Source organism: Melozone crissalis, unplaced genomic scaffold (genome assembly GCF_028551555.1).
Source record: "Melozone crissalis strain CALT ecotype California unplaced genomic scaffold, PUWL_Pcris_2 ptg000004l_1, whole genome shotgun sequence".
In the NCBI taxonomy this organism is placed as follows: domain Eukaryota; kingdom Metazoa; phylum Chordata; class Aves; order Passeriformes; family Passerellidae; genus Melozone; species Melozone crissalis.
The window spans coordinates 27,644,367-27,788,545 of record NW_026535782.1 but is presented as its reverse complement, the minus strand read 5'-3'; the positions used below and the strand labels follow the sequence as shown (position 1 = coordinate 27,788,545).

General features: G+C 38.0%; 2 protein-coding genes across 4 annotated transcripts; one reads left to right on the top strand and one right to left on the bottom strand.

The window, feature by feature from the left end:
- The first annotated feature begins 18,016 nt into the window (after window positions 1-18,016).
- On the top strand, window positions 18,017-59,761 carry ZFC3H1 (zinc finger C3H1-type containing). 3 transcript variants are annotated; one of them, XM_054272913.1, is made up of 35 exons: window positions 18,017-18,641; window positions 22,927-23,346; window positions 26,887-26,945; window positions 27,199-27,397; window positions 27,582-27,808; window positions 29,378-29,501; window positions 31,050-31,150; window positions 32,110-32,313; window positions 32,955-33,119; window positions 34,666-34,803; window positions 35,187-35,305; window positions 35,649-35,795; window positions 36,724-36,898; window positions 37,116-37,247; window positions 37,940-38,488; window positions 38,572-38,681; window positions 39,908-40,039; window positions 40,995-41,116; window positions 41,663-41,764; window positions 42,124-42,240; window positions 43,138-43,321; window positions 45,043-45,229; window positions 45,631-45,822; window positions 47,725-47,962; window positions 49,091-49,196; window positions 49,300-49,498; window positions 50,011-50,105; window positions 51,001-51,111; window positions 53,329-53,433; window positions 53,523-53,688; window positions 54,350-54,450; window positions 55,571-55,672; window positions 56,263-56,302; window positions 58,708-58,770; window positions 58,896-59,761. In XM_054272913.1, exons 1-35 carry the CDS (start codon window positions 18,053-18,055, stop codon window positions 59,031-59,033), a joined length of 5,958 nt encoding a protein of 1,985 aa, XP_054128888.1. In that variant the 5' UTR covers window positions 18,017-18,052; the 3' UTR covers window positions 59,034-59,761. The 3 variants fall into 3 exon arrangements, with proteins under 3 accessions (XP_054128888.1, XP_054128879.1, XP_054128872.1); XM_054272904.1 differs by having other exon boundaries at window positions 26,881-26,945; window positions 27,202-27,397; XM_054272897.1 differs by having other exon boundaries at window positions 26,881-26,945.
- Window positions 59,762-77,259: 17,498 nt separating this feature from the next.
- LGR5 (leucine rich repeat containing G protein-coupled receptor 5) lies at window positions 77,260-131,766 on the bottom strand. Its single transcript, XM_054273260.1, has 17 exons — window positions 131,694-131,766; window positions 117,209-117,280; window positions 115,565-115,636; window positions 104,459-104,674; window positions 102,020-102,091; window positions 99,569-99,637; window positions 96,972-97,043; window positions 96,085-96,156; window positions 95,909-95,977; window positions 95,707-95,778; window positions 92,691-92,756; window positions 92,423-92,494; window positions 91,497-91,568; window positions 89,470-89,595; window positions 84,579-84,724; window positions 82,827-82,910; window positions 77,260-81,186 (listed from the first exon to the last, which is right to left on the bottom strand). Exons 1-17 carry the CDS (start codon window positions 131,753-131,755, stop codon window positions 80,096-80,098), a joined length of 2,505 nt encoding a protein of 834 aa, XP_054129235.1. The 5' UTR covers window positions 131,756-131,766; the 3' UTR covers window positions 77,260-80,095.
- Window positions 131,767-144,179: the final 12,413 nt, after the last annotated feature.

Below are 144,179 nucleotides of genomic sequence, written 5' to 3'. Positions count from 1 at the left end.
CTGACATGACATTGCTTAGGCTCTTCTGCAAAAATCTAACTAGTTGAGATTTTCAACCAGAACAAGATCAACTCTACTTAAACTGGTGGCTGAACAAGCAGCTGCTTGTTCTGGTACAATGAACTCCCATAAACGTACTCATTCAAATACATCCTTAACTGTAATAAGTTGTTTTATTGAATTTATTGCTTACTTTTTGTTTTCTAAACTGTAACAGACTGATACTGGAATTTCTGGTGGAGAAACAAACATTCCTGCAGCAATCCTAGAGCCCTGGCTGTTATGTGTGGTTCTGTAAAACTGTGGGATTGTGATTAATGGTAACACACAGGCTGGTGTGAAGAGGGGGCAGGTTTGAGGAGCTCTGAAGGACTCTTCATCTTCCTTCATAGATCCCATCCCCATGTGAAGTAGCACTTGGCACTGATTTAGGGACATACCAGATTGCGCTGGTTTATCTACAGACCTTGTCTCTTGGCTTAAAGCCAAAGGTGCTGCTGCTGCTGGAGTTTACCTGAGCAAGAACACCAAAAGGGACCACAGCTCTCCACTCCTGGTGTGAGAAAGGTGGTTCTGGTCAGGAAATGTCTAACAACCAGTGCATGAATAATGTTGGCTTTGACTCCTTTTTCAGCTCTGAGTATTTTGCTAAATGTGGCTTCAAACATCTTTCTTCCAGTGTTTCTGATTGCCAACAAATTTTCCTGCAGTAGCTTGGTACACATTAAATGTTGCAAGTAGATTAGAAAACAAGGAAGAAAGGCACACAAAATTAGACTTCTTTCTACATTTGGAAGCTGAAAGAAATAGCTACAGTTTTGAAAGTAATGTCTACAACAGCTCTGTAATTGCCCCATATATTGTGTTTAAAATATTCTTTTCTAGATGTTGCCCTTTTTTCACTAGGTCCTGTAATAATGGTAATAATAACAACAACACCACCACCAACATCACTTTTAATTAGTAAAAGCTGGGTTTTTAAAAAACTTAAATTGCCATCTTGCTTGCAATATTGTGAATACAGAATGAACGTATTTAAAAAGCCACCCTGAAACAGTCAGAAAAGCATTATGTATATTAAATACATGCAATACATTCATTTCATAGTCAGTTTTTACTTATAACCCTCCCCCCATTCCTTATTCACACCTAATAGTAGTGATAAGATTGAGAATTAAAAAAAACAAGAAACAGTTGTTTACAACAAATAGATCTGAAAGCTTTTCCTCACACTTTCTCATCCAAATTCATATGTGGAATAAGAAAAACTTGAAAAGTTTGAATTAAAAAAAAATGGAATTATAAGGCACCCAATATTTAGAAGAAGAGTTTCTTCTTACCTTTTACCTAAATGTATAGGATGCAAAGCACTGCCAGTGCAGTCTCTAGGAGAAAAAAAAAAAGAAAAAAGTAAGATTTAATAAGAGGCAGGAATGTGAGATTATTAAAAGCAGAGCAACAGAAAGATAAGAAGATGTTACTGTACACAGCATGCTAATAAGTCTTTTACACTCATTCTTTTCCTAGGAATTTAGTAGATTTGCCATAATACAGCATAACATTTCTAAACTTTTATGGCAATTTTAGAAGTAGATTTCGGACTTATTTTTCTGTATCTCGGAGATAGAACTTTCCAGTTGTCTTCACTGCTTAAAATATTATTCACACTTATGCTTGATAGAGTGCATTATGAATAATATAGCTTGAAAGTTAAATACTAATTTAAACATCTTTTATTCTCCTTTGTTAATCTTGTTTTCTTAATAGAACAACAACAAATAATCTTGTTTTCTCAATTGTTTCTTCTTTGATTGAAGACAAAATACTGTTCAATACATGAAATTAAAAATCTGTAAAAATTGTTAACATTGTATTAAGTATAGTTGTTCACAAGGGCCTTGAATAATATTCACACTCTTAGAAAAGAAAACATAGGAAGACTGTAAAATTTTATGCTGATAGTGTATTCAGATAGTTACAGAAAACAGAAGGGGAAAAGTTATACTGCAGATAAATATTCATCTTAAGTAGAGCCTTCATAATTAGTAGCCACCTGTGAAAATACCAACCAAATTGCAAACAGTCATTTTCACACTGAAGGAGTTGCTGTACAGATGAATTCCTAACATTTTTGAGGCAGTTAAAAATGTCAGGGTTTAAGACTATAACAAAACTATTCATACCAGGATTTGGATTGTGGACTACAAAGCGGCAAATGAAGAATAAATATCCAAATCGCTTACCAAAAAAGAACAGAACCTAGAATGAAGCTTTAAGTATTAAATTATTAAATATGTGTGGATAGGCTTTTGCATTGTGTTAAATGAATGTATCCAAGGACAATGACACCAATTAAAATTATTCCTAGTAGCCTAATTGTCCTTTTCCCGGTCATTTATTACAAATGACCCAGCTTTTTACTATGTGTTTATGCTGTGTTTTTCTACTTTATCAAGTAGATAAAGGAAAGAGCCAACATATTGAAAGAAGCATATTTTCAAGATTGTGATATCTCTAGTATATTTGCATTCTACAGAGAATGAAGTTAAAGAATTAAACTAGAGTGCAAAAATATGTTAATGGAAAAAAAAAGGGTTCAGCAGTGGGTAATTCAGTAATGGGGAAGGGTAACAGTAAGCAAGACAGGTAAAGATCTAAAAGGACTAGGCACAAGGAATGACCATCTTCAGTCACAGACTTGCCAAGATGGTCAAGAGGGTTTGAATTTGCCAGGGGAGGAGAACCTCCTTTCATCCCAGTCCCACTGGTTTGATGCCAGTGCCCCCACAAGAGATGCCCAGACCCTGGAGGATTATAGTGATGCCTAAAGACTTTTCGCTTCTTGATGTATTTGTAGCTTTGTAGATTTTAATATGTAGCTGTATAGTTTCTAGCACTTTCTTACACTTTAGAACAGTAGTTACCCTTTCTCACACATTATGTCACCTTCTTGAAATGCTGTTTGGTCTTATTTTCAAGGAAAAGGATTTCCAACAAGGACATAACAAGATGCAGGGCTAAGAACCCCTTGGAGTGACTCCAGTGGGGCAGGTCCAAGGGTGGGTTACCAGGACAACCAGTCTCCCATTGGATGTACTAGCTAGATATACTAATTAGTTAAACTTCTAAAAACTGTGAAAATTTGATGCTGCATGTGCACATAAGCTTTCATTGAAAGACTGCTCTTTATGCTATCTATTCTAATATTGTTTGGAAAGTTTTTCTTCTGATTTTAGGCAGCAATAGGTTAGCAGGAGAGCACCTGAAGAGCAGCACAAAGGAATTCCAGCCACTCCAGCCAGTGAGTTGGTTTCATTGGGGGTCCCAACTTAAATGGCTCTATGAAAACACACACAGCATGGGGAATAAACAGCAAGGAGTCAGAGATGCACATGGCTGCAGGGCCACACTCTTACTGGAACCATGGAGATGGTGGGATGGTGTTAGAACGAAGTCATACCAGAAGGATGCATCTCTTCAGCAACAGATAGGAGCACCCTCATATTCACAAGCCCTCACCTTCCCAAGGGACTTCAACCATAACCATATCTATTGGAAGGACAACACAGCAGGCCATAAGCAATACAGGAGGTTCCTGAAGTGTGTTGATGATAACTTCTTTCTCCAAGTGACACAGAAGCCAACAAGGAGAGGTTCTTTCTCTGTTCTCGGCCTGTTGTCTCTGCCCGGTTAGGCGTAGAATGGCCTTGGGACAGCCCGCGCTCCAAAGGACGAGTGCACTCTTCAGATTTTTTGGTCTTCAATATTGTTTATTAATTCTTATCTACAAAGTTGTCTCCCAGCCTGACAGAGGTCTGCCCAGCAAGACAGCCATGGGCACACTGACCTCCCACTGGGCGGTCATCTATTTTTATACTAAAAACTACGTATAAGATATTTACCTTTACCTTCCAATACCTTTTACCCTTATTAACAAGTGCAGATTTAATGTGGACCAATCCCAAAGTGCCAACATCACCATCAAAGATGGATGACAAGAAGAAGAGGAGAAGGACAAGACACGCCCTAATTCCTCCATCTTGTCTCCTAAAACCCCCCCTGTACCAAAATCCCAAAACCTGTATTTTCACCCTGTGAATAATCAATTCCTTCACCACTTATCCCCAAGTGATCCTCTTGTCCTCATACAGGTGGCACATCCCATGCAGGGTCAAAATCCAACCACCAAGCACTTCTGGCAACATTCCAGGATTTCCGAGCCCCCCAGGGGTTATCTCGGCAACTCTGGACATCAGGAGTGATGTGCTGAGTTCCCACAGTTCTTTGCTGGGCCTCGTCTCACCAACAAGGAGGGGCTGCTACAGCACATGATGCTCAAGGGCAGCTTTGGCTGTGAGTGACCATGGAATGGTGGCTTTCAAGATACTTGGGGCAGTGATGAAGGTGCAGAACAAGCTCACTGCCCTGGTCTTCAAGAGAGGAAGCTGGTCTCCAAGGGTTGGCTTGGTAGAGTACCACTGACTGGCATCAGAGGTGCATCTCTGCTGTATGGTGTTAGTCATGTTATTGCCTGTGCAGAATTATGGCTATGCAGAGAACAGGACTGGCTGGATTTCAGATTGAGATAACTTCTAAATTATTCAGAATCATTATGTTATATACATTTTTATCCTGTGAAAACTCATGTCTTCCACATCTGTCACAGCAAGTAGGTGTAACTTGTCATACATAATGATTCAAATCAGCAGTTTAACTTGTTTAGGCAGACTGAGAAGCAGTGATGGAACTATGCAATATATATTTTTCCCACACTGGTCATAGTTAGATTTTAGGGTCTTGTTGGGGTTTAAACCCAGTTGGCAACTAAGAACCCCACAGTCACTCACCTCCTCCCCACCCTGGTGGAATGGGGAGGAGAGTCAAAAGCAAAACCTGTAAATTGAGATAAGAACAGATGAATAATTGAAATAAAAGAAAAAAAATAATAATGACAGAAAGAAAGAAAACCAAGTGATGAACAAAGCAATTGCTCACCATCTGCTCACTGATGCCAGACACCATCCCTGAACCCCTGTTAGCCCCTCTTACAGGTAACTCCATCAGTTTATGTAACAGGGCAGGATGCTTTACAGTGTGGAATATCCCTTTTGCCAGTTCAGATAAGCTGCTCAAGCTATGCTCCCTCACAGTTGTTTTGGGTTTTCTTGTTGTCATTGTTTTTTTTTGGGGGGGTTTTTTTGGGTTTTGTTTTTGTTTGGGTGGAGGTTTTTAGTTGTGTTTTTTGGGGTTTTTTTTGTTTTGGTTTTTTTGGTCTGTTTATGGTTTTTTGTTTTGGTTTTGGGTTATTTTTTTTTGTTTGTGTTTTGTTTAGGCTTTTGTACCACCTCACTGTCAGAGCAAGAGACCAAGAAAGTCCTTGGATAAATACAGCTTAGCAACAACGAAAACACCAGGGTGTTATCAACATTATTCTCATACCGAATCCAAAACACAGCAATGCACCACTACCAAGAAGAAATTAACTCTATCCCAGCCTAAATCAGGACAGATCTTTGGCTCAAGAACTCTGTCATATGTACATTTAGGTTCTTTAGCAGAAAATTCTAGTAAATACTGCTAAAGATTTAAGATTACTAACTTTCATTGTGCTTAAAATAATTTGTAAGAGATACTGGGAGGTGAGGGGGTCAACCAAAGCTACATCTACACATGGAATAAAATCTTAATAAAAAAGTATTACCTCCAGATTGTTAGTGACCAGGCCTGGATTCTTACAAGCTTGCCAAATATTTAAAAAAAATTTTTGTGTCTTCTTGTTATCAAGATTGAATGTAATGAGCTCAAAAAGAGATATCTGAATGCAGACATGATAGTTTTACCAATGACTTGGAAATCACTGAGCATGTAGATGAACAATGCTTACTAGTCTTGGCTTGCCAGAACTAAGCAGAACAAAGATGGAAATTTGATTTACTATTTTTAACTGACTATTCCAACCAGCAGACTAATGGATTTCCTAGGGGATGTCTGTATTACAAGAGTTTTGTTTGTATTCTGTACTGACTTTAGAAGCTCTCCAACAAAAAAACCCAAACAAACAAAAAATGTATAACAAACAAAAATAAGCAAACAAAACAAAACAAAAAAAAATCAGATACAACTGGCATGTTTTGATACTAGCTCAGCAGCACTAAGCAAAAGGAAAAAAATAATTGTAATATTTCTAAACATTTCCTAATAAAGAAACCACATGAACATGCTATCAAGTCCAACTATTTGTGAATTTATATTTATATTTTATTGTGATTTTTTATTTATAGTTCAAAGCGTAGACCACACTGAGCCAGGTGAGCCACTGGAAGATGAAGAGCAATGGAAATGTGTGGCTCATTTCAAAAATAATCTCCTTAATGGGATGGTAAATTACCCTTTCTTTGAACAATGGCTCAAGTACCCAGATGCTGTGTCTATGTGAATAGTTTGTGACTGAGACTTTCCAAGCAGTTGCTCAAAATGTCTTTATCTGCATCTGAAATAAAAGGGCACTAAACCACACAATGGCTGTCTGAAGGGCAAACTCTGCCAGTATAATCAATAGGTGATAGTGTTTCATCTGTTGGGTCTCCAGTCAGGACATACTTTCTATCTTCCCCACTGCCTTTTCCTAATATTGTTTTCAGTTGCTCTAGGCCATAGTGACTCCAGCTCTCTGCCTTTTCCCTGTGAAGAGAGTGGGATGCTTTTGTAACAAAACAGACCTTGCATTCTGGAGTGGCTGTATGATGCTGCAATGCCATGCAAGTCAGGGAATATGTGGTGATACAATGAGAAGACTGACCCAAAAACTCAAGGGAGATTATATCAACACCATCAAATGGATGAAACCATATAATGAATACTGATGGGAGAAATACAGTAACATCACTTCATCAACTTGAATGTAGTCCTCATTTATATCTATTTCAGTTGATTAATACTAGAGGCACAGCAGAGGTTACTGCATATGTACTTAATTCAGTTCTGGCTAGGGAAGTATAGAAAAATATTTGCTATACCTCTTTTCTGCAGTTATATTTCTTATTTTACATTTATAATCCATTATATGCAATCTACTAAGGCATGTAAAATGCCTCTTAAATCACTTTCAACTTTATTTAATCTTTTTATGTTACTAAAAGCATGGAATAGTTGAAAGTGAAGTATCAAAATTAATATGAATACTAAAACTGAATAAAGGCACTATTAGTGTCTTTATTATTATAGGGTGTTATATACAGATGGGAGGCACAAGCATCAGCTATGAAGACACAGCTTAAATACTGAAGATATTGTGTCTCTCTGAATCAGCAACAAGTACTTTATGTTTCTATAGCAGTTAATCATAAGAAGTTAAAAATCTTCACAAATGGGCAAAGTTTAAGGAAGGGAAGTAATATCAGTCAATGCCTTGTTCCAGATCACATGAAAAACTTAACAACAACATAAAACCAGATGATCTGCCATTTTTTTTATACACAGTGAAACATTTTATTGATGATTTTATTAAAGGTTTGTAAAAATTGCCTTCAGTCCTAAGCAGAATCTCTGGATCCTATAATAAGATAAATAATAAAATAATTTTTCTATTGTTACTCATTTAACAACTATAAGGAAAATTCATGAGGGAAATATTCAGCTGTGGGTTGAATGCAAATTCAAATCCATAGCATAATGGGACCTTCCTCATTTATTACAATGTAGAAATCTTGTACTGATTTGGTCTGGTGCCACAGAAGACCCTACGCTTTAGTAGTAGCCTATTAAAAACTACTATGGACAGCAGTGGTGTCTTATGTTTTTGAAGAGAATTATTTTTCTTACTTACACTGCAGCAATTATGGTGAAGCTTTATATTATAAAACTCATAATTCTTAGATTTACTGCAGATTGTAAATTTGTATTTGTAAGGCTGTATCTGAAAAATTATACATTGTGTCTTACCTGGGCAAATGTTCAGTTTTTTGTAAAACCAGGTAATTATTACTTCCTCAGAGAGACAAATATTGGAGGATAATGCACTTGCCAAGTGCACTACAGATTTAGCTGTATTTTGCAGATAGACAAAAGCAGCAAGTACTCTGTGATCAATAAACTGGATTTTGGGAAATATACTTTGTAATAAAGAATGAGCTTTTTATCATTGAATATTTATTAAAAAAATAACTCGTATAAATACAATATTTTGACTTTGGCAGTAGAGAATTTTGGTCCTGGTTCACGCAGGGCAAATACCCACGCATCCAACTTCAAACACTGCTATGGAACTGAAGACTTTTTCAGTTTAGAAACTGGATAATTTAGTATGAAATATGAAAATATCCTGGAAAACTAAGACTACAGAATAAGGAAGGAAAGTTTTACTGAAAAGAGGTGGCTATAACAACACATGTTCAAAAGTTAAGCAGAAATATCCCTTACCGTTTTCTCTTCAGTCCAGATTCAGCAGACTGGTGCAGAAAAAGTATTTCAAAGCTAAGATGAGTTTAAGTCCTATGACAAAGAGTTGCAGATTCCCAATGTTTTCAGCAACTGAAGTTTCTCATCAGAAAGACTATTGCACTGCTTATTCTGCCTCTTTGCTGTGATAATTTATTCTGATTCTTTGAGTCAACAACAGTAAAGTGATGCCACAGGAAATCATTCCGTCCTGAAGCAGATTAAAAATGGAGAAGTCAAGACACTGACAAACAGGGCGGAGCCCAATCCACTCTTCTCATGCCAAAACAGTGCCAATTAAAGATTTATTTTCTTGTTCTCCTGACTTCAGAGATCCACCCAGTGTCAGAAATTGGTATTGAAGTCCCAGAACATCCTGTCGCTGTACACAACACTCAAAGGTAGCACTGGTTTTAATCTCTGAAAAAAAAGTTTTGACAAGCTGGAGGTGGGTGGGGGGATTTGTGGGAGGGTGTGTGTGGAAGTATCTTCTTCATCTGTGAAAGGAATCTGCATTTATGCCTTATTTATGCCTTTCTCATAACAAACATAAACAAAACTTGGTGCTCTGCTTTTCAAGATACTAAATTCTTCAGTTCTGTGAACTCTAGAACATCACTATAACAACAGGAGGTTATCTCCCAGCTGCCAAGTCTTGCAAGTCATTTATTTTTTCTTGATGACATGGACATTTGATAATATAGATGCAGAAATGAGAATGACTAGGATTCAAACAAAATCTTCTCAGAAGAAATCTCAATAAATAAATAAAAAGTGAACATTTTAAACATTCATTATTATTTTAGTAGAATGGCTCATGACTTTTTTAAAATATATTTTGCAGACTTTTGGCTTGAGACTTTACCAACCTGCTTTTATGTTAATATTTGAGACTTCCACCTGTAAATATGTCCAACTATCTGGAATTCATCTTATACGTTTAATTTCTCTTATGTCAGACACTGATTTAGGTGTCAGCCTTAAGTACACTGGAGCTGGTTTTTTTTTCCCTTCCCCTAAAGATTCAAACCCAAAAGAACATTTGTCAAAGACTGTGAAAACAAGAAACTTGAGAACTCTTCCAGAGTCAGAACAGAGAGATTCTGAATTTGTTATTCTTTTTTCCTGAAAACTGATCTTACAGTTTTACTAGAAAAGGCTCACATGCAAATATAGCTAGTAATGAAAAATTTTCTGTACAATAATCAGGCCACTAGTAGCTGCTGGCTGACAGAAGGTACTGAAACTTTTACAGAAATGGCTCATGACATGATGTTCAAGAATTGCCTTAGGACATTTGCATATATACAGTCAATTTGAGCCTATGGATGTCACTCTCCTCCTACTAATTAACAGGAGATTCCTGCAATATATCACCTCTCTGAAGTCTGTTACCTCAGGGGAACTGAAACAAACAGCAAAGAAACTTTTCTTTCTGCATTAACTAAGAGAGAAGACTTTGATTATATATTTATACTGCTAAATGAAAAAAAAAAAAAAAAAGTAGCTGCGTGCAGTTGAAACACTGACCTCTCAGTAATTGTCACTGCTTAACTGTACAGCTACTCTGCAGACGTATTTGGACTGCTCTGAGGAGATGATTCCAGGAAGTCCCTAGAGAGTGGGCTACTCCTAAGCACCAGCTGCTCTTGAAGGATTGAATCTGCGCCCACCTACTTAGCAAAGCAGGCAAAGTCAAATATCAGCCCTCTGTGCCTTTGTGACTACCATCCCTTTCAACTTGTTTCCTTGCCAAGTTAAGGTTCCTGAGTTCTCCTGAAAATAGCGTAAAGAAAAGTTGTTTGGAGCTGGACAAAACATTTAAAATTCTTTAATTTTCTTACATATTCATAGTTCAGATTACATTTAAAAATAACAGTGAAGTGCTTCAAGAAAAGCTGAGAAATTGTCCTGGTATTGAGGGTCACATCACACCTCTTCATTTATCAGTTTAATTCTCTGGGCCTGCAGTCCCAACACTTCACGGCTACCAACTGAGAAGTAATATGCATACTCCTTTTTTGTAATATCACTTTTATTAGCCATTCATTTTTTAAAGTCTGGCTCCCTTGTTGGAATGTTTAATAGTATAAATAATCAGGCAACCTGGTGGCACAGTCCAATGGGATGTCTTTTTCAGCTAGTATGAAAAGACATCAAATGGGAAAAAATTAAATAAAATTTAAACAAAAGAAATTATGAAAAGTCATTGCAGCTGGTTTTTTAATTTAAAAAAAACCTCCCACCCTGATACTCTAGTTCTAGGATATGCCCTAACTGTTGCTGTTCCCAACCCTGTTGCAGCCCTTTTTTAAAGGGGAAAACTGCATATTTCCAACTAGCACTGACACATTTTCCAACAAAAACTCCTGCCAACAGCAAGGACTGACTCTTGCTGTTCTGTCCCTAACCCTGTAGCATTACATCATGGCCCTACCTGTGGAGATTGCCATGACTGCCCTGCTGCCATAGAACTCCCTTAGCACCCTTCCATGACATCAGAGATTTTCTCCTACAGAAGTCAGACATAATCCCTCTTATAGATGGCTCCCTGTGGCTCCACAGGCCATCCATGGAGTCATAGAATGGTCTGTGTTGGAAGCAACCTTAAAGACCATCTACTTCCAACCAACCTACCATGGGCAGAGACACTTTCCACTCAATCAGGTTGCCCAGAGCCCCCTCCAACCTGGCTTTGAACACTTCTAGGGATGGAGCATCCATGAATTCCCTGGGCAACCTGTTCCAGTGCCTCTCCACTCTCACACTAAAGAATCTCTTCCTAGTATTGCTTCTAAACTGACCCTCTTTTAGTTTTAAAGCCATCTCCCCTTTTCCTATCATTACACACCCTTGTAAAAAGTCCCTCTCCAGCTCTCTTGTCAGCCCCTTTAGGTACGGGAAGGTGCTAAAAGGTCTCCCTGTACCTTCTCTTCTCCAGGCTGAACTGACACAACTCTCTCAGCCTTTCTTCATAGGAGAGGTGTTCCAGCCCTCTGATGCAGCTCCAGGATGTGATGTCTGTACTTCCACCAAAGGACTGGAAGCTTATTACTGCTCTCCAGTACAAACTGATTAGCACTTCTGTACTTGCACAAGAGCCATGGGCTTTCCTTAGCCATGTGTTACACCGATTCCTGATATACCTTTGGGGCTATGCACAGTTGTGGATAACTTTGAAAGCAACTCAGCTTCTTAACATCCCTTTGCACTCCAATGCAAGTGCCTTGCTCCTATTTTGAAGCTCTTCTGCAAGCATTAGTACTGCCTGCTCTTAGCAATAGCAAAATACTACACTCATGTTTTTCCTTATGATGATTCCAAACAAGAAATGGCCTTAATTGATCAATCAGCAAGGACAGTGGGTCTTTCTGGCTGGCACACTCCTGTAAATGCTCTCATCAGCCTTTCTACACAGCAGTCACCATCTGCTTCTCTTTCAGAACTGTTTTGCAGGACTCAGCCCTAGGAGATGAAAACATTGCCTGACTGTGCCAGGAGTGCCAGTTACACCTAGAGTCCTCATGGCTGTCCCCAGATGACCACCTTGTTGCACCTCAGCTCCTCCTCACTTTGCTGGTGTGACTTACCTGATGGCTCACCCTGGCAAGGGGGTGTGATTGCATCAGTACAAGCTTGGTTTGCCCTAAATTTTCTGTAAGAGCACAGCAGTACTGCAGCACTTGTCCAATTTGTTTGGTCCATAACATCAGATGAAGGGGCAAAGCCAAAGATGCAGCACACCTAGACACATGGGTTTCCTTTGTAAATTTGCAAGTGGATTTTATGCAGATGTCCAAACAACACAACCACAAATACACTTATTTAATCATAAACTTTTTCTCAGGATGGGTAGAGCTCTGTCCATGTAGAAATGCTGATGCTACTATTGTCACTAAGAAACTTTTCAGACAATGCATCATTTTGGAATACTCACTGTACCACACAGTGACCAGGAGACTCATTTCACAGGACCTGTTGTCCAGAGGACCTGTCAAGCCCTAGGAACCCAAGGGCATTTACACTTTGAAGGGGCTGAAAGGAAGAAATCTGTTTAAGAATTATACTGGCCAAACTTTGTGAATAACCAGCCTAAAAGGCACAAATGCTTTCTCTTTGGCCATAATATACATCAAGATCACTATGAATAAAAACACACACTATGTCCATGGGAAATTGCAACAGGTAAGCCCATAAGGTTACTGAATAGCTCACCTAATCTACCACATACATCCAAGCTACAGGTGAGCTCTAATAGTGGCAAGACTATTCACTCACAGGTTGAAAAAAAAAACCTGTTCCAGAACTTGCCTCTGAATGTACCACCATTGTGGACCCCAGACCTGAGTCTACACAAAAGTGACACACACAGGACTCAATATCAACACCATATACACACTCTGCCCCTAAACAGTTGAAAATTTTTGTATCTTTACATAACCTATTAAAATATCTTTCTTCAGTTGGCCTACCATTATGCTAAAGACTTAAATATTTCAAAATGCTGGGTGTGTTTCAATATCCCTCTTCACTCTAGTGAAAGTGTCATCATGCTTCCCATAGCATGTAATTTGTCAGTAAAACATCCAATCTGGAAAACCCTGAAGGCAGAAATTCCTTGTCCAAGGCCACAGATGGGAACTGATCCAAGTTGATCCAATAGAGATATGCATGAAGCTCCAACTCCTACCCATCACCTGGGATTAGTTGCACCTGGGAACACTTTTTATTTGAAAGCAAATGCAACATGGCACATGGGAAAGAGTAATTCTCAAAATTGCAGGACATGATAGGATATTGCTTCTATATGTTTCTACAGTATTTTTAACAAAAAGAAAGGTATCATAGCTTCCATACATAGATGACAATGCTACATTATAATTTCAGAAAAAAAATCCCAGGAAATTATTGTGAAATTTATTTCTTCACTTCTTTCTCCCTCCATCATTCTCTGTGGAACCAAATCCATTGCAGTATTTACCTGTCAAATAGAAAAGTTACAATTGCTTAAATTATTTTGAATCATGCTAATTTGAGCTTTTAGTTTCAGAGTTTATGTTTTGAGGAATATCTGAAGTATTTAAAAATCACTGAGGAAAATACCAAAATAGTTGAAGTGCTGCATGTAATCTACTATGTATGTACTTGCATATCTACCCAAGCATAAAAAATTACCACAGACACTCGATCTGTTAAATACCTCTAACTTGCCTGCAGCATCTGCATTCTACAAATAACACTATAAATAACTATGATCAACCCTGTCTGTACACAATTTGAAGAATTAAGGAACAACAAACATGCCATCAAAGGGCAAAAAAACCAAAACATTACACACTCACGGCAGTCTGGGGTTAATCCTGGGTTAGGTGTCCAATACAAGTACAAACTCAACAGAAAAAGCCTACAGTCTTCTTTGCCCTAAAGAGGACATGACTTCTGTGGTTCAGTTTTAGACCTTGGTTGCACACTTCTCTTCAACATGTTGCCCACTTCTAGGAGTCCTTGCTCAAAAGCTTGTGTAGGTCTCAAGTAGCAATGCAGGATCCTCAGTTGAAAACCTCTGAGGATACAGGAAAGGGTGCTGAGGTTCCTGAGAGGAAATTTGCATTCTTTTAGCAACATCTAGCAGGAGGAAGTTAACTGCTACTAGAGTGTGTTTCATCTGAAGTTATCTGCAGTGATTATTTTATGTTCCTAAAAATAAAATCTCTTGCAAAAGAAAAAAGCTTCTTGTGTGCAAGAGTTCTCTCTTTTGGGAAGACAGAACTCTTAGAATCAGCTCTTCCATCAGACTATTAATACCTGAGGTGAAAACCTAAAATTACATTTTGACATCTTCCAGATTTTAAAAACATCTTTTTTAGTAACTGATAGGTATTGAATAATTGCCGTCATAAAAAGGAGATTTTTCTCATCACCAAGTGCATGTCTGAGAACATAGCAATGTGACTGATTTGTATTTTACCATTAATTCACCATAAATACCAAAATAAAAATTACAGACTACTTTTTTTATTTAAAAAGCTTTTATGAATAGTCTTCTGTAAAATATAAACATTTCATACTTTTACCTCATCCAAGGGAAGATTTCTTTAGGTATTTAATATAATTTGCTCAGATATATCTCTTGGTAAATTATTAATTAATTTCAAGCATGTCACGAGGTGAGTATTTAATTCTATCATTATGCAGCTCTGCCTGCTATTTGAATGTGATTCTTTGTTCTTTTTTCAATCTTACAGTCTCCTCTAATTTTTACTTCTTTTTACTTTCATATATATATTGAAGGCATTTTGTTCAAAACATTTTGAAGGCATTATGTTCAGACTATGTTCAGTAAGAACTTACCTGCACTTACTGCTTATTTTGAAGTTGGATGTTCCTAATTGGATAGAAACTGCTTTCTTCTTTGGAAGATTTCACACAGCTTTCTGTTTAAAAAAAAAAAACAAAACCAAAACAAAAAAAATACAGAAGAAATGAGTTAAGAAACAGAACAACAAAATTATGTCAAATTGTGCAACAGTGTCAAATTGTGGATTGACTGGACATTGTGTCAGCTGGCACAGGCAGAACACAGGAAAAACTACAAAACTGTGGAAGAAATGCTAAGAATATATTTATCTTTGTTACCTCACCAACTAGGGGATCTACCCAGAACCTATGATGGTAATTGACACTTACAAAGCAAGAAGAGCAAAAATAATGTTACTTTCAGCCAAATATTATAGTACCAAAAATACTGAATGTCTTGTATGTCTGATCAAGTTCTTATAACTCAGACTGTGCTTCTGTAAAAACAAAAACCACTTTACTTTTTATAATTGAATTTAATTTATATGGTAAACATGTAACTAATTTCCTGCCTCAAACTTTGAAACAAGTTAAATTCTGTGCTCCTGTACTAAAATGTACTATCTTCTGTATTTTAAATAATTTTATTTGTCCTTTTCAGAAAAAATATATTCACTATTTAATAAATTTTTTTCTCCAGCAGCAATATAATCTGTTTTACAGGCATGAAGTCAAATGCAGCTAAAATAAAATTTCTTTCTTTTTTCTCTTAAGTTCACACATTTCAATGAAATCTCACAAAAAAATTATTTATTTATTACTCATGTCATAAGCAAGGAAGTTTCTTCATGTTTTCTATTTGAATGGCATCTCCCTTGCAGTTTTCAAATGTTTATGGCCTTTTTTCAAATGTGTAGGTAGCAAAACCATCAGAAAAACACATTCTTTTTACACATGCCTTTTTATTCCCTTTACAGAAAAGAATTTAACACTATCAATTTCTCTATTTAATAACTGTGGTGAATCTGCTTGTTTCTGAAAATTTAAAATTACTCATGTGATAACCCTAGATGATAGCAAAAAGCTAGGAATATCAGATGACTGAAATGAAAGAAGGGACATATGATACCACAGGATATACAAAACTACTGGAAGATTCTCAGGGTATTCTTTTACAGGTGGTTAAGTACAGATGGTTAAGTTTTCTCTTAGACAGAAGTTTGTAATACAGATCATATAGCATTTTTTAATAAATTCAGCACAGTTGTTGGATGTACAGTAAGCAAACATACAATAAAAATCAACAGAGTAGGAATACCCATGTCAGGGTAATTTCCCACAAAAGAGCTGATGTTTTGCCAATATTTTACAGTTCTAGAAATGTTTTCCTTTTCTGTCTAAAAGACACTGATAGTAATTTCCTACTGGTGTGTGAACAAACTTAAAAATCAAGGTAACTGTTCAAATGCACCTGGAATCAGATATATGCAAAGCTCTGAGATGCCCAAATAAGCACATGTGCTGGGAGGGAAATTTCTGCAGCTTACATGTAGTGATACTGAAACTGCTTTGTAACTACAGTGGGTTAGATTTCAGACATGGACATAGGCATCTAGCAATGTTTAAAAACCTGCAATGTTTAAAACCCTAAAAACCATCTGCTACTTGAGAAAGTTTTCAGTATGTCCTATGTAATATTTGCATGTTTTTAGTCCTGTGGGATATGTAAAATAACTCAAGCCTGATTCCTAGAGACACCAACAATTTGAGTAGAAGAACTGACACAAACAGCATACTAATGTAGAATGCTGTATACGTGGGCTGGGGAGGGGGAGTGAAACAGCAAGCCTTTAACTTGCTTCCCTGTAAACATCTTCAAAGAATGCATAATGTTTTAAACAGAAAAAAATTTGAGAAACTTCGGATATAATAGACATCTTCCATTACTCTATCCTGTTTTGTATGAAGTCACTGCAATGCTATCTATTTTGACTCATATAGTTTGTCCTGTTAGATCAAAAAAAAGAGGGTGAAAAGTGTTTTGAACAAAGAAAAGTAAGCTTGTTTGGCACAACATTTTGGACCTTACGAAGCATATGCTTTATCCACTCTCTCTATTCTTGCTGGATTTAAACAAAGTCCAGAGAGGAAGGCAAGGGGAAATAAATAGCAACATGATACTGAGTTTTATTTTGGTGCTTGTGATTTCATAGCACATTACTCACTAAAAAAATACCCTACAAAACATCTTAATAATTCGCTCTCACGGAAAGCATAAAGATGCAGCCATCCTTCTCCAAGTTTGAAAACCATGGCAAATCTGCAAAGTCATTTAGCGTGCATAATTCAAAGGAACCTCTTGGGTTTCTCAGTTTTTAAAGTCAGGGTTTGTGAGTTTTACAGGAGACACCATTCTGACTTAGAAAAGTTTTATTTAAAATGAGTTTTTTTCTTCACAAGCAAGTCATTATTGCTCTCCAGTCAGCAGTCTTGGTAGGATGCTGCATCCCTCAACAACCAACCAGGTAGAAACTTAGACATACCAAAATAAAACAAATTATTGAAGTTGTTTAGGAAGTTTTACCTTCTCTGATGCTCACTTGGCACTTTTATCACTGAAGGCATTAGGGCATTTCACTTCTGGGCAATTACAGCTCTGGAAGGCTTTGCAGAAACCTCCTTCCTAAAGATTTCAACATTAGTTTAGCTACTAGGAGGGTTCTGGGGGTTAATGCCTGAACACTCGCTGCGTTCCCTTCTCTAGCAGCCTGCGCACTGTTGGGGGGAGCAGCAGGGCACAGGCCGCATCAACAGAGAAATGGCACCCAGCACTCACAATCAGCACCCAGGAGGCACAAGCCCCGCAGCCTGGACGGCACTAAAGGGAGCTGCCACTCATTATCCTGCGCCGGAGGGCAGGGCAGGGCAGGGCAGGGCATGGCAGCCCGCCGCCATGCCACCGCTCCATTCCCACGCAACGCCATGCCCTTCGATAAGATGGCGGCCTTCTCCTCCTCCCCACCCGCTCCCCTACCAACATGGAGGGCCGTGCGCCCATTGGCGCTCGCCGCCCGCCGCCGCTGCGCGATTGGCTGAGGCGCCGGCGTCCCCCGGCCGTGCTTTGCACGGGCTCGCCCCGAGTGGAGAACTACATTACCCAGGATACCCCGCAATAGGGGCGTCGCCCGGAGCCGTTTCTTCTCTTACGCATCTCGGTTCTGTCTCCTCCCAGACGGGAGGGACGGGGCGTGGTCTCGCGAGAGTCCGCGCGGGCCAGCCGAGGGGCCGCAGGGCGCGCCGAGACCGTTGTCGTGGGCCCATGGCGGCCGCGGAGGCGGCGGCCGCGCCCGACCCCAGCGGGCTCTCCCCGAAGGAGGAAGGGGAGCTGGAGGATGGCGAGATCAGCGACGATGACAACAACGGCTTCGGGCCCTATGGCGGCGGCTCCGAGCATGCCGGCGTCCTCGGTAGCGGCGGTAGCAGCAGCAGCAGTAGCAGGCCGTACTCGAGGCGCCGGCCGCCCCCCGGGCTCCACGGGAGCGGCTCCATGTCCTCCCCCGGGCGGCCCTTCCCGCGCTCGCGGCACCAGCCTCCGCCCGACACGGGACACGTGCACGGCCACGGCGGCTACCGGCCTAAGGACTCGTTCCGCTCCCACCCGCCGGCGTCGCGGATGCCGCCTGGCTCGCACTCCGACACGGGCCCCCGGCTCTCCTTCTGGGAGCGCAGCCACAACGCCCTGGATCGGTTCCGCTTCCGAGGCCGGCCCTACCGGGGCGGTGGGCGCTGGGGCCGGAGCCGAGGCTGCAGCGATCGGCCGGGCAACCCTCCCGGGAGGCCGCCCGGAGGCGGAGGCGGTGCCGGGTTCAGCAGCAGCCAGGGCTGGAGGGAGCCCTCGCCTCGGAAATGTATCCTTGAGACGTGAGCGGGGCGGGGGGCCCGTGCTGCTGCGGTGGGCCTGGGTGTGGCCGCGCCGCGCTACGTGGCCGTGGGAAGGGACGCGGTTCCCTCCGCGCTGGCAGCGGGATTCCCGCAGCGCTAACGGAGAGGGAAGCTCCAAAGCTAATCCTGGGGATTGGCCGGGGCAGCCGGCCCTGCTTAAGGAGAGGCTGCTGGGAAGTCGGATTACAGCCGTGGCCTAGCTGGCGGCTTGGCCGATCCGCCGGGGGTAGGGAAAAAGCAAAAGCATAGCCTGAAAGGAAGCTTTTGTCGGTTGGATTCGGGCGGCTGCTTTTCTAGCCCCGAGTGCGAATATTGCGAAGTGGGGTCAGTCTTTGGTGCGGCAATTTTAATGTGTATAATTAGTGTCACAATTGTAAAGATAGAACCTTAAGCTTGTTAATTTACTGTGTTGGGCAATGAAGGATCTAGTGTTTTTTTCATTTTCACTTTCATCCCTTCAGAGGCTATTACACATAGGTTTAGCTTTAGTCAGTTTTAGCTAAACTGGAGTGGATCTGCACACACAAATTGTAGTTTGTATGGGCATTCAGATGAAAGCCATACCCACCATTTCTTGTAGAATGTTCGCCACTGATTGCTCTTAAGAGTTTAGGTGATTCATTACAAGAATTCTGATATTTTGTGCTTTTCAGAGCAGGAATTGCAAAAGTGGTGGGAAAAGCTTGCCTAATTTTTCTTTTCTGCTAGAGGAAGTAAAGTAAAGAACTGATGCTGAGTGTAGCTCGGGGCACCTCGGTTACTTGATGTGACTGCATTGTTGTCTTCCTGAAAATGTAGATGAGTGTAAAAGCAGTGAGCAGGAGAGATAGTGGTTAAATCCTATTCTCCAGAATTTTGCAGTGTTCTATTGTCCTTCATGTCAATGGATGTGTTTTTGCTAGAACCAACTGCATGGGCTGATTTCTTGGGTCTCTTGAATCTTGTTTTAGATACAAGATTATTATTTGTGTCATTAATATTTATTTGTTTAAATATAGATGGAATGTGTAAATTAGCAATGGAGATGATTTTATTTAGTCTCAAATTATGGCATTATTGGAGCCTTTCATTGAAGCGTTTTATCGTGAGAGGCAAGTGAAGATGTCATTTGCCCAAGGTTTCACAGTAAGACTATTCTAATGCTGAAAATAGATTTCAACTCTCTTTGTAGTGTTGCTCTGAGTACCTGGAGGTTGTTACTTTCTGTATAAGGAGTTTAGCAGGACAAATGTGGAGATTGTCCAAAACAGAACTTGTAATGTTTCTTAATGAGACTGATGCAGTCTCCTTCTCTCTTTTAATTAAAAGAGATTCTGAAATGAATAATTCCATTTTCAAATCAAAAGCAGAAAATGACGATGTTGGAAGAGTTCTTATTCTTGGCACTTAAGATTTACACATCTGTTGAAATGTGGTAGATGGAGGATGTTCTATTACTCTTGCTCTTTAGTAAGTGACCATTCAATTGTTTATGGATCACATAGTTAAGGAAGGTCCATGATTTTCCCTCAATATGAGTTACTTTCTGTTTTTTTAAACTTCCTTGCCACCTAATACAGTCAACTTTAGAGAATTAATAAATACTAAGGTACCTCCATGTTGGTAACATTACTGGAGTACCACTGTAGTTCATTGGCATGTGACTTCAGAGGAGACTTTCATATCAACTGGTACAAGGAGACTTGTGGCCTGGAATGGTATCTGAAGTTCCCTCTGGAAAATAAAATGTTTTAAGTGTCTTGAGTCCTGATTTTGGCCTTCTTAGTAGCTGGTACAGTGTGGTGTTTTGGGTGTGAGAATAATGTTGATAATACACTGAGAAGTGTGTTAGGCTGAGAAGTGCCTGCACTAAGTCATGGACTTGCAGTGTCCCATGCTGTGCCGGTGAGGAGCTGCACAAGAAGCTGGTAGTGTGCAAAACAGACCCAAACTTGGCCAAAGTGATGTTGCATCCCACAGAAAGCCATGCCCGGTGTATAGACTGTGGGGAGCTAGCTGAGAGCCACTGATTGCTGCCTGGGGCTGGGCATCTCTCAGTGGCTAGTGAGCAGTTGTATTGTGTATCACCCTCCTTCCTTGGGCGTTATTCTACTCTTTTTGTTATCTCCATTTTCATTATTGTTACTATTTTACTTGCTTTTCATTATTAAATTGTTCTTTTATCAGTCCATGTTCCCTCAACCCACATTTCCCATTTCCAAGTTCTTTCCCCATTCCACCATGGAAGGGAGGGAGGAGTGAGAGTGTGAGGTAATAAGTTGCTGACAGGGGTAAACCATGACAGTCTGGTAAGACAGGGATTGTTTACTTGATTTATCCTTGGAACTTGTGCTTTGCACCATGTTTTATAGGAATATATATGTAAATGGAATAAGAGACATTCTTTAAGATAGAGCACTTAAAGAATTCCTGTTACTCCTTTTGGATGTTAGCTTTTATTTGGCTTTTCCCTTTCAATTCTTGGCAACTTTAATGTTAAGCTGTTATATAGTAATTCTTCAGGAATTCTTGCATAGAGAATTGTGGAATTTGAGTCTGAAATACAGAACCGTTATGGGACTTCCTGTTTCCATTGAATTTTGAATTCTTTGCAGTGTACATGTTTCTTCATTTCTAACTCCCAGTTTCTTCTTTTTGATTCTTGGATGAAGTTTCTCTTGAGTTGGTTGAAGCACAGTTGTTTCAATTTGTACATGCTTGTCTGCCTTTCACAGCACTTAAAGGAGTCTTGCATTCTATGTGTAGAAGCGCTAAAAAAATTTTTTCTACATATGTGAACCACAGAATTTCTGGTGGGAGCTTCTAGCAATTGTATAATCCTGAGTACAAAAAAAAAATATCAAAACTGTCTTGTTATCCATCTCCAGATGACTTTGGAAGCTATTTAAGTATTCCAATAGCAAATAGCAGTTAGACTTATTAGCTTCAAAATTCCTTGTGACTTACGAAATTACTAATGTAGCTGGTTCTTTGGAAGTAGATACGTGTTGGAAGGGAATTCAGCAGATATTCTTGTTGCATAATTTGGTGTTATACTGCATACAGCTTTTAGCATTTTAAACATATTTATAGACTGTTTTGATTGCTTTTTGGATTTTATGTAGTTTATCTTTGCTGGTTTCTGCTTTTTGTGCTGACACTTGAGAAAGCACTGTAAAGCAGAACATTTCCTGGTATTACGGAAGTAGCTTTTGCAGGATACTTACAGAGATTCTTCATACTAATGTTAGAATTTAACACAGAGAAACATCCAAGTAGTCGATGCTTGTTGAGAGCAGAAGACAAGTATGTTTTCTTCCTTTGGATTCAGTATGTCTGCATTCAGAGGACACCTATTTTAGCCTCTGGTTTCACTCTGTTTACTGTTTTAAGAGATGATGATGTTCAAAAAGCGTTTTGTGTAACTGAGTGTGTGAGTCAGCTGTTATCACAGTGGGGTTGATACTGTGAGTCAAATGAGTAAAACCTGACTTGGTACCCTGAAAGATTTCCCCTTGAGCATGATTATTTTACATGATCGTTTTCGAGGGTCAGCTTAAGGTGAGAGGAGTTGATAGTGACAAAATAGTGGCAACTTTTGTTATGGATGGCGGTGCCTAAGACTTATTTCCACTGCTTGCCTTGAACATTCATAGGTAAACTTTTCTGAGTAATTAGTAGTTGTCAGTTGTCTTCAGCATTTCTGAATGTTTTGGTTTCAAGTCTTTGTTACTTTTTTAATTCCCTTCAGTTGTTCATTGATTCTTTTGTGTCTTACCTGATTTGCTGAACTGTATTTACTGCAGTGTGTAATTGTGCTATGGCCTGACTTAGTTTTGGCTAGATGTAGCATTTTATGGAAGTCTAAAATAAATAAGAAAGAATTTAACCTGTCTTTTTCAGAATGTCAGATGGCAAGTCAGTACTACAAATTCTGGAAGTTTGACTTTCCATGATAGAGAACCATCTCAGCATTATAGCTGTTGTTTCCAGGAGGGTGGTGTAAGAGATGAGACTTCTCAGCAGTTCATGAGCTTCTTGTCCTAAGTAGGATATTGTTGGTTTGAGAAAATGTTTGTCAATATGTAATAATGGCTACAGCTTTTGCATGCTGGTTGTATTTATTCATAATATTTTTCAAACTAGCCTTAAGGTAAAATATATGAGAATGGTCATAAGTTACATTTGTCTTACTTGGTCTTCGGTGGTAATATTGATCCTGTTTTAAGATTATACAAGTTCTTGTCTTGAATTTCTTGACCCGTATTTCAGCTAAAACTTTTGGAAGGTCCCCATCTAGAAAGCAGAACCACTCTTCTAAAAATGAAAGCTCTGTGGAAGAAAGTTTTGAGGATCTGCTCTTGAAGTATAAGCAGATACAATTAGAACTTGAACACATTAATAAAGATGAAAGACTGGCTTTGAGCAACAGGGAAGAAAATGAAAAACAAGATGGTGAAAAAACAGTGGACACTGAGGACCAAAAAACTGTAGAAAATGACAGTATTAAAACAGACTCTGTAAAAGAAGGACCTCCTGAGGAGAAAAATCCAGTTATGGGCTTTCAGGCATTTGAACTGAAACCTCTCAGACAAAAACTGCCTACTCCAGCTGAGAGGAGCAGATTGAAAAAAGGCAAAGAAGGAATGAAGCAGTCCTCGCAAAAATCTGAAGCAACAGAATCTGGCCAAGGTAAAGAAATACTTGTAAAGTTATTTTAGCTGTTGATGCCTTGTGAGGCTACCTAGAACAGAGGCTAGACAGTATTAAAGGAATAAAGTAGGTATTTATTAAAAAGGCCTTCAAAGGGTACACTTTAGGCAGTACAAGAGCCAGGCTGTGGCTCCACCTAAGACGCTTGGTCCCGAGTGTTAACAGTTTTATTTTTGGTCCATTTATGAATTGGGGTTAATTGTCCAATTACAGGTTCAGATTTTGAAGTCCCATCCTCCTAGATTGCTCTGCTCAATTTGCTGTTGTTTACACTTTTTGGGCCTGAAGCTGCAATGGTGTTCTTGGGTCTCAAGCTGGAAAAGGATTGTTTTGTCTAACTGAACTGTGACGACAACTTGGTAACACTTTATATGAAGTTCACAGTTGCACCCTAAGGCAGTACAGAATCTGAAAAATATGAAAGCTAAAAACTTAAGGCATTGCTGTTACCTATTGTATTTATTAGGTGTTGGGGAAAACTTTAATTAAAATGTTAGAAGTTACAAGTTAAAGATTTAATGTACTTAACTCTTGTTTTTTAATTCATTGAATTACATAAACGTGTTTGGAAGCATGCTTTTGCTTTGGATTTGTATTTTAAGCAATGTGTTTTCTTAGACTGATTGTTTAGCAAAAAGCATGAGGACAAGAGTTGAAGATTTTAAGTGCTGCTCACAGCAGAAATCATTGACTGTCTACTGAAAGTTTTACTTCTGCTTTTGCCTTGTTTCTTTTCTGCAGAAGCAAAATGTGGGGGTTTTTTAGCTAAAAAGAGAACATTTAGAGACCCCTTTTTCTGCATTTCACCTTTTTTGTGTTTTCTTAAGTGTAAGATGAAGATCATGGAGTATTCTGAGTTGGAAGGCAAGGATCATCAAGTCTGACTCTTAATGTCCCACACAGGGATCAAACCCACAGCCTTGGTGTTATTAACACCATAAGATATCTTCACAAGAATTACTTTGATCATTGTTGGTGTTCACGAGTAGTCAAGAAATCATAGGCCAGAAATGGAAAGGATTTGTAGACAAAATGAAGCTCAAGGGTAGAATATTAATGTCTTGTCTAAGATAGTTCTGGGCTGCTGACTAAAAAGGGTAATTGCTGAGATGCATTAGCCAGTTACTGAAAAACAAGTGATCATGTCCACCTGGCCTGTACTAAGAGCACTTGAGCTTACTTCTAAGTCTGCAGCAAAATAAGGCAGCTGACATACGCTTCCTACTTTAAAGGCAGCATGTCGTTCTAATAAGTGATTGCTGTGGTTGAGGGTGGTGCTTGGGGCTATCACTTGTCATCTGGTGTTCACTAATTTGCCAGTGTGTGTAAACTGTCAATTTGAGTGGGAAGAGACAAAGTAGTTAATGGATTGAATAAGAGTGCAGGTGAGTAATTGGCAGGAATATGGAATATGAAGAAAGGTAGGACTAGGAGCACTAAAAGTCAGAATGATTTATGTATGACTTCAGAAACAAGACAGGTCTTGTAAAGAAAACAAAAGAGAAAACTGATGATTATTAGTCAAACCACCTCATTCTGGGTAGTTTCTCCCCCTTGTGTGTTTCTCATTAATAATAGGTTTTTTTTGTGCTCTTTAAGAGGTCATACAGGTTTTATTGACACATATGAATAAAACTAATTTTGGTTATAAAAGAAAAACTAGTAGTCTGTGGAAGAGTACATAGCCCAACAGGAGTAAAACAGCTGTGTAAAAAGCAAAATAGTCTCAAAAATCCAGTTTCCAAACTTAAAAAGCACTGAAGTTGATAATACAGTTGATATGATAGTGAAAACTAGATGCTGTAATATGCATATTAAAAGCATTTAATTTTTGCATGATATTCAAATCTATGATATATGAATGATCTGAAAGCAGACAGATTATGTGTGAGTGAATGTGTATGACAACAAGACAGGCTTCCAAAGAAAAATTCAGCTAATTAGAGTTATTGCAGATTCATATGCATTAAGTGAATATATGCTACCTTAATCTCTTTACTGTCACAATACCTGCTACATGTATTGGGAAATAAGCAAAATTTGGTTTTCACGTTTTATGTTTTTTTAAATACTGTACTAGGTGTTTCTGCAGGCTTGCAAAAGTTGAGGAAATTGTCTTAAAACTTAGGAAAGTTTCAGTCTGTCATATTAATTCTCTGTGGTTCTCTGAACCTTGTGGTTCAGGTGCTCTGACAGGCTTCACAATATTCTCTACTTTACTTCCCGTGTTGCGCATTAGCCTGTTGTGTTCATGTTGTCCCCTTCTGTTTTGAAAGAGCATTTGTACTTGTATAGAATGTCCCTTCGTGTGCTTGCATAAAAAAACCTGTACTATCTGTCTTCCCACTATCATCCTGTGAAGTGGATGGTTAGGAACTTCACATAACTATACTAACTTTTTAAAAGTTTTTCTATAGTTCATATCGGTATTAGATATTACTCTTCTTTTTTTTTTTCTTTTTTTGTAAGTGGATTTTTAAAAAATGCGTGCTTGTGCAAAGAGGAAGACCTTCAGCATTTTTTAAGTTTCATTTTTGTTTACGTATAAGGTGTTGGTGTACTTTAAATAGTGCCTTTCTGAATGTAATTTTTATGAAATGCTAGGGAGGGTTAAAGCTGTACAGAATCGGAATTTATTTTTCACCATTTTGAATAGTGGGAAGGAATCTTCCTTTGAAGAAAGAAAATTTAGAGAAGCTTGGAGTTCTTTTGCTGTATTGCTCTTTCTCTGAAGTTTTTCCTTTGTCTGATACTTATAAGCATGGATGGTTATATAAAAATGCATAACTTTTTTCAGCCAATTATATTACTGACTATTTGCTATAATAAATTATGTAATACTGCAATATGTACAGCATTATATATACATGTGTAAAATATAGTATGTCAATATATGTGTTTATATGTACATTATGAAAATTGGATATATTTTGTGACATCTAAGAAATTAATATTTTAGCACCTAAATATTTATGGAAAAACAGTGCTGTACTATTCATTTCCACTATTCATTCCACAATATCTTTTTTCTGTTTGCCTTTGCTGTGAAATGGAGTAAGTGTGTTCTTACTGCAGCTTTGGGCCTTCATATTTAATTCTGCAAAAGAATGACCAGTTACTCAAAATAGCTGCCAGGGAAATATGAGATGCTCAGGACAGCAGCTGATATGAGATGGGGTATAAAACACATGACAAGAAGTCTTCTTTTCCCCTTGTTTGCAAATCTGTTTTTCTGTTTCTTGACAAAGTACATGTGAACCTTAAGATAGATTAACTAAGAAATGACAAGTCTTGCCTTAGGCTTATGGAGTCATGATTTTGTCAGACATGCCAAATTTATATGAATGTTTGTTCATGTGATCTTGCATGTACCACTGCTATTGTTTTATACTGTGTATCAGTGACACTGATAAAATATGGTTGTATGTAGATTAAAATTCATGTATCATTTTAATGTAGCTCTGTCTGAGGAGAAACAGCTTGTTCAAAAATATGGTATTTTTCTCTTGGAAGGTACAGAAGACAAAGAGCAAACATCAGTGCGAAAGCTTAGCAGCTCAGATGTTGCATCTGAAAAGGTAAGAAAATATTCCTCTATAGATGAGGCATGATTGCAATATTGTACTTGATAGCTTTTCCAAATGGCAGTCCAGAAGCATTCCAGTAATAGGAACTGTCAATTTTTAATAAATGACACCAGTAAAGTAGGATTTTGAGCTTTCTTTTAGTAAAAATATTGGGGAAAGATTTCAAAAGACCTTGCAAAGAAAAAGTTGCTGAATTATGTTTCTTGACTTTTTGTCTTGTCCTTTCTTCTGTTTTCTTCTCAAGAAGCTGCTTGATGATGAGGAGGAGATGTCTGAATTGCAACTTAGGCTTCTTGCACTTCAGTCTGCTAGTAAAAAATGGCAGCAAAAAGAACAACAGGTGATGAAGGAAAGCAAGGAAAAATTAACAAAAACGAAAAGTGTAACACAGAAAATCAAAACCAGTACAAAAGCACATTCAACAAAAAAACCTAGTACTACAGGTAATAAGTTTGATGTTACTGAAATGACTGTCAATGGCATGGCCTTAAAAAAAAAGCAAATGTGAGCAATGAGCCTTTAGTCATTCTAAACTCTCTCACATTTACCCAGAGCTCTTGAAGAATCTAGGATTAAGTGGAACCAATTAGGTAAGATGGTGTTAATCACAAACTTTTTTATTTAAAGGCAAGCAAACTTTGAGGAAGCAACAGACAAAGACCTCAAAGAAGATGCAGCAGCAAAAGGAACTAGACAGGCGGCAGAAAGAGGAAGACCAGAGGAAACAAGAAGAAGAGGAGGAGAGAAGAAAGAGAGAAGAAGAAATAAGAAAAATTAGGGACCTCTCAAATCAAGAAGAGCAGTACAATCGATTTATGAAGCTAGTTGGAGGAAAGAGGAGATCAAGAAGCAGGGTAAGAAATTTCTTACATGGTGTTCTGGTGTTGCATTTAGGATTCATGAATGATTTGTCTTGCTTCACCTGGTTTTGTGTCACTATCCTTTCTGAATCCCCCTGTTCTTCTCCCTGCTTCCCCCACCCCTAGAATGATCAAAATACAGCAATGAAAGAAAAGCTCAGTGTACTGCAGTGTTTACAGTGCTTTAATCCCATCCTAGAGAAGCATTCCTCTTGGATTTGGAAAATCAGTGTTCTATGAGTTGTACCTTTGCAAGTCAATGATAAAGCATTTTTCTTCTAAAGACATTTTGAACATAGTGATCAAAGAGCAGCCTGTAATTTAACAATAACCAATTAGTGAAACTTCTTTGGCTTTTTTCTTTTAGATTTCAAGGTTTTCTTCTCCACACTTTTAGACTTTTTCTGTGTATACAACTTCAGTGAGTTGCTTCTTTCAAAATGTCAATGTTGCTCTGTAGTATTTTTTCAATGTAATATTTAATCTATTTTGTTGAGACATAAGATACACCACGACAAAAGATAATTAGTTTTACTTTGCATAGTGTCAAATTGATGAAGTAATAGAGTTAGTGCAGTGGTCATCGTGCTATCGTCGTGGCTGTTCTTGTTCTCTCCTGTTGAGATTAGCAAAAGGCACTTGAGTAACTAATGCCTGTCTCTAAAACATTGGTACATTACAGAAAAAAATTACTGTTTCTATAGCATTCATTCTTTCAGCCTTGAAGCAGTACAGCCACTGGAGCTGCTGTGTGCTTCATGTGCTTGGAGCCACTAGTGCTGTGAGAAGAAACAGCATCTAAAGGAATTGAGGCTCCCTGTTTGAGGTCATGTTGTAGAAGAATCATACTTATATTAATACTGAGTGGGAAATGGAGACTGAAAATGTTTGACTGCAAACAGTTGATATTCTAGAAGCTACCAAAATGTCTTCTGTATGCCTCTGAAAGATACAAGTTAAGGAGTCTGAGAAGTCATACTTAGGTGTTTTGCCTGTTTTCAGTCCTGAGCATTGATTGGCATCCATACAGTGTTAGGAGATCTTTAAACAATCTGATTTATGAGTTGACAGTCTCTGGGTTTGTCTCAGTGTGGCATGTGGGTCCTTCTGGGACAGTAAAAAGTTTCTTCACCTGAGAGTTGTTTCTGGCAAGGGTAGTTCAAGCATTCTTGCTAGTCATCATGGCAGATTACCAGAAATAATAAAGCATTTAATTCACTTGCAATCTTCAGAAATATATAACCACGTCCATTTACCAGATATATGATAACCTAAAAGGTATTTAAAAATTTCTTCTATGTATCATAACACCCCTCACCCCGTCATCCTGGAAGAGACACAGTTTTAAAACTGCCTGTGGATTTGTCTAGTTGCTACTTGCAGCGGATTTGATTAAAAAGTAATATTCAGTTTCTTCTTCTTGTACAAGATAAGTAAATTGTATTTATAAATCAATTAGAAGAAAAAATTCTAAGGGCCTTCTTTCAGAATTTATTTCTTAGTAGTTTACTCTGAAATAATGATGTAAGACCAGGTAAATAAAATACATTTTTGTGTGTTTAGTCATCAGATACAGACTTGAGATGGTCTTTGGATAAGCAATCTACAGAGAGTGCAGGAGGCATATATCAGTATGATAATTATGATGAAGTTGCTATGGATACAGACAGTGAAACTAACTCACCAGGTAAGACTTACAATTTTCTTATATGGTGGTTGGTAAAAATAGGTAAAATGTAGGAAATAAGCCACTGTTCTAGAAAGTGTTTTGAGCTGTCTGCATTATAGAACTAACATTTTAAGGTGAGCTAATTGTGTTAACACTGACTCTTTCCATCTCTGCTGTAGTGGGATTTTTAAGGTCTTCAGGGTATATTTTTCTCATGGCAGTACTGTAGGTTTATGCTTGTATCTTCCTATTCCATGCAGGGTGTTGACTGGACAGACAGCAGCAAAAAAAGGGCCTGGGGGTCCCAGTGGACATTGAGTGACAAATGGGTCGGCAGTATGGCTTTGGGTGACAGGCGAGCCATAGCTTGGGTTGTGGCACTGTGACTGTTGTGGGTCACTGTCTGGAGGGGCCTGTTAATCACTGATGAGATTGCCAGTTTTCTGGTTTCACAGTAGGAGAGAGTGACATTCTGCAATGAGCCTAGCAAAAGACCTTTTTGACTAAGGAAAACTGTTTCAGGCTTGTTTTTGATAAAGTTCATCAAGACACTGGAGCACTTGGCTTACAGAAAGAGACTGAGAAAGCTGCATTTGTGTTAAGAAGGCTATGGAAGGATTTTGCTCCTGTCTTCAACTACTTAGTGGGTAGTTGCAGACAGGACAGAGCCAAACTTGTCTGTCAAATGGCAACAGAAGGACAGGTAGCAACACTTAAATTGTAACAAAACAATTCTGCTTAGAGAGAAGATAGTCAAACACTAGCACAGGTATAAATGTTGTGGAATCTCCATGGTCAAATATACCTGGAACTTGACAACCTGACTTTGGGGGCAGCCCTGCTTTGGGCACTTGTGCTGGGTCATACACCTTCCAGAAGTCTCTTCCAGCCTAAATGATTTATTGACTCTTGAGTCTGAGGTGCATTTAAGGTAGTTGGGTTTCTGTGTTCCATGTCATCATATGGAGAGTTGAGAAAACTTCATTAAGCATAGTACTTGATTGGATACTTTTTTCTCTTGCCTTTCATCTTCCACCCTTTTTTCTTTTTTTTGCTTCTTTTTTCTCCTTTCTTGTCCGCCTTCCTTATACATTACTTTGTTAAAATACTACGCTTGCTATTTTGTATGTGCAAGCTACACAAATCTCTCTTGATAAAGCATCTCAATTTCTTGTTCAATGTTTCAGAACTTATCAGTAGTGCTTTGGGTCTGCTTCTGTCCTACCTTGTGTTGTGTTTTGGTAGCCTGTAACCAGGCTACTGAGATAGCTTGTTTGAGAAGGTAAGTTCTTGCAATTTAAATGAGGCCTGCATTACCTTAGCAGTACTGGTTGGCTGTACTTATATTTTGTATGTAAAACAGAAAAAGAAAATGTAACTACGCTTTTTAAAAAATACACATACATGTAAAAAAAGGCACTGTGCTGTGCCTGGTGTTGCCTTTGAAATTAGTGCATTGTGAAAATGTTTCTCTTTCTGCTCCATTAGATCAGTTGAAGTATAAAGCATGAGTTGTTGTTTAATAAATACCTGTCAGATATCTTACATTCAGTATTTTAATTACAGCTTCTTCCCCAGTTCAACCTCCTTTCTTTGAGTGTCCAATAGGAGGATATTATCCACCTCCAGTACCACCAATTTCCTTGCCGCTACCTCCTCCAATTCCAGTAAGTAACCTTGATAATTCTCATTTTGTATCCAATTTCTAATGCTAAAGCTAGGATTAAATTTAGATTCTGGTTTGGGTACTATACTCTGTTTAATGATTCTCTTGAACTATCTCTTAGACTTGTGGTTGCTTTTCAAAGAAAAGTCTTTATTTCAGCTGCCTCTTGGCTGATGCAGTTGTTGGTTAATGGAGGTTTTCCCTATTGAATTGAAATTCACTTCATTGCTAGAGCTGTGCTTTTTCATACAAAAACAAAATTGTCTGAAGCACATAATGAAGAAGAATGAATTGGAACTATTAGCACAAGGCAACTTTGCCCGTTATCTCTAGGCCATGTAGGTAGGTAGATCGGCTTGATCCCTGACTTGTTACCTAGAGGGTGGAAAAGCCAAGACATACAGCTCATCAGTCATTCTAACTTTGTGCCTTTAGACTGTGTTTTCTGTTTTCTCACCTAAGAGTCCACACGAAGTTCAATTAGTGCAGAGTTTTTTTCATTACCATTTTTTTTCAGTGTATGATTATTACTCTTGTCAGAAGAGCGATAGAAAGGCACCATTTCTTCTCATGACAGCTTCTGAACTTTTGACTAAGGGAAATTGTAATTGTGTTAGCTAAGACACTTCCATAAAACTGTTTAAAGAGTGCTGGTCAACTATATTTCTCTGGCTAAATGACCTCTGGTTCAGAGTCTCATTTACATTTAGTTTGTATTTCTCCACAGCTTCTGCTATCTAAATCTAAGTTTATTGCTTCCATTAACCTCTGTGAGAAATAACTTACTGTTCAATCACAGCCTTTGACAGGGATGTAAGTGTAGTTTGAATGTTAATTAAAAGCACACAGTTTAAATTACTTCTAAATCGTGGAATGATCTTAGTCTTAACCTCTGCTAAATAATCATAAAGGGGTAGTAATTTCCACATTTCAAAGCTTTGTTTTATTTTCTTTTCTCAGCCTGTACCATCTTTGAGCCATCTTTACATGGAGGGTATTCCTTGTGTTTCTCTTGAGCCACCTCCACCTCTTCCCCCTCTTCCCCCTGAAGAGCCGGAACAGCCACCAAAGCCTCCCTTTGCTGATGAGGAAGAGGAGGAGGAGATGCTCTTAAGAGAAGAGTTACTCAAGTCTCTAGCCAACAAGCGTGCTTTCAGAGCTGAGGTACTCTATTGTTTTTTGAATGTAAGCCCCTAGATGGCAGTCCTGACCAAAATTTCAGTGTGACCTGCTGTAAGTGAGGCTTATCAGGGGTATTACGCTGCATTTCTAGAGGCTGAACAATCAACAAGAACCATTCTGGAATTGTAAATTGCACCTTTTTTTTATTTCTGAAGGAATTATGAAACTTCAAGGTACTGAAAATGGAGTAAGTCGAAGGAATGAGGGTTTTCTGCCATAAAATGTTTATTACTTTTGAGCTTTTCATTTAGAAAGTAAGACAAGTAACTTTGTTTCAGCCGCTTAGGAAAAGATGTTGGAAGAGGTTCACTACTTTTTGTTGTTGTTTTGAGGGTTTCTCTTGGAGTGAGAAGCTAAGCTTGTGATTTTGGAAAAAATGTATTAGTTTTGACCTTTCTTAAAGGGTCTTTGGCAGTTGACCTTTGAATAACTGGCCTACTCTTGTGTGCCTTTTTGATATTACTGCAGAATTGCAACATTTGTCTAGTACATTTCAGTAGTCTGGCTAACTCACATTTTCATATTCCAAGACATGTATGAAACAGTTGCATTTATACTGATGCTTTTAAAAGCAGCTATGTATAATGTGCATTTTTAAGACCATAATTTGTTCTCTTTTTTAGGAAACATCAAGTAACAGTGGTCCACCTTCCCCTCCTGTTCCAGACAACTTGCAGCCTGTGCCAAGAAGTAATCTGTCAGCTGTCAGTATTAATACTGTGTCTCAGCCACGAGTGCAAAGTACAAAGTTTGTTAGGGTACCGAGGCTTCCACGAGCAGTGATCACAGTAAGGAAATATTGGTGCTTCCTACTAATAAGGCTATGAGTTGAAACTGAGCTCAGTTTAAGTGAAGAGCAGACTTAGATTTTCTAGTGAGACAGCACAGAAGAGTGAAGCTTCAGTTAAGCATTTGAATTATTAGTCACCTTGACAATCCATATGCTCTTCTAGAAAGACTTTGAGGCTCAAAGACTTTGAGCGTCAAGATATGCCATCATACAGTGAACTAAGAGATTGTAGATCTAGTTCAATTATTTTCTTATCCAGGCTAGCACAGACACCACTGCCAAAACAGAAGTAGTCTTGCTTTTCCTCCTGCACTTGGCCAGTTGGTGTCTTCCTTCCTTTAAAGGGGGTCTGGAACATGAGTCCCATTGCTGAACATACTTAACATGCTAAATTGGTTAGAAAACTAACTTCTGTGGGGAAAAAGTAATTTTCCTTCTAGGAGTTGTTGAATTTTTTCAGTGAATAGTGTGTACATCAGTTAGCATGTCTGTGAGTGTGACTGGAAGAGAGTGTTTGTGAGGAGTGTTTATGCACCAACATAAACTGGAACTTCACCTGCCTATCCTGTTGTGGTGAGAAATTGATGCAACTGGAGTATGTTCAGCAGTAGTAGATAAAACCCATATCTTGAGAATTGCCCAGAGTATCAAAAAGAACTGGTTGTGGAAATTTGAGTATTTTTCATTTAAAAAAATGGTGGCTTTTTAATGGGGTTAATGCTTTAAAAGACACCTAGAGTTTTGACAAGGTTCTGTTCTGAGATGAAGGGTAATGTATAGCTATAGTTGTCCAGATCTACAGTGGGAGATCAGAAGAGCAGTCCTGGAAATGTGAAAAAAGTTACTTTTTTCTAAGCTGTAACTCCAGAGCATTTGAGGTTAATCTTGGTTGTGTGCTTGTTTCTGCATTTTCCTTTGTGCTGGAATTGGCAGTCACCTGACCTTCAGTGAGCTTTTTAAATTTGTGTTGGCAAAAGGTGATTAATCATGATTTCATCTCTTCATTACGTTCTGTTGGTGTTCTCCAATTAAACTGCCTGAGCAGCTCACTGCAAGACCAACTAAGTAGAACTGTGGGACAAGTGACATCTCAGCTGTGTAGCAGAAAGATGAGGGAGTTTGGGCCTGTCTGCCACACCAATTCTAATGCAGATTTGATTGGCTGTTACCTCTCAGTTACTTAAAAAAAATCCTTGCAAATGACAGATGATAATTTTAAGTGCAATTAAATGAATTAATCAAGTACAGTAGTTAGATGCTTGAGATTTGTATACTCTGACCATGAACCAATAAATGTGCTGCAGATACTTGGGAGTAGGTTGAAAATGTTGGAGTAACTTTCATGTTACAATATCAAGACTATGTGTAATATTACGGTCTTGTGGAGATGTACAAATACTTATTTTTTTCTTACAATGTGGGATTGATATGTGTGGTAACAAAAGGAGTTAACCTTTTTTCTCTTCTTGTAAGTATGTCTTCTGTTATACCTGTGTCTCTAACTTTGTTTTCTTACTGTAAAACTTTTTGCATTCTCACCCCAGCTTCCAAAACACAAGTCCGTTGTCGTTACATTAAATGACTCAGATGACAGTGAGTCTGATGGAGAGCCCTCTAACTCAACTAGCAGTGTGTTTGGAGGACTAGAATCTATGATAAAAGAAGCAAGGAGAAATGTTGAGGTAAATGCTGTCAAAATTTTAAAAACTTTAATTATTTTTCTTTATATATGGATTTTAAACTTTAGAATTCAGTCAAGAAATACTGAATTGCATTAGAAGGGGGTAAGAGTCCCATCTGGAGAACTACATTGTAATTTGGACTGCAGAAGCTAGCAAAATTTTTTTGTTGAAGGTGCCATCCTGAGGATAGAACTTGGAATATATTTCGGTTTGATTTTTTTCAATTAAAATTCAATGCATTGTTAGGCAAAAACATAGTGGCTTAAAAGATCTTACTAGCCTTGAACAGCTGTGTTAGGGCTGAAATTCCTCTTATAAATATTATTTGGTAGCTTTATTTTAATCTAGCGTGACTGGTACTGACTTGAGTCTAATTGTAACAGGCATCAAAAATCAAAGCCCCTCCAAAATCAGAAAAAGAGAATGATCCAATGAGAACTCCAGAGGCTCTGCCAGAAGATAAGAAAATAGAATACAGACTTCTGAAAGAAGAGATTGCCAGGTAATCTTAGTTTAATTGTTAATGTAAAATGTGTTTTTTTTTTAGCCCTTTGCTAACTAGTCTACTTTTGTAACCTGAAGGAAGACGTGAGTTTAAAAACCTTGCCATCACCTTCTGGTTTTTCCCCCCATGCAGTTTTTTGGTAAGACTACATAGAGGTCTAAAGGAAATCCTGGGATTTGAACTGACTTAGAGTAACTGATTGCAGTTGTGGAAAGTACTTTTTCTTTTAACTTGAAATCTTGTCCTGCTACTATTTCCAAAAATTTAAAAACTCATGGGTGTACGCATGAAAATGATTGTTGAAGCTACTTAACAGCTTTGTTTTTGACATTTGTTTCAGTCGTGAGAAACAGCGCCTAATTAAGTCTGATCCAGTGAAGAACAATTTGTCCCCTGCAAATTCTGATGGTGAAGTTGATGGAATTGGGAGAATAGCAGTAGTGACCAAACAAGTCACAGAAGCAGAAGCAAAGCTGAAGAAAAACAGGTATGAATTTTACTGTCCTAAGTCCTACCTTTTGCTTAACAGGATGAAGAGAAAATATTTTCAAATGTGTAGCATTTAAAGAACAAGGAATGATTTTTCCTGTTGTCTTGGAACTATTCAGCCTTTAATTCTATTGCTGTGCAGAAGGAATTGTGTTGTATTGCCAGTGAGGTGTTTGATAACTTTTATGTATGATTTGTCATACTAAGTGTTTTCAGCTGTATTTGTGTTCAGTGACAAGATTATGATTTGTGCCACCTAATATGGCTTTTCTCTTCTGGCATGCCTCTTCCATGTTTCTCACCTTAATTTCAAATTACAAAGTAATTGGAAGTAGAAGTGCTTTGCATCCTCTTCTCAGCTTCTTTTTCCACTTGATTATTTCTGTAGGGTCTTGTGAACTAACTAGGTTGCGATCAGTCATCAACTGAAGAATAGTCTTCCATCCTCTCTTTATCCACACCCATCTAAGTGTTTATCTTCCCTTGATGCATAGCTTTTTGTAATTTGTCTACTCTGTTGCTGTGCCGTAATATTATGGCTTGTGATCTTGAAGTGTGTGTGTATGTGCCCTAAGATGGACGTAGGTTGTTACTTAACAGAAAGCAAGAATGTGTGTTTTGGTTGTCATTTTATTAAAAACAGTCTTAAAGATAGAGCATTTGCTTACCTTCCCCTGTCCTTGTAACTAGAATGTTTTTTTCTGCATTGTACTTGGATGCTGAACTTGAGATGCTGAAATGTGCTGTATATATTGACAGTATTTACTGTCTTATGAATATTAGGACCGTTTGGAGAGGCTTAATTTGTAGTCTTTTTGTGAGTTAGGAGAGCTGTGTTCTTAAATAACTGGGGTTTTGGAGGAGCAGCAATTGCCCTAAGTAGTTTACCTTTGGAAAAAAATGTGTACATTCCTTTTTTATTTCAGAATGCTGTTGATAAAGGATGAGTCTGTCTTGAAAAATTTATTGCAACAACAGGCCAAGAAGAGAGAGAACGTTCGAATTGCTGAAAATAAAATTAGCAAACTGGCTGAACAGCTACAAGCAACAGAGAAGATCTTGAATGCTAACAAGGCATTTCTCAAGAGGCTTCAGGAACATGTAATTGGCACTCTGAAATACTTGTTTCCTAGAGTTGGAAATGTTAAAATGGGATGCCTGATTTTTGGTGGCAGTAGACTTTTCTTGGAGTTACTTACTAATTCCCACCTAGTTATATTATATCTCGTTAATTCCATGTAATTATATTTGATTATGTGATCGTATCTGTAAATTTGCATCTTGCTGTAGTATTTAGTTTTTATTTTTATTTTTTCAGATACATAAAGTTCAACAACGAGTTACAGTAAAAAAAGCTCTGGCATTAAAATACGGAGAAGAACTTGCTCGAGCAAAAGCGGTAGCAAGTAAGGAAATTGGGAAACGAAAGCTAGAGCACGATCATCTTGGTGTAAGTCAGCATGCTTTTAAACCAAACCACTTGGAAAAGATTATCAATTTTAGTTAACAAAGTTCAAGTGGAATTTCAGGAAAACATTTCAGAAACAATGTAGGGAATATTCTTATTGGTTTTGTTCATTTTTGAGAATTCAAAAAAAAGGCATTAATGATTTAAGGAAGAAAACTCTTCAAAGCCTACATTTCAATGTTAGGGGAGTGGCATTCATAAATAAGCAATAAGAGGAGCCGTGTGGCTGTGAAAAACGAAAATTCTGTCAGTAGACGTCAGCGATTGTGTTAAACTATCAAGCTAAGTTGCTGCAGAGTGGATCTGATACTGTTTTGAAAAACAAAATATACAAAAACAAGACTAAAATATTTTTCTAAATTTTAGTCCTCCTACTCCCAACATCACTGTATGTACTTGTTTTATAGCTCAACTTTTAATTTGGGCCAGAACTTCTGTTGAAAGCCTTCCCTCCCTGTACATGATAGAGGGTAATTTTTATCGCAAAACCTGCAAATCTGCCACTTGAGTTGTGGCAAACCTTTGTTGTTTTTCTGCTGTTTGTTGAAATCTTCAGGCAAGAGTTTAAAATACATTTTTATAAACTCTGAGTTAAGTATTTTGGCTATGTTTTTCCTTCCCGTCAATAGATCAGTAGATGACAAAATTGAAATAGATTTTTTTTTTCTTTTTAGCCAAGCAAAATGTTGAAATTGGATACCTCCCCTGCATCAAGTCCAAAAAAGCCTTCAGCAGAATTGATTGCACTAGAGAAAAAACGACTGCAGCAACTAGAATATGAATATGCTCTAAAGATTCAGAAGTTGAAGGAGGCCCGTGCACTTCAAACCAAGGAACAATCAAATACTACACCTCAAGTAGAAGAGGAATCTGAATTTGCATTACCTCAGCCATCACTTCATGATCTTACACAGGACAAATTGACTTTGGACAGTGAAGAAAATTACTTTGATGATGAAGTTTTGTCTAATTCTAACAGAGAACGAAGGAGATCTTTCAGAGAATCAAATTCTTTTACAAAGCCAAATCTAAAACACATGGACACTCCAAAACAAGAAACTGTAAACAAACTTTCTAAAAAGGCTTCCGAGGAGCCCGAGCTGTTTCTTGGATTGAATATTGATGAACTGAAAAAACTTTATGCTAAAGCTGACAGCTTGAAAGAGCTGCTAATGAAAAGTACTGCCTGTATTGTGCCTAAGGAAGATCTCTTGTGTGGTCAGGTAAATGTTGTACAATTAAACATGAAGCTTGTTGTTATTAGGTGCTCCTGCAGCTGCTGTATATCTGTTTATCTGTCTCCTAGGAAATTTCAGTGGATGTGGATATTTTTACGTCACAAAGTAAACAAGCTGAAGTGAAACCATTTCCGTTTGGACCATATCGTAGTCCTCTTCTGCTATTTAAATCCTACAGGTATGAAGACTGTAGCAGCTTTTTGACTTATGTGTTCTTGTTCATATGGTCTTCAGTGCTCTTCCTTGATACCCAGATGTGTACAGGAAGACAAGTCCTAGTGAGAAACTTGACTATCCCTAAACAATATTGCCTGGTTTAGAAAATATAATTATTTTATTCAGTTTTTTTTTCTGCTATGCACATGTCCCTTGGTTTTGTGCAATATGCTGCTTTTACATTGTATTGTGCATTGTTTGATACAACTAAACTAAAAACATGGTGAAGTGTTTGAAAACAGGACTTTTATATCTAGTATGAAACAATGTAAATCCAAGAAGCATATTTCAGTTATGCAGTCTTTGAACTTGGCTAGAATTTACATAATCTGAGTCAAAATTGGCTCATTCATCTATTTTTGGATTCCTCCTCACTGGAAAGAGGCATAATCGCAGTGATTCATCTTGACTTGACAGTAATAGCTGCAAGTGTAATCAATTTGGCACATCTGTCTTTTGACTAAAGAGAACTCTGTTCCTACATGTCAAATTGTAGACAACAAAAGTTGAATTTAAACTGGAGAAGTTGTATCCTACCATGTGCTTCAGCTTTTTTATTGCTATGGACTTAAGCAGTAGAAGATGGAGGAAACCATCTTTACAGGAATATTCATTTTAACTTGTAGGTTATGATGTCAATTCCTGAAGGAGCTAGAAATCCCAAAATTGATGTAGTCAAACTTGAGCTAAAGATTTAAAACAAGTGTTAGTCTGCTAGACTAAGACTGGTTTTGTTTGTTTATGTGTTCTAAGGCTGAAATGTTTTCCTTCCTACTGTTTCTTCAAGTTAGTCTTTAACAGTTATCTTTACACTTCTATTTGATGTTGGTCTTAATGCTGATTAGACCGTGAGATTTTCTATAAACTACTGAAATCCACTTTGAGTATTTTGCTTTCCATACTGGGTTTTTACTCCACTCCTGTTCTCATATTAATGAAGTTCTGCACCTAAAGGAGATGAGAATGCTAGAGGAAAACTTAATTAGGTTGAGAAGTATTCCATTGTTCCCTTCCTCTTGCTCTTGTTTTTGCCTTGTTCGTAGCCTGTAGGTTAATGATGCTTTTGGTTCGTAGCAGGGATTTGGAAATAATGAGATTTAATACTGTGAGTGGTTTTAATGACTTTTTTTAGAGAACGGATGTCTTGCCTTGTGTACTTTTTGCCCATAATTTGCTGTTTCATTTTAGGTTTAGTCCTTATTTCCGTACGAAGGAGAAGCTGTACCTCAGTTCAATAACGTATAGCAATATGATTGAGCCAAAACAGTGTTTCTGCCGCTTTGATTTAACAGGCACCTGTAATGATGATGACTGTCAGTGGTAAGTTCTTCTTTATTTTCGTGGCTTAAACAAAACCTCTCTTCTAGATGTCTGCCTTTGAGTCTGAAATAAGTACTGTTTTCTTTTCTTTGAAAGGTCTGGATATGTGATCCTATGCACAGGTTCTAAACAAGGTTATTTTTAATACTCTATTACAGATACTTAGTTGGAAGAAAAACCCCTTTCAGCTAAGCCATGAAGAAGGAGGAGGCTCTTTAGATGTGAATTTAGAAAAATAGTGCGGCCTGTTAGAGAATATCTAACATTTTTCTAGTAATTCCAATGGATCTGGTTATATACAACTTCAACATAACTTCAACTCCTAGAACCTCACATAGTGGTTGAAACTGTTAAGCACCCTTGATTTGAAAAGTGCATACCAAATCAATGATTAAGTGAAAAATCAATAATATTGTAGTGTAATTCTAATTTCCTGGAAAAGTACTAGCTAAGTTTGTTTCTTTAAAGGCTGGTGTTAAATTGTATTAAAAAATAACTTGTTTACCAATCTTCTGCAGTATATTTAAAAGTGGATATGAATTGGCTAGGAATGTACTCAATATGGAAACCTAACTACTGGTAAAACTGGACTGCACTTTATTCTGGATCAGCTTTTAGCTGCTGTCATCAGACCATTGTTTGACTCGTTAAGATTTAAAGTGATATCTAATTCTTATAATTACTTTATTTGAACTGGAAAGTTCTAAATACTGTGCTGTAGGCTTAAGTTTAGAAAAAGCCTAGAAGAAAGTTTAGAAAAAGCCTAGAAAGAAAAGTTTAGAAAAGTTTCATGTAGAAATACATTTAACCAACTTTGATTTAACCAACTTTCAAAGCAAACAATACTTTTTCTGTGGGTATTGTTTTCTTTATGCCTCACCCAAGTGTATACTAAAACTTTCTTAATATTTTGTTGCTATGATAAATGTATTAATTGTTAATTTATTTGTTTTAGGCAGCACATGAAAGATTGCACTCTTAGCCGTAAGCAGCTCTTTCAGGATATTCTGTCTTACAATTTAGAACTGATTGGCTGTTCAGAAAAAAGCACTGATGAGGAAATCAGCACTGCCACAGGTTATTGAGTCTTTTGTTCTCTTTTGTATCTAAAAATTATTTTCTGAAGGGAATGAATTTCATTAAAAGCTCTAGGTGCAAGGACTTCCATGTGAAGCAATATATTAAGATAGAGCTATATGAAGTTTCTTTGGTTGTCCATTTCAGTCCTTTGTAGTGGATAGTTACCTTGGTGTCTTACAGGAAGAAAAGAATCACTGGTCTGAGGAACATTTCATTAAAAAAAAAAGTATTTCTGGGATTCAGGGTGTTGGGGAGCAGTGAACATGGAATCTTTACCTCTCTCCTTCCTCAGTTCTTTCTGTAACTACTGGACGGACCTGCTTCAGTGGAGCTGGAATTTTATAACAATGCCTTTGCCATATAGGCAAGTGGCCATACAGAACTTGCTTATTTTTAATTTTTTTTGTGCTAGGATGTTAAATTACCATGCCTCTTACAGCAGTCATGTTTCATAAATTTATCATAGATTGTGTTAAATTGCTGTTAAGTTATTTAATTGTTTAATCTATATGCTTACCTAAGCTGCACATATTCTTGTTTCAGAAAAATATGTTGAAAAACTTTTTGGTATAAACCGAGATCGTATGTCAGTGGATCAGATGGCTGTTCTTCTGGCCAGCAACGTCAATGAGAGTAAAAGTCACAGTAAGTGGCTTGGTAGATTAAATACAATATATATAAGTGGGTAAAAACTATATAAGTACCTTGATGATTTTGTAAACCAAGAATATATTTTAATATAATTTATTTATCTCAGTATTAGAAATTCTGATTGTGGTGACGAAGTCTACAGAGTTTAAGGCAATAATACAATAGTTTTGAAGTTCCATTTGTAGAATTTATTTATGCACTTAAGCACAATAAATTTCAAGTAAGTAGTATTGAAATTTATGCACTTCTTTCTGTTGAACTCACAGAATCTTTTTATCTAAAATCCTTATTAGGAAAAATATTTTACTCTTGAATACAGAAAAGTGAAAGAATTTTTACTACTTTGTTTACAGCCCCTCCACACACAACTTGGAAAGAGAAAAGGAAATGGAGACCAAAGTACTGGAGAAAACCTCTGTTAGATAGTAGCAGCAGTGAAGAGGAACAGTTTGCTGGACCTATTAAATATGGTAATCTCGATGTGTGGCACCCTTTAAATGAGTACTAGAGGAAAAAACTCACCCATCTCTTTCTAACACTTGATTTTTAAAGGGTTTTTTGAGAAAACCAGGGCTTTATTTAATAGCTTTCTTTACTTTCTACTTCCTGTATGCAGACTTTATTTTGCATAAATTTTGGGTAAAGTTTTGACCTACACATGTAATTCTATTAGATTTTTTTCTTTAATGTGACTGTAAGTTAGAGTGGAATGTCTAATTACCTGTTCTTAAAAGGAGCAAAAGGAACTGTTTCTCTAGAATGTTTCAGCCTTGCTCATATACCATTAGGATTTAAAAAAAAAATTATTTTGCTTCAACAGCCCTGCTTTCTCCTTCCCCCTCCCCCGAACTTTAAATAATAAAACATCAGTGTTCAGTTACCTTACATTTGTACAGAATTTGTATTTGGTGTGAGGTCAGGAGTTAAAAAAAGCTGTAGTTAAGCAGCATTTGAGACTTGGAAGCTGCTAGAGCATCAGTAACCTGATAGCATTTCACATGTGACTGTTGCAGGTAGGAGCTTTAGGATTTGTTAGCAAATCTCTAAAAAGGATTTTTTGAGACATAGTTGAGATAAATTTTTCTTTGTCAAATATGGCTAGTTTGTAATGCTGCCTGATGAACTGCCTTAGTTGGTGTCTGTTGATCAAGGCAAACTGTACAGCTAATTCTTTCATTCCTTCACATTTGGACTATAACCAGTTCTCTACAAGCAATACAGTTTGAAGAATGCTGACATAATGCCATTTAGTTGTGATCAATGGGAGTACTTGAAATATGTAAATGCCACCTCTTGTGAGAGTTACTGGTCACTACTGTTTTCAAAAAGGAAATTTTCTTTTTAAAAAATTTGTCTATTATTTACAGCCCATCCCTCAGAACATAAAAAAAGAGTTCCAGTGCTTGATACTGTGGTGACTCCAGATGATGTCCGGTATTTTACAAGTGAGACTGATGACATTTCCAACTTGGAAGCAAGTGTCCAAGAAAACCCCTGTGATGTACAGCTTTGGATTAAACTTGCATATAAATACTTGAATCAAAATGAAGGGTATGTCTGTTACATATGAGACCTTGCTACCTTTGCCCTTGCTGCTATGATCAAGTTTCCTGTTTGATATTAAAGAACTTTCTTCAACAATGCCACAAATAATGCATTACTTTAAGCAGGTTAAAAAATAGATTCTATTTAGTGCAGTATATGAGTAATAAATTACTGATGGTTTATCTTTGGGTAGGTTCTTTTTCAGAATGGAAGTTGAAGGAAAGTAGTGTGGGAGAAGTAATTGTTCATGTTTGAAAAGTGCTCTGTGTAAGATGACAGTGGAGTGTTGTACTTCCAGCAGTAAAAGTGGGCCAATGAACTCAAATCATTCTCCCCTACAGACTGAATGGTTGCAATAATTTTTGAAATTACTTTCATCAGCCATCTTTCTTAAAAGGACGGTTTTGATAGTTGGTTTTATCCCTGTAGAAATCATCCACTTGAGCACTTGGTTTCTTATTTTGTGATATTTTTTTTAAATTTCAGTTTCCTGAGTTTCAATTGCTTCTCTTCCTAAAAATTATGCTGCAGAGTACCAAGTTTCTGTTGGCAATCAGATCACTTCAATTAGAATTCTGTCATGATGGTTTCATCCATTATGATGATTGACTTCAGTTTTGATAGTGAGGTACAGCTGAGCAACTGTAGCAGGAAGCCAGGGGAATGGAGAGGAGCAGCTCTGCTTTAAAAGCCTTGTTTAAACTGTGAACAGTGGGAAATTAGGAAACAAATCAGTTTAACTGTATCAGTAGGTGCCTGAACAATAGAAGGGGTAGAACTGGGAAGGCCAGTAATCAAAGTATTGCTGGCAAGTAGCAGCATGAGAAGAGCATGCCTTCTGAATATAAGTGTAGTTGGGAAACAATCAAGAAAAGGAAGAGACCCTAGTGGAAGATATGTGCATCCTTTTCTTAAAACAGCCACCACTCCTATTCCTACTTCTTCAGTACTCTGAAGAAATTTGACTGCTCTAGTAAGTGAAAGTAGCGGGATTGGGAAGTCTTCAGATTTATGCATGATTAACTGTGTTAGGTTTTTTTTGAGACTTGTGCATTTCTTCTCATACATGTCCATGCAAAATAATTTCTAAAGATGTTTTCAGAATAAGTGGGACCTCAGAAACATTCTGTGGTTTTATGGAAGATGTGTTTATGAATTAAAGCTTGTCTCTGTGGCTTGCAGTATGGTCAGTTATTTCAGCTAATTTCATATTACTTGGTGGGTATCATCTCATGATTTTTTTATTTCAAAAAATAAAATTTCAGGTTTTTTCATGTCTTAGAGACAAAACCTTTATGATATGCTGAAATAAAGGCTTATATATAATCACTGTAGAAAGTAAATTAAATATTTAACGAAAATGTAACTTACTTTAATACACCTCTGAAGTATATACTTAAGTTCTTAAACTTCTGTGATGTAAATGCCTTTATATCCTGATTGCTTAGAGATTAATCTTACCAATTTTCAGTTAATTTGGACTCTTTTATTTGAATTGGCAGTCTTCATAGAATACTTACTTCTGTGCACTATAACAATTGTACCTTCTAACCTCTGAAATTTGAAAACTTGCTGAAGCTTTGATAGTGAAGGACAATGTTTAAGAAAAGATACTGTGTGTGATTTCCATTCTAATTAAAAACATCCATTTTCATATTTGATACAGTGGAAGTCATAATACCAGCACAGCTGATGTGAGTCCTTTTTTCAATATTTAATTTTTACAGCTCGTCATCTGAGTGTTTAGATTCTACTTTAAATGTTTTGGCTCGAGCCCTGGAGAGCAACAAAGAAAATCCTGAAATTTGGTGTCATTACCTCAGACTTTTCTCAAAAAGAGGAACCAAGGAGGAGATACAGGAAATGTGTGAAACAGCAGTGGAATATGCTCCCTCTTATCAAATTTGGTGGACAGTAAGTAAAAATTCCAAACTAGATATTAAATATTCCTGTAAGTGTGTGTTTTCTACTCTATAAAGTCAGCGTGCGTGACAGGAAAGTGTCAAATGAAAAGTACTGTTTTTGAAACCTCAAAAGTTGAAAATGAAACTATTAAGGTTCTTGCAGGTTATTTCTAGAAATCATCGGTTTTCCTCAGGTAGTAAAAATTATTTAAAATCAATGTGTTAAATTGATTGCAAAACATGGGTGTTCTTGTACTATTAAAAGCAGTATCTTAAGAGGTTTAATATGAAAATTTGGTGTGATAAGATAGCAAAAGGCATTATTTGAAGTTTGTGATCTGTGTGATTTTTAAACCTTAACCTAGAAGCTTTACTTGCATTTTGATTGTTGTTACTATTATTTCTCTCTAGTTTTTGAATTTGGAGAATTCCTTCGATGGAAAAGACTATGTATGTGGGAGGATGCTACAGTTCTTAATGGAAGTGACAGGAGGAGGAGAAAACCCAAATCTTGTGTCCTTTCAGTTGCTGGAGACACTCCTCTACAGGGTTCATTTAAGCCTCTTTACAGGAAGACATCAGAATGCTCTTGTTCTGCTGCAGGTAACTTCCAAGTTACCACCCCAGGAGTGTTTTCATAGCTTCACCTTTTTAATTTGTGTGACTGTGGTAGTTTGAACTTTAGTGGAACTGTGCCTTCCTTTAGGAGAATTTCTACAGCAAGTAGAGACTTCTGCTTTGAGCTATGATGCTGTTGTAAAAGCTGGATGTAGCTTTGAGGGTTTTGTTGCCTACTTTTTTTTTGTTTGTGTAGCTAATAGCCTAGACTACTAGGTCTCAAAATAATTCCCAGGGAGATACTTTATTTTTTGGTTTCTTGTAAACTATAGATCAGGTTTTTGCAGTGAAAGGTCTGAGAGTATTGCCTCAGGTATTCAAAATTGCTACAGAAATTATCAAACCAGTAGTTCTTGGGAAAGAACATAGTAGCTATCTAACTGTATTGCCCTAGACTGTTAAATTAGATTTTATTGCTCCTGTCAACCCTGAAGTCACTGAGTTATCTCAGGCCAGAACTATGACTGTAGAAGTAATTTAGGTGACTGGTAGCTCTTGTGTTGATGATAAAAGTGGTGGCTGAGGGTGAGAAATGGACATCGCCCTCTCCCAGAGTGGGAGCTCTGTCCTTTCAGTAGCAGGTTGTTTCATTCCTGCCAGTAGGTGCCACTTGCTGCTTGCTGCAGCCTGTCACTGCCCTCAGAGTTTGAGAACCTCAGGCTTTTGTCTGGCTCCAGTTGGAATGAGAAAGCACAGTGCTGTGCTGGCTTTCTCCAAATGTACTGAGAAATGTAACTCTGAATGCATAAAAAGAGCAGGGCTCTGGAGAAAAAACTGTTTGTGTCAAATCAACATGGAAATGCAGCGAGAATTACACTGGTTGGTTACCCTCACCTTTCTTCAAAGCATCATCACAAAGTCATACTTTTTTTTTCCAAATGAATCTGAAATGTGTAGTTCAAAAGAATGGCTTGGCAAGAGATTATTTAATTGTATTTCAGAGAGAATAATTTTGGAGTAACTGCTACTTCAGAGTAAATAGCAGTGTGTATTGGAAAACTTGAAAGCGATTTTTTTCAAGTATTTTGTGGACTTATTTTTCAAGTATTAAGTGAAATGCTTTTGTAACACCAGTTTTCACCAACTTCAGGACATGTGTTCTGCTGAATTTTGCATAAATTTGCAAGTATATTCATTCTCTTGAAAAATGTATTCTTTGATCATACTGTGTTTGTGCAGAAAAATGTTGGCACATTGGTAGTCATGAGGTTCTGTTGTGTTTTAGAAAGAAATTATGTTTAGACTTTATTTAATTGCATGCCCTAATTATTTTATTTAGTATCTGCTAGATTAACTGGACTATTCTATCTTTGCATATGACTAGTAGAAAAATTTCAAGTAGTATCCTTGTTCTCAGTGAGGTTTCCAAAACATTTTTTAAAGCATGTCTAGAGATGGTGGACTTCAATAGGTGTAACTTAGTAGTTTTATAACAAGAATTTAATAAATAAAAACCCCAAGCCAAACAGACAGCCCCAGATGCACAAGACCTAGTAGGATATAGCAAGTTGAATCCAAATTGTAGATGGGTTGTATCTAGAGCTACTGTATTACTTCTTATGGAACTGGAAGTAATAGGAGAATAAAGCAGGAAAATAGAAAGAACACATGTTGGGAGATGTGTGTTTTCAAAGTGTCTCTTCACTTTTTGTAATAGCAATCTTCTGTGGTTTTTCTTGAACCTTTTACTACAAACTATGCATAAGGTGAATAACCACACATTCACATAAGCTGAATATGATTCTGATTTACATAACAAATTAGTTCCTGTCTACTCTCTGGAAAAGTTTTGAGAATATTAAAACCTATTCTTCCTGTTTTCTTTTCCTGTTCTTAAATCTTAGACTCTTTGACTGAAATGTGATCTATTTCTTTCATCCTTTACAGAATGCTTTAAAATCAGCAAATGAAAAGATGATATCAGAGCACCTTACTGCAAGTGACCGTTGCTTGGCTTGGCTGGCTTATATACATCTAATTGAGTTTGGTGTTCTCCCAGTCAAGTTCTATGATCCAGCTAATGTCAGTCCTTCAAGGATTGTGCACAAAGAGCCATTTTTAATACCATGGCAGACAGTTCAAGATGTGAAGACTGATCCTGATACACTTTTAGCTATGTTTGAAGGTAAGATTAAGGTGATAAATACTTAATATGTTCTTCACATGTTGTAATTCAAGAAGTATTATCCAACTTCAGAATTTCAAGTCAGTGTTGATGACTATATTAAGCCAGTGAATTAATCCAGTGAATATTGCATTTTGATTTAACCAGAATGGTGAGGAAAATCCATGTTCTTGGATGCTTAACCAACACTCTTGAGTTTTTCATCTGAGGTTTCAGCTCAGCTTTATCTTGCTAGAATATGATAGTTCAGAGAAAAAGACCAGTCAGTGGCTTGTGGTTGTATGACATTGCTAGTTTTCTTGGGCTTATGCAAGCATAAAACCAAACTTCAGCTGTCATTCTTTCTTACCCTTTTTCCCCTCAGGTAGGATATGTGTATTGGGAAGTTACTTTCCTGGAATATTAGTGTATTTCCTTGAAAGAGACAGAACAATGCATTTGTTTATCTTAATTCACAGTTCAGGTAAATTGAATATTTTTTTTAAATGAAAAATGAAGATAGAAGAAATAAAATTCTTAGCTTATGGTAGTGCTGCCAGAGGTGGACTACATAGTAGCAGACAAATACTGTTATATAGTATTTCTAAATGTCAGTATTAAGTGGTTAGCCAGCAGCAGTATGGAGTTGCCACTGAGAAAATATTTATGCTGCTGTTGGCAATGCAGTGTTGAAATACTCAAGGATTAATGGAGTAGCCCAGCTATGTGAGTGAAGGCAGTCTAGCTGTGGTAATAGGGTTTTATTATGCTGAGGAGAAAAAGAATATCCTTGCATTAGCTTTTGCCTCAATAGCTTTCAGCAGCTATGCTGAAAATCCTGGAATATGATTTTAAATCTAGGGATATACTTCTGTCTGTAACATTGCTTTAGTGTTTCATTGGTAGGATGGTTCCTGTTTTTAAAAGGAGTAAGAGATGAAACTGAAAGCTTTGTCTTTGCACTGTGGTGATAAGTAATGAGAGAAGATGACAATCTACTTCTAAGAATTTGCAAAAAAAGCACTCTCAGAAATATCATTTCACACTTACGTGTTTTCCTTATGTTCAAGGAGACATTATGTTAAGGCTTCACATAACTTTGACACTGTTTCAGGTATAAAGGCTTTGTTTTTTACTTTTGTTTTGTAGATGCAGTCAAAACATGTACTGATGAAAGCCTTGAGGCTGACAAAAGAGTAGCTACCTGCTTTCCTCTCTATAGGAACATGATAGCTTTGCTGAAACTTCTTGAAAGGTAAGCTGTTAGTTGTTTCAAGACATTCTTAACTGGAGTACTTGACCTTTTTTCTTTTTTTTTTTTTTTTTTTTGTTAAACTTGACCTTTACTTTTCTTTAAGGTGGGAGTCTGCTGCAGAGCTTTGTAGGTCTTTATTGGAGCTCTGCCCTAACAACTGTCAGCTCTTGGAGAGTTTGGCCACCTTGTATGTGCAGATGAAGCAGAGCGAAAATGCCCACAGGGTATGGATTGGAGCTTTTGAGAAGAATCCTCAGAATGCAGAAATTTTTTATCGGTTGTGTAAATTTCTTGTTTCACAGGTAATACTCCACTTCAAAACTTACTTGCTGGTCTGCTAGCTCTGCAAAGTTTGGGCTTAGTGTGTTGTTTAAAAATCTTACAAAATTGATTCAACTTAGTGATATTTTTGTAATGTCTAGTACACCTTCCTATAAATAGGAAAAGTATAATTAGCAAGACAAGTGACATGATAAAAGATAATCTTAGCAATTACATAAAACCATAGATTTATAATTGATGTTGTTCTAATTCAGTGTTAGTAATATCCTTAAGAAAGAAAACAGGAAGTAAAAGCACACCCCGTAATATTTTTTCCGCTTCTTTCTACTGCTGACTGTCCCATTTAAACTTCATTTGTGAGAAAATGATGACAGTGGAGCATTGCAGAGATAGACACACCACTTGTAATTTATTTTGCTTATATTAGTCTCACCATATTCAGGTTGATGTTTGCTTATATTAGTCTCACCATATTCAGGTTGATGTTTGATTTTTTTTTCATTAAAAAAAAACAACAACAACAACAAAACAGGAAAGGTCAAGCAGTATTCTTCCACTGTTGCAAGATTTCGTGGCAGCTTTCTTTGAGAATACATGCCAAGAGCATGGTCCCATGGATCTCTTAAGGTATGTTTAGAGTAATATTTTAATTTAAATTTTGAAAATATTGGCATTTTCTTGAATTACATGATTATCTAGAACTTTTAAACTCGTGTTTTTTAGCATGGCATGTTTTGCCAAAACTTCAGCTAATAGTGATTTGGGCATAAGGTTTACACTTGTTATTGCACAGACACTAATTTGTAGAGCCATGAATATCTAAAAATTAAACAGTAAAAATGTTGAGTGTCTGGATTTGGGTAATGAAAATCAATCATAAATATACCAAAGTTGGTTTTGGTTTTTTTTTTTCCCCCCTAAAGCTAGGTGCCTAAAATTACATATCTAAAATAACACTGTTTAGGCACTTGAAAAAGACCTTCATCAAGAGGTCCAGCATGTTATTAATTAGATTATTGTTGAGAAGATACAGGTTTCATATGTAGTCTGATGACTTCCCCCTGGAAATTTAGCACCTAGTTGAAAGACAGAAGTTTTGAAATCTGCCAAGTTCCCTATGATGCTTGTGAAGGTCTTCAAAGCAAAAGCTTTCCATGCTAAAGCTTATTCAGATGAGCTTTTGAAATGTTTTTATCTCTAAGTTAGATGTTAGATTTTATTCTTGCTTGCATTTGTTTATGTACTTGATGCATTTTATGAAGGAAGAGGAGAGTCTGTCATACAGGGCAACATTTAACTTCATATATAGTGAAAGAGTGAATGCCTTCTTTATTAATGACTTCTATACTTCTGTGAAATGCTTTCTGTACAGATTTTATCTGGGTAGAATTGAACTGAAATCTAGAAGTGCATTTTTTTAGTATTTTTCATGAACTGGACTTTGTAACTGTGTGTTACACCTACATAGGATTCTTCCATGTAGAAGGCTATTCTTGTTTACTACTACTTCTTTCTCTTGTAGATATCTCTTGAATTTTCCAATGCCAATTGAATTTACATCACCTCTCTATAAAGAACATCTCACAGATGATGTTGTTAACCAGCAAATCCCGTATCTGTGGCAGATCTACTGGTGAGATTTTCCCAGGAATTTCTGAGAAAGAGCTATTGTGTCTGAGTAAAATTGCGTTTTCAAAAGCAGAGTATTCATTACTTGCCTGAGGGTGTATCACTTTGGATTCTCTGAATAAATGATTGGCCAGTCCTTAGAGAACATACTGGCCTGCTGCACAATGGAGATAATTTTATGAAACTGAGTTGCACCTCAGCTTAAATTTTCCACTTGAGAAATCTTTCAGAAATTCTGACCTACAGGAATGGTAATAGGTGTGTTCATCTCAAAATGTTTTTTTGTTTTACTTTTGGTTTAGGTTGCTGCTACTAGCAGTGTTTTTCTTTGTCTTGGCTTTCAGTTGTCTCCCTTTTATTTTACAAGAGTTTACTTTATTTAAGTTTCCATTCTGTTTAGTCCTCATCTCCCCAGCTTCTTGACTCATTGTTTTAGCTGTTCATGGAGAAGCTCCACAGCAAAGTAATGCAGGAGGGTGACTTATTCCTCCATAAGAGGTTGTAAAGGTTATAATGGAATATGTCTTTGTCATGTATACACAATCTTTTTTCTTTTGCTGTTTTTTCTATTTCTTCCATCATTCCTTTTGATAGCAGCAGTATACAGGATTGCCAGAGACCACATTATTAGCTGTCTGTAACTTACACCAGTTACTTAACTGTGGTTACTGAGGTGCTGGCTTACACTGTTTAAGAAGTCTACCATTTCATGGTCTGGGTTTGTCAGTCTTCACAAGTAACTATTTGGCCTTTCAGATAAGTAAAAGGGCAAGGATGATACTGTTTCACATAATGAGTGAAAATCCACAGTACTTCTTCAACACTATTGCTTATTGTTTTTAATTGGTGGACAACTTACAGGTAAAATGTATAGTTTTCAAGAAAATTTGATCAAAACCTTATTTAAAGATTATCATTATGGGATTTTTTTTTGCACTGTCTATTACTGTCAACTTAAATGCTTCTTAATTTTGATTTTTAGCAAAATATCTCTTGACAAGCTCACTTTTGGGTTCACCACTCATACAATAGAAGCATTGTTACTAAGACACTTTAGGTCACTATTTAGTCATAAAGTATCTGACTTAAGTTCAGATTCTCCTGTATTTTAGCACCCTCCTCTAGGAGGGAGTACCTAAATTACTTTCAGAGCTAATAATTGAGTATTTCTCATTTTGAGTTTTGCTGCAGTAAGTATCTAGGTACCTGGGCCTGTGTTACCTATATTACCTTTCTTTACGTATGGAGGACCAAAAACATAAAAGTTGACTTTTACCAAGTGAAAATAGATTGAAATCTGCAAAGCCTTAAAGGTCTAAAACAGTGTTTTACTTGGAAAGACCATTTGTGTGCACGCATGTTTGCACACTAATGCATACACACACTATTTTAGAAAGGGTAGCAAACAGGTGATTTAGTTAATAATTCCTGGGGAAAGCAGGAGTAGAATCACCCACAGATTCTGTAACTTTAGTCAAGAGGGCTTGGTAGCAAGGTCAGCCCTATTTACACTTTATATATTTCTGTGTACTCCTTTATGAGGTTGTTAGATTTTTCCCCCTCATTACTTATTGCAAGCCTTAATTTTTTTTTTTTTTCATTCTTATGTTACACTTTGGAATATGGAGTTTTTACTGTGTCTTGATCTAAGAATGTGTCAGCTCCTGTCTTTGATTGGGTCTTGTGTGTTGGTCTAACTGTATGTTTCTTGGAGAAACTGTTGAAGAAAATTTAGGAGGGGTTTTTTGACCTTTCTTGTCAGTTTTTTTTTTTCCCCTCTGACACAATCAGTATATTTCTACCCCAGATCCTGGTAATATTTGTTTCAAAATACTAGCGTTGCTGCCAGCGACTGATGCTGTTTCTCAAGTGGCTTTAATTGGACTTCAAAATGTATTGTTCTGGGGCTCTCGAAATGGAAACTCAAGACTTGTCTCCGTATTCTGCAGCAATTACAGCATTCCTATTAGTATTAGTAAAGGGTACTTTACAGGAGTAGAAGACAGTTTGTAATACTTATTTTTAAGGGTTGTATTTCAAACTTCATGGTATTCCTTGTTACCTGCTTTTGAGACTTAACCATTCTAATAAATTGACTGATAAATTAGTCCATGATACATTTAAGCTGAAAACACTGGGTTTTTTTGTTGCATCTGAGAATGCAAAATTCTTAATTGTGTCATTGTTACATACAACAGTTTTTATCTTTTATTATAAACAGTTTGTGCCAGTCTCTTCATGCAAGTGTTGGTGAAGCACTGGATGCTTATGAAGCAGCTCTGGGGGCAGTGATGCAGCAGGAAACTGTTCAGAACATTTGGTTGGAGTAAGTTCTTAAGGGAAGAAAGTTAATTAGTCTCAACCATTAAATGAACACTACCAGAACCATCTTTTTTCTTTTTTTTTTTCTTCCAGTTACCTTGTTTTTCTCAATAGCAAAGTTGTTGAGTCCAGCAACAAAGTTCAAGAATTCAAGCTTTTTACTGATCTAGTGAACAGATGTCTGGTGACAGTCCCCACACAATATCCAATTCCATTTAGTACTGCTGATTATTGGACCAATTATGAGTTTCATAATAAGGTAAAAATGTGTCTGTGGGCAGTTTTAGTTAAACAAAGTGGCTGATGACCTGTTTGCAGGTACCTGTAATCTATTTGTTCAAGTCCAGCACCAGTATATGAAGACTAAGAGCTAGCAAAACAAGGAAGTGTCTGAGTGTAGTAGTGTTTTGAGCAGAAGAGTATCTGGCAGTCACCTTTTCAAATAAAGGTCCTGTAATGCAAAGAGAAACTTTATGACATGGCAATGCAAAATTATCTTTTTCTGGAGAAAAGAGAAAATTGGTGAGGGAAGGAAGATATGGTTACACAAGAGGGGTCTGCAGTTGGAAAGAGTTTTGATTGTAGAAGTTATAATGGTTGAGAAATAGAAGAAATTAAGTAGGAGGGAGAAGTTGAGCACTTATACAGACAGAATAAAGCTTACAGAAATCTTGGATCCCTTTTTGCTAGCAAGCAGTGCATTTATCTTTATGTATTAAATGCAGGCTAGAAAGACTAAAATAGGTGGCGCTAGTAACTTGACACTGAAGTAATATTATTCAAATTGATTTATGTATTCTTGAGGGATAAGGTTTGAAGGTGGCAACTCATTTTAGTCATAGTGTTCAGTTTGTCATACCATTATTCTTAGCAGAATAAGACTATAAAGTGGATTAATGTTTATAATTCAAATTCTACAGGTAATTCTTTTTTATTTGAGCTGCATTCCAAAATCTCAGCATTCCAAAACCTTGGAACGGTTTTGTTCTACCATGCCTACTAATCCTGGACTTGCACTGAGGTATGTAAAAATACTTTCAATTAAGGCAGGTGATTAACAACTATTGTTTTTTGTGCAAGATATGCATGATTTGCTTTCTACTACAGAAGTAAAACTATTCCTCTATAATTGCATGTTGCTTGAGGCATATTGTGCCTTCTGACATCACCTCAATCTTAGATTTGACAATGTTCTGTTCTATCTACAGACAGGTTATAATTATACAGAAATTAACTCTGCATTGTACATGATGACTTCAAATGGTCAAAATTGCAAGTGGGTAGAGAAACATCAGATATATACTAAAATATTTTTGTTACTTGATGATCTATTACAAGTATAGTTCCAGAACAGATAAAAAATGGATATACCAGTCTATAACAGTGCTTGCTTAAGGCATAATTTGACATTTATTTTGCAGTGATAAATCATAATTTAAAGGAAATCTGATGGGAAACAACCAGTTAATGTAAGCATTACACTGGCTCTTGAACAGTGTTTCAAAATATGCTCTGCCAGGATGAGAGTCCATATTTTACTGTGTTCAGGTGCAGTGAACGCATGAATATTTTAGTAATATTGAGAAGTCCCAAAACACTGTTCATCTTCAACAGTGACCCCTAAAGAACTCAGAGCAAGGCTCACGTGTGGTTGTGGGCATGGGGAGAGTGTGACACACCTGCCTTAGGCACGTGAAGTTGAATGGCTTAATTTTAAACCAAGTTGCGATTCTGTCTAGATGGAACTTGCAGCTCCCTTAGACAGTGTTGATACTGCATGAAATGGGTGAGCAGAACTGACTGAATATTATCCCTAGCCCCATTAATATAAAGCTAATTTGTCTCTTTTCAAATGTGTAGTTACCTTGTGCATGCTAACAGTGAATCCACTTGTGATATGCCAAGATCATGTTTTCTCTCTGATTTCACACTTTTTAGTTATTCTCTGAAAGTGTATCTTAACTTGTTTTGTTCTGAGGAAAATACCAAATTTGTATATGGTGGCTTGGGCTTTTTCCTACTTGCAACTCTTGACTCAGATTAGGTGTAATGTATTTTGTGTAATGTGTTTCTATCTTTGAATAGCTTTTCTATTCCAAGTGATTAGAGCACTGGTCCTTTCTCATGAATGCCTTTTACAGACTGCTTCTGCGATACTGGGAGGAGAGCAATGTTCAGATTCTGAAACTACAAGCCAAGATGTTTACATATAATATCCCAACTTGCCTGGCCATCTGGAAAATGTAATGCAACAGTCATACATCTGTTTTCATAGCTATTGCTTTTGTTTGTAAGGTTTACTTCACAAAGGTAAATCTGAAATGTCCTTCTAATTGGGCTTGTACTCGAAGCTTCTCTTTCATAAGCTTATTTTGAGAGTAACTTCGTTACAGCAGACAGAGGTACTGTCACTTCTTTAAAATGAGAAATGAAATTTCCCTCTTGGGGAAACTTAACTGAATGGATATTATGCAGATAAATATGAATTATGTATTTAAAAGTTGCCTTTTAAAATTCAACTATTGACTTCTGTCTCCCCCTCTCTACCCCTCCCCTTTATATATCACAATAGCAGTATTCTCCATTATCCAGTGATGCTGAACTGATCTTTTTCTTCAGTGTTTGTTCATAATGGGGAACCACTGAAATGTCTTGCTCATGTAAGGTTGTTTTTAAAAAATGGCTATTTTTCTATTTTCACAATAGATTAATCTCATTGGAAGTTAGTTTCTTCTCAAGGAATTAGTAATTCCATTCCACAGTCAGTATTCTGCCATTAATGGCATTTAAAATAATTCAAGAATAAATGTTTTTATATATTTCTTTTCCTCAGAGCCATTGCTGCCGAATGCTTTCTAATGGGACAAAGAGAAGTAAGTCAACACAGTGTACTAAAATGAGTAATTATGAAATTCTCATTCCTTGGCTTTATCCAAAACAATGATAATCTTGTAAATCCAAGATTTCTAGTTAGTTGAAATAATCTTGTTTATAGACACCAAAACATGTGCCTCAGGTGCGAGAAATGTTTTTGACAGTTGAGGTAGAGTGGATTATATAATGAGTGCATGCTCTTTCTGTGTATCTTTCCCATACTGGGAAGGCTATATTCTTCTCCCATTTTTTTTTTTTGCTTTTTACCTGGAGGAGATTGTTATATTTTAAGTTCTAGCAGAGGGAAGCAAGACTCATCTGGAAGATGATAGTGACTATCTTTACAAGTGGACAAGAGAGCTGGAGAGAAACTTTTTGCAAGGGCATGTCATACTAGGGTGAGAGGGTATAGCTTCAAACTGAGAGATAGAGTGGGTAGATTAGAAAAACCAGCTTTATTTTGAAGTGGTGGGACACGAACAGGTTGCCCAGAGAAGTTGTAGATTGCTTCCAGGGATGAGGTTTCTAGGCCAGACTGGGTGGGGTTTTGAGCAACCTGGTCTAGTTCAGTGGAAGATGTCTCTACCCATGGCAGGGGGTTTGTTATCTAGATGATCTGTAAGATTCCTTCCAACCCGAACCATTCTTTTATTCTGTGAAGTAGTTGGAAGGGTGGGGTCTGCCAAACTAGTGTATGAAAAGAGTTTCCATAGTTCCTGACCACGCACAAGAGTCCAGTTCCTTTTTTCCAAAATAATAGGTTTACTTACTAGTACGTAGAGTAGGGAAATATCTCTCTGTGTAGAAACACAAAAGAGGTTTTTTGGCACAGCAACTGCATCACTTTTCAAATAGAATTATTTTCCTGGTATTGTTGCTGTCACCTTCAAAATACTCTTCCATCTGTGAACAGATGCTGTGTATTTGGGGGTGGGGACTATCATGGAGCCCTTGATTTGTGATTCATCTCTTGCTTGTGGTAGTTGAGCTACTTCTCTGCTGTATTTGGTTTTGTGTCATCTTAATAGTGACTTACTCTTAGCATCCTTCTTTTTTGTCAGTGGTCATCTGAATCAATGTTAAAGCTTTAACTGATCCATTAAGGGTAGCATGGCTGTGGTTAGACTCACATATGAAATGTTTTCTTTCCTTCTCTATGGTCTCCTCGAATGTTTAAGAAGAACATCCCCTAAGCAGAATTACTTTATTTGTTAGATCAAATAGCTCAAAGTCAGGAGATATCAAAGGCTGAATTGCCTATTCAACCTTAATTCTGTCTCTGTTGATGGTTTGGTGTAATCTGTAATTAATCACAGATCCCTGCTTCAGTCATTGTATTAGATGGACTACATCTTAGAACACTGCCTGTAGTAAGGCTGGTGACTGAAAAGAGCTCTGATTTGTTTGGTTAGAAAAATATATGTCAAATGCATAAAAAGAGGGCCCTTAAAGAAAATGAACCAGTTAAAATGAAGGCATATGTGAAACACTGTAGCTGGATTACACCCAGAAGAAATCTTATGGTTTTCTTCTGCAACCACCTCACTAATTATACTGTATATGGTAAAATCACTTAAGTAGTCACACACAGTGCAGTTGGGTTTTTGTGGGGGTCTTTGGTCTGGGATGTAGTGAGCACTTAAAACTGTTTACACAAATCAGTGATTGTTCCAGATAACTGGATATTCTAGTAAGCAAGTAGGATATTGGTTTAAAATTGAATTGTGATTCAGATTCTGGATTTCCTGTTCCTGGAGAACCTGTCATTTATTTCCTTCAGAGGTCATGTAAAGGTTTGTTAAAAGAATATGAAAATGGGTACAAGTATTTAAAATGCCAACAAATACCTCCCTTAGTGACTCTGATTGAAGTTGGGACTTAAGATACCAGTAGTTGAAGGACATTTGAGTAAGTACTAGTATTAAATATTTTGGTCCTCTATTTTGAACAGTAAAATGGTAAAACCAATTTTTTTGAGAGTTGCAAAGACTCATACTGATTGTTGAAGCATAGATAGATAGATGCTGAAGGAAAAAAGCCCATGAAACAGTCATTTTCATTGCAGGATTGTGATGATATGCAATAAACAAGACTTGAGACTACATATTGAGTGGTGAAAGAAATACTCAGTAAGCTGCTTCCTTCCCTGAATGTGTTCCATCCTGTGCAATGAATGAGGCAAGAATCTTGTGAAGAAAAATAGCAAGTCCTCATGTAACTAATCATATTCATACAAGGGTCAGAATTAAGGTCAGACATAAACTTGCCTTTGCTTTTAGTACCAGTTTAATGCTTCACTTCAAAACTATTTAAAAAAATATTGCAAGAGATTTTTGTGCTTCAAATAATTCATTTTGCATGCATGAAATTGTGCTGACTTTTAATACTTGCCTTTGTTTTACAGGTCCATCATTTATATCAGAGAGCCCTTCAGAAGTTACCTCTATGTGCAACACTGTGGAAAGATGTAATGTTTTCTCCTTATGATTAAGTTTGAGGTTTCATATAAATTCTCTGCATATCCCATATCCATAGATGTGGTGATGCTCAGGCTCTGGCTAAATCTTATATCTGCTTCCCCATCTCTTTCAGCAACTCTTGTTTGAAGCATCAGGAGGAGGTAAAACTGATAACCTGAGAAAACTAGTTTCCAAGTGCCAAGAGGTTGGAGTCAGCCTAGATGAGCTTTTAAATTTAAACACTTACAGAACAGAAAACAAGAATCTCTGAACACTGGGTATGGTCAGCCATAAGTCCTATAAAATGCCAAAATCAGTTGAATGATTCTTCAGGCTGATCCATGCCCTAGCATCTGTGTAAGGCAGATGAGTATTGCTGAGCATATCAAGTCTCAAGTCTGCTTTCCTTGAACCTGGAAACAATTAACATGACCTTCCTCTGGAAACATGAACTCCCTGTCTGGCCTTGCTTCTGGGCCCTGCCAGATTCTCATAACATCATCTACGTAAGTATAGTTAATCAAAATGACAGACTTTATTTTTTTATGTTTTCTTTTTATTTACTATTTTCTTTGTTTTGCTGTTCCTGATTCACTTGACACTCTCGCTGATGCCTGAGAGATCTGTGTTTGGGATTAATTTACTGGGCTGTGTTTACAGTAAAAAGCAACTAGTCCATTTTGGGTTTTTTTCCTTTTTTAAACCTTTTTTGAGACTTTTTCATTACAGGATTTAAAACAAAAGCAGCCGCTCTTAAGGAAAGTGTAACTGCCGTGGCCACAAGTATGCTTCTTGCACTTGAAGGCTCTAAGAGGGTTGCATACTGCCCTTTTCTGCATTGGACTCATGGCAGAGACTATTAAACTTGAAGATTAAAGAAACTTTTGCAAATGCCAGTGCATCAGAACCTAAGAGTGGTCAATTATGTGCAATTTTTTGTAAAGAAATTTTAATTTATAATAAAGTTTAACAGTTTAAAGAAAAAGAATATTTATCTGTTTTGTTTTGGTACTACCTTACACTATTACAGGTGTTTTTACAGAGATTTTCAATACAAGCTGACCTTGAAAAAGAAAAAAATCTTTTGTCTTTTATCATTTTGATCAAGAGATAAGCAAATGTGGTCGAGCTGCCTATTGTGGATATAGAATAACTATCCCCTTGGGGGTTTTTCATCCCCTTGCCTCAGGTACACACCTGTTTGTCCCATAACAGCTATTCCTATCAACAATACCACTTCAGTAAAGGAAAATGCATTTTATATTGTCTTTTTTGCCCTTAACGAAAGGAGGCCCACTTTCTGAAGTTGATACATGTACACTGTAGAGAGAGATGAAATATGTGTCAAGTTATATCAAAAGGTGGCTGTAGTACCTGTTGCATAGGTGTTTCATTAAGATGCCAGTAAATGAGTGGTCTTTGTGGTAGAGAATGGGGCAAAGTAGTTAGACATATCATTTCCAGTAGCTTTCAAACCCCTTAGTTTATCTGAAGCTGAACATGAAGCAGCTCTCTTAAAGGAGGAAAAAGTGGAAAATACTGGTTTTCATCCAGGGGAATGGAGAGTATTTCTGCACCTTAAGTCCTTTTAAACAATTCATACTTAATTTTGTAATTCTTGCTTAAGTATAAAACTTCAAGTACTCAGTTTATGGCCAAGTTTTCTTGCAGACTATACAATCAGTATTCAAAAACTGACTCAAACCTGTTCTTTACTGAGGTAGGGCGGTGTCCTGATTTTTTTCACACTTATGCAGTGTGGCACACTCCACACAAGTGCAGTGTTCAATTTTTCTACTGAAAACCCCCTGAAGTTTGATGAATTCTATTTTACATAGATTAGCCAAATATTTTCTCATAGTTTGTCCTTAAAATTTTCCAGATAAGTAGTTGATATTTTTCTGCAGCAGTGTTTTTTTTACTGGGATACAATTTTACCTATTCCACTGTTAAAAATGGAAAAGCTGTCAAGGGCTAGAGCGCTTGCAATGCTGCCGTGTGTGATCCTTACCTTAGTCTCATATTGCACTTAGGGCTGTTACTTTGTGACCTTTCTTCCTTTGCTGTATAGCAACTTTATAGCAGAAGACCTTTATAAATGAGACATTAAACTTTACATTTTCATCAGGCATTAATCATGTATACTCTGCCTTAATGGCTTCTCAACATACTTGGAGGTAGGGAAGTGGAAACCAAAAGCCCACAATGTTCTGATTTCCATTGGCCTTGATCCATATTGTTCTGATTAAAGCACTCATGATTGATGCATGTGGCCTTTGACCCAATCCTAGTCTTACTTGATGTATATATAAAAGTGGCCGATTGTAATAGGAATTGTTAGTTTAGAAACTGAAATGAAAGAGTATGAAGAAGCTGTATGGTCTTCAGAGCAGCACCAACATTCATTTTTTTTTTTTATCAAGAAAGAAGAAAAATGCACTGCTGGGTAATGTAGAAGTTCCAGGAAAGAGCTAGTGCTTCCACAGATCTGGACTTAGGATGGAATTGTCTCCAGGCTCTGATAGTCTAGTACGAGGGCTTTCTGTTCCAGAAACTAGGGGGTTTCTAGCTATCATTTACAAAACTTAATTAACTATTTAGCAAGGGTATTAATTTAATCTACATACTAGTCTTTCAATTTAGTGATCTTTCCTAAGTTCTACAAGCAACTTTTGATTACAGGCAATGGTGGTGAAGAATTGTGAATAAAGGATAGTTCTAGTTAATCAAGCGAACTGCTAGTTGCTCAAGAGGAAAAATAAGGGGAAAACACAGTAACTTGTTGCATAAAAAGTTATGCTGCTACATATTCTGTGCTCAGAATGGCTACTTTATGAAGGGTGGTTTGATTATTTGGTATTTAGTTTAAGTCTCTATGGAAATAGAGTGTACATCTTTAACAGCACTGGACCAAACTACTCCCGCTACAGTATTTTTCATTTCCTGGCTCTTGCAAAGGCACATTAGTATGAGCAAAACATTTAGATGCATTTTTTAGGAAGAATAAATGGAAATTAGTGCTTCTTTTGTTTGTCTTCATGTAGGTCTACATTAACTCTAGTAATCTCATTTGGTGTTGGTTATTTTAGTGCTTGCTAATTCCCATGGGACCGGTGGTGCTCTTACAGCAGCTGTGGCAAGGGCCATTACCCCCTCTGTATTCCATTAGGTAAAACATGGCCAGCAGGCCCAGGCACGTGATCCTTCTCATCTGCACTGGCAAAGCCATTCCTGCAGCCATGCATCCTAGTCTGGCTTCCTGGTTCAAAAGAGGTATGGAGTTACTGGAGAGAGCTACTGAGTGGCCACGCAGATGAGCATCCCACATATATGGAAAGGCTGCAAGAGGTGGGACTTTTCAGCCTGAAAAAACCTTGGGAAGAGCTTCTCAATGTGTACAAAAGGAGGATGTAAAGAGCCAAGCTCTTAAGCTCTTCTTAGTGGTGCCCAGTGGCAGAGCTGGAACCATTTGGCATAAACTGAAATGTGGAAGGTTTCGGGTAAACGTCAGGAGACACTTCTAACTGTGAAAGTGAGCACTGGTGCAGGTGGCCAGAGAGGTAGTGGAAACATTAAAAGCTGCCTGGATGTGGTTCTGGACAATGGGCTCTAGATGTCCCTAGGGGGTTGAGTAGGGGTTTGGAGCAGGTGATTTCCAGAGAGCCCTTCCAGCTGCAGTGATTTTGTGGTGCTGTCACGTTCCTGGTGTCCATAAACCCATGTGCTTTCACCACCTTTTTCTTATCAACCTCACCTTCCACCCTGGTTATCTCCATGCTCCTTTAGTCAAGGGCAGAAAGCCCAGGGCCAGGCCAGCGGTGTTGGTCCTTTCTGAGCATCTCTGGCTGAGGCAGAGCTGTGAGTGTGTGATCTTTTACATTGTCTAACTTTGTAAATACTTCTTGCCTTAGTATATACAGGAGCTGAAGAAGTAGCTATGGATTTCATAATGTCCTTAATGTTTTTACTGAGGTGTTCTCCCACTGCACCTTTTGTTTGATATAGTCAGTGCACTCATTGCAGTTACTGATGGAGGCTTCACTCCTGGCTTTATTTGGGATGAAAGTTATATTTTAGGGTTTTTAAAATTTAATTTTATGTAGGTTTTTGTTAAGATGATTGTCAGAAATTGAAGAATGGATGGTTTAAATTGAGACAACTAAGGGAGTTGTGTTGATCTTGTGCAGCGGGTGAGACCTTGCCTCATCTCTGGGAGGGGAAGGTGTAGGACAGGCTTGCTTTCAAAATCCTTCAGGCATATTCCTTGTGCACCTGTACTGCTACTGCTGTGCTCAGTAACTACAACTCAAAGGGGTAGCTAGTTTTGCAAAGTGGCAATATCCCACCAAACATTAGAAATTCACATAATCTTCAGACTGGCCATGTGAAAAGTGCCTGTGAAAACCTCCACATCCTGCAGCTTCCCTGAAGAGCCCAGTACAGCCTAGACTCCCATACATTCACTGGTCTGTGCTGCTGTTCTGCATGTATGCTGTGTCCACCTGGATGCTTGGATCCAATTTCGCAATATACCCAAGGTCAAGATTGTGTTGATCACGAAAGAGGATGTTTTTCCTTGCCTCCCTTTCTCTTGCATTTTGCTATAAATGTTCTGTGAGATGAGTTTTTTTCTGCGAGGCTCCAAAGAGCTCACATTGAATTGTTAAGGTTGAAAAAGATCTGCAAAATCAAGTTCAACCTTTGCCCTGATACCTCATGCCCACTGAACTGTATCACCAACTGCCAGGTCCACTCATTTTTTTGAACACTTCCAGGGATGGTGACTTCCAGGGATGGTGACTCCACCACTTCCCTTGGGAGCTTGAATCTCTTGTTATGCTGATCAGACCTTGACTAAGCCCTTTCCTCCTCACAGGTAATTTCAGTTCACATCCCATTAAATGTCATTCAGAATTACAGGGCGGTGAGCTGCATCTTACCTGGGGAGTCTAGACTGTGTCCTTACATGACCTGCCATTTCACCTGAGACTGGGAAGCATCCTAGCATTTTAAGGAGCAGTCAAAAAGGAGGTGAGAGCAGAAAAGGTTTGTTTTCCAGAACAGAGCAGGAGTGTCAGCTTATCCTTATCTGTAAGGTAGCTTTAGCTTTGCGAGGAGCCCAAGATCAAAATTGAGCTTAAAAGAGGATATAAATGTTAACTGCTGCTTTTTTATTGCAACTATTTGTTATTGTCCTACCAGAGTAGCAGATAATAAAGCAGAGTATGGCCTGTAACTGAAACTTAAACCTTGTAAAGCTGTTAGCAGTGAATTACCAATGTGTCTGTTTGTTCTCTGTTAATGGGAGCATAAAATGCCACCATAAAGTTTGCACTGCTGCACCTGGGGTACTGGCAGCAGTGACTGTATGATGGCTCTGTAAAATGTTGACAAAGATTAAATGGGAAGAAGCCTTTCAGTGCAGTCAGGAAGGCTTGATCTAGCAGAAAATAACAGAAAATACAGTGATGCTGTTATATAAGTGACTTGCTTCAGAGTGAGCTGGGGAAAACTCTATCTGTGGAAAAGGTGATGATTTAAGTGATTTCTCAGTGCTGCCACAGCATGTGATGGCTACAGGTGATCTGAGGAACTCTTCCATAAGATATTAATCCTTATTGATTTCTATCTCTGTTTATTTTCATGACTCTCAATCTGGCTTCCATTTGTAACCCTTGGAGTTAGGTTTTCTGGTCAGTTTGAGAAAACTGTGTGGCTGAGGAATAGTGGTTGAGGAACTTTTAAGAATGGCAGTGCCATCAGGGCAGTGATATTTTCTCTTGTATTCACCCGAGTTAATATACAGCATGAGTAGGAAGACAGAAGAACTGCTTCTACTAGCTTCCAGTAGGAAGTTTTAGTTGTGATTTTATGTGATGTTGAAATAGCCCATATATTTTCAGCACCTATCTGTAATCACATTAGCTCTCACCTTTCCCACCTGAGGCTTTCTTTGCCCTCTGTGTTGTGGTTTAACCCCAGTCAGCAACCAAGTACCACACAGCCACTTGCTAATACTGCTCCCTTTTCCATTGAGTTGGGGAGAAAAATGGGAAAGAAGGTAAAATCCATGGGTTGAGATAAGAAATGTTTAATAATAAATAATAGCTTTTAGTATTTTCCTTCCTTTCTCAAAAGATTCTGCTGTTTGGTGCCTCACACGATGACATTATCAATATATTACAGGTGTTCCAGAGCTTAGAAGGTGATCCCAGCTGCTTGTTTTCCCTATCCTCTAATTGCAGAGGAATTCTAATTTCCCTATCCTTCTAATTGTAACTCCTAGCCCTGTTCCCCAGCATCCCAGCAGTCAGGTGATCACCTGGGTGATGGCTGAAATCTCTTTGCATATCCCACAGCTCTCTCAGGGACAGGGACTGAGTGGTTCCCTCTTGTTCCACCTCTTCCTCCTGCTCTTGTGAGGGCCCTGCTTTGTTCTCCTTTGCTAAACAAACTCCCTTGTGTCCATTTCTCCTGGTGAGAAGGAGTGACTGATGCCAGCAGCGCTGGTTCTCTGGGGCAGCTGCAGGGCCTGGGCCAGGGTTGGAGCAGCTGCAGGGCCTGTCACTGCCATCAAATCCAGGCAGATTCTTTTCCCTTGGGGACCCTGAATTAGTGTTGAACTGGGCCCATGGGCCAGGGCCCAGCACACTGCAGTGATGTATGTCTCTCTGAAACTGCCAGGCTGGTGGCATCATCTTCCAAGTGTTTTCCTAGTTTTTCTGAATCCTACACTTGTTCAGGGGGACGTTCCAAAATGCTGGAATACCCAGTGTCCTAGGCAGTTGCCCACACTATCCCATCTCAGAGCAGATCTCTGGGGAGTTTTCTTAAGTAGGTGTTCAACAAGACCTGGAGCACAGTCAGAAGACATAACAATAAAACTGTGCTGGTTTGAACATCCCAAGCATATTTGACATTTGCAAGAGCTGCAGTAACTAGCCTGGAGGAGAAGAGGAAGACAGGTGGAGATGTTTCTCCCATGGATTTGCTCTCTGAGGAGAAAAGGTAAAAGATATCATGAATAGTTTCCAGTAGACGGCTCACAAAGTACACAGATGACAGCAGTGCTGAGTACAACGGATTTGTTTCATAACCAGCAATTCTGTCCTATCACACACCAGCATTAAAGTACAATGTGATGCAACTCAGATAACAAGCACAACAGCTCTGAGAGCAAGTAAATCAACACTGTGATCAGTGACTTAATAATGAATGTTTATAACTGGTTTGTTCTAACATGCTATAATCATACTTGTTGTTATCTCAACCCTTCATTGCCCCATGTTGGGCACCAAAAAAAGGACTGTTGTGGTTTAACACCGGCCAGCAGCTCAGTACCACACAACTGCTCACTCACACCCTCTCTCTCCCTGGTGTGAGGAGGAGGAGAGTCAGGAAGAAGGTAAAATGCATGGGTTGGTGCAAGAACAGTTGAAGTTTAGGAACATATTAATAATTTAAATGTAAGATGCTAACAATTACAATGGCAGTTATAATGAAAAGGGAGAAAACAAAAATAACCCACTTGCTCCAAAAACCCTCACCCACGCTGCCAGTGATGTACAGTGCAGTTACTCATCACCCACTGACTGATGCCTAGCTCATCCTTGAGCAGGGATCCCCTTATCCTGAACAGTTATAGTTTTATTGTTCAGCATGATACCATAGGGTCTAGAATATCCATTTGGCCAGTTTGGGTCAGCTGTCCTGGCTGACCATGAGAGGCTGAAAAGTATTTGACTTATAGGCATTACATGGCAATAACCAAAAAAACCCCAGTGTTATCAACATTATTCTCATACTATGTCCAAAACACACCACCATACCAGCTACTAGGAAGAAAATTAACTCTACCCCAGCTGAAATCAGAACTTTGAAAGAGTCTGTGATCTTCCTTTGTCTTCTAGAAGAGGCCTTAAGGCACCTTTCTCTGCCAGGATAGATTGGATAGATTTCAGTAGGGAGATTAACACCATGAATTGCACTGTTCAAAACTGTGCAGTCAAGAGAAGTCAAACTTTGAAAACCCTTGTTGGGACAGCAGGAAAGAGTGGCAGTACATTCTTTACATCACCATAAAGATGTAAAGACCAAAAAGACTGAAGAGTGCTTTCAAAAGGACAGTGGTTCCAAACTGTGCAATTACAGGTATGATGCCATCATTTCTAAACAGATTGAGAGAGGATCAACTAAGAATCTCTCTACTCAGAGGACAAACTCCATGGTTTAAAAAAATATTATCACAAAAGTCGTAAGATGGCTGAGGCTATGTGTAAAGACTGCCATGCAATGTGTGCAGAGGGTTTGATGATGGATGCAGAAGATGGTGCATAGCTAGACCAAGTCCTGTAGCAGGTGCCTACTATGGTGCTGTGTTGTCAGAAGCCAAATGTAGGGGACTTGCATAAAGGCAAAGACTGAATTTTGGGTAACAGTCTTGTTCAGACTGCAAAGAACTTGGTTTTAGAGTGCATCTGTTTGCTTCAGCTGAGAAATGCTGAGGAGGACTGGCATGTGGTGCTTGTGCACCAGCCCAGTGGAGTAGTTTTGACTCTGTTAGTAGGAACTCCTGCTCCTTCCATATATTTTCTGGCTGTAAAGCCTCAGCATAATCTCATGGGTTGTCTGGAGATTACTGTGGAGAGAGAAAGATGCCACACCATATATAATGTAAGCGGCTTTACAATTACATGGTAGGAAAATGACCAGTGGAATTCGTCTAGGAGGCAAAAAGTAAGTGTTTTTTGTCTGAAATCAGCACATGAGAGGGTCAGGGTCTGTAAAGTGCCAATAAAAATAAGGCATGTGCTTTTATCATTTGTTCAGCATAATCCTTCCAGAGTTCTATATTGAGTTATTTTTGAAGGCCTTGTGCCAGGGCTTTATCAGATGAACTGAGATCAAAGGTTAGGCTTGATTATTTTTTTGTGTCTTTCTGCCTCTTTTTCTGCCCAATTCTACCAAGCAGTCCAGAGGCTTTTTGTAATGAAAAGCTTTTGTGGAAATGGAGCAATAAAACCTTTCAGCCTGGTCTTCTGAGCTAGCACTAAGAGGGGCACAGGACATGCAGGTACAATGCCGGGATTTGCTCACTCTGTGTACTGAACACTGATTTTTGATGTAGTGGAATTCCTAAGCTATAATATGTAGAAATGGCTGCACAATCATCCATAGAATCCTGGAGTCAAGAAGCCTTGATCCAGTCACAAAGCACCCACTGATGAGGCTGGTTACTGGGCCTCATCCAGTACTGGGTTTTGTGTTTCCTAGACTGCAGGCAACTGGACAATGGAGTGGACTGGAAAGTCTCTAAGCAAAGTAAAGAAATACACCGAGTTTCCTTGGATATACTGCATCTAGTTCTGCTGGACACACTGGTACAATACTAAACCTGCACCCTGGGCTCCATCCCTGGGAACCATTGGATTTGTGCCAGAAACTCCAGAAAGATTGGTTGTATTAATGTGGCTGGGCAAGGTACAGACTTAAGCTGAGGCTAATAGTTCAGCCTGCTGTTAGCAGGCTCCATGGCATGGTTTGGGCCCATAGAGCATCTGCCCCAGTTTTGTTTGGTGAATTAAGGTGTGGATCAAACACTGTTCCTGAAACAGTTTATGGACAATACCATTCTGTTTTTGGGGAAAGAGGGATTGGAGTGAGTGCGTGTCACTACACCTGGATGATGATTTGAGGGCAGGCAATATCCCCAGGCAGTTTAATTCACAGTACAGAAGTAGCCACTGTTTCTGTCTAGAGGTAGGTGGCAAGTTGTGTGCTGGGACTCTGGAGCCAGAGGAGCTCACAGAACCAAGCACACTGACTGAAGGCTCCTGGCTTTTTGCTGGATGGAACTGGGGCCCTGGAAGCCTTGAGTGCCCATGTCAACCTTCCCAGGATTGTAGGGTTTAAAAACAAGTCTATAAAGAGTTATACAGGGTGAAAGAAGGGATGCTTTCTTAATAAAATGATTATTTTTCCATAAAGCCTGTAGAAACTGTGGTGGTGGAGGTGATGGCAATAAAATTCCAACTTGACTGAGCAGTCAAATGTGGAGGTACTTTCAAGGACATTTCTGCTTTTGAGGAGTGGTCCTACATCCTTACAGTGATTTGCCCACTTGCACACTTGTTGGGGTGCAAGAATTTAGGTTGTGCACATGGGGGCAAAGTCAGCTGCAGTATTGATCATCTCTTTGACTTCTCCAGCACACTTTCTAATGTCCCACCTGCTGTATGATTTTGGAATCATGAACTGTAAGACATAATAGATTCAGGACATCTCTGTCCTATCTTCAGCCTTCCAAATACTCTGGATTTAAAGCTTACCTTTTTAGATAGCTGAAGAAAACAGGAATATGGGCCTTTCATAAATAATAAACACACAGATGTGAATAGCAGTGTCAATACACTTAGTTTCCTTGATTTCCTGACCATTCTTCTGTATGGACATGGGAGTCCTTTGCACATGATTTCTTAGCCACTGCTTTCCCAGACCTGCTTAGCTGGGGTCTGTTTTCTTTGCCTTTGACTTTCCTGATGTAATTTTCCTTGTGCTGCTGATGAGATCCTTTTCTCTTATAACACTGGAGTCCTTTGATCAGTTTATCAATTGATCTATTCTTTGATGGTTTCCTTTCTGCATGCAAAAGGTTTTGCTGTGACTTGCAACCACCTTGCTGATCAAGGATGCTGTTTCAGACTGGGAAACGATTGAAGCTGAAGGGCTTCCATCGCCAGCCTTTTGTCCATCTCCACCACCACCAAGGCTGAAGAGGCTGGAAAGGTGCCTTCTGCCAGAATTCCTCAAATTTGCACAGGGAGTTTTCTCAAACTGTCCCTCTGAGCCTTTCAGAAAAGGGAGGACTCTGACCAGAAACTGTAGAGTGTTTCCCAGTGGCAGTGAGGCGCGCTTGGGCACATGGTGGCACTAAAGCCTGGCAAAAAAGGCTGATGTTCTCCATCCACCCTGACTGCCCACGGCCTCAGAGCTGCTGATGCAAGAGGCAAAAGGCTGAGTATTGCAGAGCAACACAAAGTGAGAAATCTAAGCTTCCAGTAGGATGTCTGGGAACACTCTCTTAGCAAGTGTCTTCCTCTGTCTGTCATCTGTCCTGCGAATTCTGCTTCTGGTCATATTACACCCTCAAATCCCCCGGGAAGCTTTTCCTGGAGTGTTTTCTCATGTCTCCCTTGCAAATAAAGCCAGGGCACATTTCTGCTACCTTAATAAAACATCTATGACATTTACTGAAAATCTCACTCACATTTTAAAAATACATTATTTTTAGAATGTGATGGCTTACTTTTTAGTCTGAATCTTTCTTCTGAATCTTTTAATGGCTGGTTAACATCACATTGGCAACCTAAACTTCTGAGCCATAAAAAGTTAAACTTTAAATTTTTTTCCTTATGACAGAGGTATTTGGGGTAGAAGATCTGAATGACACAAAAGGAGAAATTTGCCAGGGAGCTCTAAGGGGGAAATAGAGCTGAACAATCTTTTTCTAATTATTGTAATAAGAGTGCCATTATCAGAAATGCTCTGTGCTCTATTGGGAAAGAGAGCTGTGCTAATAGGAAACAAAGATATTTGATCCTTCATAGATCAAAGCACTTTTAAGGTGCTGCTGTCATTATGAAAGGCTCTTGGTGTAAGAATGGTACTTAGTGGACAATAGCTCTATTGTTTGTCCTTTAAGAAAAAATAATAAAAATCAGACCTAATGTTTTATTTATGAGGGCCCAGATTTGAAGAGAAGTGCTTCACTACCATAAAGCAACAGTTTTTAGGACTATGCTGTAATTCACTGCCTACAAACATGAGAAATTCCACTGTGCAAATAGGAATATTTGGTATGGGAATAAACATTTGCTGAAATCCACTGAAGTGAAGAAATCCCTTGGAAAGCTTCTGAATTCTATGCCGCAAAGGTCTGTGGGCTTTTTTACCCAATTTTCTTCTTTCCATTTTTGCTCACTTGTGTTCAGGATATAGCTCTGAGACCTTCCAACTAGTATTTTGCTTTTTGTGTTTTTGCAGTGCTTAGAGCAGTCAGATTCTGGTCTGAAACCAAAGCTCCAAAGGGCTCTCCTAATACATAGAATAATAAAAGAAGAGAGAAACTGATACTGAGAACTGATACTGAGTTCATCTATGGCTCACAAAATGGATTTCTCACTGTTAAATCCTTTGGGGGTTGGGGGGAAATTGCTTAAAGACCTGGAAAGTCCTACATTCACCCATAGTCAACATACACCCACAGTCTTGTATAAAGAACAGTGTCAAAAGAATGGGAAAAAGAGAGATTTTTTTTTGAAGGGAAAGCAAATCAGTTTTTGTAGGTAGAAAAGCAGTATTCAGGGATAGAAAAAAAATTATAAATACTGATATTTTACTTTGACCTGCATTTAATTTCTGTCCAAACTGGTATTACCTATTCCTATTTAAGTGGAGTGAATAGAAGTGTAAAGCTATTTGAATTTTGAATAGTCTGTCAGTTCACCAAACTTAACACTTGATGAACCCAATAAAACACAATTATTTATTGTTTTGTTTGTTTTGTACTGTTTCTGTAATACCAATAAAGGGTGTAGTACAACCCTCCCCTGTGTCCAGCACATGGGGCCATACACAGTCTGCCCACTGTCATTTTGGTTTCTCTTTGCTGCTTTTTTGAATGAGAAATTTGATGATTATAAGATTTTCTTAAGTGCTTTTGCTCCAGCATCTTCAAAGCTCTTTTCTTGTGTTTTTTCCCCACAAAAAGAAACTCAATCTCTATACAACCTCTCTATGTTTGCTCACCTAGAGATGGGCAAACTTATGTTAAATGCTTTGCTTGTGGTACTTTTAAGCCCAGAGCTCATGACTTTCAGCTGCAGAGCAGCTTGTTTTGTTTCAGGAAGCCATATAGGCTGCTTTCAGTTCCAGAGGTGGCATTTCCTGAGGCAGATATTTTGGCACCACTCACTGCACAGACAGAAACCTCTACTGGAGAGCTTGGGCAGCAGAGCTGGGGCACTTTCTCTGAAGAAAACTCCAAAAGAATATTTTTCTGATATGAAGTCTCTATTTATCTAAGGTAATTGCACAAGCTTTCTGACCCATGGTGATCCTCCAGAGTTTCCAGTCTGCTCGGACTTTGCCTCCTGCCAAGTGGAAGTGTATTTTTCTCTGAGAGAGCACATTGACTCCTTGTCTTTGTGGCAATGAACACATGCCAAACCCTGCTGTCAGTGTTCCTAGCTTCCATCCTGTGTGCTTTATTGCCTTATTTCAGCTCAGCAAGAATGTCACTGTCCCCTGGAGATATATTCTTCAATGTCTCAGGACTTGGTGTCTTTTAGCTGTCCAAGTCCTGCAGAACAGGATGGAGAAGGTCTCCTGGGTGCCCAGGTTGAGCAGGACTGTGTGTCCAGGGGAGTACAGGCTTTTTCTGTAATATGTCCTGTTGTCCAAACCTACCAAAAACACAGAAAAAACACAAACTCCAGCAAAACCCCTCTAACAAAAAACCCATGGGAAATTCCAACAATTTTAACAATTTGGAGCATTATCTGCACACTGGGACAAATATATATCAAATAAAGCAAATTTCCTCATACTTTGCATTCAGAGTAAGGCATTCTGTTATGTCAGGAAACTGTTTTCCCACTTCATGCATTAAAATGTTATGCTGCAATCCACTCCATGGGTTTAGAGGAATGTTGTTGGATCCACTCTGGATGATGCACAGAAGAAACAACAAAATTCTCAGGAGGTTGAATTACAAGCATTTGCTTGAAAACTTTAGAACATTAAGGCAGACTAAGGTACTTGTCACATTTTAAAACCAGATCCAGACAAAGTAATGAATTTCACAAGATTTAGCTTTGAAAACTTAAGTGTAGCCACCTTTAACTTACCCAGACATAAAAAGGCACTTACTGAGGCACTGACTACAAGGTTTTAGTCTGGCTTACAATATATTTTGAGAAGAAGAAGTTGGGAGAATAAAGGGAGAAAAAGAGAAAGAAGATAGGAAGAAAAAGGAAGGAGAAAGGTATACCGTCACCATCCTTGGATGCAGTGATGAGGTTTGATTCTTGCAATTTAGAGGCCTGCTGGTCGAGGTGATGGTGGCAGCCTTGATCTGCCTGGGGAAGCCCATGAAGCACAAAGTCCAATGTGTTAATATATGCTCAGGCTCAGTGGGAACGCCCAGGCACCTCCTCTGACAGGGCAGTTTTACACAGTCTGATGCAACACTGTGGATCATGTGGCACTTCAGGGGTCTTTGATGGTTTATGACACCTTCTAAGATATGACACCTGCCTCTCACATCAGCACAGTTGAGCCAATTATACCCCATCACAAGGGATGAGCCTTCAGACCTACCTGTAAATGTCCCTGTGTCTCCCTCAGAGGTAAGTTTTACACCTGAGCCAGTTATGTAATGTAGGATTCTAGGATGATAAAAAGCACTATCTCATCTCCCAAGATCTGCTTCTTCTCTTCCCTTATCTGGCTCAAACCCCTGTTTGTAGCCTCTGGTGGAGAGTGTGCACCCCCTCTGCACCTGGGCTCTCCTTTTGCATGCCTTTGTCAGCAAAGCACCTGCTGCTTTTGCAAATGGCCAATTGTTTGACCCATTCACCACCTGCATTTCAGTGTCTCACTCTGAAGCACTGATTTCATATTCCAGAATTCATTCTCTGGCCGCACAAAGCTCTCTGGAGTTCATTTCCATAGCCAACCAGTAAAGAGGCCTAGGAGGACATCCCAGAGGGCTGTGGTACTTCCTATGAGAGATGAAACACCTGTTTTGAGCAGAACAGTCTCCCTATTACTTTTTTCTTAGAAGGCTGGGAGAGCTCCTTCCTCCAGGAATAGGTTAGTTCATGAATGGGAAATGCTGAGCATAACTGCAGTGACCTCTGTAGATAGTCCTGAGAAGCTGTTGCTATGTATGGAACTGAATTAATAACTGCAGACACCTGTCTAAACAGTGATTGCATATAGAGAATGACACCAGATGCAGAAGGAGATGTTTGAAACTTCCGTCAAGAATTAGTTTTGGAGTCCTGAGACCTTCAAGGCTGCCTGCAGAAGACTCTGGTACGTGCATGCATAAAACATAGTGGAAGTATTTAGATTCACAGATGAACAGTTTCCCTGTTGTAAACAAAGCATATTTTTTACTTGACAAGTGGAAGTAAAGGTGACAAGTTGCCACCTGTGAAATAGGGATTTTAAGTGGACTCTTTGTCTGTGGCTAAGTTTTTTAGAAATCCTGGCTATGGGCCAGCTCTCAAGAGGAATATTCGTAATGTTTGGTTTCTCTTATGACTGAGATTGGATCTTTAGATAATTTTGAAAATGCCACAACAAATTTTTTTATGGAGAGAACATAATCATGTTTCCTTTATCTCCAGAGTCACTGGAGCACGTCTGTGATTCTCATTATATAAACAAGATGTTCCTAATGTTGATACTGCCTTTTCTTTCCAGTATATTTGCCAGGGTTAGGTATAACACATGGAATCTCTTCTGCCTTATATATTAGCACGGGTAAATTTGCATTTTCCTTTAAAATTTCTAATAACATGTAGCTGGGATTCTGTTGAGGCAAAGATATATAAAGTGTTCAATCAGTTTTCTAGGCTTAGCTTCACATTATTTTTCACAATAACATTGTTGCAGAAGGACAGACTTATCCCTTGTTTGGCACATGTTAATGAAAGAGAACATGAAGTATTTATTATGGCTGGTGGAGGCCCTGGTCCCTCCCTTGCTGGTGGAAGCAGTACAGCTCTCCTGGATTGTGAGAGTTGTCCTCTGCAGCACCTGAGCATCTGCACAATTACTCTGATCCATGGATCTGGAAAGAATTTTCTGACACGCTTGCTGCTGCTGTTGTGATCCTATTTCTGTTTTTGTATTGTCAGCTTTTTGTATCCATGTTCTTTCTCTTCTGTCTCCAATACCTTGTCTTCCAGTGGCTTCCTAAGGAAAACATTACTTTTACTACATTTCAAATTATTTGAGCCCTTCTTAAGTGTTTGATCAATGAAATTTTCAGTGGCTTACCTTTCATATAGCACCCTAAACTACGACAGAGAAATGTCTGATTACGATATTTTTATTACAGTTTTACACAACAGTCAGAGGAAAACAGTGGTGCCCCTAATAAGCCAAAATTCCTGTTAGAGGTGATTTGGAAGGAGATAGTTTGGTACCTGACATGGCAGCAGCTTTCTCACTGCCTAGTATACATAGGTCACTACTACTGTCTAGTACATGTAGGTCACAGAGGGATGAAGCAAATATGGAGCAGCAGCACAGCAAGGACTGCACAAGGGGCTGGTCTCCATTTGAGATCAGTTATGATCACCAGATTAGTCAGGGATATTCTCCCCTCCTTTGGGGGCCGAGACTGAAGGTGCATGCCCACCTGGTACAGCACTGCTTATGTGGTGTCACTCTCTGTGCTTCTCTGCTGGTGTCTGCTGAGGCTTGGCCTTTATCCCCAAACATTATTTTACAGGTGATCCCATCTTCTTTATGGCTTTCCCTGTATCTCTGACTGGCTCTTTTTTCTTGGCCATCTGCAACTTCTCTGGGGACTGAGTTCCCAAATAGAGCTGAGTGATGTATCTAGTGAGCCTGAGTGGAGGCATGCTCTGCCTGGCCTCCCTAAATAACCCATTGCACAAGCCTGCAATAAACTCTCCTTCAGTGGTTACTGCAGAGAACACTGCAGGGCTGTGGATGAGTGCTTCCAGCCAGAGAGACGTCCCCTGTGCATGTGTGCTAGCACATTGCTCAGAACACTGAAGCTGCGACCTCAGGCACTACTGCTCACTATTTGATACATAGTTAATAAAAGTCCTTCTTCCATATATCAAGATGTATAACCACAGTGCCTGTTTTTCCATTCTGCATTGAGGCTTTCACCAACCAGCTCATTTTTCCTTTGTGGGTATTCTCTTTCTCTTCATTACTCAAGCTGTACTATCTTCCTCCTAAAATAATGCAATTTCATTCTTCTTCCTTATGGTTCCTGTAGTGTTTACACTGCCTAGTGCACACTTGCATGTGAAATTGTCTTTACTTGCTTGTTTTCTCACCATTTCTATGTCCTTAGCCATCACAACACTTCCATCTTTTTGTATACACTCTCAGCTCCTCATTCTTCACAAAACTCCATCATGCTTCTTAATATCTCATAAATATTCATTAATATCTCATAAAATTCCACCCATTTGTATCCTGTCTCCTGAAGGCCTCTGTCCTCCCTGAGTTATGCATTCCCCTATGCTCTTTGTCATATTTCTGGTTTTTGCTCCTAAAGATAATTAATGACTTATTCCCATTCTCTGTTGGTCCTGTCCTACCCCAATAAGACAATTGTAAAACTGACCCAACAAACTTCTTCTGCACTGGCCCTTCTGGTGAAATGACCTTCCCCAATGTAGCCTCATCTATCCTGAAAGACAGGAGATGAGGCTAGTCTAGCATGTCTAAAATCCATTTAAATATAGGAGAATTCTACTTTTTTTTTTTTTTAATCTTTATAATTCATTACTTGCCACATGAATTCCTGACTAAACAATTGCTTTCTGAGAGTTTTTGCTTCATTGGCATTTTACTTCCTTCTTTCAAGTACGTCACAGGAATGACCCACAATCACCATTTCCAAAAACCAAGCAGGTGTAACTGTTGCATGGTGCAGTCTCTCTTAACAAGAATGTATGCACTGTTCCACCTGTTCTTGTTGCCTACCAGGTGACAACAAGCTGTGCTCAGCTGCTGCCTGCCTTTAATTCAGCTGAGCTGGAAGTTCTGGTGCAGCCTGAGCAACCTCTCTTAAGCCCCACTTTTCATTTTCCCTCAGCACCTGCATCCATTTCACACCTGATGGAGCTGCTGTCCCCTGTCACACATCAGATGAGCCCTGCAGCTGTTTGGTTATCCCCTCACTGGCTTCACCTGCCAGGTTGGGAGCTGGAGAGAAAATAAGGAATGATGTGGGAGAATTTGCTGTCTTATTAGAAGCAGCAGGATCAGAAGTGCAGCTGAGTTGCACCTCTCTTGTGCAGGGTCTGCAGGTTGTGGGTCACTGGTGCCACACCCTTGTCACACAGCTGGAGGTGCTGGTGTCACCTGTGGCAATTGTGAGAGGTCACGGTGCACAGGCAGTGGGATCTGCTCATAAGGGTCTGTGAGGGAAGTTTTGGTAAAAGATTTAGTCTGTGTTGAAATGAAACACTACTATTCTTTTTTTTTTTTCCTACACTATTCTTCCTTTTTTTTTTTCTTTTTTTTTTTTTTTATGGCACACAACCTGTAACTCACATTTTATCAAGAATTTCAAACACCTAGGGAGGTTAATGTAAGTATTGCAATAAATTGGAAAGGATTAATTGAGAAAGCACACCATTTTGTGAGGTGTTAGGTCGTGATTAAATGTTCTTTACTGTGTAGTCACATTTTATTACAACTGACATGTTCAGAACACTAAAAGAAAAGAAAGCATGTCACCTATTTACAATCACTACACATTTACATTATATTATTTACAGATAATGAATCCAGTAACATATATGAGCAGAAAATATAGCAAATATCAATATGAAACTGTACAGGGCTTAATCTCATGTCCTTTACTGTACTTGCATTTCACTGTAATAATAAATACAGTTCTATATTTACACATTTTACTTTAAAAATCTGTTAAATGAATTTTAACAATTTCAAGTTAAAAATATCTGATCAAAATATTTCAAACATGCTTATAAAAATAAGTCACAAAGCCTTTAGAACCTTCTGCAAGCTAGAAAAGTTCTGATAAAAGAAGCTTTTTTAAACTAGCCTTCAGAATTACAACATTATTTTGCTTCTCAAATTTCTTTACAAACTTCTTAAATACAGCAAGCTGAAAGGAACCTCACTGACATTAAGCAGAGCAGCACAGATGGACCCCAGTTAAATTAAAGCTAAGTAAACATGGTAATAGGTATTGTGCAATGGTTGACTGATCCTCTGTTTAATCCAAAGTGGTTTCAGGCATCGTTTCTGCAGCTGTGTGCTGCACTGCTTCAAAAGCCACAACAGATAAAGGATTAAGATAAGTACCCAGCTGACTTTATCATACATAATTTCCGAATTGGTTCATTTTCTTTCCCTGAAGGATGAACATGTCAGCCAAAGTCAACTGATGCCATCTGTAACTGCAAAACTAAAAATATGCCAGTGTGAATGGACAAGAAAATTAAGGCATTTGCACTGTTGGCAGCAAATTCTTCATTGTGAAAATCCGTCCCTGGAGTCACAGGAAGTTTTATATACAGGAACAGATGAACAACAGAGATCATCTGTAACAGATTACCTTAATTGCTGGGCCTAGCCTAACCTTCCTAATGTTAAAAAATCAGTCTCATTCACCTGGAGGCTGAGTGGCCATTAACTGAACAGTGAATACTGGGCTATTAAATGTTACTCCTCAGGGAGCTCTTTTTAACAACAACATAAATAGGTAAATTTGTGCATTTTTCTGTCTCAAATGATGAGTTTACTTAAGCAAAAACTGCCAGCTCTGAGAAAACAATACTGGGATATCCCCTGATGGCTTAGATGAGGTCAAAGAATTACATTCTAGGCGGCTCTGTTGTCTGAGATATTTTAACAGTAGACTTGGCAAGGACTGAAGTCTCTTCTTTCTAACTTGGATGCTTCTGATGTGTAAACATACATGCCTTGATTCAGCAAAGTATTAACAGATTTAAAGTCAGAGAAGTCTGTTAATCTAATCAAGCGTTTTCCTAAACTAAAGCCATCAGAAGTCCCTGGATTTCAACAGCTGCTCCAGTATCTTTTTTGGCAATACATCCACTATGAATTTAGAAATTTTTGGTGACAGTAATTTCACTAGCTAATGACCATCTCTATCAACAATTTTCACCTTTATTTCTATGCTGCATGTCCCTAATGTCAATTTCCAGTTAAGCATACCAGATTCTCCTCTCAGATGAGTAGTCCTCTGCCTTCAAACTTCTGTGTCCCAGAAGCAGCTACTTATAAACGGTGATAAAATCACCTATTTCTTAAGTTCTTTTAAATTTATGATATTCATATCCTTTCCAATTTCACAATTTCTTTACAACATGTGAATGCAATAAGTGTTTGAAATATCCCAGGAGTGCTTGCATCAGTGCTAAGAACACAGATCACACAACCTCTTCACTCCTACTTGATATTGCCTTGGCTAAGGATATTGGCTATCCTTATCCAAAAGGACATGGTGGCCTCTAAACCTTCAACTGACTAGTGACTAAGAACTAGCAGCTTTCTAGAATCACTATTTCATGAGACAGAGATCATGCCATGAGCAGGATTACAGTTTTTGTTCCTAGACAAATTACCTTAAATTAACATTTCTGTCTGAGTGCCTTTGGTGTCCTTTAAAAATTCTCAGCATGCCAATTTTTTATATTGATGACTTTCTATGCTTTCTATGTAGTATTTTCCACCTTCTGATAAAACAAAGAATCTGTCAATTTTATCATCAGTAATTCTGGGAGTAATTCTACTGGCATGAAAGCAATTCAGGACTGAACTGTGTAGAACCTCATTAGAAAAATACCCATCTGACAATGTGTTGCCATTTACAATTACATTTTAAATGCTTGACAGGATTTTGATTAACTTCTTTCACATCATGTTAATTTTTAGCTTTTGCTGACAATTAAAAATGTTTTGTCAAGTTAGATGACTTCCAAAATCCAAACCCAGTGCCAGTTAAACCATTTAATCAACTTTATCAAACATGGAACTTCATTAAAGGGTATTCTGCAGAAACATCAATGACTTGAACAGGACTACTCTTCCATTTAGATACCTTGCTGAACAAATGCCATACACAAATGCTTAGAAAAAATCATGGCACTGAAAAACTATTATTAAAACCAAATTACAACAAACAGGAAAAAAATAACCTTACCCCTGAAAACATAGGTGATGCTTTGAAAAAATATTACAACTTTAATATGCTATTTTTGTCCTTGACCAACTGATGCCCTTTCTGAGTAGTGCTACTTTAAAAGAGAGCAGCTGACATAACTGCACAAACTTTTCCAGCTTTCATTTCCTCTCTTCATCCCAGCATTTCAGGAGCAGGCTGAGCAGGCTCAAGTATTGCATTTTCAGCCGGCCGCAAGTTTTGTCATTGTCTGTTTTCTGAGGTGTGTTGTAATAATTTAGAGGCACTCTACACTCTTATGCACACATTCACACTTACTTTTGGGATTAAAAATTTTGTAAACAGAGGTATTTTCTGTCCTGTTTCTGCAACTAGCGGCAGGGTACAAACGCTACTGACGAAAGACTGCAGCCTTCTGTCATTTGATAAGAGGGTTGCATTAGGGAACTGCTGGTGGGCATATCATATGATATGCTGGCACTTGTGAAGGTTACCAATGCCTGTGTTGAGTCACAAGATTGTTTTTCGATGTCTTCTGAATTCACAGAGATCAGACTGGCATGTTTTGATCTCCTCCATATCAAAGTTTGCTTTCGCAGACTTCCCAAATCCTCCTTAAAATGTGGATTGAAAAGTATATAAAGCAGTGGGTTTAGGCATGCTGGCAGTGGGACAATCACTAGAAGTATTGACTTAATCACTTCTGGGCTGATAAAAGTGAGGTTTAGTAAGGAGGAAAAGGATAAGAAGGCCACAGGGCAATAAAGAATGCAATTAGTAAAAAGTAGCAGGGCTATATGTTTGACCATAGAGCAATCCCAAATGTTGTCTAGTTCTCCCTTTTCTAAACTACAGTAGAGCTTTGTATAAGCAACAGTCATTACCAGAAAGCAAAGGGAGTTCAGCAATACCAGTGCCACCATGTAGCCCATAGCAGTGGACTCTCCAAAGGGGAGAGGCAAACAAAGTGGAGAAACCCCATAATCACTTCCAGTGAGAAGGGGTATCACTGCAATGATTAGTGCCAACATGAAGCAAAAGGAAATGGCGATTTTTATGCTAGCAGTGGAGGATTTTGTTTCAAACTTTGTAGCATGCTTTGCAGAGAATGCACGTTCGAGGGCAGCTAGGGTAAGGAGGAATATGGAAGCCTCTGAAGCAAAAATGGAGAGAAGGCCAGTTATTTGGCAACCAATTCCACTTTCCCATTGTGCTCCATACTGAGCAAAGCTACCAAAAGTGGCTGCATCCACACCAGCCAGCACCCCGCTGGCCAGGCCCATCAGGGCATTCACAATGGCCATTAAACCAATCAAAAGTTTTATGGAGGACATATACAATGGAGACCTGAAAACTGTAGCAGACACCAGTGCATTGCAAATAAAGGTCAAACCCACGATGGTCCACACTCCAATTCTGATCAGCCAGCTACCAAACAGATGGTCACATGGTTTGAAGGGACCTGAAATGCCAAAATAAAAAGGGTAAAGGAAGCCCATGTAAACAAAAAACCTCTTGTGCTTTCTAAGACCCTAGAGCTCATGCTTCTAGCAGATTCTCAGCCCAGCCAAAGAGTGAATTTTAGTATAAAAAGGGAGCTGGAAATTTGCTCTTTCTCTGGAGAAATCTGAGACCTTGATAACTTGCTGCTAAATGTGTGATGCATATTGCATTAGTGGTGCACATGAGTCTTTGTCCTTCATCACAGTAGCTTTTGTGCCTGGCAGTACTACTGCAATGTGAATGTCAACTCTTGCAGTTTCAAGAAATGCTGTGATATTTGTCAGTGTGTGAAAAAAGCTGAAAATGTTACCTCTAACTAAATTAAAACAGGTTCCTGATGAGTCCTGGTGATGTAATGGATATGGACAGATGTACTTCGGCTACCTTAAAACATGTCATTACACAGTCCAATAAAATTGTGTAATTGTCCAAGAAAATTGTGTCTCTCTTTGCATTTGGGAGTGCTGCCTTTTTGGATATCCTGTGTCTGAAGTCAGGTCATTATGACTGAAGCTGCTCAACACTTGAAGTATTCTCTATATACTGAGGTGCATATGCTGTGCAGTTGAAGCTGAACGCTCTGCAGCCAGAGAAACATTACATGCCTTGAGATGAGCCAGCTAGGCAAACCCCTCACAGTGGCCTGTGCTTTTCCATGAAGACATAAACCCCGCAGCTGAAATGACCTCCCTATAACTACAGCTGTGGCCATTAAGTAAGCATAAGGACCTAGCATCAGTTTGCAAGTTTTCCTAAGATACTATTTGAAAAATCCAAGCTAAAGTTTCTCTCAGGTCTGGCGATAACTTACCTTGAAGACAAATGTTTTAATGAACTCAGAACTCATCTTAAGGCCATTGGAGAATATGTGGCAGTCAAATAACTCTATTCTTTGACTTCCTGCCTTTTCTATTCCTCCTTATATAACTTAAAAAAATTTACTATTAGTTGCTGTTGCAAACAAGAATCATGGCTTAAAATGAATGCTGAAGTACAAGTTGTCACTTGGGGTTTTTTGTTCATGTTTCACAGTGAAAGAATGGCTAGTGATATGGCTCAGTGTTTGCTGAATCAAACAATCAAAACTTATGACCATGGCTGGCTACATTCTACAAAGAACAATAACAGTGCTGGGTGTCCTTTGTGAGGGACTGTGCACACCAGTGCAGTAGTGATTGGTATTTCCTAGACATGGACCTAAACTGTGTGTTGTTCAAGTTGCTCATGTGTAAAATAACTCTGTGACGTTCAGAAGAATTACTTCAGCTTTGCAAAAGACTGAGAGAGCAAAGATTCTGCTGCCTTTATCATGTGTATCTTAGTAGAAGAGTCTTTCTCATTTTATTGATTGGGTATCAATTCTGGTGAAAAGGGGCCCACAGCTTGGTGACTGTGCAAAGCTTGCTACATTCATAGTGGCTGAATAGTTTTGTAGAATTCAATGCAAAACTGTATATCATAGTGCTATGTATTTGTATTACACTCATCAAATTACTGCACATCATGTGACTGTCCTAGTATCTAATTCACAGTTTGTTCTGCATCTCAAACATCTACTAACACTGTCTTTGAATTCTTATCTGTCTGGCAGTTTCATACCTGGAGAAGGTGAGCATTGCACTGAATGATGAGATTTCAAATCTTCTTCAAAGTCAAGAAAAAAGTCCTCAAAATCACGTTCATCTATTGGGGAGAGAAAAACCCAGAATTGTTACTGCAATTTTCAGGAAAAGTTTTTTTAGTAAAAGTTGCAAAAATGCCTGTGGTATTTAAGGTCTGGTCTTATCTCTTTCCCTGATGAACCGTGAGCAGAAGCAGACATACGCCTACTTGATTTTGAATTAATGTACTCAGGATTGTTTTCTGTAAAAATAATCATGTACAGGTACATTCTCTATTGCCTAATTTCAGTGTGATGACTGCCTAGGAAGGAGTTTAAAAAATGAATTCTGCTGTTGTGCCATACTACTAAGAATTATCAAGCATTCTGTGTTTCTTTTGCCATCACTAGCACATATTCTTGGCTCTATTCTTGCTGAACTCTGAGACTTACTGGTTTGCAGGGGCAGAGACAGCACAGAAAGCAACAGGGTGGTGTCAATGGATGTGTGCCCCTACATAAGAGATCCAGTAACAGACCTGGTGCTGAAGGGGAAGAAAAATGCAGTAGCCTTGTGTTCTGCAGAACAAATGCCCTCTCTGGCAACCTAGTTATGTGCATGAATTGGGGAACAAGAGGCTGGAGAGCAGCCCTGCAGAAAGGGACCAGGGGCTAATGGACCATGGCAAGTTGAACATGAGCCAGCAGTGCCCTGGCAGCCAGGAGAGGCCAGCTCTGTCCTGGGTCCATCAGGCCCAGCATCACAGCCGGGCAAGGGAGGGGATTGTCCTGCCCTGCTCTGCACTGGGGCAGCCCCACCTCAAGTGCTGGGGGCAGATGTGGGTGCCACAATATAAGAAAGATATAAAGCTGAAGATATTAGAGAGCTTCCAAAGGAGGGCCAAGAGGTTGGTGAAGGGCCTTGAGGGGAAGGTGTATGAGGAGCTGAGGTTACTTGGTCTGTTCAGCCTCAAGAAGAGGAGACTGAGGGGAGTCTCAGTGTGTCTGCAACATCCTCACAAGGGGAGGCAGAGGTGCAGGTACCAAACTCTTCCTCTCATGACCAGGGACAGGACTCAAGGAAACGACATGAAGCTGAGCCATGTGTAGGTTGGATATAAAGAAAAGGTTTTTCACTCAGAGGGTGATGGGGCACTGGAAGAGGCTCCAAAGGAAAGTGGTCACAGCACCAAGCCTGCCAGAGATCAAGAAGTGTTTGAAGAATGCTCCCAGACACATGGAGTGATTACTGGGGCTGTCCTGCACATGGTCAGGAGCTGAACTGGGTGATCCTTGTGGGTCCTTCTAATTCAGCATATTCTATGATTCTATAAGACAATATGCCAAAGTAGCCACATATTTTGGCTATTACTCATCCTGAAGTCTGTGGGTAAGCCTAGGATGTGTTCCATTTTGAGGCTTGCAAGAAACTACATCTTTGCTGGCCTGCTCTTGTATGGAGTTACATACCAGCTCAACTACCTTTTCTCTCATATAAAGGGAAGATTTAATTTACCACATTATTATAGCTATTATTTGGATGAAAAAATGAGTGCATAAGTAAGTGAGATTTTTGAATGGCAGACCTAAAATAATGAGTTTGCTAAGCACAGGAATACTTTAATAACATATTACTAAGCAAGAGACAGGGAGAGGCCATGTCTATGACTGTAAAGACTTTTGGATTTATTTAAAAACACAGGTTGCTCAGATAGTCACAGATAGACTTAAAAGCCTAAGATGATGATTACCTTGAATTTGTAATAGTCCAGAATCCTTTCTATGAAAGTCCTCAAGGCTGCTATTATCATCTTTGCTCCACTGGCTGGAGATTCTGTAGTGGTTCTCACAAGCTCCAAAGGCACAGCACTGATAGGCATAAGGCATTTCCATGACCCTGCAGAGGAATTAGGCAGCATACCATGAGAGTGGTTAAGCACCAGAGTTACTGGATTGTACTGATCCTCCACAGTTAACACAAAGGAAATAGTTTAAATATCCACAACTGAAAGCAAAACCATCTCTGAGTAAAAATTAGTCACGATAATGCAAAATGAGAATTCACAAATAAAATTCCTCATTGGAAATGCAGATGGTTTCTAGGCTAATTTTAGAAAAAGCATACTGAAGTTTTCTTATGTGTTTTCATAGGAGATATGAAAGTGGGAGATCTATTTCTTGCTGTTGAGTGAATGTTACTCAGAACTGTATTTCTGCTTTTATGATTTTCAATTATTTTACTGTGCAAATCAACAGTTTCTCAAACAGTTACTTTCTTAATGGTTTCTTTTAAAAAAAGGCACATCCAAAGATCACAAAGCTTTATTCACCTCTCTCCACCTTCAACTCATTTCACAGTAAGATGGCAAAAAGGAGATTGTTTCTTGATCTTCTGCACAAGAAACAGTGTTCTAAACCAAAAGGTGAGTGAATCAGGCACTGTGTGGGAAATGTCACTGAGAACAAGGTTTTACTTTATTAATTATCTTAAAGAGGAGAACAGTCATTGCAGGACACAGGATACTCATTCTTAATTATTTTAAGACAGTGTTTATTTCTAACACTAATATACGTCAGTGAGTTCCAATGTTTATGAAGGCTCCTGTTGTCAGAAAAGTGCACATTTCTGCTATGCTGTGAATTTAATTCCTTTGCAGATGTACAAATTCCGGGGAGTGTGGAAGAACTACTTTCTGAGTTCTTTAGACTACTTCTATTCTATAGATATATTTTATGCTTTGGAAGCAAAACTATTTAATTTGCACAGTTCACCAACAGCACATAGCAAAACCAAATAACTCACCTTAATTCCCAAAGCCCAATATAGCAAAAAGTTCAAAGATAAAGAGGTGATTAGAAGTTATTCTGAACTAACTTAAAAGGAATAAAGTAGAACTAGATCCTCCTATCAGATTACTTTCAACAGGTTAATCATGTAAATTAACATAATGAGTGTAATAAGCAGCCTCTAACCCCCTGGGAAATCTGCGGAGAAATCAAGCTGAATCAGGCCCAGTGCCAACAGGACTTAGACTTGTGCACTGGCCAAAAACTTGGTACAAAGGGGAACAAACGGAATCTTAAGTTCTAAAGTGATTTTCTAAATTAGTGCATTTAGGAGCACTTAGGTTATATAACCTTACATTTCTGTTGGAAATTAACCACAATAATCTGTACTCTTGTACCCATTACAAAATTTTTAGGGTACTCAATAAAAGTTCAAGATAACCAAGATCCAACTGTCAAGCAACAACAGGCCAGCAGATTTAAATATTTAATTTCTAATGCATTCATCTGCATGCCATCCTTTAACATAAGGAGATTATCTTGATTAAACATTTTTGAACACATTTCCCACAAGCCCTTCTTAAATAAACTAGTATTAAACCCATTGATTACTAGACTAACCCATAGCTAATCATCTGGGATAAAAACAATCCCAATCCCCAAATAGAAATTCCCTTTGTTTTGGAACAACAAAAACAATTATCAAAAGTAACGCTGGCAGTTCTGCGAGGTGATCCCTGCAACTTGTGGCTTCAGACCTTTGGAAGGACATTGATATAGCTGGGGGAATGAACAGTGAGTGGACATTTTAGGCACAAGAGACCGACAGAAATGTATTTTATTCTCTGATTATTCAAGCAGCTCTATGACAGATTTCCACATCTTGTGCTCCTCCCAGCCTGCTGGCCTGTCATACACTGGAAATGTGGACTTCCCACATTGTATTGGTCCACTACTTTGATCATGTAGCCAAAAAATCTATGGCTTTTAAATGATATATAAAGACCAAGACTACCATTTCTTATCCTCTCTGTAGGTATTTCTAACATCCATTCTTAAATCTGGACAGTTTATGTTTGTTTTTCCCCCAGTCTGTGCTATTAAGATATACACATAATCCTTAAATTAGCAAATGCTGCTTAATCTGTGTGCAAAGCCCAACTGCACACAATGGCTGCAACCCAGAACACAGAGGACAAAACATAATTTACAAAGCAGGGAAATAAGTATGAGATCTTCTTGGTGACAGAGGAGTTGTTTTTTTCCTCACAAAAGCTACATTTAACACACACAAAAAAAAGAAAAATAAAAAGAAAAAAGAAGGAACTTTCAGGTGTACAGTGCTGGAGGCAGTGCTTTTTATGGCTGGTGCTTATTTGATGTGGGTGATTAGATTTGGACTTTGTCAAATTAAACTCTTAGAAACACTGCCTAACTTATTTTTATATACTCCTTATCTTACTAATGATATCTCTATCCTTGATAATTTTTTTTCTCTAGCGAGGAATGCCTCTTTTTTCTGTTTTTAGATTAAGCAGCAGAGAACACAAGGTCATTTTCTCCCTCACAAAGGTGTGGAGTTAATGGTGAACAGGAAGGCACAGATCTGATGAATGGAGCAAAGCCCTGGGTTCTTTTCAGCACTGAATCAAAGTGTCAGATAAAGAAGGAAGGAGTGGCTGGCAGCCTGACTTTGCCTCCTAAGGCTCACTGCAATAGGCTGGGCTCAGCTCTGCAGAGTATGCTAGTGCTATTGCTGATGATGGGGAAGGGGATGCTCAGCTCTTTGATGTGTCTGTTTTAATAAATTTAGATGAGTATGAAGTTTTTATACAGGAATTTGTCTTTAACGTAACTACTGGTTAGTTACAACAATTGCAAATGGTGAAATTCCATTTTGTTTTAGATCGCTGTTTAGGTTTGGTGCTTGGTGCGTTTTCTGTGCAGTGATCCTGTGTGAAATCTTGATCTCATTTTGATTTATGGTAAAAGTCATGCAGATTTTACCATAATTTTACCCTATTCTCTCCTGACTGGGTATAATTTGTTCTTATGGATGTTAATTAACTCTAGATATCATACTTTAAATACATTTTAAAAAAGAATTAAGTTAGTTGGACACATCCTTGTTAACAATTTGCCCAGATGAAATACACTGTACTTTCATTTGAGTAATGTACAAAATTTTGCTGAAGGGAAATTCATATAGAGTATAATTTTGAGAAAAGAATTAAAAAAAAAATCTTGTATTATTCTAGGACTACTGCAGCACCTCTTATGCCTCTAGGTCAAGGTATATTCATCACTATATATTTGCCAGGTTGGAGTAACCACTTTTATTGTGTTTACATTCTTTAAAAGAAATTTCAATAATTTTAGAATTGTCACTTGCCTCAGCATTTGGGCAAAGCCAATGAGAGAAGAAAAAGCATGACATAATCTTAGTCATGATTTTTATGGTACTTGCTTCTTGGCCTCTGAGACCTGTCTCAAGATCTGTAATGTAAAAGAGGTTTAAGGCCTTTAGTACTTTGAATGCTAATGTTATAGTTTCATGCTCATGATGAAGTGACTGCCTATTTTCCCCTGTGACAAACTACCATTTTTGGATTTATTAAGACCTTTAAGGCATTGTTTCCTGACTGGAACCATTTTTTGCAGCTCTTATCTCAGTTTGTGTTATGCCATCACAGAAGTGTTCTAGGGTGGATCCCTCCAGTGTTGCACACAGAGCCTTAATCAGCTCCACACTTCTATTCATCATTCCCTTCCTGAGAACTCCAAACACTCCAGCCCCTTTCACTAATGCTCACATCTTGAGCTGTCTGCCTGCTCAGACTCTTGGGCCTTTTCCAGTGCAAAAGGCAAATCTAGTGAAAACCTAAGGATGGGCTCTCCATCTTCAGAGATACTCCAAAGCTCTCTGGGTGTGGTCTTGGGCAACAGGCTCCAGGTGCTCCTGCCTGAGCAGATGGCTAGACAAGACAGCCTCAAAGGTCCCTTGCAACCTCAACCACTCTGTGATTTTCTAACTGTGTGCATACTGTTTAGCTGCTTCATATTTTCTGATACCAAACGTTTTACAGGAAAACATGATAAAGTATATGCTGCACTTGGCATCTTCTAATTAAAATATAAAAATGAAAGGAGAGTTAAGGAAAACTCCCAAATACTCTGAAGTCAGAGACAAAACGCTCTTTGCTGTGACCCTGAAATTAGTTATAGCATTGTGCTAATAATGCCAAGGTCATGGGTTCAAGCTCCATACAGGCCATGGTCATCCAGTGAGTGGAAGAGCTGCAAATGATCTTTAGAGGACACTTCCTTCCTGTAGCACAGAGGACCCACAGAAATTATTAGTATCAAAGGGTGTTAGTAATACTGGGAAAACATTATCTGAATCTTAATCAAAAGATTCATTATCTGAATCTTAATCAAAAATAATGTTCAAACATAAGAGGTGAAATCTTTTGGTCTTTCAGCAGTGTATTCTTCCCTTGTATTTGCTGTGTTCTCATGATGTTTAATGGGAGTTCTGTGAGCACAGTCCCATAGAAGAAGGACATATCACTAAGCTGCCAGCGATTTTGTTTTAACAGCTTTTGAAACGTATCACCAGGAAGCAGATGTGGCTCGTACTAAGCAAGTACTGGGGTTAATATTTCAAAACCTTCATAGTTTCTTCAGTTGAAAGTGAGCATAATAAAAGAAGTCTATCATTTTTATCATATTTGCTTTAGTTTTAATGGCACAGATCAAAGACTGACAATACGAAGTAACATGCGTTACACACTGACACACCTTCCATTGCACATGAACACAAATGTGGCTTATTAGTTTTAATGATATACTCACTTGAGTTCTGGAAAATTTTCAGATGTTATCAAACTTTGTAGGGCATGATTTCCTGTTAATTTTAAATGAGTTAAACCATGTAGCCCCGTCACAGGAAAAGAGGACAAAAGGTTGGATGACACATCCCTGCGTAACAGCAAATAAAAATCAGCTTATGGTTTTCATTTTTTTTTTTCAACACTAGAAGTGTCACATTGAAAAAATAGGTTAAAGTTTTCTAACTCAATAAAAAAATGACTGTATTAAACAGAGGCCCCCAGTGAATGCAGCAAAGCTGCAGCACTGCTCAGGAGTACTCACCTTTATGTCTAGCAGAAACCTAACAGTAACATCTAGCAGTCAGTTGGGTCTCTGTTCCCAAATTTTAACTCAAAGCATTCATAGCGACAGTTTTGAGACTAGCAAATGAATTTAAAACCTTCTCCCTAGACTGTTTGAATTCAAAGGAGCTGAAGAGCTTCCCACATTTGAAGAGATTCAGTGGGATGATACAGGGCATTTTCAGGCATAGCTGCCCTGAAAGCTGCCCAAGGAGCAGGTCAGGTGTGTGGGGAAGATGTGCATTTCAGGAAGGGATAGGTCTGGGCTGGAGCAGAGGGAGATGACATTTCCAAGCTGGTTTGTCTGAGTGGCTGAGGGAAGACAGAATAGGGCAGATGAACACAGACAGGTAACTTGGAGAAGACAAAACAGGTGAATGAAAAAGTGGTAAGTGATGAAGGCAATACGGCAAAGTAGTGAAAGAGGGGAAGTCCAGAGGTATTGTTTTCTATTTTGCTCTCTCTCTCTCCCATTTATTCAATGAGTCTTTTCAGTCCTCCTCACAATTATCTACTCTCTATACTTCAGATGGGCAACAGCCAAAGAGGAAGAAGCAAAGTCTGATGCAGTTGAAATGCTTTTATGTACAGGAAAGTCTGGATTATACACTGAAATCTAAGGCCTAGGCATAAAATAAGGTATGTTGATGGACTGGGCTTCTACCTTCCTGTTTAGTGTGTGTCTTCTTGCACACAGCACCCTTAAAGACCAAAGGTGAAATTCAGGTCCTACTGCAATGCTAAAAGTGACCACTGACTTGAGGGGGACCAAGGCTAGAGACTCCCATTTCAGGAATCACTGGTACACTGTGTTACTGTTTGTGTTCAAGGGCTTTTTTCTTTAACCCCCTCTGACTGCTGTATGTTATTGTCCAAAGCTGCAATTTTCTGCTCACCTCACAGAGTAGGTAAGTTCTGAGAAGGGCCCCAAAAGGGATATTATAGACAAAATTGTCTGTGTGGGCATTTGTCAGTGCACCATTCAGAGGGCTTTGCACATCAACAGAAATGAATACGTCTCCAAATTTAGGTTTAGTAGCTACCAGATTATCTGTGAGCAAATGCCCAGCATCATATTTTTGTGTCAACCATGTAGCAAGATGACTCCAGAGGAATTTTTTATCATATCTTCCCCGTACAGCCAATGCCTCAGTGATTCATATCAAAAGAGCATTACTGTGACAGTTGGAAGTAGGAAAAAAAAATTAGTATGCACTGAGAAGTGCTTGTGAACAAGGCCTGCAAAACTGACTGCTGATGTTTTGACCACTAGCTGCTCTGGCTGAACTTACTAAAGAGGAAAAACTATTTCATCAAATGAGGAACAACGAAATAGAGATGAATTCTGGAAAAAAGTTTCTTATTTAATTTTTAATCCAATTCCTGAGGTCCGAAGCACAAATAACAGAAAATCTTTACCACTGCTACAACAAATTAACTGCTAATAAATTGAATGATAAGAGACAGATGCACTGATAATCTTCATGGACCTCAAATGACTACACAGTGTTGTTTGCAGCTTTGCTGTAATACCTATGTGAATTGGGGAAGGACAAGAGAGCAGGCATTTAGAAAAGGATTCAACGGACTGGATGATTAGAATAGAGAAACCCTCAATTTCTGCTGGGGCACCAAGTTATTAAACTTTTGCATGCTCTTGGAAGAAAAATGCAAAAATTTGAATGTATAAGATATTCAAATACTTACAGTTTGATCAGAGAAGGTAAAGAGGAGAAAGCGTTGGGGTGAATAGTTTTAATTTTGTTCCAAGCTAAATCCCTACAAGAAAAGTGAGTAGAAAATTACATACCCACTGAGTGAATATGGAAGTTTTCAAACACTTGATTAGAAGGCCTAAATATAAAAAAGGTATCAATTACATGCCAATATTTTCAATAAGCTCCTGTATATCTCATATTGCAAAGTAGTTTTAAACTTTTTATTAGTCAGTTATGGTGTTATTAAACTGGCAGCTTAAAATGTCTCAATTCCTGCCACAGCCCAAGGCATTTCAGTCTGCTTCACAGCCTCCTAATGCAGCAGAAAAAAAGGTGGGTTATATGGACTAAGTCTTCTAAAACATTCTCATGTGACTAAGAGCAGCAACCCATGGTCAATAGGCTTAACTTCATAATCTCAATTTTCACCACCCCTAAAAAGTCGAAGAGATTGAAAGCATCTCTTAAAAAAATTCTGCAAAAAATTCCAACCATGAGTAATTTCTTGACAAAATCACTCCTCTAGCACATAGTCTGTGTGAAAACTGGAAACCTGCACATGACTGGACTCTACATCTTAAGATGCTGCTCTCTGTAAAAAGACTTCCCACTCCCTAGAGCTGATTATATCGTGAACCTGCCAACAGATACTAGCTCTGGCCCAGTCAGTCTCTCTAATTCCACCAGAAACATTTAGAAATGACAGTTTCTATGGCTATAAGCTTAAATATTTTAATTCATTGCTGCAGGTGCTAAACCTCCCAAAGTTTGCTCTTCTTTCCCAGTTATGAACTCACGGTGAAAGACCATATGAGGAAAAACTGAAATAAGGATCTTTTGGGGTACATCACGAGCAGACATGATGCAGCCCATGTTTTTGAGAACCTGTGTGAATGTCTGTCAGGGGGTACTCACAGAGAGCGAAGAGCAGCCAGCTGCCGAAACGTGTCTGCTTTGATTTCAGCAATTTCGTTGTGATGCAAGTCACTGAAATAGCAATAAGGATCTCCTCAGTTTCAAAGACACTTGGAAGGCACTTTGGGGTGTTTTGGATTGTGCTTATGATCCACTTCAATAAAGTGTATCTGGGGTATGTCAAATCAGCCAGCAATAACCAAGTTAATTATAATCAAACACACATAGATGAATCTTTTTAAGCTTTTCACAGTGGTTTAGCACTTACATTTTTTGGAGTTTTTTACATGCAGTAAAACAGGGTAAATCTTCCAGTAGGTTATAAGACAGATCCCTGAATTATACAAGAAACAAATAGATTAACATCAAAAGAATGTTAAAAGAAAAAATAGCTTTCATTGTATACCTTCATGCTCAATTAAAAATAATTCCTTTCTATCCACAGTCACAGAAGTGTACAAACTCACTTATTTCTCATCTGTCACATTTTGATTTCTAACTGAAGAGGAGAGAGGAGGAGAAAAGGCAAGATTTATTAACTCCATATCCACATTTGCAAATTCCTTTCATTGTCTGAAGATTTCCTGCTTGAAGTGTAGACTTCTGTTGAGTGTTTTACAGCAATGATATTGTTGACTTCTGTTTGAGTTTTACAGTAATGATATTGGCCATCTGGATTTATACCACAGATTTCATATATATGTTTAAATTCTGATAAATACTTTAAAAATTTTAAATAATCTACTAAGCATATATACTCATATTTTTTTAGAGAAGGTCCTGTATTTTTCTGATGAGAGTCACAATCATCTTCCCATTCTACACTTTTAATTAAGCAGTATTGCCTCTGATCCTTAGACTGCTACATCTTATAACTGAAGGAAATGGTCAAAAAATATTGGAACTGACTTTGAAATCAATCACTACATGGGAAGAAAAAAAAATCTTAAAAAGACTTGAGCCAAAACTCAACAAATTACAGAATAACTGAAACATCTGGACTGATTTACAGTATAATATAACTAATCAAAACCAAGCCCAGGCAATTTGCAGAAACTGAAGGGGGAAAAAAAAAAGCAACCAGACACCAGCCCCCACCACCCAAGAGTCACATCCAATATATATATATATATATGTGTGTGTGTGTGTGTGTGTGTGTGTGTGTGTGTGTTGTTCAGGGAAAACAAAATGGGACATTTGCATGTGAAAGAATAGAGAAAAAAGCTTATGCCTAGAATTAGAAAAAAAAAAAAAATGTCCTTTTTCACAGTTATCCAGTATTATCACATTAAAGAGATTCACTTTTCACTATCTGAAATTCTTCTCACTTCTCAAATTCCCTAAAACTGGTTCACCTCCACCTATTTAATCCCTTGGTAAAACTGTAGTTTCACTGTTATTTTTCCAAGAGGGGCACTTGGACTATTTTATATTTGATTAGAGGAAGCAGTGCAAGTAATGACTGCGTGTGTCTTTAAGGTATTCTACTCAGATTTTACTCTGTACAAAGGCAAATATCAGTATGTTTGGGGTGTGGGGTTTTTTGTTTGGTTGGTTGGTTGGTTTTTGTTTGTTTTGGTTTGGTTTTATGTGTGTACAAATCAGACATTACAGAGTAGGGTTCAAGTGAGCTAGAGACTTTTAGGCCAAGGTAAAGGATGTTTTGTATGTGTGGCAGACACTGGCTATTCTGTCATCCACAGGTTTATCACTTAGGTCTTCTTAAAAATATGTTACCAGCTTGAATTTTGTACATACTGACATCCCCTCCTCACACATGGAAAAAATCCCTGAACTTTACACCCTTCAGTTTCTGTCAGAACTCCAGGAAATATTTTACTTGTTTATTTTTAAGGTCTTTTTTCCCACTTTCTTAATAGATGAGGCTCTTGGCAGCAGCAGAGGGCAAGTGGCTTTGTTCCCTATGCCCAGCTGTGCTGAGGGAGCCTTTCCAGGCTGCTGGGGTTGTGCTCTCACAGGCACCTTTCCTGCAGGTGAGCACACATCCAGGGAGCCTCGAGCACATTCACCTCAGTAGGATGCACAAACTGCCTTCCAAAGCCCTTGGATGTGAGTTGAGTGCATTTGTTTGTGTGTGTGAGCCAGGGAGCCCCTGCAAGGTCACACACAAGGCATGGGTGGTGGGTTCAGTGCACCAATGTCCTCCATGGCACAGCCAGAACTGATGTGCAAGGCAAAATGGGAACTCAGCAGGCTCATTCCAGGCTGGCAGCAATGGGGAAAGAGCAGCTCTTGAGTACCTGAAATTGCTGATAAATCAGTTCCCTCCTCTTTTAAGTATTAGCTTGAATTATATAAGGTAATACTCAAAAATAAAAAATGGGCATTTCCAATGGACAGTCCTACTCTACTATGAACTCTGTAAGCTATTGATTGCTGTATTATTTGTTTGCACTCTGTTTTGAGATTATTTATTGTTTTTTAATGTTGCAGGACATATTTAAACTTAATTCTGTGTGCAGACTTTTTTTTCTGGCAGGAGACTGTCTTTTTTCATTCTGGAAATGGTTATATTGAGTCCATTAACTAAAACTTAATTTTTTCTGGAAATGCTCTTGACATTCACTCTGGTATTCAAATAATGCATTATAATTAGTGCTACTTCAATGTTGGCCAGAGAATTAATACCAAATAGATTCTTAGTGATGTAATACACAGAGGAAAGTGCTTTTGGCTCATTCTCAAAGAAGTGGACACAATGATTACTTTCATTAGTGATTAAGCAAACTCCAAGGAAATTTCCAAGCTAAAATAATATTGTGTATTTAGTATACCAATATGGCCAGCTATGTCAAAGAATAGTCTGTTAAAACTTCAGCCAGCTACTTATGTCTGGTTGGGAAAGAAACTAAAAAAGGAACATAGCAAGTACTCAAAACTGCTCTCCTTACTTATATTTTCTATTTACTTCAATGAATTATTTGCCTTAGTGAGAAAAAAAATCCCAAACTACTGTAAGAGAGACAGAATGAATGAAAATAAGGTAGGTGTGTCTTTTTTTAAACAAAATCAAGAACCTTTTTATCTTTTCCTAAAAATATACCAAGTAAATTTCTTTCTCAGCAATGTATGAGAAATCCTGATTGGTAAGTAGGTTGTAAACTTTTTAAATAACACAGGGGTCAACTCCCTGAGCTGAGTTCCTAAGAAGTAATGTGATATACAGAAATAGTAGTAATTGGGTAATTTTGAGATCATAATAGTTTCATTTGTCTATTAATCTCTTGCATTAATGTCATGTTAATAATCTTACTGAAACGTACAGCACTTGGAGATTAGGTAACTGGTCACAAGCTGATTTGGGGAGAGAGGTGATCTGTGCTCCTGTGAGTGTCCTGTAGAAAGAATTTATGAAAAACAATTACTTTTTGAAGACTGAAAATCAAAATTTTTTCAGCACATGCTTTACAATAAGTCAGTATACAAGAAAATAAAACAAAGCAGAAATACTTCTCTAGCACTTACAAACTCTCCAGACTTGTAGTCCCTGTCAGATCAGGAAACTCTGTTAACTGTGAAGCACCATTTAGAGTCCTAAAATTAAAAAAAAACAATTTCAATAAAATTAGGGTGATGGAAGTGTGGGACAATTCTAGTATTATAATATAAAAAGAAAACTAAAATAAAAAGTAAACACATACAGAGTTCTTAGTTCTGGTAAGTGTTGAAAAGCAGATTTTCCAACAAGCTGGATAGGGTTATCATAAAAATGTCTGAAAAAAAAAAGGATAAAAAGACATTTAATGAAAAATATTTTAAAATATTCTAAATATATTATTATACTATAATCAAATGAGTAAACTCTCTATGATGAATCACAGACTGTGCCCTCTGGTTGTAGCAGAGGTCACTTCTGAGCTTTTCTCACTCTCTAATCTATATTCACCAGCCACATGACACATTTTGAACATTCAATTAGTCGTTGTTTTTCTGTTTTAATGCCAGAAGCTGGTCAACAAAATATTCTCTCTTCCTCCCAGGTTTGCGAAGATAAAATTTCACATATGAAGAATTTTGTTATGACCTGAGACGAATGTAAGGATAGCACTTGCAGAAGTCAGAACTTCCCCTGTTGAGAAGAGATTCCTTTGCCCTCTTGAAGTCATGCTGCTTTTGGTCATGGAATATTACTCGAGATGATCATTATTTTTCTTACACTTATTTTGCAATTTCTTAATTTGAAGTTGTCCATTAAGTTCATTTTCATGTCAGATGATGGGAATTCAGAATGGAGTCCATCAAGAGTAATTTTTACCAGCTTTTATGTTGCCAATAATGCTAAGAGATTTAGAAGTAACCATTCAAATAAAAGGTCAAAGGCCAGAGACCACTACTTGCTTCCCTTAATCAGTGCTTGAAAACTGCCATTCTTTCCCCGAAGCTGGAAAGATATGAGCTTGTTTGCTTGTATGGTGACGTGCTATTAAGTGTACTCACAAAAAAATCTATTGACAATTAGCCACAAATATGATACTTAGTTCCACAGTCTCCAATACAAAGAGTCATTGAAAAGATTCTTATCACTTACATTGTAATAAGTGAAGGATTACCCACAAATGCACGCTCAGGTATTGACTTGATGTTATTGCTATGAAATCCCCTACAGAGAAAAAAACGTTTATATATCAAGGAAAAAAAAGTGAAGAAGTGAAGAAGTGAAGTTTCAGTCTGTCATCACAATGCACAGTGATGGTTTTCTGTTTGTAGAAAGAAAAGTGTCTATATGTAAAGGTAAATCCTTGTTTTCTGGAATAATACAGAACTGAAAAAAACAAAAGCAAAGGAAAAAGAGAGAAGAGAGAAGAGAGAAGAGAAGAGAGAAGAGAAGAGAAGAGAAGAGAAGAGAAGAGAAGAGAAGAGAAGAGAGAAGAGAAGGGAAGAGAAGAGAAGAGAAGAGAAGAGAAGAGAAGAGAAGAGAAGAGAGAAGAGAAGAGAAGAGAAGAGAAGAGAAGAGAAGAGAAGAGACAGCAAAATTGCTGAAATTCTGCACTTCTCTAAATGAACAAAACTATTCAGATGAAGAAAACTTCAAAATGGCATTTTAAAATTCAGGGTATATGCATGTCTGTATATTGATATAATGTAAATATATACAAGTATATGAACTAAGAACATCAATATTTAGATATTAATAATTAAATAGATAACAATATATTTCACCCTGTGCTTGTTAAACTTCAACATTCTTTTGCTGGATGGCACAAGTTTACGAAGGAAATTATTTTATACACTATATTGTAATGTTGATCCTCCCACAACCACCTTTTTGTTGAGATATTTTAAATGCGGACACAAACAAAATGTAATTGTGCCTGCTGGATAGAGAGCCAAATCTTTGTCTCATCATTAATTACTGGATTTCATTCATATGAGTAATTCTCCATTGTGAAAAACAAAAGGAACAACTAAGATTTCAAAAGAACAATGATGATTTGTGTGGGAAACTCCCATTAGTTCAGTCGGGTATGAAGAAGGCTTCCCAGCTTAAATTTATGCATTACTAAGCCTCCAATTGTTCACTGAGGCAAGCACTCTTGGCCATTACTTGAACAGGTCCCACATTATTGGTTTTAGCTGTTTAGGCATTGTGCTACTGGTGATGAGCTGCAGAGCAAGGCTTTACATCCCTGCTTGCTTTGCATACTCTAAGCAGAATGAGCACCTCATCTAGAACCAGTAATCAGATTGGTTTTGAATGGGATCCCTTGCATGGCAGAAAAAACCCAAGGAAATGGCACGACTACCTCCCAGAGCAATATCTGCTACTAGCTGTGCACAAACAGGTCACAGTTTGTGTTTCCAGCACAAACTGTGAGAGAGACACGAGGTCCCAGCCAGAACCAGCCTTCAAAGGTGGCCCTGCAATGAGCTGAGCCTTGGTGGGGCTGCGCTCCCACGAGGGTCTGTGGAACACATCCCCTCCTTACAGGACCAGCTCCCAGGGCCACACAAAGCACAGAACCACATGGTCTCATGTCTGTGCTGCATTTGGCATGGCAGGTTGCAATTTCAGACCCCAAACGTTTCTTGCACATAGCTGATACTCAGAGGTGAAATCCTGTGGGGGCCATAGTAACCTCAGGCACATCAGGCAGTTTGCTGGTGCATTTGGTATAAACCGAGTTACCCATTTTTGGCTGCTGACTCCAGAGGTCATCAAAAAGGCAATCCTTTGAGGTCACTGGAATTCATACCAATTATTTTATGGCCTATACAGCAGCTGAGAACATTTGGGCTGGGAAACTCATAGCCCTGCTGCCTCTTGCAGAGCTGCATTCTGGCAACACTGGAGATGCTGAGCTGGAGTCTACAGTATCTGGGGGTACCTGCTCTGGAAAAAATCTCAGGTGGCTAGTTAAAGTTGGCTTTTAGATCAGTTTGTGATGCAGCAGGGGTAAAACCATGTCCCACTAGTATGTGATGACTTATTTTTGTTAAAAATCTACGCTGATAGTACCATTAACATGGTAAATAAGTCAAAGGAAAGAGTTCTGGGCATATGCAATAATGTGTACATTGTGTGTATGATGTATGAACAAAATGTAATTACTTTCAGTTTTTTATAATTCATCTGTTTTTCAAAATAAATTTGAATAATTTAATTTCATTGTTGATTTTCCTGATGTAAACTATGCTTGTATATACAAAAGTGTTTTATTCACAATATTACAAAGAAATGACTATATATATAGAAAATAAATTGCTTTTAATTTAATAGAGGTGAGGGAGGGAAGTTGGAAAAATTTAATTAAACCTGATGGACTAATAAGGTTGTCATGCCTTCATAGCTAGAAGACTAATACACTGGATAGTTTGCAAAATCTAACTCTTGTGTTTAGGATTAAAAGTGAATTAATTATGTTTGTTGTTTACTGTATTCCAGAAAGGAAGTTCCTGGAAAAGACCAACTGCACAAGGCAACATAAAAGTAAAAGTTGTCAGAATTTGAATGGCCTAAACTGAACATTGAAAATTATTTTTTATGTATGTTGGCATGCTTATTAGTTTTTCCTAGGATATCAGTTTTAAAGAATTACTGATAAAATCACCAGCATTAAAAAAAAAAATAAAGAAATCACATACTAGACAAAACATCCTTCTTTCTAATATGAGCTCTGTACTTACAGCTCTTTTAGGTTTGTTAGTGTCCTGATAGCTGTGGGGAATTCGTCCAGACTGTTGTAATTTAAATCTCTGTGTGAAAATAGATATTATTATTTCAGTTATGCACTGCATAACAGATAACATAACATTGTTGGCATTTGTAATGAACTATCATCTTCTATGCATTGAATAAATATATACAGTAAAAAGACAGGAAATCCTCAAAAGTGTATGGATATTTTCCAACAAAGTCTATTTAGAGCACATTATTGTTCCTATTTTTATCTGCATTCTATTTTTAGTTACATTTTAGCTACTCTGTAATAAGAAAAGAAAGTAAATTCAAGTACTACTAAGGGATTTGTTGTTTTATAAATTGTCCACCCTTAGCATTGTATTAACAGGGAAAAAAGTCTTTCAAAATAATATTCAACCGTTTTGGTGATCTGTACTTTACATGCCTAATACATTTCTCTATAAATATTTCTAGATGTATTGTTAATTTTAAGACTTGATAACAGTCAAGAGAATATTTCTAACCACACAAATTGTAAAAAAGATAGTGTAGCTACCATAGTGACCTCTGCTTTAAGAAATGCTCATGCTGTAGCAGTAATTAGACTTTATTCTGGTAGGCTGAATGGATTATAATCCTACTTCTGCCCTCAGCATGACCTAAGTATGCTTTAGCATTTAGAAGATGGCTGAAACTAAAATCGAGATATGCCAGTTTACTGTGATGCTCTCTGGCAACACTTTGTGAGGAAAACAGTCTGAAAAACTGGAGCAAAAGCCTTTTTAAACAGGCAGGCAAAACCCAAGCCACAGTTTACAATAGATTGAAATTGAAATAGTATCAGGCTGAAGTAATGCAGGCAGGAAACTGCTGTCTGAACTCAACAAGGCTTTCCTTCCTGCTTGTAAATCTCTCCTGCTTATTGACAAAAAGAGATTACAGGCATGTACGGTTTGGTTTTGCCCTCTAGTGATATGTGATTTCCAGACCTACGCCTCAATGCAAACAAATGATCTTAAGGCTGGCGTCCATCATTTACACCAAGATCTCTTCAGATTATCTTGAGACTATCTGGGAACTGGTCTGTACATTATGCAATTACTGTGCTTGAGGCAAGTGCCACACTGTCCTGTTGCAGGGAAGTGGCTGCACCTACATTTATTCCCGGGTTTGTGATTGTCCTCTGTGTTTTCATCTCTCTCATGCCAGGTGGCTGGGACTGAGTTTGCAATTACTTATTCCATTGTTCTGTTTTTCCCCATTTGTGACCAAGTGCCATGTGAATATCAGTTAAATAAACAAAACAAACCATTACATATTCCCTCTTCCTTTCCCGTCCCCCTTTCCGGTGCTACACTAAGGGACTTCCTCTCAACTCACAGGCGGCCAAAAGTCCAAATTGTAAAACTGCAATTCAGTGGCAAGGGATCAATGCAATCAAACTGGTGATAAAAAACCCCAAGAAGCCCAAACCTCCTTGCCTCCTAATCTCAATGACAGATGAAAGTGGGCAGTAAACAGGTTTGTGGATGGGAAAGCAAATAGTCACTTTTAGACTAGCAATATCCATGTCTAAAACAATTTGTTTCTCATAACTGGGTTTTTAACCTCTGTCCTGGTTGGATATAACATCCAAAATGCCTGAAAATGATGCAGCTGACTGCGGCAGGTGCGAGAAGAAGCACATGCAAAGTTTTACTGTCCCTGTGGCATTTCTGGGGTCTGGATGACTCCAGCAGACAACATCTGTATTTGACTAACTGTAGCAAAATAATTCCTGCTAACAATTAGCACCGCATTCCTGTTTGGTATTTTATGTAGATTATGTTTTTGCTGGAAAGCTCAAAAATTTTTGAATTGATCTAAACAGAATTACAGTGGAAAGTTGAGGAAGTTTCAGTCTTTACCAGTGCTATTCTTTATCAGAGCTCTCTAAAGATGAGAACTTGGATACAATTGAAATATTTCTCCCACTTGTAAAGCACATGCATAATTTGACTACCTAGAACTTTTGCTTTTTACAGATATAAAAAAATAAACCCATCTAATTTTATAACTCTCCTCTGTGGTAAGATAGTTTCTTAGTGTTAAAGCTTTTCACTGTGAAAATTTCCAATCTAGCTATTAGCTTTATTGATTGAACCAGACAAATAAATAGTACTAAACTAGGCAACCATAAGTTCATGAATAGTCATTCCTTTTTCTATGCTCAACACAGTTTTCAGCTGTCTTTCAAACAATTTATCAATTGACAATGCTTATTAAAAAGGCAAACTAATTTTATAGTCAAAAATAGGATTTACTACACAGAGTCATTGTGAACTATCACTTAGATCCTGTAGCGATTAGGCAAGCCAAAACCCACATTTGGCTTTTGGGTTATTTTTATTCTTTCAGAATACTAATGAAAACACTCTAAAAAAAAAAAAAAAGAAACAAATAAGAGGTCAACTCACAATGTCTCTAGGCTGTGGAGCCCATCAAAGCATTTCTTTCCCAGGGAATAGATTCTATTGTTATGGAGATGTCTGCAGGGGAACATTAAGCACACAGTCAGGAAAGTACACTGCACACAGTGGACTAAAGCAAAACATTTTGATAGTTAAATCAAAATTAACTTATTTTCAGGCATGCATTGATCATATGCAATCATGCTTTTGCAGGAGCATGTATAGGTGACACCTCTACCACCCACCACCCATTCTCCCAATAGCTCTCCATTTGGTTTCACAGAAGGGATCTGTTTTAAAATCACCTGGACTGTTCAAAAGTGTTGTATCCTGTAGTTCCAGGCTGGGGTTTGCATAATGAATAGACATATTCTCAATGATTGCTAATTAGTTAGGTAACATGCCTGAAAAACTGTATGTGGGGTGTGAGATGTATATTTGAAAGATTTGTATTCAGAGAGTGTTAGAGGGTATGGCCCAAAAGAGCAGCCATTGAGGAGATGGATAACACAGCGGACAGGTAAGGGACATTAGGCTTGCAGAATGCAAAAAGGCACAAAGCAATAACACAAAAAGTTGTAACTTCCCTTAAATGAGTAAACCAAGTAATCTTAGAAGTGCTGTAACTTGCCTTTCTTTGAAATTATGAAAATCAGTAGCTACTTCCTAAAATATTTAGCACTTGACAGTAATTTTTATATTTTTAACCAATTCTAATCCCTTCTCCCTGCCACCCATCTCAAGTCTCTGAGTTCTACCTATTTCTGTCTTTCAGATTGACATGGAAAAAAAACCCACTCTGAGTGAAGCTCATTAATGTGAGTAGATTCAACTTGTAGCCACTTCAGGTCATTTAATTTAAAAAGAATGCCTTTTCCCCAGATTTTTCCTTTTATTTTGTCCTCAAAATCCTACCCCTGTAGTAGAAGGAAACTAAGGGAGAAGGGCACTAAGAGAAAAGAAAGGCTGTGAATGAGTGGCTGCCAGGGCCTTCATTATATTCTGAAAATATTGTTAAAGATCAGAGGCTCTCTAATGTTCTACAGAACCTAGAGAAATTGAGTTTACCTGTCTATCAAAGGCAGGGATTCTGACAGCAAAATAAAAATGTTCTGTGGGTTTTTTCTTTTCTAGGAAGAAACCCAATCAGCTCTATATTTTTAATGACTACTCTGACCTTTAATGCTTTAGTTAGCATGAAGAGTGCATCTTCAAATTTCAATTATGTTTGGATCTTTAATTATAAAGGTTTTCACTTGCTCCAATTGACCATGCACTTTTCCACTGTGTAGAAAGTTTGCCATACTGTATAGAGTAGTAACCCAATGAAAGCAGAACCACACACAAAGATTTTGATAAGCCAAAAAGATCAGCTATTTTGGCTGATCTTTTTGGTTGTGAGAAATGATTCAACTATTAACCACTTCAAAGCCCAGATTATTAGAAATAAGCAAGGCAGAGCTTAAATAAGGAAACCTAACTGAGCAGAAGCAAGCACGGCATGAAAAGAAATTATTTTCTCCTGCATTTCTTAACTGTCCTCTTACCACTACATTTCTGGTAGGGGTCTAGAGAACAATGTTCAAGACAGCCTCTTGTCTTTTCCATTGCTGACATAAGTCTAGAAGGTCAATCAATCACAAGTCCATCCATTCTTTAACTTGAAAGGGATTGATGTTTAATGTAAAGAGAAGGCAAAGGCATTGCAGCACAAGTCAGGTGTTTATCCCCAATTCTGGGGCCCCATGGAGGCCGAGATAATGACTATAGCTGCCAATGAAGAACCCTGATGCGTGCCAGGTTCAATGCTTACACTGGGGCTAGAGTATGCTACCACATGCTAAGTGTCTTACATGGTTTCTGACAGCCTCTGTAGCTTGATTATATAATTCTCTCTTTAATAATGTTAATGTTTTCCAAAGCATCCTGAAATTACTTCTCCATTAAGTTTCTCCAGCCAGTCTAGATTTTTTCCATTTGGTACATTCCCAGAAGGTAAGAAGCTGAAACCATGATTCATAGTATGCCTTCCCGATTTTGGTGCCAGCCATGCATGTTTCAGTTAGTGGAACCGGTATGCAAATGTAACCGAATACACAACTACATATACTTTCTATGACAGGAAATCCATATTTTTTCTACTGGATGGCATTCTTTCCAAGTTCCCCAGAAAGATTTCCATTCATTTCCTGTTTCTAATCTTCTCTCTTTCAATCTTAGACAACAAATAATGCGCCCCTTCCTGTTTGTTTTGCTGACCAGATAGGGTGATTTTTAATTCCTTTGAATATTTTATTGAGATGGAAACTTTGAAGCTAGATCAAAACAAGTGGTTTAGCAAATGCTAGTCAAACTGTACCAAGATGCAAAAAATAATCTGTTTCTCCAAGAGGCCAAAGCCCTTCAAGAAGACACTGTGTATAAAAAGAAATCAATAAAGCTTACAGAACTACCAAGCTGGAGAGGTTTCCAAAGGCATAGTCCGGTATGTAATGAATTTTATTCAGTGCCAATGTCATTGCCTGAAGTGCTGGTAAACTTCTAAAAGCTTGGACAGGAATTTCTGTCAAGGAATTATCATCTAGCCACAGGTGTCTAAGGGAGACCAAGCCATTGAAGCAGTTGGGGGGTACATAGTTGATGTGGTTGGCATCCAGACGCCTAGGAGAAGAAGAAACAGAGAAAATTGACTTCAAGAAAAGAAAAGTGTCTTTGCACAACAGCTATAAGAAGTTGTTACCATGAACATAACCCCAAAGGATGGGCATGGATTGCCACTTCCAGTTTTCATTTTCTGGAGATTCCACATTCCCATCTTGCTTGCATCCTCATCGTTGAGATCTAAAATCATGTTTAAATGTCTGCTTGTCATCTGGCTCTGCAGAGACAACAGCTCTCCTTTGGAGCCATCAACTCACTGAGAGCACACACTGATCATTTTTGAGCAGAGTCTCTCTAAAGACCGGGTATGACTTTGTTTCCTTTTGCAATTGTTTGAAACCATAGAACAAAAAAGTGCACGAAAATCATCCAGAGACTCTCTTCCAGAATCTACAAATCACCGAGCTGCAAGATATTTTGGATTTCCAAATGCTAAACACCCTTCCAAAACCCATAAATAGAACTCACTTCTGAGTCTCTGGAGGTTCCTGCTTTACCTTTCCTTTAATATTACGGAGTTATAGAATCACAGAATGAGCTGTGTTGGAAGGGACCCACAAGGATCACTGAGCCTCACTCGTGGCCCTGCACAGGACCATCCCCAAGAGTCCCATCATGTATCCAATAGCATTGTCCAAACACTTCTTGAACTCTGTTAGCCTTGCTGCTGTGAACACTTCCCTTGGGAGCCTGTTTCACTGCAAATATTGTTTATCCTAATAATTCTAATGAGAACTGAAGTTCACATTTTTTTAGTAGCAGCATAATGTTTTTTACCTAGAGATTCCTATTGCCAATGTGATGTATTTGTGTTGAAAAAGAAGTTGCTAAATGCACTTCAGCTGCTGCAGAGCCAACAGAGGGAGCTCAACTGCACGTTGTACCTTTGCAGAGTCTGCAGGTGATGCTTTGTTCTTACACTTGTGTAATTAAGGATTAAAGCTAGCAAGCCTTTTCAGATGTGGTGCTGCAAATACAACGTCCTCTATTCACCGGCTTTTGTTTTTGCTGTGTTTTGCTTTTTCATTGTGAATCTTTCAGGGAAAGATTTAAAAGTGCACTTCAGATTTCTGAAAATTTGTGAAACACCCAGTTGGGGATGTGGGCCCTGATAAACTTTTTCTACTTTTAATGTATTGCAGTGACTTTACCTTTTCCATAACATGAAAGCTGTGCTCTAAAAATTTTCATGAAATGTTTAGAGAAGAGTAATTAAGTGAATGGTAAAGCAGAAATAAATTTAAATAGATGTTTGAAAATAGTACAGAACAAACAGCCACACCTGGGGTACAAAGAAGTAATTCTGTACAACCTAAATTTGGTCTCTTTGAGAGAAATGCAATACTCTTTGTGGTGGGCATACTAATCTCTTTATTTAAAGCTGCTTCCTCATTTACAGTCATGTAAAATGTCAGGTCCATTCTATCTCGTGTTCCATGCTGGCCCTACCTTCTTCATGAGAACAAATAATGACTGCTAAGGCTCCGTGCCAGGCTGGCAAATAACTGAGACAAGGTCAGTTGGAACAAATTTATAAGGTTCAGTGTCAAAGCCCTTGTACAATTAAATTTTCAATATAATAACTGACATGTCAGGCAGCAGAGACAGAGCTTCCAAAATAACTCAGTGGTCTGTCAACAAATGGGTAAGGCTGGAAATGTTTAGAAATACTCATGTTTTTCTTCCTCCTTTCCTCAGGCAACACCATGTTATGCCTGTGTTTTCAAATAAGGTATAATTTGAATGAGTAGATGAGATTTCTTTGTGTTCAGTCAGAAGTAAATTTCTTCCCTGGGTGATGGTGGTATGTAAACTAAGAAGTTACAGTTGCCTTAGTTTGACAGTTTCCCTGATTAAAGAATGGAGGCTTTATTCAAACTCCATGTGCTGCAGTATTGCAGTTAACATCTCAGTGTTCAATAGGAAGGCTGCCTGGGCAGCCCTGGTGTCCCTGCTCACTCCATGGGAGTCACTCCCAGCATGGCAGGCTGTGTGGAGAAGCCAACAGTTACTTGTTTGTATGTGACCCTGTGGCTGAAATGGCAATATTTCTGCTGTCGTCAGTGAGACCAGGATTTTTATCTTACCAATATTTCGTAGCAAATCAAGGAACAGAATTTTTTTTTAATAACTGAAGTTTCCAAATATAAACCCACCACTGGCTATGTAAATAAAACCCACAGAACAGAAAGAAAAACAGAACTGCTGTACTGTAAATGAAATCCCAGATAGTTGAATTATTGTTTAAATAAAGCTTGGAAGAAACAAAAAAGCTGCAATGATTTGTGCTTCAGGTTCTGTAACTGGGTTACATATCCAGCAAGTACTTATAAGAAGTACTGCCTCAAGTGCTCTTTCGTTATCTAATCTTTTTTAAATTTCCAAGCACCGTTTTCCCTCTTGCAGATATTAAAAGGTTTCAGTAGTGGTTATGTTTCCTGTCATACTGTAGGTAATGCACATTGATGTATAAAGGACTGATCAAAATCACCCTTTTCAGCCAATTGTTTTACATGTGTTGATCAAAGTTTTGGCACTTTCAGAACTAAACCCATTAACTCACAAACATGACCCTATTTATAACTGAAAAATATATGTAGATAACATGTGGTGAGTTTGAAAGCTGCTATTATATTCCAGAGAGAGCTAATTTAGGGAAACAGAAATACTTGATCTCTTCTGATAGGCAGCATGTAAATAAAGCAGCCACTATGAAATTCACCATGAGCTCACTTAAAATGTCTAAACTCTTCAAAGCAAAAGCCTGAGATATGTGGACTGTAACCCACTAGTGTTTCCTGTGACACACTGAGAATTCTGCGACCATGCTCAAAAATTATGAAAAGATATTGTCCATGTAAAATGAAACCCTCATTTACTGGTACAGACAAAGGCAGTTGTTTGAAAAAGACTTGATTTGCATTTCTTAATCAATTTAATATGAATGGATGCTAAGTTTCATAGAAGTGGTAGGTTTCTAAGGGAATATATTTTTTTCCCCCCATTTTCTGTATCTTTTCTCAAAAACAGCTACAACCTGGGTATATTCCACAACCAAGAAATTCCTTAATATCTTGTTGGAGTGCCTTGCTTATTCATTTAGGTTTAAATCAAATGCTAGATAGGAGATCAGGAAGGAGATTTCTCCCAAGCCATTTTTCCCTCTGAAATGAACAGCTATTACATGGATTGCCTCATTTTGAATGGATGAGGGCCAGAACACAATGAAAGGTCTGCAGAAGAGGGAAGCCACAAGGAAGTCAGGGATAAAGTGCTTCTTTTGATGTTTAAGTTTAAAGTAGGAGAGGTAAGACCAAAGGAAAAGGGACTGTACCTAAGAGGTAGGGGGAGGCAGAGAAGTGGGAGCACAGGAGACTGATGTTGGTCATGGTGGATTAAAGGAGGCGGCACTTGTCCCTCTTGTATCACCTTCCTCTTCTCCTGATTCAGCTCTGTAATGCAGGGAGCCTCAGTCAAGTTTCTCCATGAAGTATGGAGCAGTGATGGACAGGGCCTGTCTGGGGACGGCACAAAGGCCAGGAGAGGGCCACTTGCAGCCCGCCATCTTTGTTAGTGTGTTGGCACACAGACTCTTTCAGGGGCTTGTTCACAGGATTGACTAAAGTACCACTTAGGTAATGGCAAGTGACATCTAAACCAGCTTTGAAAAGTGGATGTAATAAAAATAGAGCTGGCTGTTGTGAGCCATGTTTTTCAAACCTGGTCTTTTAAGCAGGATATCCCCTTCGGTCCACAGGGGAAAATGCTAGGACTATTGTAAAAAGCTTAATTACAACACAACAGTCCAGCAGTTCTCATATCTCAGTTTTACAGGACTGATACAAAGAACCCTGCATGGCAACAAGAAGACCAAAACGAACAAATAACAAGCCACAGTTTAGGAGCATTGGTTTCTGTCCCACTGCTCAGCCTTACATGAGGAGGTTGCTGCAGCCCTGGGAGTTTCTCAATCCATAGTGTTTCTCTTCACATTCAGATGTGCTGCTCAGGGGTGTTGGTAAACCTGCATTCAAGATGATGGATGCTGTCTTGCTGCATACAGACAAGAGACCAACTGCATTGCTACGTTTATACAAAGATAAAAACCTTGGCTCTGGTACTGGGTACTTTCAATCCCCACAACTGAGGAAAAGTGGGGGCTAGCAGCTGTTGGGTTATCCCAGGAACCTGGCTACAGACTCAGATCATGACCCCACCGACAGACAGACATGTTTGATGTGTCTGGGAGCACCCTCAAATCCTCAGCCAAATGGCTTGGAGTGACCTTTCCTAGCCTCCCAAGCAAGCTGTCACCTGTTGAGGACAGTCCCAGGGGCATGTGATCTACCAGATGAACCCCAGGAATACATTCCCCAGTTCAGGGGAATGTTCTTTGGCATGGGTCAAAAGCATGCCAAGGACTCTGTTAAGAGTGCAGCTGGGCAAGGGGCCACAGCCAGAGCCTGGGAGTGCTCTGAAGCACTGCCTGCCCTGCTTGTGATTACCACAGTGGCCACTGCATGACCCCAGGACCTGACTGGAAACCTGCTGTAAGCCCCTGTGCTGCCAAACACTCCAAAAGCAGCCTCTTGCCTCCCACATACCCTGGCGGGCTTCAGCCATGCAGGATGAGTTCTGAGGATGAGAAATTTGTCTGTCTTAGAGATGTGATAAATCTCCACTCTTCTGAGATTACTCATAAGACAGGAAAGAGTCAGATGCCTGGTGGCTCCTATTAGATGAAAGAATACATCACCAGCTGGCCTGGAACTGCTGATACAGTCTCTTTACACCTCACTTTGAGAGCAACTGACTGGTTGAGTTAGAGGCTGCACATTAAAAAAAAAAAACAGTAGCAAATGCATTTTAGGTAACCTTGCACCTCTATCTTCCTCTCCTTGGTTATCAGTCCAGAAAAATGTCTGTGACTGAGAGGGGTGGTCTGATACTCTACTACTGCTTGGTGTTTCAATCTCTCTTCTGCTACCCACTGCCTCGGGGCTGCAGCAGACGGATGGTGAAGGTGTGCAATAAACCAAGGAGACTGCAACAGCGAATTTTGAGACATCTTTGTGTATGCGTAGACATCTGCATGGGTACAAACAACCTCAATTTCAAATGTGGGAAATTCCTCCTCTGAGAGTTTGTGGGTACCCGTTGAGGTACCAGCTTTCTTGAGAAGGATAATACCTTCTGTAGCCTTCATTATCATGGGGTGTGACATGGAAAACCACAACTAAGGCTCCTGTCTTTTCATGAAAACAGTTCTTGGGAGAGAATGTAGCTTCATCAAAGTTGTTTGGTCTTTCAATTAAAAAGCAGGATTATTAACAGATGCATCAAAGTGGAAAATAATTGTTCAAATTTAACATTTCTGGGGAAAAAAAGTGTTGGGTTTTAATTTTAAGCCTGAACTGGAAGAGCTGCAGAACTATGTGTCCTCAAAGTCTTCCAGTGCTTTTTCAGGCTAGGCATGGAAACTTCTCTTGAAATGTCAAATATTTGGGAGAGTAGGGGGACATTGAAAAATCCATTTGCTGACCTGTTCCAGACAGGCAACTACTGAGAATATCTGAGATGAATTCTAGATAATATTTTGCATCAAACCAAGTGTCAGCATCAGGTGGTCTATAAATGCTGAAGTACCCAATAATTAAAATATAAGAAATCCACAAATTATGTGGGAAAATGCTAAAAAAAATTCATTGACACTACTTTGCTGTTACTTGTAAAGTCGAATCACTTTACTTCACTAAATTGTAGCTTTGCAGGTTGTTAAGGGAGAAAAGATGATTTATTTTTTCCATCTGTCAACTGTTTAAAGTGCTTTGTATGCTATTCTGCCCTATTTTCCACTATCAAAGCAAAAGTCCTTTAAATGTCACAGGAATGAGAGTAAGTGATACAGTAAATAATACTGCTTTGAAATGTTCTGCATGACTGGTGTGACATGGGCAGTGAGATAGCACCCGACCTGTTCTTAATTTTGACTATTTGTGTGTCTGACAATGCAGCAGTCAGAGCTGTTTAGACATCATTAACAATGATATCTAAACAAGAAAATAAATAGAATGGAAGTTTCATCTATAGTATTCACTGCAAAGGGTTGTGTTACAATAATTCAAATAAAAGAATAGCAAAAGCTTTTCCATATGCAATGACAATTACCCTTTCCTCCTTTATTTGGGAACATTTGAAAATGAAGATCTGCAGCTTTTCCAGTGGCTAGTAATATCAAAGATTAACATATTTGGGAAAAATCAAATATTAACATATTTGGGAAAAAAGTAAAAAATATTAATGATATGTCATTGCCAGTTTTTGACCATGCCCTGCTTGTTCAAACATACTGAAATTATATATAAATTCCATTATATAAATGGTGAAATTAAAAATAACGTGATTGTACTAGAGAAACAAAGTTACCTATTTAAACAAATACCTGCATTAAATGAAAAAAAGTTTGAAAATAAGCTGCTAATTAAAAATGACACTTGAAAAACACATCAATATACATATGTGAGAAGTTATTGAACTATACATAAATATTAAAAATCACTAAAAGTTTTCTTGATTTAAACACAGAATGGAGATATTGATGATGTGTGAAACACAAAATCAAGAGTTTTCCTTCTTATAGTCTGTTCTAAAGAAATAAATTTGCTCAAGGTGACTAATAGAGATGAGAGCATTCAAGTGACTCTTTCAACCCTGCTGCCAAGTACTAAGTTGTGACACATCAGTGGTTGTGTGTTCCTCCCTTTCAATCAAGGTATCTACACACTCTGTTGTGCTTGACAGAAATAAATGCCATTTCAATTGTTAGGACCAGCAACCTGGATAATTTGAGCTCACACTAGATTTCTGAGGAAAAATTATGGACTATCCAATAATACAGAAACCCTTCTGCTCAAAACTACGTCTCAAAATCAGCATGTACTCATTACTTCCTTGATCCTCCTGCCACACAGGGAACCAGAGTCCTATGGAAACATTGCCCAAGCTCTGGTAGCTGAACTCATTTATTAACCAAAGCAGCACATCGCTGGTTTTGACTACTGAACTACAAAGACTTTTATAAAACTAGAGAATATTTTAATATTGTTTCAATCTTATTTTTTTGCTTCAGTGTCAGAAAAAAATTGTCATTCATTTGTTTAGGTTTTCTCATGGATTTTTCTTGTCAAAGGTGAAATTCACAAACCTTACGTGTTTTGGGTTAACTTTTGTGCCTATTTCTCATTTTATAGTAATTATTGAGTAATATCGGCTGTCTGAATAAGATTGATCCGTTCTAGAGGTAAGTCAAGACTTAAGAAATTTATGAATATTTCTCACTCAAACTTGTCATATCATTCTACATGCTGGCAATGCAACTTGGACAATAAAGTGAAAGAAATTGTTGCTTGTTCCTGCAACACATCAGCTCTTATTCTCCGTACCACAGGTGATTTAACATCAACTAATGGTTCTATCAATATTGACACCTATACTGTCATTTTTTAGGCTGTAACTGGATAACAGGGAGAGGATATCATCCAGAAATACCCTGGATGCAAAAATTTGTGACAAATTTGTATTATGAGTGAATGTGGAATATTAGTGTGTGCATATGTACATATTGTGCACACATGCACAATTAAACATGGATACTTCTATAAAAAGGATTTTAACATAATCCTCTTCACATTTATTAAGGTATCAAGGCAGTTGCTATGGTTTGCCCCTTTGCATGACTGTCTTTCTTGAGGAAAAACCACAAAAGGAAGATATTTGAGTCCCAACACTGGCTATTTTTCCCCCACATATATGCTAACTAAAGCAAAGGGTTAGTGAGGCTTTGAGAAATCGTGCCACCTGCACACCTAAACATAATAAAAAGAAGAAGTTGTTATCTTATAGAAACTGCTCTTGAGAAGGCTTTTAACCTCTTAATTACACTCTTGAAAAGACTCCTGCTATTTCAAAGGCTTCAAGAAATAATTCCTATTGTAAATCAGAAACCAATGCACAACAACCTTGTGAACAGAAAATTCCTAGACTATACGAAACAAGAAACTGAATCTGTGCACACCTTTATCTGGCAGGCACAACCCCTTTTAAGCAAACAAAAGAATAATAGTTTTCTTTTCCTCAAAGAGGTCTCTTTTGCTAGTGATCGTTTTTCAGGTGATAGTAGTTATTCTGTACAAACCCCTATCATTCCATCTTGGGTCTGCTAGGCAGCTGTCCAAAGGTTTCTACTGACCATTCCTTTTCTCCCTCTGTTTTAATTCAGTCCTTTAAATAGACTGCACAAATTCCACTTTACTTCTTCAACTTCTTCACCCAAGGAAAAAAATATCTGCAACAAAGCCTGAGTGAGACTGTCATTTTGTTTAGCAACTGTACTGAAAATTCAACAATCTCTTTCAGAGTAACAAAGGAACTCTTGTTGGCTTGGCTTATCATGTTTGGGTCCAGAATGTGTATAGAGTGATGTGATCTCAGCAAGATTTTTTTGTTTGTTTAGCAGAAACAAAACCTAATATAGTCACTAGACCAGCATTTTCTCATGACTTTTTCAAAGATCAAAGGAAAGAACTGTAACCTCAAAAGTATATGGCTGAGATATTTCTGTCTGTGTCTGGTCAATAAAGAAAAAAAGCACTGACCAAATAACAATTATAAGATAATTAATTCTTAGGGCTGTTTCACCTTTAGAAACCTTAACAAATGCTTTGTTTATTAAGGAGGCAAATGTAGTTCAAGACAGGTATAAGAACATGGGAGCTATTACAGTATAATGTGTGTCTGTGTAGTGCTAAGTTATACAAGATGACATGATTTTTTTGCAAATAAACTAATTTCATTAATTTTGATCTTCAGATTTTGGCTGAACAATATGTATATAAAATATATTAACCTTTTGGTGGAACTTCTTTACCTACACAAAAAAAATATAAATAGTTTGTTCAACATAGCACATTTCTCAACCAACACATCTTAACTCTAACCAGATTGGTACAGATGCTCATTCTATCCCTGCCAATGTCAGACTTTGACTTGTGATGTTGGTGATCAGTGCACATTGTAGCAACATTTCTTGTGAAAGCTATTTGAACTTCCAGATTGAATTCTCTATTTGGATCTTGTAACATTTTAGGAAAATAGTTTTATTTGCAAGTAATTCCGTGACAATATAAGGTGGTCAGCTAAAGCATAGAGAAGAGTAATTTGACATTTTCCTCTGAGCAAAAAAATGCTTTTCTGTTTTCAATCATCTAGATATGTCATGCTGCAGATTCAAAATCAGTAGCTTCTTTAGAAAATTTTGTGATTTATTTTTGTATCAGGTGGCAACACAATTTTGTGGATAGTTCAGAAACTGACTCAATTTACTGCATCCTCTGTTTAGATAGCAAAAACATCTTAGTGGTTTCAAAAAATGAAGTGCAAATGCAGCAGAAGAAACTCTTGATGCCCAAGTGCATGAACAGGAACATGGCAGATGAAGCCCAGTGTCAAGAGCGGTCAAGAGGGAAAAGGCAATTCCAACTTTACAGGACAAGTTCTTGAGTAGCTACTAACATGCTAGAAAGAAGTCCTGCAGTTGCAATAAGAATGAAAATAACAGCTTAGCATTCAGTAAAGGTTAAAAAAATTACACAAACCAAAGTTTTAAATTAGTAGGAAAGCAAGCAAAAACTCATCAATTTTTGCCCTCTATAAACCCGTGGTGCCAAGCTCTTTAAACATTCTGTACAGGGCTTATCTCTCCTTCACTCATCTCAGATCAAATACATGAGAACTGAAAAAGAGTTCAGCAACATGACAAGGATGACAGAGGAATGGAAAAGCTTCCACATGACAGACAATCCTAACAGATTGCATCTGAAAAATTGACTAATAGAGATACAAGAGAGGTATATAAATGTGGTGTACATGAATACCAAACTGCTGTTTCCACCTTCTCCAGATGCTGCAGAGAACATCAAATGTAGTGAAAAGTTCCAAGTACATATCAGAAGGTACCTCACCATGCTAGCTCATCAGCAGACATGCAGACACAAAAGTTTCACTGGCTCAAACTACAATTGTACAAACCCATAGAAGAAAACCGTTTATCTATCAAAGCCACAACAGACTCAGTGAGTCCCTGAGTGCAAATCTTTGGCTGCTGGAACAGTTTACCAAAGCAGTATTGTACTCTTTGCTGGACCTTCCTGTTTTCATTTGGCACCTGTTATTGCAGGCTGGATGCTGGGCTAGGTCAGCTTTTAGCTCAACTTGATACAACCATTCTTTTAGGGCAGAAGCACACCAAAATAATTTCATTCATACCACGAAGCAGCCAATGGTCTGCACTTCACTCTTGGTCCAGCACTTCTGGCAGCAGTCCTGTTAAAACTGAAGCTTGTGGACTGAGTCAGCATGGACAGTCAAGAGTATAAATACAGAGGCCTGCCTGAAGCACAGAATATAATTAACTATCCTCTAGTACATTTTGTTTCATGAGTTATTAGTGTTTTCCATAGTGCTTAAAAAAAAATTACACCAAATGAAAAAAAAGAAGGGAGTAATTTGAGATTCCTTCTCTCCCCTGGTAAAGAATACTAACAAGAAGTCATGTTTTTGACAGAAAGCATTGCAAGCCAATGAGTGTCTTCTCAGATGTTGAATCAGTCTATAATGCTGCAAAGAGGCTGTCAGTGTAATGAAATTACTGGATTGAAATCAATTGCTTTTGATGTTTAATTGACAGTACAATTCTCTTGAATAGCAGCTCAAAGAGAATTAAAAGAAAAAGTTGATTCAGCACATTACAAAGCAATATTAACAGATAATTATTGGGTAATTGTATATTACTGCTCATGCAGGGTTGGAAATTGATTACCCAGGGATACTCACAGGGACTGCAGGCTGCGCAGGTTCTGGAGCGCCTCGGTAGGAACCTGCCGTAGCTGGTTATTCTGCAGCATCCTGCATTGGGAGTAGCACAAAAGCCACAATCAACACAGTAAAGAGCATTTCTTTCTACTGCAAATTTCCTTCCAAGCTTACCTTCATTGTACTGGTCTTACTTCAAGATTACAAAGAAAGTTACACAAACAGTTCATTCCCCTGCCCCTGTCAAAGGCCTGCTCTCTTCAAGGCAAACAAATACCTGTAGCATATTAGGTTTGTTAACAGCTAGACATCAGCTCTGAGCACGATTTTCAAAGCAGCTAAGGAAGCTAAAAGAATAAATCTGATTTGCTTTCAGTAGGGCTTGTAACTTCCTAATTGCCTCCAGTGATTCTGAAATTTTCATTCTCATGCACTGATATTGTTCCCCTTCTGAAGTGATTCTATTCTGATAAAGCTGTGGAGGACTGACTCTTGAGATCCTTACTCAGGAAAATGCAACAATGGCAAATCAACTCTTAACTGTGTGAGACATTTATGATTTAGTTTGAATAAAATTTTATCTCTATAATTAAACTGCTAATTTGTTTTCAGTTAAATAAATTTTCCCAAACCAAAGGTTGCTAGCAATGACTTGACAAATATTTTTTCTCAAATATCACATCATTTACCTTGCAAAGACTGAAAAATCACTTTCCACTCCTAAAGAATATTCCTTCTTTTGAATATGGTTTCATTCATACTACCTAACACCCTTGTTTGGACCAACTCCTACATATATAAATATTCTATGTGGATAAGTCCAAAGTAGTACATGCTGCCTTCAAAAGGAGGCATATTCAATGGGACATTGTAAATGAAATAATTTCTGGCAGGCCTAAATCTGCTTGGGCCAATAAGAGCTAGAGCTTGCCAACTTAGAAGTAGGTGGAGCAGGAATCTCTTCATACTTCTTTTCCTGCTAAGTGTTTTTTCAGTAGAGATTTGTACAGTAGCACCAGGCTGGGCTTGACACTGTTTAAGAGGCTGGTGCTCTTGCTAATAATACAGTTTCTGTGAACTTTACATGGGCAAAGATCCCCTCTAGTGTAAACACTGTGAGATGTATCCTGCTAGTAATTTTAGTAACTGTATGTACTGTCTCATTACTCCAAATGACACAATTTTGTAATATTTTTAATAATTTATGTAATAGTCATTACAATGCAAAGAAAAATATATGAAATGTGAACTGTTTTAAATTACATTGTGTTGTATACAATAACGTTTTCCCCCCCATGTCTCTCAAGAAAAGGAAATCCCCAGTTTTTTGTGATGATGAAAAATTCAGCTCAAATCAGGACTTTTGAGATAATTAAAGAAACTATTAACTGAATCAATTTTTACCTTTGATATTGTACAGAGACATCTACAACTTGATGAGCAAGTTGTTTTTAGAAGGCTATTAATGTTTTCCAACTTTTGTTTAGGATACTTTCTATGTGAAAAAACAAAGATTTAATGATGTTCACATGTATCTTCAATTGAATTGTTCAAAATGAGCTGATCAAAATATGTAATTTACTTGATCAAAACTTCACTGTTTAATTAGTTCCCTAGAGCATTTAGGAAATCAGAAATATATCAAACAACACACAGTTTACTTACAGCACTTTAAGACTGAAAAGGCCAGCAAACGCTCCCTTAGGAATGTATGTCAAGCCATTTCCTGCAAGACGTCTGCAAAGTTTGAAAAAGGAAAAGAGTGAATAGCTTTTCTCTTCATGTGGAATTAATTTGGATGCTAAAAAGTGCAACACAGCTATGTTTGAGCAACTGATGCCAGAGGCAGTAGTTTAAGAGCCTAGTTTTTTCATTAATACACTTTAAAAAACCCCCAACAAACCCCTCTCACCCCAAACAACAAAACAAAAACAAAACAAATCCCCAAAAAGACAACAACAAAAAAAGAGAAGTCTGTAACTGCACTGTTGATTCACTGAGAGCTGGACTGCAGCAAAAAAATTCAATTTCATTGCAAATTTATGATTGAATTACTCATATTCTTTTCAGGGCTTAGAACAACCCCAGCAAGTATAATACAGACATAGTGACAACCATTAGCATCATAGGATTTACAGGCATGGACTTTTGGAATTGTGCATGTATGATTTCTGTGAACATTTCACTCATTTGCACAAATATAAAAATATATCCACGTACCAATGATTAGAGTTCATTCTGAAATAACTACATGTAAAACTACTGTACTGGTGGAATAACAGGTTTCTCTGTGAGCACATGTATAATAGGTTGGCAAAAAGTATATTTGTTAAAATTTGTAGGGCTTTTCCCCCCCTATTTCTACTGCATCTTGCTCTCAGATTGCCTGAAGGTATTTTACAGACCTGGGTAAACAGAGCTAGGTTACACCAAATAACTCTGTAAAGCATATTACTGACTGCATCGTTCTGCTGTAAGGTGTCTAAGAAAGAGAATCTATTTGAAATGAAATAATGGCATTTCCATGTCCAGTTCCCCATCAGTGCAACTCAAGAGGATCCTGGAAATTACTCAGAGCCAGGTTGGATGGAGTTTTGAGCAACATGGTATAGTGGAAGGTATCCCTGCCCATGGCAAGGAGTTGAAATTAGATGGTCTTTAAAGCCCCTTCCAACCCAACCCACTCTATGATCTTGCATTCAGCCTTCTGACATCACAACTCAGCCTGAATTTGCTGTGATACCTGTACCCTACCTGGAGATCTCACTGGTGAGGGACAACTTCCTAGTAAAGTTCCTTTGAGTCAGTAGGGCCCCAGTGTACACTCCTGGCTGACAAAACCCATAAACTGATATGATGTAACCCCTTTGCAGAACAAGTTAAGCCAAGTGGAACTGTATGTCCCATCAGCCAAGATACTGCACACCAGGATTGCAGAGCCCAGCTGATGTGATACCAGAGCTGGCATTTGATTCAGCCCCTGGCCCCTCAGTAAAGAGCTCAGGACTAGTTCCAGGAACTTCCTTAGGTACCAAGCTGCAAGAGAGGAACCTACAGTGCTGAAATAGGCACCAGATTTGCTAATACTGTTCATGGAGAAGGCCAAGTACTTTTGACTGGAGTCCCAAAGATCCAGCACTGACTGGCCCTTAAATGTTGTTTTCTTTTGGGATTGAGTTTTCCTGGAGCTAACCACAGGGTCCTGTGCACGCGTTGTTTTTAGCCACTGCTTTCATACAGAAAATAAAAAGATACATTTGGCTACATGTTGAAAAATAAAAAGAAAGAAAAAAAAAAAAGAAAGGAAAAGAAAAATAAAAGATCTAGATCCTAGCTCCAGAGATTTTTCAGGAATTTTCAGTCAGTGGAAGAGGTTCTTTCCTGTACAGACATCCCTGCTGAACTACGTAACCTGCAATGCTGAGCTAGCTCTCTCTGTTACACAAAGGTGATTGTGCTCTGCAATGACAATCAGCATCAGGCAGAGCTGCTGGGCTTGTCTCTCACTGCAGACTGTAGGGGAGTCTGATCTCCACGCATCTGAGAACTGGGCACATGCAGCTGAATTCCTGCAGGCAGATGTGTAAAGCAATCTGGTTTGCTCTTGCTCCAAGATGAGGCACTTACAGGTTCGGAAGTGAGGGCCTTTTTTCAGATGTGTGAGGGCCCTCTGCAAGCTTCAGCTTTCATTCTCAACACAAATGGCAATGACTTTTGGGTTGTTCTTGGATCAAGCAGGCATGCATTAGGTTAGGAACAACAGATTGTGCTCCTGGAAGTAAATGCCTTTTGTGGATCACTAACCAGTAGAGGCTGAGACCTGTCTAATTCTGATTTCAGTTCTTGTGATATGATTGTTTAAAAGAAAACCTAAAGAGTACTTCATCCCTACAGCACCTTTTTGCTCTGCCATTTTGACAACTTGATTGGACACAATTCTGGACTTGAGCTCAGCATGAGCCAGAAAGTTACGGGTTTCCAAAACCTTATTGGAAAAAAACGAAGGTGCAGGTATTGAGATTTTCACTTGGATTACTGTTGTGAGTGTCATATGGAAAACTTGGTAAAGAGCAGAGAACTAAACCCACCTGTCTGAAGACTCAAGAGCATGCTCTTTCAGGCCTCCACCCCTTCTTCACTCACAATTGAGGCAAAGCAAACTGCCCAATGTACTACATCCTAATACCCCCTGTTTGGACTTAATACTCTCTACAAAGAGGGCTAGCTGAGAAAATCAGACCTATTTAAGAGCTCCTGGAGGAGGGCTGTGCCAATTACCAGGCATGCATCACCTGAACTGTAAATGCAGGACTGTGGCAATGACACTGTGCAGCTTTAAATTTTCATTTCAATGGCTAAATACTTGTTTTTCCCAGCTTTGGAGCATCTTAGTGGCTCTCCACAGCAAGCCTTAATGTTCGGTGTTTTTTGAAAATGTACAGCTATGCTCCTGAGCTGTTCTGAGTGGTAGTTACCCAAACTGTTAAACCAAAATGTAATTTTTGATACTTGGGGTTTTTTCCAGACTCCAACCCTTTTAAAAATTTTTGCTTCTTTTCCTTTTAGATCACTACTTAATTATTCAAAATGTCTTACAAACAATTTAGATAGATGTAGAAAAAACATGTTAAACTCTTTGGTAGGCACAACTTCCGTATTTACTCCTTGTGAGTATTTTTCAACCTCAGGTCGTTCTTGAAGTTCTGCTTAGAATATTTTTCAATTTGGAAAGAGCTCTCACTAATTTTACAGACATTAATTAGTGCTATCTTATATGATATTCCTCTGCTGATGCAGCAGCAGATGATGCTCTTCATGTACAACCCCACGTACTTCAGCACAGGGTTACATCAAGTATATCACAAATGCCATGTATAGATATGTATGTTGTTGCAGTTGTCTCACCAAACAGCCTGACAGCATCAGGAAAGGCAGACATCTGGCAACAATTACTTTTGATGTAACAATGTTGTCTGGACTCATTTACCATGCTAAACCCTTTTCCATTATGCACTTTTCATGATTGTCTCTGGAACAAGTTCAGCAAAAGCACCTATCTGTCCCCAAGACACACTGTGAAACCACTTCTGGCACAATAGTAGCATCTTCCCGGCCCATTAGAATTCCCCATCACTGCAGTATTTGGTAAAAATCAGCAAAAATTATTCATTTGGATGGTTGTCTAATTCTTTTAGTATTCTTGGATAAAAGTTAGCATATCAGTCGTTTATGGCATGCCTCAAAGCTCAGGAAATTTGGTTTATTTGTTCCTGATAATTTTTAATGTCTTCCTTTTAGCATTTTCTTACTATTACTGTGTTTCTACTCTCAGCCTTGGAATAAGGGAAAATTCATCCTATTGTTGACACTACAGTATGTATCAAGTGTCTACACTCTTCTCTACTTCAGCTATTTTGTTTTCTATTACCTAAATTACCTCAGGGAAGCTGCTCAGTATTTTAATGAATTTTGGATGTACTTCAGATAGTAATTTTAGTCTGAATGGGTAAGCATAATTTTCCCTGAATGAATGAAAATGGACACAGTACATGTTTCTATAGCTGAGTATTTAGTTAATAACTTCTGAGCACGGGAATGAAATCAGTTGTTTTTAGAACTTACATAACCAAATGGTTTACTCTTTTTGTTTGAACAATTTTGAACATCCATTTTAAAAAGTTCTTTTATTTTAAGCACATCTGACATTAGTTTAAAAATCTCTCATATTAGAGATATCTCATTAAGTACATTTAGGCTTAAATATATCACATCTCTTTAATGAAAAAGTAATCCAAAAGGATCCTATTTTTTGCCTTATGTTGTTTCAGATTTAGATTTTGCTTGCACTGCTTTGAGTAATCTTGCAAACTAATGGAGGCTGGAAAGGTTTGCAGAGAAGAGCCGCCACATATTTCCTTCAGTACCTGTTACTTGCTACACTTGGAGTCAGAATACTTTTGGCTTAGGCATAGTTTTTATACTACTGCAAGTTTCTTTCTAAAAGATGTAAAATAAGTGAGCTGTGATACCTGTACCCTGACAGGTACACAGAAAAGCAAGTGACCTCCATACTTTTAAATGACAGTAGTTTATAAAATATCTTCAGTGCCACAGAGCTGCCACTGGCAATCAGTGCTCACTGTTGGAATAGTTGTAGTGTTGGAGGTCATGTTCATGGCCTATGGGCTGATCTAAGAAAAGATGTGTCTGGCTCTCCTTTGAGTGCTCCCCATCTGTTGACCCCTTTGACATATTCTGACCTCTTCTGCAGTGTCATAGTTCTGAGAAATGGTGGTCATCCAGTCAAAAGAATATTCCCAGACAGGAGAACTAAAGCTCCAAAAATTATCAGAAACTTTGTTCTCATTTTCCTTTGATTGTCTGAAAAGAAAAAACTTCATTCATCAGAAGGAAGCAAATAAATATGAGTTATGACTGAGAACAGTCAACTTTACATTTCTAGTACAATAATTTTTCTTTGCCAGCTCTAAACAGCTTTTTGTGTGGATGTTTTCTGTACCAGGACAAACTTTACCTGGTACCAAGCATCTCCTCTATAACTGCTGGGATGAAGGTGAACTTGAAACACTACAAAATCTTCTCTACAGATAAAAAACTGTGGAATTTAATAAAGACAACACATTTCCACTAACTGTAGGAAGAACCTGTGGGAAATCTAACCCATCTACTTCTCAGTCTGCAGAAGACATTGACAGTACAATATTGGTAGTGGCTGCTTTCCTTCTCTGCTTAAGATCTAGTCCAGCAAATGCTGATCAGGCATCTGTGGAGTGTATTTCCAAATCTAGTAGTATCAAAACTAAAGAAAAGACATGAAAGGGAGGCAACTGTCTCCTTGGGAAAAAGCATATATTAACATTGATCAATATTCATGTGTTCTAAGAGGATTAGCACAATGGAGTTTTCTGGGACAAGTTACTTATCAAATATTGCAAGGTGTTGAAACAGGAGAATAGATGACACTGGATCTCAGTGTCACTCAACATGTAATGGTAATAAAAAATCTAAAAGGAGTCAAGATTCACTATTGCAAAGTGAAACTGTTGTATTTCAGAACAGATACAATTACGTAGAAATTAATCACACTCAAATTTCTGATAAATATATTTGACTCATAGTATTTGTCAGTAAACTATGATATGAATACCAGACTGACTCATGCCAGTGCATGCCCTTTAATACAGATTAGATTATATGTCATTGCATCACTTGTGTTGCATTATATTTAATCAGTTCCCATGTAGTGCAATATCTTATACAGAATGGAATGGTGAGTGCAATCTGAAATCTTCAACTGTGCGAAGATACAGAGGCATTTCTACAAGAATAATTCTGTGAACTAAAATCCTTTCTGTATGTCTCTGACTCTGCATTTTACTTCTGTTCACTAATTGGTTTGTTGATTTTATTTAAGGAATAAGAGCAAAGACTGCACATGCTAAGACAATGTTATCATGGATAGGTCTACATCCACATATGCATTTCTGTACCTATATCTATATGACTAGGTTAATATCAACAGAGTCACAATCCAGTCAGCTTTATGTGTTTTTTTGGAAAACAGATGTTCCACTCATCGCTTACTCCATTATATGCTCCAGCTAACAACCTCTCCAGACAGAAAATTGAAAAGAAATTACATAGAAGAATCTTCTTTTTGTGAATATAAATTGAAAATTCAGAAGGCCTGAGGCAGTGAAAAAACCCCAAAAGATGGGCCTGTTCTGCTGTATGTGGTACCTTCCTGAATTTGGTGCTAAAACACTAGTATGTAGAAAATTCCATTAAAATTAATGTAATCATGGACTGTGTCTTTTATACCTTGTGTACAGATAAGAAACTCTCTTTTGTAATTTGAAACTTCTTTCTTAAAAGCCTGCTCTGCCTCCTCCAACTGCCATAATTGTTCTGAATACCTGATAAAGATCCATGGTGAAATATCAGTCTCATTGAAGTCAGGGGAAAAATTTGTGCTGACACAAGTAGAAGTGGGGCTCTCATTTGCATCCTGTCACAGTATCATATTTGCCAGTAATTTACTTCTCTCTGAGGAGCTGCACCAATAACACTTCTATTAATCCTTAACCTACAACCCAATTTCTAATGGAGGAAATGGCTACTTGGGGAGGAACAACATGGAAGTATAACAAGAAAATATAAATTTTGAAATATTTTTCTAGAACAACTTGTTCCAGTATAAAAAATTGCCTTTATTCAAGGAAGAATTTACCAATTTTGAATCTTGCCTCAATTTTGTTTCCTGTCGAATTTTGTTAGAGGTACACAAGCACATGACTACACATACATTTACTCCACTTATATAAATATGTAGCCAATATGTAATTTATATATTTTTATTTCTAATTTTCTTCAGCTTACATATACGTCGATAAATAGGTAACGTGAAACGTTCCTGCTGCTTACATCAAAAAAGCTTTGGCAATATGGATATTCATATAGCACTTAACCAAAGTCAACTAAAACGTTAAGAGTTTGATTTGAAATGTATTAATGATTATTCTCAGGCCAATGCAATAGAAATGTATTAATTAATAAATGATTATTTGCAGTGTTACTAATTCACAGATGATATCAGCACCTATTTCAAAATGTTTTTTAAGAGTTACTTTGCTAGCCTAGGAATTTAAATGTTAGTGTGTATTTTAATTATCTTTTTATATTTCTATCTGTCATGTTAATTAAAACTATAAAATTAGAGTAATATAAAAAGAAATGTGAGTCAAATGATCTATTAAAAATTGAATGGTCAGAGAGATCAAAGAAGAAAATGTAAAAATATTCTCCTTTCTTTAAAGAAGGGGAGAAGGGTGTGCAAGTCATAATTGTGCTGCATGTTACGTTTATTGCTACTTAGAATTTAGTTGGAAATTCAAATACAACACAGTCTGCTTTTGCTTTAGGGCCTAATTGCCTTTTAAAATGCATGTGCCAAATTCTCATAGGGTGTAAACTGGAATAACTCCAACAGACCTAAAGCAGTTGGAATGAAATCAGTGTGTATTTGATCTTGAACTGGCTTTGATGAAACAGATCATAGATTTTTGTCAGTTAAGAATATGGTTCAAAACATACGGTTTCTTTCTCCACTTAAAAAAGGCACAGACTCTTTCTGCATCTGGCATGGTTGTGATCCAATCACTGCTAAAGAAAACTGATCTGTCTCTTTGTGAAGCTGTCCCCAGCCAGCACTGACAGCAGCAGCTCCTTCTGCTGAGCAGGTATCCAAGTACCTGCCTTCCAACCACAGCAAGGACAACTGTCAGGAGGGACTCCAGCACGGCCAGGACATCCCACACTGCTCCCAGCTGTGGATCTCATGGATACAATCATTAAGAGGCAGTACCTCTATGGTTGAAGAATGTTGTAATCAAATCACAACCCTCAGAATGATCTTAAAATTTCTTTCTCAGTATTTAAATGCTACAGCAAGATGGACCAATAAATGGTGGATCATATACAAAATACTTCCTAGGCTGGGTCTCCCAAGTGTCATTTACACTTCTGATGCTGGTTTTGGTTTTATCCCAGTAGTGTCAGTATCATCAGAAAAGGCAGGAAATAATAATCATTAATAGCAGGAACTGGCTGAAGTGTACTGCAGCACCCTGCAGTATGATCAAACTGAAAATAATGAAAAATGTATCAGCTGTTTAGTCATTTCAGTGTGATAGGCAAAGAACACAAATTGTGTAGATCCAGGTTTTGAGATTGCTGCTGTTTTCTGAGTGGTTCAATGAGGCAACAGCAATTAATTACTGGAGGAATTCCGTCTACTTCTCTTTGAAAATTCAAATAAACAACTTAGAGGGAAGAATTTGGTTCTACTGTGCTCGAGAACCTATTAGATATAAATGTGATGTGGTCTGAATTCCTTACCCATCATCCTAAGCAAGTGAAAAAAATTGACAAATGTAGGTACCAAAAGTTCTCACTGCACTGAAATTAAGCAGTCTACAAACAGGCTGAACTTCCACTGACAAAAAGAAGGAAATTATTTCTGCATACTTGCTACGGCAGCACAAACAGCATGTGTAAGACTTAAATTAAAATCCTGCCTCAGGATCTACAGATATATAGCACGCTTCACCCTAGTTTAATTAAGTGTAATGTCACTATCTGTATTGATCACAAAACACAATAAGCACTTCCAATGACTCTTTTTGATGTTCTAAACTAGTTCCTAATGAATATTGCTGGATAATAAATTACAAGTACCAGAAAGCACTTATAAGCGACAAGCCAAAACCAAACTTCAACAGACACTCAATAAGGGTAATGCAGCAGCACTGACAAGGTTTCTTGGATTTCAACCTAGAACATTTATTGCTTCTGCTTGCAAGCATATCTGAATGGTTTTGGTTTTCTTTTATCTTTTCCCTATCCCACCATCTCCCCTTCTTCCCCTTTACCCCACAGATGCAGAGCAGTTTCAGTGTCAAGGTTGCTCTGTGCAATTTGCATTAACATTTCCAGAATAATTATCTGTCAGCACAAGCTATACAATAAGCAATGCAAGCAGCTCTGATTTAGTAAGGCATTTGCTCTGTTCTTTTTCTCTCTCCCTCTTTTTTTTTTTCCCTATTCATCATCTTGTTATTCTTGATAAGATGGCAAAAAGGGCAGTTTGGAGGATGTCAGGCTGACACATCCACATGGGCGAGTTCTTTGCTGCTACTTGCTTTGGTGGCATCAAAGGGATGGCATCAAAGGCAGTGAGAGCTCCAGAACACCAGGGCCCTTTCTTTGTGGATGTAAAGGTTACAAGTTGTTAGCTCATACAGTAGGAATCCTCTGTGCTTGGGTTTGTTCTTTTTTAGTAAACCTAAACTGTGCATGCAAAAACTAGGGGAGAAAACTTGTAATTCTTTCCAACTGATTAACTAGGCAAACATCTCCTTACTGTTTTTACCAACTTATTTCAAGACAACTGGTGCACTTCCCTCTGTCAGGACTTTGGGTGCAGCTCTATATTAAAGCAATGTTGGGAAACCACAGTCCTCAGGTATGAGCAAAATCTGTCTTGCAGCAACAGAATTTACAGTGTGCCATGGGCCATTTGCTGGGCTGGTGACAGATATTTCTCACTGACAAACACCATGTATTGAACACAGTGACACAGTCTGATCTGCATGATGCACACATGAAGTGAAGAAACCAAATTTGCAATTTATGTGAAGAAGCTGAATTCACAACTTAGGTGTTAGATTGCGAATGGCTCTGAAATTATCTGGGGGATCACAAGTCATTTAGCAGTAACAGTTTTTGAAACTTTAGCTGATGGAGGTGACACAAACCAATTTCCACCAGGACCAGCTCTGCTAAACCCTGCTGTGCAAAAACTGTAAAACTGTTTTTATTGAAGTGACATTGGAATGTGTGGATAGTTTGAGACCACTAGATGATACTCTCTTTTTATTTTAGCTCTGCATGCCTGTTGCCAGAATTTTTACTCTTGCCTTAGGGGTTTTTAAATGTATGCAGATTAACCTTTAGGAAATATTTTAGCATTTAATGTTAATGTTCCAAGATTGTTGAAGTAAATTACATGATTCTCCCACTTTCTGAAAAGAGTTTTGGACTACGGCTGCAGCACTTTCATCATGTTTTCTACCAGCTCATGTTATAGTTTAAAGAACAGAATCTGTTTTCAATGCTAGTCCTAATATGCCTACACCAGTACAAAACGAAAGACTGTTTAGGACTCCAAGAGCAAATGCTTTCAGTCTTCAAAAATGTACATGAGATCTCAGTCCCACGACTCAGAGTCAGTGAGGAAAAGAACACCTAGTTCCCATTAACCCTTTGAAAACCTCTTTGCAGCAAGAAAGAGCGAATGGAGGGAGAAGTGAAAAAAAAAAACAAAAACCAACCAGCTCATAACAGATCATGCCTGGTAATTTAGGACTTTTTCACAAATACAGTGGCTTCTTGACAACTTTTGGAGTGTAAAGGGATTTCAACACAAATCATGGTAAGATTCACATAATACATCTCTTATGTACTGTATTTGCAGTTTTGTACTTCTGTATTAGAGTAAATTGTGTTTTAAAGGCACTTTTGCCTGAGAGATCACTATTATAGTGCCAAGATCAATCTAAAAACTTTGTAGATATATTTATTTGTTTTCAAGATTATTTTAAAATAACCATATGTGTCAGAAAACATTCTTGCAGTGCAGGTAGATTGCAGATTATTTGGGGTGACTTCATTACTTGATTTTGTAGAAAAGAGGTTATTTGGGACTGTACTGCTCTGTAGTAAAATAATTGTAATACAACAGCCTTTTGTTGCTCTTTTACTAAAACACCCAATTGAAGTTGCTGAAAAATAGCAATTTACTAAATATCACTTGAAGGTTTGCTTATCTGTGGAATGTTCCTGGGTTTAAAATTAAAATTAAAGCTTTATATATGTGCGCGTGTGGGTGTCTGTGCATATATTTATGCATATTTATTTATATGTGGATATATATCTAGTTGAAGAGATTTTGTAGGTAGGTCTGATTCAAATAGTTTTAAATCATTATTGGCTTTCTTCCTCATGTTTCATTGAGACATTAATTTCTAAAATAAAATAGTTTCAGGCACTGCTTTGAAGTGCAAGTAATCACAAAATACTAGGTCTCCAGTCAGATGTAGTTGCCTCTAAAACTGTTGAGTCCCACCCTTTAGATTTTTTTAAAAAATCTTTTTTCCATTCATTACTCTAATTCACCACTCTATTAGAACAGGCATTCTATGCATCCTGTATAATGACATATGTCTAGAAATAATCCACATGAGAGTGAGTCTTGGATTCGGTCAGACTGATAAATATCTGCAGTTATTTTGAATTTATAATGAAGAATTTGACTTAATAGTGTTGTACAAGTTCATGCAGAGCAACTTGCTGATAATCAAGCAGCTGAAACATACTTCTTTCTTGGTGGGAGTTCTGTCATATATGCTTTAAGAGAAAATTAAATCTGAAAGGCCCATCATTTTCACAAATAGAAGATTTGCTCAGAATTCATTATTTTGAGAGTTAGAAAGTCTCAAGTACTTCAATGTTTTCCAAAATTTTTGGAGGAACATGCACCCAAAAACACTTTCAATATGTTTTACTTTAGTGATCATAGTCTTTGATTAAGAATAAGTACCAGTCATGATCATCAGGTTTGCAAGAATGCTGCATGGAGAGGTGTCTAACCTTGGCTGTAAAAGTGGACCAGACTTAGCCTGGAAGGTCAGAACTGGCTAAACAGATCTGTCTTATATGCCACTGTTTTGGAATCAAAACAATTAGTTTAACTGCTTTAACAAAACCTCAGTTCTTTCAGGATAATCACTTAATAGTATTGCTAAACCAGGCAGTAAGGATGCAACATCTAAGCTAAAATTCAGCGTTCAGTCACGAGCTTTTATCAGATATTTGAACCAGATCTCTAATAAAGGGATTAATGAGACCTTTTTCAGTACCAGAAAAACCCTAAAATCTGCATTTCAAGCACCTGCTGTTGTGTACTTCAAAGAACAGATGAACATTTCTAAGATGGATTTTAATTTTATGAAACATTGCTTTAGTAAAGATCATATAAAATCTTACTTCAACAATGTCTGAATTGTGGGCTAAGTTTTTTTTTCAAGAGTACCTTTTAACTGAGCCACACAAACAAAGCACAGATTTCTCAGGTAAACTGGAAAAAAATCACATGGATGAGAAAAAAAAATTCCTATGTATAATCACTGCTCAAAAATTAATATAGGGGAGCATGAGAACTACAATGGCTGTTCTCCCTCACTTCAAAACTGAATAAAATCAAAAATTCCTTTTCTATTGTCTATACATTTTTCTATATAATACTAGGCTGAATTGCCTTGCATGCCTCTGAACACCAAACAATCTCTCAGCACAATGAGAAGTTGCCTCACATCAGTTGCCTTCCATCTTCCAAGGCTTCTGTTTTTTAAGCTTATTTTAAAAGTGAATACAAACTAGAAGGAATTAATGAAACAGCACTAAACTAATGAGAAATAGAAGTGATTGTCTGGTGCGAAACAAATGGAAGAGTTGAATATGTATATGCAGAACAAAACATAGTAAAAATATAAATACCTTGCTGGTATTACCAGCAGGTGAAAGACTGGAATTACTTAATTTGGAGCAGAGGCTTGTAAGAATAAAGGTTTAATATTTCCAGTGAAAAAGGTAGGCCCAGCATGAGGAGAAGGCAAGAACACTTTCAAAGGTCTTGATTAGGAAGCTGATATACACCACACAACAATTCCCCAGGCAGTGACTTAACTCTTACAATTTGGGCCATTTACCTGCCCAGGGAGGTGGACTCATCATCTCTGGAGGTGTTTAAAAATAATAATGCATGTGGCACTCACTGCCATGGTTTAATTGATAAGGCGGTGTTAGGTCATAGGTTGGACTTGATGATCTCAAAAGTCTTTTCCAACCCCGCTGATTCTGTGATTCTGTGATCTAACCGTAAAATAAAATAGTGAAGGTAACCAGGATGTATTAGAATTTCCTTCCAGGAAAAGCCCAAACTTTCATTTAATTTCTTTCCTTTAATGGCCAGAAAGCAATTGGGTTGGCTGGTTTTAGTAGGGTTATTACAACTGACAGGAGATTGGACAAGCAAACAAGAACATGATGAAGAACTCCACAAGCAGGGGCTTTGAGGCATGATTCACCCCATATGCAACTAATATTGTTAACACTTGGTATGTGACATCCCTCTCTGTTGTATTCCTGTTTGTTACATTATTTGAAAGTTGCACTAATGGCAATACAGATATTGATAACCAAAGAAAAGGAGTAAGTAAAGGAAGAGAGACAGAATAAAATGAAATAAAGCTTTCCATATAGAAGTACTGAGAGTAATAGAAATAAGACAGGAAAGGAAAACCTGCTTGCAAATAGGGTATTGTTTGAAGTTAGCATACAAAATGGTTTCAATTTTTTTGTTTGGTTTGGTCAGTTGTTGCTTTTTTTGGGTTTTTTTGGTTTTTTTTGGTAGATTCTGACTGGAAAGACCAAGTGGCAAAATTCAATTGAGAGTAAGCTAGGACACTGAAAATTGTCAGTGCAATACCCACCTAAATTGCAGTGCAATACCCACCTAAATTGTACACATTTCATAGCTTAAAACAGATAACATCTTTGCAAGAAGGGTAGCACCATGACTTTGCAACATCTTATATGGATTTAATGGCATGTTAGCAGCTAAGTGCGCTAAAAAAAAAGGTTTTCAGTTCTAAAAACTTAAAAGCCACATTCAATAAAAGGCTTTTAATCAATATTTAGAGGTACTCAGGCAAATACAGGTGCCAGCTTTTTTTCACAAGATCTATGGTGCATCGTTTATGGAGTCTCCATCACTCCTCAGAAACCTAAATTTTCTTTTAAGCTCCGGCCATTATAACTAGAGTCACTGCCAAATCCAGGTCTCATGAATGCACAATACTTTTCACTTTTGGTTAGTCACAATCACTTCAAGCCAACATTCCTCTTTTGATGTTGTGCTTGATCAGCTAGTTTTCCCAATGCACTTTTTTCCCCACGGTGAATGTAGTAGATAGCGTAACTAAGCTCTTTGCAGGATTCTGTACTCCACAGTCAGCCTTCAGGGATGCTAAGTTTAAGAGTAAGGAAACAGTAATTAAAAGTGATTAGGACAAGAAGCCTCCATACTATGAAATGTGGACTCAATTGTCCTTGACACCAGCAGAACAAGGCAGCAGGTTTTGGTTTTGATTACAGCTTTACTTGGGATTTTAATAAACATGAGCCAGTATTCAAACTTTTAATATCCTGCTGCTTAACTGTTTCCAAAAAGCAATCCAGCTCTTTTAAACAGTCCTTGTTTAAAAATTTTAATTTGTTTGGCTATGTCTCTGCTTAGAGAAGTGTAGCCTCATGGTAACTCTTTTATAAGTTCATTTCCAGAATCACAGCAATTGTTTTTTTTTCAACTAAGTGTTTCCGCATGTGCCAAAAGTGTCAGGCTGACAGCTTTCCTGCACCGTTTTATCTGGTTCCCACAGTAAGCAGGAGAGACAAACACAGGAATGTGTCTAGCGCTGACTAGGCCCATCAAGGATACAATGATACTCACAGCTCTTCCAGGAAGCGCAGATTGTGCACAGGGTTTGAGGGCAGCTTAGTAATGTTGTTCATACTGAGATCACTGTAGGGGAAAACAGACAGAGACTTAATATGGCAAGCCACAACTGTGGCATCCAGCTGTTCATTCCACACATTTTTAAGTACTGCATTAATAAAAATTAGTTCCTCTGCCAGAATTGATGAATCATTATCTACTTAACACATTAAACACTCCTTTTTCATATGTCAGACCAATACAGGCTGTAGCATGTTCCTCATTTCCAGAGATTTTGGAATGTTTTATCACGGTCTATAAATCAGCTAGAACACTACACAACACTTTCAGTTGACATAATTTTAATAAACTACTGTACTATATTAAAATGTACTTGGAGTGGTAAGGGAAAATTACTATGCTTTTTGTTGTTGTAGCACTGTAGTATACTTGGTTTACTACAGTAGACAGACAAAAGCAAATATATACAAAGGAACTGCATCATCCTTAAAATTTCATGAATATGGAAACGCTTTGCTTTTGCCATACAGCCTGTTGCATGGTCATACTGATCTGCCTTGCCTCACACAGGCACATCAAGTGTCCCCAAAACCCAACTTGACTTACAGAAATGACATATTTCCAAATAATAAACATTCCCTTTTTGAGTGCTCTTTTGTTACAGGTACTCAAATTGCATTAAATAAGTGAAACGAACCATAAAACAAGGGTGTAATGTGATCCTGCTCTGTAACACACTTCCTGGTGGGGTTCCATGGTAGTTCCTGGTACAGGAAACTACCAGCAATATCAGCTCTGTCAGAGCTCATTCAAGCTATGTTTTAGACTAAATTTCATATAATACCCTTTTATTCTTATCTTGCCTATCCATTGTTTTCCACTGTCTTCCCCATGCCCTACAGTATCATTATAATTGCTTTTCACTGAGCACCAGGACTGTAAACAAATTGCATAATAAAATTCTGTGTGGACAATACAACTTCCACAACTGTATCAAAATTTCTGTAGATTCTTAAAACAAAATTAGGAGACCTGCATATTTTATGCAAGCATTATACAGTAATTTAAAACTCCCCACTATTTAAACATATCTACACATTTTTAGCAGTGCTTATAGTTTCCAGCTACTTTGGGTACTATTTAGATAACTTTATTTCTTCCAGCTGTTGAGAGCTTACAAGGTAAATAAGTTATCTGTACTTTGGTGGGTAGGCATCCTATTCCTACTCCATCTAGTTCTTATTACTCACAGTCTGTTTCACATTACAGAATATATGCTTTTAGTCAGCATAGTTAATTTAGATGTTTGATCTTTTGGTGAATTTTAAAACGCATAATTTAAAAACATACTTCACATAGAGATTTTAAAATAAAGGAAATGTGTTAATACTTTACAACAATTATCAAATCAATGTTGAGTAAGGTTTCTGCATTCACTTCAAAAATCAAAGTATAATTTGAGAAACGTGTACTTATTAAATTCATTTTTTATTGTAACACTTTATCACCTAATTCTTTCGTACTGTGTAGCAGGTTATTGCCCTTTCACTTTGATAAAGGCTCAAAGGATTTATTCTGGCAAAGGAACAAAAACATGGATTTATTTGGCAAAAGAAAAACTCATCCAGGTAGTGAATTACATACTACTGAATATTAAGATAAACCCAATATTTTAACAAGATCATTTTGATTATGATATTTTCAACACATGTCTTAATGGGTTTTTGAAAATATGCCAAATCACATTTTAGACTTAAAAAGCCAGCCCTGGTGGAAGATGGGAATGATTCGTCTTCAGACACACATGTATTTAGGGCATTCTACAAACCCAGCATTAACCAGTGCTCTGGCTGATGAGACAAACCTGAAGCCTGCTTTTCTAGCATATTAACTTCTGTTACTAGCAGGCAGTACTTGTCTGCTTGTATCACCCACAGGACCCCCTGATGAACCAGTCAGAAGCAGCCTGCCCAGACCCTAATATCTTAAGAGGATTAGAACAAGAGATGGTGGCTTTCATTATGTGCTTTGATGACCAAAGAGAAAAGCAACAATAAGTGCATTTTCCTTAATAACATCTTTAGACCCCAGAGTGGATTTGCCAACAGTGAACTGCTAGGTCCTATTCTCCTTTTCGAACTCCACTCATGTGGTAAAGGATGTGTACCACATCATATGATGGAGGAGAACCTCTCCTTTTTCCCAGTGTACGCTGCAGCAATTTCTAACTCTTTTTAAACCTACCAGTTAAATAATTTCCTTCTGTTAGATTGGTTAATTTTTTGCCCCACATGATTCTTTTCTTGGAACATAGCATACAAAGGTGTTTTTGTGCAACTGAACTGCTAAACATTACCTATGCATATTTCACAGAATCATGGAATTGTTTGGGTTGGAAAAGACCCTTCAGGTCATCCAGTCCAATCTTCAACCCAGCACTGCCATGTGTTTATTACTAAACCATGTCCCTAAGTGCCCCGTCTACGTATCTCTTAAATATTTTAAGGGATGGGGGAGGTAACAGGAATTATTTCCCAAGCTAACTCAATAACCTCTTTTTAAAGTAGTTTTTAAGATACCAGCAACTAATACACAGGGCATTACAGTTTGTGTTGGCAATGTGCTATTCTTGTAGCTGTAATGGTTTAAGAATATAAGGCAGACTATGGTAGTGAGAGGTAATATATTTGATGAGGCTAGCTGACACAGTTGGAAAAACTGAGAAACTTTCAGGCACAGGAATCAAAGTTCTCTACTTCCAGCTGTACCAGTTAGCTAAATAGGTGACATTATTTCTCCCAAAAAACCCACACATCCCTTACTCTGGCAAAGGAGTAGTTCATCTGTGCTCACAGTTTTTAGATTCAGAATATTCTTTTGTTTCAGAATTACCATGAATGCATTTAATCACATTTTTGTTCACTGGAATGAGTGAGAGAAGAGAGAGAAGTGCCATGGCACAAAGTTATTTCTGGGGGGATGCACAGAGAGGTGAGATAAACAAGAGGTAATGCAATGCAATCAGTCACTAGGTCTTGTGTGAACAATGCTGTAAAATTTGGGCTTCTGAACAGAAATTCCCCACAGTGCTCTAGAGACAAATAAAGGAGGTTCTCAGAATTTTGGTTCGCTAGCATTTTACACCTGCCAAGAAGACATGGTTAGGATGAGATTTACAGCCATTAGCTAGATCAAGCACAGCTAACAGCCAGAAACAGCTAGGTGGTAAACTCTAGGGTTACATATCATCACTGTGAAAACCAATAACAATTGCAGAGAATATGTCTTATGTCCTGCACAGTGATGGTTTCTTTCCTTCAAATGGGTTTTCTGATTTCTCCTTTCAGTGCTGGCCTGTAAAAACTAGCAATTTGCTCTCTCTAGGAAAGAGAAGGGCATGAAAGCTGGCTTGCACATCAGCATTTGCAACGTAGTGCTTAAAAATATTAAAATCAAGGTATTGGAACTTCAACTATCCTCAGTGGAATGGTTCTGATTTTCTATCAAATCTTGGTAGTCTCTTACAAACTACAGTGATGAAAAACTTAGAAGTATTTGAATACGCAAAGCCTTTAAATAACAGTGTAACAGAACTACACCCATCTTCCAGCATCACAGCACATACAAATTCCACTGATGACAGCAGGAGCAAAATGGTAAGAAGATATCATAAATTTACAAGTACTCTGAATAGAGACAGCCATAGCCCCACCTTGGTGAAAACCACCATGAGCTGCCATATCATACTGAAAAGGTAATATGCTATTTTGAACAGTGAGATGAATGCGTTGTCCCTTCTCTCATCAGCATTCCTGCAGCCTGATTCCAGCTGCTGACTATAAAGGCAACACACCTTCAAATGAAACTTTCATCTTTTCAAAAGATAAGGAGATTTGCTTTAGTGACTGCTTTGGCAACATGGCTCACTACAATGATATCTTATTTATACTCTGTACCAATCAATCACCATGCAGTGTCTCTGGTGACTTGTTAAAGGAATCCTAGCTCTGATTAAATCTTTGAAGACCAGAAAATATTGAAAACTGCACCATGCATCTACCTGTTTTTTTTTCTGGGTGAGTGGATGAGTAAATGAGCATTTGCAAAACAGCATCCAAGAAGGCAAATATGGCAGGTCTTTGTTTCCCCCAGTTTTATTGTCCATGAACAAACACACTGAAAAAACATCCAGTTACCATCTTAAAAGTGAGTAGTTCACAATGAATTCCAGAAAGCCAGTAAAACAAGTTAAGTGAAATTAGTTCTTAACATATAATAGATGAGACTGCAGGCCACATTACTAAGCTTTTATTAACTGTTATTACAAGAGATGTTTCAGTGACCATTAATCATAGAAGATTGGTTTTTCACATTATATTTATGTCTTTTAAAGGAGAACAAAAGTATGCCTAGGGATACATGCTAAACTTCTACTAAGCTAAATGTCTATTATACTGAATGGTACTAACTTGTCTATCCATTCCAGATCTAAAACAAAAATCCAATATTAAAGATAATTAGTTTTATAGCCAAATTATATAAAGAGTTGCAACCTGTTTGATTAAAAAAATATCAAGACTTATTATTGATTTTGATTCTTCTAAGCTTGCCTCATCCAACATGTATTAACAATTCCTTTTATGGAAGCCTTTGAATGATAAAGCACTCTCATAAAATACTGTCAATAGACTGAATGTTGTCCCTTAGTTGTTGCCAGTTGAGAACAGTTTCTAAACTAAGACAATTTCCTTAATTAGTTTAGAACAAAATTTGACACTAGCTTACATGTAGTGACACAAAATAATGAAAACAGGTGAATCCTACATCTGCTCTTCCCTTGCTCTGCCTATCCTTCCAACACAGCACTCCTGTCTCTAGCACTGGCAGGATATAGGCAGCATTAGCTCCATGGTACGATGGAAGAACATGTTGGCCATTGACTGCATGGCATCTACTAATGCAAATGCTTCACCCTGTATGGAAAATATCCTCATATGCTAGAGCTACATTAAGGACATAAATCCATTTGCCAACACTGTAGTAACAGAAGTTCCTGTTTCTTACAAATAAATTGCTATAGACGTTTTCATTTGAGAATATCAATAATAAATAGAATAATAATTACTATCATTTTACAGAAAGGAAACTAAGACATCTAATGCTAAGTGACATATTCACAGTCAAACAGATGTTTATACAACATAGAGGAAAATGACACTGATGATGAGTTGTCCAGCACTGTTTTCATTAGATCACACTGTCCAATCATGACATTTACACCAATTTCCCAAAGTTCAATGCATAAGCTGTCAATAGATTAAGAAAAAAAAGACTATATTTTCATTTTAATGTTCCTAGATTACATTATCTTTCAAAGTCAACATGAAAATTGCTAGTTATGTGTTTGCATGTGTAATACATCCATACAGAGCAGCACAGGACAGAGTATGAGCATGCATAAATAAGCACTGTAAGTGTTTTCTGACATTAAACCATAGCACTTTTCATAATTAGCTTCAAATTTCATCTGTGATTCTTTGAAGGATGCTATAGCAAACTATGATTAAGATACAAATTTCCACTAAATGATTCACATTTGAAGAGTACATCTTTGTATTTGGAAAAATCTTCTGGAAGAAGAAGTAGTACATTAGTAGGAAGAAGCAGTAGAGAGAGCCATTATGGACATTACACAGAATAGGAAATCTCACAATCAAGGTATTCAAGGTAAATAACAAGTGACAATATAATGGATATTTCTGCCCTTCTGCATATTGATAATGACAAATGCCATTATTAAATATTTAAGAATCCTTTACTCTGTATAATATTATTTGCAATAGCCAATTAACAGCTACAGATCCCACACCACAGGTTTACATGGAAGGGGCGTAAGGCCAAAAGAGGATTGATTGCTTGCCACACATTTGTTACAGAAAATTTTGTTACTTGACATTGAAGCTCACTCCTTCCAGAGTGTGCTTCAACTCCTTTGTATTAAAACATGCCCTGCAACCAGCAAACAATGCTGTGCGGTCACATGCAGTGAGCCTGTGTGCCTGCACACCTCGCAGGGTTTCATGCCAGTAAAGGGACAGTACTCCCTCTGTCCATCTCACACCCTTCCTAGTCACACCTGTGGTGCTGGCTCCAGCCACCAGAATTGTAAATACATATATATGGTAAGGATCAAGCACCTTGAATTTAGGGAAACCTCAAAGGTGATTCAGTAAGGTCAGGAGGGCTCTGTCTACATCTCTTCTGTGCTGTTGTGTGGCTCATATAATACTGGATCCTGGCAAACAGGCTGATAGGTCACATCTGGATTCAACACAAAGTAACAAAATGCTCTGGCCAGACTTTTGCATTCCCAACACCTGTCACTGAGTTCCTCTGATGTCACAGAGAGCAAAATTTGGCTTATTACCGCAGAAGCTCTGTAACACAGTGATTTTAAACACCATGCATTATTCCTGAACACAGGCAATTCTTCCATATAAACAACCATCAAAGTCTTACTTATATCTGGACTGCAGAACATTTGTAAAGCAAACAGTATGTGCATGATTAATCTTTTCAGGAAACAATTTTGCCATTCAGTTTATCCAAGACTCCAGCAGAGGGAGCAGGTCAGAGCAAACAATTAGGGTCAAAAAAAGAAAGTAAAGATCAAAGATGCACACCCAGTGCTGAATTAATCTGACAAGTACCTGATATATCATTTTAGGTAACAAGATTCTGGCTGTCTGTTTTTATTTTTCCTAATATCAAATTCATGGTGCCCACTAGATAACATTAACCATTTCATTTCAAAGCTGATTCATGGCTGTTCATATGAGGTTGAAGAGTCAGTTTGCTAAGGAGTAATTACCAGGGTAATTTACAAAAACATTCCAAGATGCCAATCATTTGCTGTACTTAGCTCACATATTGAAAAACTTCAATAACTAAAGGAGTATTTCATAATACAGAAGCCAGCAGAGACAGTTAAAAGAGGACTGGATGGAATTCGTCTTCCACCCATGCCCACAGATTGTATTAGTACATTTTTACTTTGTGAGTTACTGCTTGTTTCTGCTGCACTAGGTCAAACACATTATATGAGTACTGCATACATGATTAATCTTGTTCAAATACTGAAACAATATACAACAGGAAAATAATAACAGTTTTTATTGTAATTTATGAAGACAACTACTGGCATGTTTATTGTGCTGTTCATTACTTGTTTGTTTTTCAAGTACTGTTTATCTTATTTTGATGAAGAATAGCACAATTAAATTGACAATAGATATATATTAGATGTAACCAAGTCTGGGGAAAAGAAATCCTTGGTTTCACGATATTTTCTGCCACTCCAGATGTTGCTTATTTTTGCAACTATTTGTTACATAAATGACAAAAATACATTTTTTTTTCTTTTTATTATTTTTTTCTTCTTCAGAATGATTGGACACATTCATAACAGGGTGTCCAGTTTTCTTCTAATTCCCTGTCTATAATTTCATCCTTCTGGTTTCAATGAGGGTGTTTCTAAATTATGGTTATTTATATGAGAAGAGAACATGTACAAAAAGCAGAGCATAGTTTGATTATTGACATGCTATACCTTGTCTACAGGAGAAACTAATTCAAAATATATCTGGGTGTAAACAAAGATTCAAAATATAACCCAAAAGTTATAAAGTGCAAATTCCTAAATTAACTATTATGGCTCACCAGTAGTGAATTGGTCTGAATAGCTAACCATAAATTATGTACATCACAGATTATATGTTATTTAAACAAATTTAAAAACTCATCTTCACCAAAATACTCAAGATAACTTCTGTGAGCCTGCCGAGAGTGAAAATTAATTATTATTAGCCTGATTTCATTTGTAATAAGATACAGTGTAAGTAACTTATTTTGTGCATCCTAACTTGCCTCAACTCAATTCCACAGCACGAATTTGAAGAATTTAAACCCAAGGAGCTTTGAGACCATCTACTATAAACACATTTCAACAGTGATGATGTAAGCATGAGTATACGAAGATCTGTGTACAACAGATCTGTGCATCAGGGCAGGAAATACATCTACATTGCACAGTGCAAAGGTCCCCAAGGTCCAGCTGAGTGAGCTGGGTCCAGAGCTGGAAGATGCATTATCACGTTAGGTATCTTCAGAGAGACTAATTATCCCAGGTACAGCAGGATGATGCTATGGCTGTTCCAATTGTACAGCACCAGATCTCTGCACAATGTCACCCTGTGTGACATAATGTAGCAGGTGTCATGGATATATACACTGGGTATTCCCAAAACAGCTCACTGCAAAATACACACACTCTGGGTGAAATTCTGGTTTAGTAAAGGAGATAGCAAAAATAAAAGCCAGCATGAGTCCATGCCTTTAATCTCAACTGCTCTTTTTTTTTCTTTTTTCAGATGATTTAGCAGTAAAATGCTGGTAAGTTTCTTTGCTACTCTTATCCTACAAGTTTCCATTTTCCTATGCATTGGTGCTGAATCACAGACTCAGAATCAGAACTGTTTAGGTTGGAGAACACCATTAATATTGTGATGTCCAATCATTTTAGCTTTTACTATGGCTTAGTTGTACCTTGTGTTGTTGAACAGTAATTGAAGAGTTCCAGCAAAGGAACTGATGCTATGCTACGTTACACCTACCAGAGTTCTATTTTGAAGTACTGATTTGATCATTTTTATGCTGTTGCTTAGCTGAAATAATTATCTACAGAATCTTCTCTTTATTGCATGGACAAACCAATGGATGTCATATCATTAACATATTTAGTTTCATTCAATGTTGCTACCAAAAGAATTTCTCCTGATCTCTCCCCTAATGAGAACTGTTCATTCTTTGTAAAGATGCTGTTTAACCAGAGATGGCAACTGATCTATATTTAAAAAAATATACAGCAGGAAAAAAAATGGGTTTTAATTGAAATCAGTTTCCTGAATTGGTTCACTATTTTGAATTGGTTGGTGTTTGTGCCTCCACAAGTGCAAATACAGAGAAGAAACACAAGAAAGGTGAAGCAGAACTGGTTTATTTCAGTTGTAAGTTTTGGCTTGGACTAATGCAGACTGATCTTATACCTAGGATGTAAATATTGTAAACATTCCTCAGACATAGGAAGTTGTGGATTTTTTTTATATGCACATCTTCCCTTTATGTCTCTGACAGAGCTTGTTTGCTGAAACACAAAAAGCATTTACATGTGCCAGCTCCTGGCAGTCTCTTCCAACACTTCCTATAGAGCTCAGAGGAATGACAAAGCTGTCAGATCTTTCCCTGACTGGTTGAACTTCCACATTTCTGCAACAGTAAGTGCCAAGAAATATGTAGCTTGATTCTCACAAAGATAATGCACATAAAACCACTGTATTTCTCCATCAGGTAATGATTTATTTTTTTCTTAAGTAATAAAAATTCATTTTCATCATGAGATACCTTCACATGGACTCGTATAAAACAGTCTTAATATAAATAAATACCAGATCCTTAATTTTATACTGACATTACTTGTATCTAGTCTCCACACATTTTCTTTGCTCGTAACTGATCAGCTGCCCTTCAGATAGGCAGACTACTGAAATACCTGAGCTAGCTTTAAACAATCAGGTCAAGGAGCAGGGTTGAGATGTTTCAAGCCACCCTAACAAGGAGAAATCTCCAGTAGAGAGACTTCATGTTTTGTATTGGGCTGGCACATATTTTTCATGTGCTTATACCAGCATAATCATACTGGAAAGACCTGTACTCTTTCTAGTATAAAAATGTGTTCTCTTTTGAGAAATTATTTCCTTTTACAACTTAAATTAATGGGATCAGAGCTTTACAATTAATATATGGAGGTAAAATACTTCAGAACTATTTCTATTGAGCTCAGTTCGGCTGTTCAGGGGATAAGCCAGTATTTAGTAGGAGCAGAGGCAGCACCTTGATCCAGAAAAAGTGATCCCTGTTTCCTTCCTTTTATTCACAGAGCTTACATAGTCCACTGTTTGGCAACCTCATTTTGAGGGCAATGACCCACACTTCTTGTGATTGTTATGATGATCAACAGAAAATCTTTTCAGGGCAAGCAACTAACTGGTGCTGTTCAGCCTAATCCTCTGCCCTGTCTCTGATTCAGGCTTCAAATATGAGTCTTGGATCTTCCTGGAGACAATATCACAAAACATCAGTAGCCAAAACAAACCTTTACCAAATGTAAACTGTTGCTGCCAACCGTATTGCACCTGTGTGCACATGTGAAATAGTGTGTCCTTAACTGCACCTGTCTGGTCTGCCTATTTTGCTCACAAAATGAACTTTCCAAGATCTCTTTTTCTATTCCAAATTATAAAAATGTTGAAAACAATCAGTTGCCCTGTTATTTACAAGTCTTAATACCTCTAATACAGCAAGTCAATGTCAGCCCTAGAACAGTGCCTGGGGGTAAACACCTGGCTCCACTGGCAGCAAAACTCCCAGTGACTCCCATGGATGGGAGACATCCTCCCAGGCCTACCAGTTCCTAATGCCAGGTTCTACCCAATAGGCAGTATTTCATGGTTGTGAAAATTATGCAACAGCATACTGGCTTGCCTGAAATAGTGCATGTAGTACTCATAGGTTCACAGGGAATTTTTCAATGTATTTTTTTTTAGCCATTTTATAATTTCTAAAATCTGTTGAAGGCAAGATGTCACGTAGGTCACTAAGGAATGAAAAGTGTAGCACTTTCAGCTGTTAGAGCCTTTCTTTTTTTCTGTTTGGTTGTCTTGCGTGATCCAATTTTTTTTGGTACTTAACTTTTCATTCCTGGTGTTTTTTTCAAAGTGATGAGCTGATTCTGGTCAATATTCCTTTCTCACCCTCTCTTTTCCATAGTCTTTGCTCAATTTTTCTTTAACATCAAGTTCAGGTTTCCAATCAGCTCCATCAAGAAACCAGTAGGATTATTCAGAATTATGTACATTGTGATGGAGTGAGAGACTGAAATGTTAATGGTTAAAGGCTCAAACAATTGGCCATTTGCAAAAAGCAGTGGGTGTTTTGCTGACAGTGTGCAAGGTAACAGCCCAGGTGCAGTGGGTGTGAGCACCAGAGGATGACCACCACAAATCAACCTTTGTTAGCAAGAAGCTGGGGTTTGAGCCAGGAAGAGGCTGATAAGCAGCAGATCATGGGAAGTGGGGTAGTGCTTTTTATCATGTCCTTCTTTATGCAACTGGCTCATGTGTAAACCTTCCCTCTAGGGGAGAGATACCGGGATATTCACATGTAGGTCTGAAGGTGTTTATCTCCTCTGATGGGCATAATTGGCTCAACTACTCTACGAAGAGGCAATTGTCATGTCTTAGGTGTCATAAACCATCAAAGACCGCCAAAGCACCCCCAGATTAATTTCTAGGTCTTCCACCAGAAGACTGCACAGTGATCCACAGTGTTGCATGCAACAGTGTTGCATCCGACAGTGTAAAATTCCATTCCCGCCTCCCCCTTCCCAGAGGAGGTACCTGGGCATTCCCACTTGAACCTCACCATTTCTTAACCCATTGAACTTTGTGTTTCATGGGCTTCCCCCATCCCTGGCAGACCAAGACTGTGACAGTCTAAGGCTTCTAGTTCTTAAAAAAGGATGGAGCATCTTCACCCAGAAAGAACCATCTGTTACATCCCACTCCTCTCCACAGGTTAAGGGAAATGTCATCACTTCGATCAGTAGACATCTACATTGCAACAACCAAGTTTCATTGCTGGATCCACACATGGTAATATCTTTTTACTCTTACACTTTCTTGCTCTCTTTTTTCTAACTTCTCAAAATATATTGTAAGCTAGACAAAAAAATTTCATTCAATGCCTTGTAAGTGCCTCTTATCCATATCTGGATAAGTTCAAGTTGCCTAAGTTAATTTAAAATTTGCCAAGTACCTTATTCTACCTTAATGTTCTAAAGTTTGCAAGTAAAAGTTTGGTACTGAATGTCTGGAGAATTGTTTTCTCCTGTGCATCACGTAAAGTGACTCAAACAACATTCCCCTTAACCTGTGGAGAGGAGTGGGATGTAACAGATGGTTCTTTCTGGGTGAAGATGCACCATCCTTTTTTAAGAACTAAAAGCCTTAGACAATCTGGGAGCTCTTCTATAGGTTTCATTTGCTTTGCAATGAACAAGTAGCATAGATGAACACCACAACACCCAATTGCTACGTGATATTGGCTTTTTATGACACCGATCACCTCACATGAGATAGTACCTGCCACACGCTGCTACTGCTGCTCTCCTTCTCCAGATGGTGGCAAAATGGATGCCAGCATCAAAATGGTGCAGATAGAAAAGAAATATGGGACAGAAATCAAAGCACTAAGCAGAAGCAGGTCTTCTGCTGAGAAGTATTGTCCTATTTTCCACATTCTGCAGAATCCAGTCAGCCTTCCTTTCCCTTCATGAGGAGTTTGGAGTTGGTGGGATGCACAATG

Coding starts and splice junctions, on each gene's coding strand:
- ZFC3H1 (XM_054272897.1), top strand. CDS start 18,053: ATGGCGGCCGCGGAGGCGGCGGCCGCGCCCGACCCCAGCGGGCTCTCC. Junction 31,151..32,109: donor CGCTACCTCCTCCAATTCCA/GTAAGTAACCTT, acceptor TTCTTTTCTCAG/CCTGTACCATCTTTGAGCCA. Junction 38,682..39,907: donor CTGCTATTTAAATCCTACAG/GTATGAAGACTG, acceptor GTTTCATTTTAG/GTTTAGTCCTTATTTCCGTA.
- LGR5 (XM_054273260.1), bottom strand. CDS start 131,755: ATGAACAACATTACTAAGCTGCCCTCAAACCCTGTGCACAATCTGCGC. Junction 102,092..104,458: donor CTCTCCAGCTTGGTAGTTCT/GTAAGCTTTATT, acceptor GTTCCCCTGCAG/ACATCTCCATAACAATAGAA. Junction 82,911..84,578: donor TGGACTATTACAAATTCAAG/GTAATCATCATC, acceptor TCTCCCCAATAG/ATGAACGTGATTTTGAGGAC.